This window comes from Dermochelys coriacea, chromosome 18 (assembly GCF_009764565.3).
Source record: "Dermochelys coriacea isolate rDerCor1 chromosome 18, rDerCor1.pri.v4, whole genome shotgun sequence".
Taxonomy (NCBI): domain Eukaryota; kingdom Metazoa; phylum Chordata; order Testudines; family Dermochelyidae; genus Dermochelys; species Dermochelys coriacea.
This window is the reverse complement of record NC_050085.1, coordinates 9,096,814-9,212,795: the sequence shown is the minus strand read 5'-3', so window position 1 is coordinate 9,212,795 and position 115,982 is coordinate 9,096,814. Positions and strand designations below refer to the sequence as shown.

At 45.2% G+C, this 115,982-nt stretch overlaps 6 protein-coding genes across 13 annotated transcripts; 2 read left to right on the top strand and 4 right to left on the bottom strand.

Annotated features, from left to right (window-relative positions):
* The first annotated feature begins 2,822 nt into the window (after positions 1–2,822).
* LOC119845225 (chymotrypsin-like elastase family member 2A) lies at positions 2,823–12,637 on the top strand. The gene is made up of 8 exons (XM_038377199.1): positions 2,823–2,962; positions 3,267–3,355; positions 5,466–5,563; positions 7,617–7,745; positions 10,360–10,496; positions 11,242–11,387; positions 11,755–11,907; positions 12,620–12,637. Exons 1-8 carry the CDS (start codon positions 2,920–2,922, stop codon positions 12,635–12,637), a joined length of 813 nt encoding a protein of 270 aa, XP_038233127.1. The 5' UTR covers positions 2,823–2,919.
* Positions 12,638–22,533: 9,896 nt separating this feature from the next.
* CASP9 (caspase 9) lies at positions 22,534–36,786 on the bottom strand. 2 transcript variants are annotated; one of them, XM_038376766.2, is made up of 10 exons: positions 36,492–36,786; positions 35,044–35,257; positions 33,302–33,391; positions 32,069–32,106; positions 29,735–29,911; positions 28,367–28,456; positions 26,484–26,631; positions 25,799–25,978; positions 25,068–25,177; positions 22,534–23,147 (listed from the first exon to the last, which is right to left on the bottom strand). In XM_038376766.2, the coding sequence occupies exons 1-10, from the start codon at positions 36,621–36,623 to the stop codon at positions 23,055–23,057; spliced, it is 1,272 nt and encodes a 423-aa protein (XP_038232694.1). In that variant the 5' UTR covers positions 36,624–36,786; the 3' UTR covers positions 22,534–23,054. The 2 variants fall into 2 exon arrangements, with proteins under 2 accessions (XP_038232694.1, XP_043355953.1); XM_043500018.1 differs by lacking the exon at positions 28,367–28,456 and having other exon boundaries at positions 36,492–36,762.
* Positions 36,787–39,067: 2,281 nt separating this feature from the next.
* Positions 39,068–58,709, top strand: DNAJC16 (DnaJ heat shock protein family (Hsp40) member C16). Of its 3 annotated transcripts, none has more exons than XM_038376762.2 (15): positions 39,068–39,338; positions 41,014–41,199; positions 43,116–43,182; positions 44,484–44,823; positions 45,959–46,143; positions 47,323–47,427; positions 48,072–48,230; positions 49,046–49,176; positions 49,928–50,111; positions 51,145–51,327; positions 51,622–51,698; positions 52,234–52,314; positions 52,408–52,503; positions 53,289–53,456; positions 55,182–58,709. In XM_038376762.2, the coding sequence occupies exons 2-15, from the start codon at positions 41,033–41,035 to the stop codon at positions 55,579–55,581; spliced, it is 2,343 nt and encodes a 780-aa protein (XP_038232690.1). In that variant the 5' UTR covers positions 39,068–39,338; positions 41,014–41,032; the 3' UTR covers positions 55,582–58,709. The 3 variants fall into 3 exon arrangements, with proteins under 3 accessions (XP_038232690.1, XP_038232687.1, XP_043355952.1); XM_038376759.2 differs by having other exon boundaries at positions 39,112–39,338; positions 53,286–53,456; XM_043500017.1 differs by lacking the exon at positions 39,068–39,338 and adding an exon at positions 40,075–40,217 and having other exon boundaries at positions 53,286–53,456.
* On the bottom strand, positions 57,924–73,044 carry AGMAT (agmatinase). The gene is made up of 7 exons (XM_038376768.2): positions 72,371–73,044; positions 69,613–69,815; positions 68,933–68,981; positions 65,793–65,988; positions 63,476–63,655; positions 62,886–62,970; positions 57,924–59,726 (listed from the first exon to the last, which is right to left on the bottom strand). The coding sequence occupies exons 1-7, from the start codon at positions 72,781–72,783 to the stop codon at positions 59,653–59,655; spliced, it is 1,200 nt and encodes a 399-aa protein (XP_038232696.1). The 5' UTR covers positions 72,784–73,044; the 3' UTR covers positions 57,924–59,652.
* Positions 73,045–76,978: 3,934 nt separating this feature from the next.
* Positions 76,979–95,379, bottom strand: PINK1 (PTEN induced kinase 1). The gene is made up of 8 exons (XM_038376764.2): positions 95,063–95,379; positions 89,471–89,782; positions 87,961–88,064; positions 85,343–85,525; positions 84,234–84,397; positions 80,961–81,088; positions 79,015–79,251; positions 76,979–78,549 (listed from the first exon to the last, which is right to left on the bottom strand). Exons 1-8 carry the CDS (start codon positions 95,327–95,329, stop codon positions 78,289–78,291), a joined length of 1,656 nt encoding a protein of 551 aa, XP_038232692.1. The 5' UTR covers positions 95,330–95,379; the 3' UTR covers positions 76,979–78,288.
* A 2,713-nt stretch (positions 95,380–98,092) lies between these two features.
* On the bottom strand, positions 98,093–115,469 carry CDA (cytidine deaminase). 5 transcript variants are annotated; one of them, XM_043500022.1, is made up of 6 exons: positions 115,384–115,469; positions 114,773–114,853; positions 110,410–110,649; positions 105,300–105,411; positions 101,989–102,046; positions 98,093–99,509 (listed from the first exon to the last, which is right to left on the bottom strand). In XM_043500022.1, exons 2-6 carry the CDS (start codon positions 114,798–114,800, stop codon positions 99,396–99,398), a joined length of 552 nt encoding a protein of 183 aa, XP_043355957.1. In that variant the 5' UTR covers positions 114,801–114,853; positions 115,384–115,469; the 3' UTR covers positions 98,093–99,395. The 5 variants fall into 5 exon arrangements, with proteins under 5 accessions (XP_043355957.1, XP_043355959.1, XP_038232701.1 ...); XM_043500024.1 differs by lacking the exon at positions 114,773–114,853 and having other exon boundaries at positions 110,410–110,647; positions 115,384–115,467; XM_038376773.2 differs by lacking the exons at positions 114,773–114,853; positions 115,384–115,469 and adding an exon at positions 111,221–111,676 and having other exon boundaries at positions 110,410–110,647.
* Positions 115,470–115,982: the final 513 nt, after the last annotated feature.

The following is a 115,982-nucleotide window of genomic DNA, read 5'->3' as shown; positions in this document are numbered from 1 at the left end:
AACACGGCTGCTACTCTGTTCCCCCTTACCTAACCCTCAAACCCAGGCCCCTGGTGGCTTTGCCCTGAGCCTGATCCTTCCATTGCAACACCAGAGGCTCCTGGAGGACCTTGTGGACTAGGGGTATGACAAGTTCGGTCACAGAGATCCCTTGGGACTGTCACCTGATGTGCTGAAATTACCTCTGAGCCCATTTTCCGTACCACCTTGGGACTCCAGAACCCTGCCTTGTTGAGTCAGACACGCTAGCCTGCTGCAACACAAATGCCCCCAAACCTGCAGACTTAACTGAAAACAGCTGAGGAGGTTACCTGTCTCCAGAACCCAGACACCCAGTTCCCAATGTGTTCCAAACCTCAAATAAATCCATTTTACTCTGTATAAAGCTTATACAGGGAAAATTCATAAATTGTCTGCCCTCTGTAACATTGATAGAGAGATATGCATGGTTGTTTACTGGCCCAGCTACTAATCACTTACTCTGGGTTCATTAATAAACAAAAGTTTATTTAATCTTTTTATTACTGACCTTGGCACAAAAAATGGGAGTGTGCTAATAAAGTTTGCAGATGATACAAAGCTGGGAGGTATTGCCAATTTGGAGAAGGATCGGGATATTATACAGGAGGATCTGGATGACCTTGTAAACTGGAGTAATAGTAATAGGATGAAATTTAATAGTGAGAAGTGTAAGGTTATGCATTTAGGGATTAATAACAAGAATTTTAGTTATAAGTTGGGGACGCATCAATTAGAAGTAACGGAAGAGGAGAAGGACCTTGGAGTATTGGTTGATCATAGGATGACTATGAGCTGCCAATGTGATATGGCTGTGAAAAAAGCTAATGCAGTTTTGGGATGCATCAGGAGAGGCATTTCCAGTAGGGATAAGGAGGTTTTAGTACCATTATACAAGGCACTGGTGAGACCTCACCTAGAATACTGTGTGCAGTTCTGGTCTCCCATGTTTAAAAAGGATGAATTCAAACTGGAGCAGGTACAGAGAAGGGCTACTAGGATGATCCGAGGAATGGAAAACTTGTCTTCTGAAAGGAGACTTAAGGAGCTTGGCTTGTTTAGCCTAAGTAAAAGAAGGTTGAGGGGAGATATGATTGCTCTCTATAAATATATCAGAGGGATAAATACAGGAGAGGGAGAGGAATTATTTCAGCTCAGCACCAATGTGGACACAAGAACAAATGGGTATAAACTGGCCACCAGGAAGTTTAGACTTGAAATTAGATGAAGGTTTTTAACCATCAGAGGAGTGAAGTTTTGGAAGTTTTCCCAAGGGAAGCAGTGGGGGCAAAAGGTTTTGGTATCTGGTTTTAAGATTCTACTCGATAAGTTTATGGAGGAGATGGTATGATGGGATAATGTGATTTTGGTAAGTAATTGATCTTTAAATATTCAGGGTAAATAGGACTAATCCCCTGAGATGGGATATTAGATGGATGGGATCTGAGTTACCCAGGAAAGAATTTTCTGTAGTATCTGGCTGGTGAATCTTGCCCATATGCTCAGGGTTTAGCTGATTGCCATATTTGGGGTCGGGAAGGAATTTTCCTCCAGGGCAGATTGGAGAGGCCCTGGAAGTTTTTCGCCTTCCTCTGTAGCATGGGGCATGGGTGACTGGAGGGAGGCTTCTCTGCTCCTTGAAGTCTTTAAACCATGATTTGAGGACTTCAATAGCTCAGACATAGGTGAGGTTTTTCGTAGGAGTGGGTGGGTGAGATTCTGTGGCCTGCGCTGTGCAGAAGGTCGGACTAGATGATCAGAATGGTCCCTTCTGACTTAGTATCTATGAAAAAGTGATTTTATTAAGTATACAAAGTAGGATTTAAGTGGTTCTAAGTAATAACAGACAGAATAAAGTAAGTCACCAAGCAAAATAAAGCAAAAACATGCAAGTCTAAGCCTAATATATTAAGAAACTGATTACAGGTAATATCTCACACTTCTCTCACACTAAGCTTCTCTCACAGACTAGACGCCTTCCTAGTCTGGGCCCAATCCTTTCCCCTGGTACAGTCTTTGTTAGATCCAGCAGATATCTCAGGTGGTAAGCAGGGGTTTTCTCATGACTGGCTGCCTCTTTTGTCCTGCTCCACCCTGTTTTATATCTTTGGCACAAGGCGGGACTCTTTTGTCTCTCTGGGTCCCCACCCCTCCTTTTAAATGGAAAAGTACCAGATTTAAGATGAATTTCAGGCGACATGGTCACATGTCACTGTAAGACCCCCAGGCTCCATTCCCCATGGGCTGGCCCACACATACACACGAAGGCTTTCAAGTAACTAATGCCATTTACAACTGATTGTTTCTGGAACACTCTTAATGGCCTCCACTTAATATGTTTACATCAGTGATTAAAGTTTATATCTTATTTTCCTAATTCGAGATATAGAAATAATACATGCAAACAAATAGGATGAACACACTTAGTAGATGACAAGCTTTCTAATGACACCATACAAGGGGTATTTAACGTAAAGCATATTCCAGTTATGTCATATTCATAAGCATCTTTCCATAAAGCATATGGAGTGCAATGTCATAAGGGTTCCCCATGAATTGCTGGAGGGAGATTTATACACACACCCCAAATTCAAGTAATTTTCCCTTCCATCCACATATTTGCGACCAGGACTCAAGGTAGCGGGAGAGCGAACAGCTGCAACAAACAAAATCTAGCTCACGCAGCACTCGTCACCCAAGGCAGAGCTGAAGCCTGCATCTCAAGGTCCATCTTTTTTTAGCATGTGCACACACAGGAAAATGTCCCATGGGTGTGAAACCTTCCCAGTGGTGACTGAGCCGCACGCCGCCTCCTCCAGGCCGTATCTCCCAGAGATAAGCCCTACAGCCATATAAGAGGGCTCAGAAGAGGCACTGCTCCTGACACATCTACAGGGCACCATGATCCGTATCCTGTTCGCTACCCTGATGCTGGCCTCTGGGGGTATGTATCCCATCTAGACATAGGTTTTCATCTGTTTTACCAACTGCAGATTTCTAGCTTGATCCTGTGGTCCTGATGCTGACCAGCAGCCTGGAGGTGCTCAGATATCAGAGTAATGGGTGCAGTGTAAGGGTCAGAATAGAATATGGCTTAGAAACATCTGTAGCAATAAAAAAGGACACCAGATCGGGCCCCAGACCCTACAGAAGAGCAGTTAAACCATGTGTAACACAAAAATCAGGTCAGTTTTGGGTGGTTGGCTTGATCTGTTCTTATTTCTAAAGTGGACCCCATCTTGTCGCAGCCCTCAGTTGTGGGGATCCTGCCTACCCGCCTGTTGTGAACAGAGTGGTTGGAGGAGAAGATGCAAGACCATTCAGCTGGCCCTGGCAGGTTAGTGATTCCCGGGTTTCCTTAGCCCAGTCCAGGATACCTTGAGCCACGTTGCCTTCCCATTACGTTGTGACTTGCTTTGTTCAGCCTGCATTCGCGTTGATGGCATTTCCCTGTCTGTTATGCGATAGCTTTTGAACACAGTATCCGATCAATTCCAAACTTCCAGGGACTGTTCTAGGCATCAGTGCTCAGAGTCCTACTGAGTTTAGTGAAAATCGGAAAATGAGAATGCAGAAAAGTGGAGGACACCTGGGGCCCCCGGCATCTGGTTAGCAAACCCAGCAGCTATAGCTGGGTCTATAATAATAGACATAGATCACCGAAGTGGTTGATGGCAGCCATTGACCCCTTCTAGAGTAACAACATGCCCCAGATCTCAGCCTTGTCCAGAATCCCAATGGAGCAGAAAGTTTTGACCCCCTGAAGGACTTTGCTCCCACATGGAAAGAAAAGAAATAATTTAACAGATTATACAAGCGGCATTATTTACACATATCCCTGACGTAAGGGAGATGGGAGGGCAGCACACAAGGAGCTTAGGGGGTAGAATGGGAAATGCAACTTAAGGACCCATGGTGGCTGCGGTGAGCTCAGCCTACAGAGGCAGCAAAGTGGGAGACCGTGTAGATGTATCATGTCTGTATTCTGAATGGGACACACTACACGGCCAACTGGCCTTGTGCTTAAGGTACAGAAAGAGGTGTGAGAACTGATTTCTATCCCCAGCTCTGCCAAGACTCACTGCCTGCCTTTAAGCAAAAAGAAAAGGAGTACTTGTGGCACCTTAGAGACTAACAAATTTATTAGAGCATAAGCTTTCGTGAGCTACAGCTCACTTCATCGGATGCATTTGGTGGAAAAAAAAAAAGCTTTTTTTTTTTTTTTCCACCAAATGCATCCGATGAAGTGAGCTGTAGCTCACGAAAGCTTATGCTCTAATAAATTTGTTAGTCTCTAAGGTGCCACAAGTACTCCTTTTCTTTTTGCGAATACAGACTAACATGGCTGCTACTCTGAAACCTGCCTTTAAGCAAGTCACTTAGCACCCAAGCCAGCTCCCATTGAAATCAGTGAAGGAGGAGGAACTCTCCCTGGCTTCAGTGGGTGTGGGAATTGGCTCTCTTTGTGCCCAGCCCCATGTGGTGAGCCCTTTGATAAGCTTGTCAATAAATAGCAAACAAGGAGCATGCTGGGAAATGATCCTGATATGCTATTTTGGGACACGGCTCCTCCGTTTCTGATCCTCCTCCCAAGGGCGCGTGTCGGGATTCATTTGCTTATGATGGAGCTCCTCGTACAGAGTGTGCTAAAGATGAGTTACCAATTAATGACTACTATTAATCACAACATCCCAGATGATTGTGCAGCGTTACTGTGCTCTTTTCAAGAACTAACTGGGGAGTGAAGCGATTCCCATCTACAGCTGACAGATCAGCTAAGTGTCAAAGCCTGCTGGGATCCATCAGGATGAAAGCTCTAGAGGAATAAGAGATTGATGTCATTATATTTTGCTAGGTATGCAGAGCTATGCACGGCAAGTAACTGGTGTCTCAAAATAGGGACTATTTAACTCCTAGAATATATTTAAAAAGTAGCACTTATTTAGCTCTTCACCTGTTGAAAGGTTAATAAATGACACCCCTGTACAGTTGATACAATCCCCATGACATATTTGGGCAAATTGTGGCAGAGAAGCTGAGCAACCTACCCATGGTCACACAATGAGTCAAAGGCAAAACAGAAGTGACAACTCAGGAGTTCCCGGATCCCTATTTCCCTAGATTCCATTTCCATGATCAGGTCACTAGCCCACTAAACCCAGTGAAATATTTAAAGAACAAAACCCCCAAACCACCAACAGGGCCCTATTTCTACATAGAGTGACAAAGAGGTGTTTCCTGAACCCATTTCTTCTGTAGCAAATACAATCCTCTGTTTGGCCCATGCTTAGTAAATTTGGGAAAGCAACGGTGAAATGAAACTTTGGAAAAAAGCCTATTCACAAGAGAGTGATCTGTATCCGGAGCACTTGGGTGCTCAGCTTTTCACCTTCCCAACAGAAAGAGAAGTTGATCAGAGAGTAGCATTCTTACCGTATCGTTCCTAGGTCTCCCTGCAATACAGTTCCCGTGGTAACTGGTATCACACCTGTGGGGGAACCCTCATTGCACCCAACTGGGTCCTGACAGCTGCTCACTGTATCAGGTACGTTAGCTGCCGAAGCCTGGACAATCATTTCTTTTAAGTCAACGTGCAGAAAACTGTAAATGCTCTGAGGAAAAGAGAAAACCAAAGCATATTAATAACAGGATCTCCCCCACTAAAAAGTTTATCACGTCTAGATAATGTCTCTGGCAGTGGCCCCTACCTGATGATTCACTGGAAGGGGAAAACTTCCTTCCTTTTCCCCTGCTTGTGCCATGCCCTGCACTGTTGACTTTATTTTTGCATGTATAATAATAAATATTAGTTAATAAATTATTCAGCCCCTTTTAAAATCAGCTGTGGTCTCTTTACAAGCACATGTAGCAGTGAGTTCCATAGGTTCACTAGCGCACCCACTTCCATGAGGAAATATTCCCTTTGGGTTTAAAGTCATCTGCCATCAATTTCAGTGAGAGCTTCTTGTTCTCAGATTATGGGATGATGTCAAAATGTGGGGCATGATCAGCTTTGACTTCATCACCTTAAATGCCTCAGTCTAGGCCAGCTGCCCTACCCAGCACCGCAGTACAGGCCTGTTTCCTGTACACACATGCACTGGGGCTGGTTACTACCACTCCAGTCACGGAAAGCATCGTCAGAGCAGATATGAGCTCTCATGGGTGGGCTGTGTGTGAGGTCAGATTGCCAGGGTGCACAATACTCTTACACACAACTCTGTACCAGTGGAGATGCTTTTGTAATAGACTTTGTCACACTACCAGAGAGGCCTTGGGAATTACTCAGATCTGCCAGGAAATGGCAGCCTCAAGCTCGAAGATCAGCTGGGACCCACATTTAGCAGGAATCTTGACAGGAGGCAGAGGAGCATGTGGAGGTGCAGCCTCTAGCCACTATAGGTTTCAGCATGTAATGCTCCACCCTAAGCCAACAGCTGTTTATATAGCTCAATGCATGCTGGCCCCTGCAGTTCTCAGAGAGTTCCCACTGGAGACCCCTAGGCTGCATTTGGCCACCCTTCCCAAAAAGGCGTGTGACTGTGCAGGAAGCAGGGAGCAACACACCTAAGCATCAAGATAGTTAAGACCAAAGTAGACTGTGAAGAACTTCAAAAAGCTCTCACAAAATTAAGTGACTGGGCAACAAAATGGGAAATGAAATGTAATGTGGATAAATGTAAAGTAATGCACATTGGAAAAAATAACGCCAACTGTACATACAATATGATAGGGGCTAATTTAGCTACAACTAATCAGGAGAAAGATCTTGGAGTCATCGTGGATAGTTCCCTGAAGACATCCACACCGTGTGCAGCAGCAGTCAAAAAAGCAAATGGGATGTTAGGAATCGTTAAAAAAGGGATAGAGAATAAGACAGAGAATATCTTATTGCTCTTATATAAATCCATGGTATGCCCACATCTTGAATACTGCATACAGATGTGGTCCCCTCAGCTCAAAAAAGATAGACTGGCATTACAAAAGGTTCAGAAAAGGGCAACTAAAATGATTAGGAGTTTGGAACGGGTCCCATATGAGGAGAGATTAAAGAGGCTAGGACTTTTCAGCTTGGAAAAGGGGAAACCAAAGGGGGATATGATAGAGGTCTATAAAATCATGAGTGGTGTGGAGAAAGTGAATAAGGAAAAATTATTTACTTGTTCCATAATATAAGTACTAGGGGCCACCAAATGAAATTAATGGGCAGTAGGTTTAAAACAAATAAAAGGACGTTTTTCTTCACTCAGCGCACAGTCAACCTGTGGAACTCCTTGCCTGAGGAGGTTGTGAAGGTTAGGACTATAACAGGGTTTAAAAGAGAATTGGATAAATTCATGGAGGTTGAGTCCATTAATGTCTATTAGCCAGGATGGGTAAGGAATGGTGTCCCTAGCCTCTGTTTGTCAGAGGGTGGAGATGGATGGCAGGAGAGAGATCACTTGATCATTACCTGTTAGGTTCACTCCCTCTGAGGCACCTGGCATTGGCCACTGTTGGTAGACAGGATACTGGGCTAGATGACCCTTGATCTGACCCAGTATGGCCATTCTTATGTTCTTATGTTCTTATCTCTCCCTATTCCTTTTCCTCCCCAGTTTTTCTCTGACCTATCGAGTGTTTCTTGGCAAATACAACCTAAAGGCTACTGAACAAGGATCGATTGCAGCCAGTCCAGAAAAAATCATTGTCCATGAAGGCTGGAACCCAAACCGTGTTGCAAATGGGTAAGTTAATAGCAGCTATTTATAAAAAGTATTAGCGATAGGACCCTAAACCAAAGCCTCTCGGTCCAAACACCCCTACGCGGTGGGCAGCTCCAAATCTGGAGCCAGTTGTTACAGAATAGGCTCAGACTGATGAGTCCAAAATACTGGGTGACTGGATGTGGGGAGTGGTGAAACCTTTCCCCAGTTCAAACCCTTGTCACATTATGGAGGAAGGGTGTGCCTGGCTCAGTGAGCAGATGCCCATCACCCCCAAAGGGACAGATGCCAGTGCAGGAGCCACCTCCTCAATAATTAAGTGATGACTTCAGCCTCCACTATCTCAGAAACTTTCAGACACATTAACCTGAGATGCTGACCACTTGTAGCCATTAAAGAGTACACAGCAGGTTTCATAAGAGTATAGGAGAATTAACCCCTGTGTCTGAACCATATTCCAGCTATTGCAACTGAATTCAGTTCAATGGCTGCAGAGCACAGCTATGTATTGCTTAACAGCTGCCTTGCTCGACCCAACAGTGTCTCCTGCATCTTAGCAGTGGGTGAAGAGACAGGTGTGTGGAGAGGTTCATTTCATACATACATTTAATGTATGTAAAGTCCTTTTAAATCTTCATATGAAAGGTGCTATTAGAAGTGCAAAGTATTATTAGTAACTTGGACTGATGCCACGTTGCTGAAGGATTCCTTGGTTTTGCTAAAGTCCTAGTGCATTAGCTCTGTGAATCAGCTCCATTTCCAATTTTCTACGCATTTCATCCCCAAATATCTGGCCAAGCCCAGCTTTCCAAGCCAGTAGTACAAGAACTAGGATGTAAGAATGGCCATACTGCATCAGACCAATGGTTCATCTAGTCTAGTATCTTGTCTTCTGATAGTGGCCAATGCCAGATGCCTCAGGGGGAATGAACAGAACAGGGCAATCATCAAGTGACAGTCAGAGGCTTAGGGACACCCAGAGCATGGGGCTGCATCCCTGACCATCTTGGCTAATAGCCATCCATGGACCTGACCTCCAGGAACTTATCTAGTTGTTTTTTGAACCCCATTATAGTTTTGACCTTCACAACATCCCCTGACTGTGTTGTATGAAGAAGTATTTCCTTATGTTTGTTTTAAACTTGCTGCCTATTAATGAGCCCTGGTTCTTGTGTTACATGAAGGAGTAAATAACATATTCTCCACACCAGTCATGATTTCATAGACCTCAGCCATATCCCCTCTTCGTCATCTCTTTTCCAAGGTGAAAAGTCCCAGTCTTCTTAATCTCTCCTCATACAGAAGCTGTTCCATACCCCTAATGATTTTTATTGACCTTCTGTGCCTTTTCCAATTCTAATAGATCTGTTTTAAGATGGGGTGACCAGAACTGCAAGCCGTATTCAAGTGTGGGCATACCAGGGATTAATAGAATGGCATTGTGCTCTTATGATAACTGCCCAGGTTCGACCTGGCTCCCTTAGGGGCCTGAACACCAAGCAATTGAGAAACTTGCTACATTATGTTATCTACCAAATGTAGGGCTGAACACCATTAAACAGAGCCAGACTATGTCCGACTGCAGCCGACACTTTTAGATTCCACTGGTTATTACACCTCAGTCTAGTAGTTACAGGGCACAATATGATGATGTTTATTGAGGCTCAGGACGGCTTGAAAAATTACTTAAATGCTTCCCCTCTGGAGAGGAAAGGTACAGCACACTGCCCTGCTGTGAGGGAAGGGTTTTGGCAAACCCCGAGTGGTAAAAAGAAAATCCAATATCGATTATAGAATCATTGGTGCTCACACAGCACAGATGAGCCCTTGTAAGTTTGGATGCTGACTCGGCAATAAACTGAAACACAAACCTCACAGCCTCACACAAGGAAAGTCCTGGTGCTCCAACAGGGCCGGGGGGCATTAAGGCATGAGGTTGAGGTGGAGTACGTGCAGCACTGACTGGAAGAGAAGGAGTTATGCCTCTTGAATTCTCTTTTATCTATTTGGGGGGTTCCAAGACAAAGACAGGGTTTCACTTCCCCGGCCCCGACAGAACACCTGCCCCAGCGTGAGGAGGAAGCCTCTGGCTGAAAGGCCATTTCTTGGGAGACTCTGAGTAGAAGGATGAGTCGGTAACAGCATGGGCATTTCCCAACCACCACAGGGAGCTGAACAGAAATGAGTCCTTGACAAACCTTGATGAGCCTGAAGGTCCAGGAGCCTCTCCATGTATTCTCCAGAAGTTTTCACAGTCACAGGCTAAGTTTACCCCAAAGCTTGACAGAGACAGGCCAAGCCTCTCAAACTGAGCCCCATGTGGGCAGAGGAGCTGGAGATAATGGGGCCTGGATTTCCACATGGCTTTTGGGCCAGGAGGAAGGAAAATCAAGGTGCTCCACCAGGGCCTATGGGCACTGAGGCATGTGTTTGCATGTGGTATGGGCAACACCAAGGGGTGGGATGCCTCTGCCATGGCCTGAGGACATTCCTTCCCTCCTCCTTCCCCAAAAGGCAGGGCTCCCTCTTTCGAATAGGTGGAACTCTCTATAAATGCTACGTATTAATGCATCTGTGTTTTCTTCCACTCTCCCTCTGTGCCCGCTCTCTCCCCAAACCCGGCTTCCGAACACAGCAACGACATCGCTTTGATCAAACTCTCCCGGAGCGTTGCCCTGAGCAATCAAATCCAGCCGGCCTGCCTCCCTCTAGCAGACAGTCTCCTGGCCTCTGGTGTCGTCTGCTACGTAACAGGATGGGGAAGGCTGTACAGTAAGTGTTAATACAGTTCAGTGGTAACACTAAGTCCATCTGTGTTAACGTCTCCTTTGGGATTGGCTGGAATAAGGTTCTTTTTTCCAGTGCCCCTCAGCCCTCAATTCAAAGAGAGAGCTGACCAGGCTCTGGCTCCACTCCTTCACCAGAGATGTTTTTGCATTTTCCTTGCAGAATGTTTAGCTTTTGTCAGGACCCCAGCTGAGGCCTCAAGATGCAATTGTAACCCAAGTCAGAGTGGTCTGAAGGCTGCTGGGGCTGCTAGTGCTCATGGAAGAGTTGAAAAGCCACTTTAAAGAAGTGAATGTTAGTGATGGACCGCCAGCCTAGAATAGGGAAGTCCCTGTGCAGAGAATGGGTACAATGCAGGCAACAGGCTTGTGCATCAATCCTGACCAGGATGCATCACCTAGAGAGGTGAGAGCACAGAGCAGAGATCCTGGCTTATTCATTCCTTGGCCTGTTTGCTGATGCTGCCACCAGTAGAGTGTTGATATGTGAATGTTACAGTGCTAGGCCACCAGCCGATTTCCCATGAGATATTGACAGAGACATTGTTAAAATGCACGAAGATTATCCATCTAGTTCAGACACTTTTCTGAAGGAAGGATGCACTAAGGACTGGATTCTGCAACCGCTCTGTGCTTGGAATCCCTGTTGAATCTTGTACCTGGATATGTTATTTTGCTCTATCTTCTCTGCCAGGAGCTAATGCTACTCCCTTGTTTCTCTTCCCTTCCAGCAAACGGTGCTCTCCCAGATAAACTGCAGCAAGGACCTTTGCCCGTTGTTGTTTACGCCACCTGTTCCCTGCCTACCTGGTGGGGTAGCTCAGTAAAAACCACTATGATCTGTGCAGGCGGCGACGGAGTGATCTCCAGCTGCAACGTGAGTCCAGAACACTTGGCATTTATGGGAATGGCTTTAGAGAGTTCTGCATTATGTGAAGGGATTCTGAAGATGGGACCTACCCATTCTAGTTGCGCTTTGAAGCCCCATTCGTAAAGGTTGATAGCAATTAACGTTTTGAAGGACTATTTAATAAACGCATTTCTATACCCTCATATGCAAGAGGGATCCACCCCAAACCCCTGGATCCAAACTCCCCCTAAATGTTGGACCTGAACATGGAAGCTGGGAGCCATCTCATAAGACAGAACCTATATTCATTTCATTCACACTCCTGTCTTTCTACCATGTCCCATCTCTAATTATATGAAACCCGTTCAATGACTGTGCCTCTCCTTCCTTGCAGGGGGACTCTGGTGGCCCACTGAACTGCAGAGGTTCTGACGGCAGATGGGAAGTTCATGGCATAGTCAGCTTCGGCTCCTCGCTAGGCTGTAATTATTACCGCAAACCCTCCGTCTTCACTCGAGTCTCCGCTTTCAACAACTGGATCGCTACAGTAAGGGTCTAGTGTTTGCTCCTGAGCAAGAACAAACTCTGCTGTGAACTTCTAAATGGTCATTCGGGGTAAAACAAAACAAAACACCCACTAAACAGTTCAAGACCGAGGGTTTGTCCATATGGGTACATTGGCCAGCAGTAGTTTCCAATATGGACACACTTACCCCGGAATAGCTAGTGCACTTTAAATTCACCCCCTAACTTATTCCATTATAACTTCACCGCATAGACAATCCCTTAACACAACAAAAGAGAATGTTGTCTTGTTTCTAGAGAATTAGTTCCTGCAGTGAATTTGAGGTGTCTTCTGATTGAATGCAACTATCCAAATGATCTTCACTCCTAACCATCGGACATTTTGGCATAAATCTGTTATGCTGGATATTAAGAATATATTTATAGAGTTTTAATACATGTTAATTGATGTTCAACAACTTAATTATCTATCATCTATTACTATTACAATCAATAACACATATCGCTTATGGCTATAATTTTCTTATCAAATATTTAACAACTATAAATTAACCCTTAATCTAAAGCATGACACAGAAGCCAAATCACCTGTCTTAAATCCTTAGGAAGAGAGAGGGTTGTAGGACTGGTTTATGTATTTAAAGGGACAATTTGTAGAGTCTGGATGTCCCTGTTTACAGATTTTCTTAGTTTTCTAGTCTGATTTCCCCCCCTTTGCTTTCCACTTTCTGCAGGTTATGGCAAACAACTAACCTGAAGAGCCGTGGACAACAGACTAACCCTGTGCTGGGGGAAGGGAAGCTATTTTGCTGCTTGAAATAAAGTTGTAATCACAAAATTCCAATCTGCGGTGCTGAAGGAGTCTGTGTATAATAAATAATCAACATCTGTTTGCCTCGGGGAAGAGGAGGGTTTAGGATGGCAGCACATGACACGGTTGCAGGTAGTTATGCAAGGGAGCATTTTCTTCCATTAGATAAAACCTAATGTTAATGAAAGTGGAATATGAAGCATGACACAAGAATGGGGGGACGGGATGGGGGGCTCCTTCCACAGAGCCATCTCCTTCCACAGTGGTTGACATGAGAAATGTGTGTTGTCACCCTAGTGTCCCCTCACTCCCTTCTAATGCCACATTCCCAAACTAGGCTCCAGCTGCCAACTCTCCCTTTGCCTTACACCTGAGCATGGGGGAATGATAAGAACTATAAATCACAAGAACCTGGCAATGCTCTTGATGGGAACCCAAAATACGCAATGCAGAGCTCCCGGCACTTCCCCTTTCAGTGATTTGATGCCTTTACTCGTTGTGTTATGGCTGACCGTTGGAAGTAATCCTGGAGTGGCTACTGGCTGAATTGCATGCCATAGTACAAGGAACCACCTGAAAGCCACTTTGAAATATCAGGGAGGCTTCTAAAGACTGAGGATAATTTTTGATGATACATTTTTACCCTTTTAAGGGGAATGGAGCCCATGGAGCTTATCTCTTCCCAGCAGCCCATAAATCTCATAGCAACAGGAGTTCCAGGTGCACCTGCAGAGGGAAAATTGAAGCCAGTGTTCATTTTTCTATCACTAAAATATTTTACCCACTTGGAAAGAGTTAGGGAAAGGCCATAAATTCACCCTGTCTGCTTTGAGCTTGAACTACCCAACAGAAACAGCCTGGAAGGACTGAGGGCCACCTACATCCCCATTGACTTTAGTCAAATGATCCTAACAAGATGCTCTGATGCTCCAGAAAGGAGCAAAATTGATGCCAGACAATTGGTCAAATCAGTCCTGCACACGTGAGCAAGAATCAGGATGAGCTATGGCCTGGGGAACGTTCCAACTCAAAGCCAGATGGATGAAAGGTGCCATATTTGTAAGCAGGGTCTGAATGAATGCTCCCCTGGCAGTTAGCTTGGAGGGGGAGAGACTTTGGTTGTGTTTATGTAAATACAGTTTGCTCCTGCTTAGATATTCAGCAAACAGAGCTGTGTCAAAGTGATCAACTTTGGCTGGTGTTGGGTTACAAATCACCTTAGTACTGAATGCAGGGGTAGTGAAATATGGTTACCAATGTTGTAATAATTGTAGGAATACAGGGAAGTAGGACTGAGCTTAACCTGTCCCAAATGAGGGGGGTCAGTTGAAAGAACCTCGTTAAGCCATGGGCTTGAATGCCGGAGCCCTGTGAAACTAAGAGAAAGAGAAAGGGGAACAGGTGTCCCAGCTACGGGGTTGCAAATCTTTTCCAAGGGTTCTCCCTAGGCTGGTTTAATGTGTTCTTCCCTACTCTTCAAAGACTAGTGCTAAATTGGCTTCATTAAGAGTCTCTTTGTTATTTTAAATACTTAAGCAGAGCTTAAAATCAGATATGGTAGGACTGTATTCTGCCCAGAGCTGAAAATCACTAAGCAACTGACTACAGTGGTCATAGCAGAGAGGTGGTAGTGGGGTGGGGCAGGAGCAAGGTGGCTTTTACCCACAACCACACACACACACTCACACTCATGGCGGGAGGAGAATTCATGCAGGTGCATCTCTGAACTCTAGGTCTGCACTGACCAGGGACAATGACTGTGAGTGGAGAGTTAAGGGGGGGGGGGATATGGTATAGGGACTTTGGTGTTGGACTCAAGAACCTGAAGCAAAAGACGCTGCCCAGTGTACTCTGGGGAGGGTGTCTTGCTCACGCTTTTATGTTGATGAATATCGCTTGTGTTGTTTTCTCAGATTAATGCTAGGTTACTTTTATAAAGAAACTCTTTCTACCTCAAATATCAGAGGGGTAGCTGTGTTAGTCTATATCCACAAAAACAATGAGAAGTCCGGTGGCACCTTAAAGAGTAACAGATTTATTTGGGCATAAACTTTCATGGGTAAAAACCCACTTCTTCAGATGCATGAAGTGAAGAGGAATTGGTTTATGATCCCCTTTGGAAAAGCCTGTGTGGTATGTGCATCAACTGGCAAGTGTAAACCAGAGTGCTTACAAAGGTGGGAGACCTGGGCCAGGGAGCGCTTGAGGAACTGGGGTGTGTTTGTAGCATCAGCACTGGTCCTGGGGGCCTAGGACAGCTAGCCCCTGATGTCCCATAGCCATGATGGGGAAACAGAGAGCCTGTGCCTAGGGCCCATGCCAGAGAGGCCAAAAGAAAGTGCTGGAGTCTACTCAGACTAAGGAAAGCCTAAACCTCACACGGCCCAGTGTGGTGCGACCCATACACAGCAGCCTGGTGAGTTTCCAGCAGGAACACCTTTACCAGGGCAGTGAAAAAGTTCTTACATACAGTTTCTAGCTTCCCAATCACTTTGGGGCTGAAGAAGAAGGGGGGGGCAAATTGTCTTTGTGGCTTTATATTTTTGAGGGGGGGAGCTCTAATTATTGTTCCCAAGTGCCCACGGGTCTCCCCATCTCACCCCCTGAAAAAAGGCCACTTAGGCAAAGGTCTTATAATATTCCAATGTCCGTACCTTCAATGCAGGCTCGTCCCAGGCCTTTGCCCTTTTGGCCACATGTCCAAATATCCTTCCTCACCCATGCCCCCCCCTTACCTAATTCTCAAACCCAGACCCAGGCAGCTTTGCCCTGAGCCCCAACCTTTCATTGCAACACCAGAGGCTACTGAAGGGCTACTTGTGGACTAAGGGTTCCCCCATGAATTGCTGGAGGGAGATTTACAGCCCCAAATTCAGGTAATTTTCCCTTCCATCCACATATTTGCAACCAGGACTCAAGGTAGCGGGAGAGCGAACAGCTGCAACAAACAAAATCCAGCTCACGCAGCACTCCCCACCCAAGGCAGAGCTGAAGACTGCATCTCAAGGTCCATCTTTTTTTAGCATTTGCACACACAGGAAAATATCCCATGGGTGCGAAACCTTCCCACTGGTGACTGAGCCACACGCCCCCTCCTCCAGGCTGTATCTCCCAGAGATAAACCCCACAGCCATATAAGAGGGGTCAGGAGAGGAATTGCTCCTGACACAGCTACACGGCACCATGATCCGTATCCTGTTCACTATCCTGACATTGGCCGCTGGGCGTATGTATCCCGCCTAGACGTAGTTTTTCATCTGTTTTACCAACTGCAGACTATGAGCTTCATCCTGTGGTCCTGACGCTGACCAACAGCCTGGAGGTGCTCAGATATCAGAGTAATGGGCGCAGTGTAAGGGTCAGAATAGACTATGGCTTAGAAACATCTGTAGCGATAGAAAGGTCACCAGATTTGTCCCCTGAACCTACAGAAGAGCAGTTCAACCATGTGTAACCCAAAGATCAGGTCAGTTTTGGTTGGTAGCGTGATAAGTCCTTATTTCTAAAGTGGACCCCATCTTGTCACAGCCCTCAGTTGTGGGGATCCCGCCTACCCACCAGTCTTGACCAGAATGGATAGAGGAGAAGATGCAAGACCATTCAGCTGGCCCTGGCAGGTTAGTGATTTCCGGGTTTCCTTAGCCCAGTCCAGGATACCTTGAGCCACGTTGCCTTCCCATTACGTTGTGACTTGCTTTGCTCAGCCTGCACTCGCGTTGATGGCATTTCCCTGTCTGTTATGCGATAACTTTTAAACATGGTATCCGATCAATTCCAAACTTCCAGGGAACGTTCTAGGCCTCAGCGGTCAGAGCCCTACTAAGTTTAGTAAGAAACGGAAAACAAGAAGGCAGAAAGGTGGAGGACACCTGGAGCCCCCGGCATCTGGTTAGCAAACCCAGCAGCTATAGCTGGATCTATAATAATAGACATAGATCAACAAAGTGGTTGATGGCAGCCATTGACCCCTTCCAGTGTAACAACATGCTCCAGATCTCAGCCCTGTCCAGCATCCCAATGGAGCGGAAGGCTTTGACCCCCTGAAAGACTTCGCTCCCACATGGAAAGAAAAGAAATAATTTAACAAATTATAAATGTTTAACTGTTTACACATGTCCCTGACGTGAGGGGGACGGGAGGGCAGCACACAAAGAGCTTAAGGGGTAGAATGAGGAATGCAACTTAAGGACCCCGGTGCGTGAGGTGAGCTCAGCCTACAGAGGCAACAAAGTATAGGTGTATCGTGGCTGTATTCTTACCGTGTAGATGTATCGTGTCTGTATTCTGAATGGGACACGCTACAAGGCCAACTGGCCTTGTGCTTAAGGTGCAGGAAGAGGTGTGAGAACTGATTTATATCCCCAGCTCTGCCACAGACTCACTACCTGCCCTTAAGCAAATAACTTAGCACCCAAGCTAGCTCCCATTGAAATCAGTGAAGAAGGAGGAACTCTCCCAGGCTTCAGTGGGTGTGGGAACTGGTTCTCTTTGCATCCAGGGCCATGTGTTGAGTGCTTTGATAAGCTTGTCACTAAATAGCAAACAAAGAGCATGCTGGGAAATGATCCTGACATGCTCTTTTGGGACACAGTACCTCCGTTTCTGATCCTCCTCCCAAGGGCGCGTGTCGGGATTCATTTGCTAATGCTGGAGCTCCTCGTAAGGAAGATGCTAAAGACGAGTTAAAAATTAAGGACTACAGTTAACTACCCATCTCAGATGGTTGTGCAGCATTACTGTGCTCTTTTAAAGAACTAATTGGGGAGTGAAGTGATTCCCATCTTCAGCTGACAGGTCAGCTAAGTGTCAAAGCCTGCTGGGATCCATCAGGATCAAAGCTCTAGAGGAACCAGAGATTGATGTGATTATATTTTGCTTCATCTGCAGAGCCATGCTCAGCAAATGACTCATGTCTGAAAAGAGTGAGTATTTAACTCCTAGAATATATTTTAAATTTAGCACTTACTTAGCTCTTCACCTGTTGAAGGGTTAATAAATGACACCCTGTACCGTTTATACAATCCCCATGGCATATTTGGGCAACTGTGGCAGATGGGCTAAGCAACCTACCCATGGTCACACAATCAGTCAAAGGCAGAATAGAAGTGACAACTCAGGAGTTCCCGGATCCCTATTTCCCTAGATTCCATTTCCATGATCAGGTCACTAGCCCACTAAACCCAGTGAAATATTTAAAAAACAAAACCCCCAAACCACCAACAGGGCCCTATTTCTACATAGAGTGACAAAGAGGTGTTTCCTGAACCCATTTCTTCTGTAGCAAATACAACCCTCTGTTTGGCCCATGCTTAGTAAATTGCTTTGGGAAAGCAATGGTGAAATGAAACTTTGGAAAAAAGCTTTTTCACAAGAGAGTGATCTGGAACCCGGAGCACTTGAGTGCTCAACTTTTCACCTTCCCAACAGAAGCAGAAGTCGATCAGTGAATAGCATTCTTACCATATCGTTCCTAGGTCTCCCTGCAATACAGTTCCCATGGTAACTGGTATCACACCTGTGGGGGAACCCTCATTGCACCCAACTGAGTCCTGACAGCTGCTCACTGCATCCGGTATGTTATCTGCCAAAGCCTAGACAATCATTTCTTTTAAGTCAACCTACAGAAAGCTGTCAATGCTCTGAGGGAGAGAGAAAGCTAAAGCACATTAATAACAGGCTCCCTCCCAACTAAAAAGGTTATCACATCTAGATCATGTTTCTGGCAGTGGCCCCTACCTGATGATCCACTGGAAGGGGAAAACTACCTTCCTCTTCCCCTGCTTGTGCCATGCCCTGCACTGTTGGCTTTATTTTTGCATGTATAACAATAAATATTAGTTATTAAATTATCCAGCCATTTTTAAAATCAGCTGTGTTCTCTTTACAAGCACATGTAGCAGTGAGTTCCATAGGTTCACTAGCGCACCCACTTCCATGAGGAAATATTCCCTTTGGGTTTAAGGTCATCTGCCATCAATTTCAGTGAGAGCTTCTTGTTCTCAGATTATGGGACGGTGTCAAAATGAAGGGCGTGATCAGCTTTGACTTCATCACCTTAAATGACTCAGTCTAGGCCAGCTGCCCTACCCAGCACCGCAGTACAGGCCTGTTTCCTGTACACACATGCACTGGGGCTGGTTACTACCACTCCAGTCACGGAAAGCATCGTCAGAGCAGATATGAGCTCTCATGGGTGGGCTGTGTGTGAGGTTAGATTGCCAGGGTACACAATACTCTTACACACACCTCTGTACCAGTGGAGATGCTTTCGTAATAGACTTCGTCACACTACCAGAGAGGCCTTCTGAATTGCTCAGATGTGCCAGGAAATGGCAGCCTCAAGCTCGAAGATCAGCTGGGGCCCACGTTTAGCAGGAATCTTGGCAGGAGGCAGAGGACCATGTGGAGATGCAGCCTCTAGCCACTATAGGTCCCAGCATGCAATGCTCCATCCTAAGCCAACAGCTGTTAATGTAGATCAATGCATGCTGGCCCCTTCAGTTCTCAGAGGGTTCCCACTAGACATCCCAGGCTGCGTTTGGCCATCCTTCCCAAAGAGGCGTGTGACTGCGCAGCAAGCCAGGAACTACACAGCTAAGCATGTCTCCCTGTTTCTTTTCCTCCCCAGCTTTTCTCAGACCCATTGAGTGTTTCTTGGCAAATTCAACCTAAGTGTTGCTGAAAAAAGATCAATTGCAGTCAGTCCACAAAAAATCATTGTCCATGAAGGCTGGAACCCAAACAGTGTTGCAGATGGGTAAGTTGATAGAAGCTATTTGTACAAAGTATGAGAGACAGGGCCCCAAACCAAACACTCCTGCATGGTGGGCAGCTCCAAATCTGGAGCCAGTTATTACAGCATAGGCCAGAGGTCACCAAACTGTGGGTGGAGGAACATTCTGGGGGGATGCAGCTGGGGCCTGGGCCAGCTCCCCATGTGGGGTGAGGAGGGACCACCACCCAGCTCCTCTTCTGGCCCCAGCCCCAACGGTTGGCCCCAACCCCACACCCCAGGCCCTGGCAGTTGGCCTAAATCCCCACCTGAGACTCCACTCCCAGCCCCGGCCCCCTTACCCCGTCTGCATCCCCCCCACCCAGAGCTGTAGCCCTGTGTCCAGCCTGGGGGAGAGGGGACGCAGGCTGGAGTAAGGGAGGATGGGAGGTAAAAAGTTTGGGGACCACCGGCATAGGCTCATATTGATGATTCCAAAATACCAGGAGACTGGATGTGGGGAGTACTGAACCCTTTCCCCAGTTCAAACCATTGTCCCATTATGGAGGATAGGCGTGTCTGGCTCAGCAATCAGATGCCCATGGCTCCCAGAGAAATAGATGCCAATGCAGGAGCCACATCCCCAAAAGTTAAGCCTTCAGCTTCCACTATCTCAGAAATTTCCAGACACACTCACCTGAGCTGCTGACCACTTGTGGCTATTGAAGAGTCCACAGCAGTTTCTGTAAGAGTACAAGTGAATTAACCCCAGTGTCCTAGTCTAATTCCAGCTATTGCAACTGAATTCAATTCAACGCCTCTAAACTGCTGTGTGACACAGCTGTGCATTGCTTAACAGCTGTCTTGCTTGACCCAACAGTGTCTCCTGCATCTTAGCAGTAGGTGAGGGGAGCTCTCACCAGACAGGTGTGTGGAGAGTTTCATTTAATGTATGTAAGTTCTTTGAAATCCTTAGATGAAAGGTGCTACTAGAAGTGCAAAGTATTATTAGTAACTTGGATTGATGCCACGTTGCTGAAGGACTCCTTGGTTCTGCTAAAGTCCCAGTGCATTAGCTCTGCTAATCAGCTCCATTTCCAACTTTCTGTGTGTTGCCTCCCCAAGTATGTGGCCAAGCCCAGCTCCCCAAGGCAGTAGTACAAGAACCAGGACAGAAACGGCCATATTGCCTCAGACCAATGGTCCATCTAGTCCAGTATCTTGTCTTCAGACAGTGGCCAGTGCTACCTCAGAGGGAATAAACAGAACAGGGCAATCATCGAATGACAATCAGAGGCGTAGTGACAGCTGGAGCACGGGCTGTGTCCCTGACCCTCTTGGCTAATAGCCATCCATGGACCTGACCTCCAGGAACTTATCTAGTTGTTTTTGAACCCCATTAGTTTCGACCTTCACAACATCCTGACTTTGTGTTGTGTGAAGAACTTCCTTATGTTTCTTTTAAACCTGTTGCCTATTAATGAGCCCTGATTCTTGTGTTATGAGAAAGAGTAAATAACAGTTCCTTATTCACGTTCTCCACACCAGTCATGATTTCATAGACCTCAGTCATATCCCCTCTTCGTCATCTCTTTTCCAAGGTGAAAAGTCCCAGTCTTCTTAATCTCTCTTCATACAGAAGCTGTTCCATAGCCCTAATGATTTTTATTGACCTTCTGTGTCTTTTCCAATTCTAATATATCTGTTTTGAAATGGGGTGACCAGAACTGCACGCCGTTTTCAAGTGTGGGCATACCAGGGATTAATAGAATGGCATTGTGCTCTTATGATAACTGCCCAGGGTCGAGCAGCCTCCCTTAGGGGCCTGAACACCAAGCAATTGAGAAACTTGCTACATTATGTTATCTACCAAATGTAGGGCTGAACACCATTAAACAGAGCTAGACTATGTCCAACTGCAGCCGACACTTTTAGATTCCACTGGTTTATTCCAAGCAATCCCTCTGTGCTTGGAATCACTGTTGACTCTTGTACCTGGATATGTCATAGGCTGTTTCTTGACTTTTATGGGGAATGGAGCCCATGGTGCTTCTCTCTCCCCAGCAGCCCATAAATCTCAAACTAACTGGAGTTTCATGCGCACCTGCAGAGGGGAAACACAAGCCAGTGTTCATTTTTCTACCACTATAAAATTTTACCCACTTGGAAAGAGTTAGGGAAAGGCCATAAATTCACCTTGTCTGCCTTGAGTTTTCAGAGCCAGGAACTACCCAACAGAAACAGCCTGGAAGGACTGAGGGCCACCTACATCCCCATTGCCTTTAATCAAATGGTCCTAACAAAGAAGCTCTGATGCTCCAGAAAGGAGCAAAACCGAAGCCAGACAATTGGTCAATTTAGTCCTGCATACGTGAGCAAGGATCAGGATGAACTATGGCCTGGGGAATGTTCTGACTCAAAGCCAACTGGCGGAGGGAAGCTGCAAGGGTGCAAAGGACAATAAGTACTTATAGTAGCAGTAACTTACGTGGATTTCGAGAGACCACGTTTTAGCACAGCGAAGGGAATGTACAGTAGCAAACCGCAGCGCTCCAGATTCTCCCCTTTCGTGCACAGACCACCTCACCGATCTTAGCTCTGCCATATCACTTGTCCAGAAGGCGCGTGTTGCTTAGCTGCAGTTCCCTGTGGCACGACAGGGCCCCCCCAGCTCCATTTCCCACAGATAAGTCTTCTGCTTCCCTCTCTCTGGAAGAGCATTAACAGTGCAGGTGCCAGGCATACCATGTTTCTACAATAAAGCCAATCAGACTCATACATAAGACCAACACCCAAATGAGTCAGCTGCAGGGGAAAATAATGTAATTGGTGTCTTAAAACAGAAACCAAAGGAATCACGCTCCTGATTTTATTTAAAGAGAGAATCGGCCATTAAGCATCAGACTAGCTGCAGCTAGTCTAAGCTACTCTGGTGTTCCTGGTAAGCATGGACAGCTGTGATAATTCATTAGTGGGAGAGTTCTTAAAGAGCCATCAAAATATTTTTTTGCTAAAATCATCATGCTTTTATTCCCCTGGACGCTGGGGGATGCCTGGGAGTAAGAGAGAAGTCAGAGAACGCCAGGCTAGCTGGAGAAGAGAATAAAAGAGCAAGACAAACTGTATAGAAAGAGTGGGGTCTTTAGTACAAAAGGGCAACAGATGCTGTAAAACGATTCCCCATCCCCAAACACTGGCTTTTGGTTCAGGGGCATTTTTGATTCAAAGAGCGTAAATACAAAGGTAATTACAAAATGCCAACACTTCACCCACGCCTCTTGGTAGAGGGCACCGTAATTGTAACCGTAAAACGGCCACCGGCACGGCCCTCTGGATAGCAGAGATACAGAGTCCAAGGTTGCAACCTCCTAATGAAGGGCAGGACTCTTCCCTTCAGTCCTTGTTGTCAGTCTTAAATGTTTGAGATTAGGAAGCGACCAGTCCTGGTCTGATCAGGCAGGAGGTGTGACGTCTGTTTCACAGTAACGAGCGCATGAACACATTAAGCTTCCAAGGAAAAATGAATCCATGAAAAGGTGAAGGCAGACAGGAGCATTGGTTCAGAGCAGTAACAGCCAGGCGCAGAATCTCTTCAGGCCTCATGGAGACTATCCAGGTGCATGGTGGAGACCTCCCAGCCACAACTTTAGTCGCTCATGAAGAAGAATTGTTTACGGAGGAAGTTAAAAGTGCCCGGCATCTGCTTGTACTTTCCTTTAGCAGACACAGCATGAGCCACCTGGGAAAGAGAAAAACCAAGGAGTTGGCTAGTTTGCTGGTTGTGTGTGTTGGAACATAGCTTTTCCCAGCACTAGAGACACACAGATACCATGGGTGCAGTGAGGAGAGCTGTATATATTAGGAAAGGGGGAGGAAAGGCAGTGGGTAGGTTTAACATTTATAAGATGGGGGTGGGGAGGGTTTGCTGGCAGAATTAAGACAACTCTGGAGAAATGCAGGGCAAGATAAAGAGTCCCAGAGCAGATCTTGTGTAAAACCTCTGTACTGTACTGTAGGTCTTTGCCTCTAAGACACTTCAGAGCCACTCCATCACCCTGTGCTCCTCATCAGATGCTAATCTCTGAAGGCTGCCTGAGAGCAGTCAATACCCGCCCCCTGCTGCCCTTGCCACACAGACAGCTCTTTGTATGAATCAGAAATAACCTTTCCTTTGCTCACAAGAGATTAGTCATTTCTTTTGTGGCAACACTTCTATGCAGTTTTTTTTCAAAACAGAAAGGTCTATTATCCCTCCTCCCCTTACGTATTTGCTAGAACTCCCCATCACCTCCCCAAGAATCCTGCACTGGGACAGAACAATTTCAAAGCATTCACTTTCCTGACTGAAAGCAGTTTGACCACTCTAGAAGTGGAGGGCCTGATCCTCAGCTATTTGAAATCAACAGGAGTTGTGCCACTGATTTCAACCAGAGCAGAATTAGGTCCAGGAGATTGAGAGAACAATTTTTCTTTCCTGATTTGAAGACAATGTAGGATGCTTCTTTACACACGGGTTACGCAAAAGACCAGCTGAAATTCTGAAAATTGGAATGTCATTTGCCTAGTCTTGAATGAACAAAACAACCACCTCCCCACTATCTGAGTTGTAGGTGTATGCCCAGAACAGAATTTCCGGTAAGTGAATGATTATGATTATTGTTGGTAGGGTGACCAAATTGCAAGTGTGAAAAATCGGGACAGGGGTGGGGTGGGGGGTAATAGGTGACTATATAAGAAAAAGCCCCAAAAATCGGGACTGTCTCTATAAAATTGGGACATCTGGTCACCCTAATTGTTGGGCATTGCTGAGTAAACACAGCGGTACATTTGATAGTGACAAAATGGGCTTTTGTGCTATTTCATTGCAGTGTATGAGGGCTGCAGCATGGAACGAGTACCCTTAAAAGTTAGTTTGAGAGGTTCGGATTTTCACTGAATTATTTCTGAAACACTGTGCCCGTCATTCACAATATGGGAGAGTTATTTCTGAGAATCCTAAATTAGTATATACTCAAACTTACTGGCTCATTAACATACACATTTACATTTCATGCACATAAATTACGATGCAATTACATCACTCACAAGTCAAGATAAAAAAATAACAGTAACACAAGCATCCGGTGGGGTTATCCATACAACAGGACGTTCCAGGAGACGAATCAAAAGCTCACCACAGCAGCAGAGAGAGAGTAAAAGCAAAAAGTTAAGATCAAGATGGAGAACTCTGACCATTACAAACACAACCATGTCTTGCTATTTTATGTCCAAGTAGGAGATTATCTCAACACACTACCATTGTGCCTGCTGCTGCTGGCTCTGACAGTTTGGCTTTTTGTGACAGGATGGACAGATGGTACTTTGCTCTGAGGCAGGGTGAGGGCAGGCCATTAGGCAAAGATTAAGGCCTATATTTTCAAAAGTGACTTGTGATTTTGGGTGCAACACCTGGTTGAGGCCTGATTCTCAGAGGTCAGGTGCTTAGCCCTTTTGGAAAATCAGGCTTTTTCAAGGCATCTCTTGTTGGGCCCCCCCAAAACTGAAGCACCCCAAAATCACTAGTCACTATTGAAAATGGAGGCCTAAGTGTCTAACGCCTGACTAAATGCAAAACCAAATGCCTACATTCAGCAAGAGGGTCAGAAACAGGAACATTTACCCTCACTAGCATGCAGAGCAGGTCTTCAGTAGGAGCATATTGTTCAAGTACGCAGTCCAGTGTTTCGACGTACCACGAGCCAGTCTGGGTATCCCGCCAGGAGACAAAACCTTAGGAGAACACAGGGAAAGTAAGGAACTCATTCCCTACAAGCAGTCCTTTCTTTCCTTCCTAACTCCATAAGGAGATGCCCGGAGGGGTAGAAATTCCACCCTATGGATAACTTCTTCCAAATCCAGCACTAGAACATCCAGACTCTTCGTGAGGGAGCGTGGCCAGTGCTACAGACTCACTGGGTGACCTGGGGCAAGTCAAAACCTTTCTGTGCCTCCGTTTCTTCCGTCTAAAATGGGGATCATAATTGCTTGCCTCATGCAGGTGAGGGGCTCAATTAATGTTTGCCAAGGACTGAGATCCTCAGATGATAAACGCAGGGTGTTATTACTCACCAAAGAATAGGTTCTTTAAGACTTTGAAAGAGGGAAAGAAAGAATATATAAACCCTCTCTCTCGCTTTGCACTTCTCATCCATATATCTGAAAGCGTTTTACAAAGGGGATCAGTATCATTATCCCCATTCTACAGCTGGGGAAACTGAGGCAGAGGGCAGGGAAGTGACTTATCCAAGGTCACCCAGCAGGTCAGTGGCAGAGCCAGGTATAGAACCCATGTCTCCTGAATCCCAGGCCAGTGCTCTATCCACTGCCAGTGCTTGACTTATGCTGTCTCACCTGGAAAAGTTGAATAGGACACAAAGATGTCACTAGGAGTGGGTAAGCTGGCTACTGCATCTGGCTCATCCAAGTTACCGGGCTGGATCTGAAAGGGAGTTGCATCCGACTCTACGGAACCTCCACGAGGTTGGTTTACAGGTGAATCAGAATCCACCTCAACTCCTCGGTCTTTCTGCTCTGCAAGAGGCAACCAGAAAACCTTCTCCGTTACATACGTAAGTAATACGCAGTGGTTCCCTCCCATCCCTTAGCAAACACGGTCCTTTAACTAAAGGAGCCACCTGCAATGCACTCAAGCAGAGTCCATTCATGCCAATGAGATGCTCTGAGCCAAAGGCAGAGAACTGAAACAATCAGCTGTGGCAGAGTCCATACAGGAGTCTTCTGCTCAAAGCTCCATGGCAGTGGAACGCACCTCCAGCTCTGAAGTGCTTCTAACGGCTCAGTCTTTAGAAACCTCACTCTCTATGGCCAATCAGTGCATTGCCTCAGCAATAAGAATATGGAGCAGAGAGCAAGAGAAGACAGCCTGAGAAAAGGGAGTAAGAACAGCAAAAGAAAGAGAGGACAGAGAATTATTATACCCCAAGTGCCTATGCACAAGCAAGCGGTCATACAACTGCTTCTCCTCCTGAAGGAGCCCCGAAGGCAAAGCACTAGCAGAACTCAAGCCAATATTCACCTCCGCCACAGGCTTGAATAAAGAAGAGTTTGGGTTTTCCTCTCAAGCTTGGGCAATGGGACCCATTGAAGAAGTTCACAATCTTTTCGACTGGAATGAGCTTTCCATCCGTGCCATAAATAGCCCCAGGAAATTGAATATGGCTGGTCTGAAAGAGCAAAATCCACTGGCTGTTAACACAAAGACAATAGGCCAACCTTTTCTCGAGTACAGTGGTTCCCAAACTTTAACTACCTGTGAACCCCTTTTACTAAAGTGTCAAGTCTTGCGAACCCCCTCCTAAAAATGAAGATTTCCAGGGATTTTCTCCTTTACCTGAGTGTAAATTATAAAAGCAGTGATCTTGGAAATATAAAATTTGTTTTTATGACATGCTTATTACACACTATTTATTATTAAATTATTATTTATCATTACAATATTTTTATTACATTATGAAAACGGCAACACTCTTCCAAGATCTCACTTTTGTAGCTTGTATCACTTTGAATAAGCCTGTTATAAAACAAGGCTCCTATGTTTCATCAAGGAGTGTCAGATGTGAAACAGCATGAAGGTATTTAAGAAGCCAACTCAAATCGTACCTTCTACACAAGCATTCAGGTCTTGAGCAGTCCAGTCAAACAACACACGATACAACAAAGTTTAAACTTGTTCTTCATAATAATTTTTAAAACAATACTAGCTGCCTATTTAATTTTAAAAACAGCAAAAAATATCCACCTTCCTTTCCATTTCTTATAAGGAGTCTTTAAGTTTCCTCAGTGTGATAGATATGCTTGCTTTGATCTGCTTAGCTCTTGGAAGTCCAGGGGCTCCAAGCTGCTGGCCCCATGCTGCCCGGGGTCCCTAGGAACAGCTCTGTCCGCCATTAGGGAATTTTTTCCTGAGAACCCCCTGTAACATTTCACGAACCCCCAGGGGTTCACAAACCCCAGTTTTGGAACCACTGCTCTAGTATAAACAACCCTCATTTTAAAAGTTTTTCCTTGCATATGGAGCCGGGATGAATCTGATGCTCTGATATTTAGGAGGATTTGGGATATGAGTTAAGGAGAGAGAAAACCCATGTGTTACTTTAAATAGTCTAAATTCTAGAAACCCATGCCCCTGATCTTCCAATGGCCCCCACTTCTCCCCCAAAACCTGGTATTGGTCAGCTTTAATTTACCCACTGCCCCATAGGCTAATCTGAATATTTGATTAACAGCCACCCTAAATTTTCCTCTTTCTGTAATTTCACATTTCCTATAGCTAGACGCTGTTGTAATCCAGGGATTCATTCCTACTAATTATACACACCCCCATTGATCCATGAATGTTCCCCTGGCGGATGTAGAATTATTCCACACAAAACATTGTCTAGCAGCAGGCTCCCCTCACTGTTTCATCCACCATAAACTCGGAACACACCCCATGTCCCAGGAAGGTTAGACCAGAGTTATAAGGGGCACAGAATGCCCAGGAAGGGGAATTAGTAGCAAGGTCAGATTAAAGTAGGAAAGAGCTTGTGTTTGATATAGCGTCTGTCACCCACCTGAGAAAACACCTCACCACAACGTTCTACAGCTATAAAGCAAATCACCGAGCCTACCATCAAGGGAGGCCCCATCGCGCATGATAACGGGGCAACCCCCACCATGATTAGTTCAGCACTGCAGTTAGAAGATCCTTTCCCCAGGCAACCCCCCCCACATAGCACGATACCTGGAAAGGAGAGGCCCCAATGGCCTATGTCCGCAGGATAAGATCAGGAAAGGAGGGAGCAGAAACCAGTCCCCACGCTGATGCCCAGGACATGGTGGCAATCCACACACACTTTTCAGGAGCATGCTTCTCCCCCAGTCATGGGGAGATATGCACGAGAGTGCCAATCCTCCTACCTGATAGCCGTGGGAAAGGATCACCACCAGGCAGCAGTCCAGAGCGCTGTGGTCCCGCCTCGCCAGGAGCTGCAACTCCCTGGCAATTTCCTACACACATTTGCAAAGGTCAGCATTCAACGGTCCCATTTTTCAGTTGCCAATTTAGTAACTGCTACCTTCAGTCCTGCCCCTTAGCAATCCCATGTCAATGTCATGCTGCTGAAAGGGGTCAGAGTGTGCTCCCCGGAGACTGGCTCACCCAAGAGCACAGACAAGCTTCCCTGTGCTGCTCAGTGCTGATCTGGGGACACTGCTGCTGTGGAGGAGAGCAGACCCATTGCTCGCTCCACAGCACAGTCAATCCTTGCCCTCTCTTTTGCCAGCAAGGCTGTTAAAATCAGTGCCAAGCAGGATGACAATTTTGTTACCCTGACAAGTGTCTACAAGGAGAGCCACCCTATTTTCTTCACGTGGGACACTGAACCACTTCTCAGATGGAACAAGCTCAGGGTGATTGCAATCTACTGCTACTTAACATTTGCCATTTAACTGAAGAGATTTACTTTGCTGTATTAAAGGACACCCTCATTTCTGCGTTTCTTCCAAACGCAGCACAAATGGAAGGTAGTGCATTTGATGTGCACACACACGCACACCAATGCTCCGCCTCAGATTTAAAAATAATCAGACTCGTTTGTTTTGGTTTTAACAGGTATGCCAGGAGATTGAATGCCCTGCTTAATATCAACTATTATATCATTCAAGAACAAACAGAAAATCAAGCTCCTGGGTACACCAGTCAGGGAGAATCCTGGTCAGAGCTATCAAATAAATACATCTTCAGACAATAACTTATAAATCATGTTCAGGAATAAAAACTCAGCCCAGAGAGCCCAGAACATGGGGCTCCTTTTTCATCTGTTACTATAACTGCAAAAGACAAGATGATTTGAAAGCAGTGCTTTCGTTGTCTCTTCGAACACTGAAGTTTGGGGTTGGAGGGTTATGTGCTTTTACCATCGGAGCACATATTGTCACCCTCTAGCAACACTTTCAGGGTACATCTACACTGCAAGCGAAGCTGTGATTGTAGCACAGGTAGGTAGACTCATTCCAGCTTTAATCTAGCTAGCACAGGTAACAGTAGCAGTGTAGATGTGGCACCATGGACTTCACTGAGGGCTAGCCGCCCCAGAACGTATGCAGGCTCACTGATGGGCTTGTCCTCAGGCAGTTAGCCTGTGCTGCCATGTCTGAACTATGACTGTTACCTGTACTAGTGAGACTGAAGCTAGCACAGGTATGCCCATCCCTACTACAACCACACCTTCACCTGCAGCATAGTCTCTTAGCCCCTCGGCTCTTGCCAAATGCTTCCACCTTTACCTGAGCTTTGAGATCTTGTTGAACCAGGACGTTAAAGTGCAGTGACTTGAAGCGCTTCTCCAGTTTCTCACAGTCTATATTGGAGCCCTCTCGAGAAGACAGTTTAGACTCTTCGATGAAACGAACGTTGTTGATGATGAGGCAGTAACCACATGGGTTAGCTTTCAGAACATAAACCTGGCATAATACCCACAGGGGAGCAGTCAGACAAACTAAATTCAACCTCATTTTATTCAGCGTGTCCGTCGGCTAATCCAGTGGGATGCAGCTCAGAACTGAAAATGCAGCTTTCATGAAGCACATTTTATTGCTTCTGAAAACTCAATTTATTGTTTGCCAAGGATGACAGATGGATAATGGAATCCATGCTCCCTATCTAAGTTCCCTCTAGGCTGTGTGACCACATCTGTGCAGGAGGGGAAGGCATCTCTCTCCTGGCCCCGGAGCTGCCACGGCCAAAAGAGGCGCCTTTCCCTTGGCCCCGGCCCGGAGCTCCTGCGGCTGGGGACAGGCACCTCTGCCCCCATCCCGGGCTGCTGCAGCGAGAGAGGGCTGGGGGGGGGGGTCCTCTCTCCCCGCTGCAGCCCTGGGGAAGCCTGCACCCCAAATACCTCATCCTCAGCCCTACTCCAGAGCCCGCAACCCCCAGCCAGAGCCCTCACCCACCCGCATCCCAACCCTCTGCCCTAACCCCTCATCCCTCGGCCCCACCCCCACCACACATCACCTCCATATTGGTGCACATAACAAAATTCATTCCGCATATGGACGTAAAAAATTAGAGGGAAAATTGCTCCCTATACAAGTGGATACAAGCAGCTGGGATAATGTTGCACATCCAGCTTTACTTCATTCATGCAGAGTCCCACTGAAGTCAATGGGATCAACAGAATCAGGGTCTTGACTGAAACGGATATAGGGTCAAATTCCCTTCCACTGACTTACATCAGGGATGAATTTGGCCTCCACTTTCCTAAACATGCAGGTCTGTATTCACGACACTAGCTTAACTTGTAACGGTCATGCTGCACGAATGTGTGCAGTGCATTTTAGTTAGTGGTTTTTTTTTATTAGTATATTTCACACTATAATTACAAAAATAAAATACCCACTCTACAAATGCAGCACACTTTAAGTGTTGCGCTAGGTAATTATTAGTTGTCTTGATGATAATTGCTTAGGGAAAAATATTTGACTATATGTTATTGGTCAGATTTATGTTGTATTTAATGTAATTAGAAGAGTGAGTGTGGTGTGACAATTGTTGTAATCTGAACTGAACTGGCCCAGTCAAAGCAGCAGGACTCACTCAGATGCTGCATCTGACACCCGGACATCAAAGTCACATTTGCTAGTAATTATTTAAATGACCTTTTAAATAACACAGAACAGTTTGATTCAAAAACTGTAAAGAAGCACAATGTAAATTACCAGCTGCAGGCAAAAATTTTCAAAAGCACCTAAATCCCATTAGCTTTGGCACTAAGGGCCATATTTAGACCTGCTAGGCACTTAAAAGTTTTGCCAGCATCTCTCTGTTGGTTGGGGGGAGGAGGGACAATCACACCCATAACTGACTGCTCTAGGGCTAGCAAAACCCCTAGAGCAGATGCAGTTATTCCAGCAAAAATGTCCTTTTGCTGCTTATTTCGTTCAGGGAACTGGTATAAATTATACTGACAAAAAAAATTATTTTGTCCAGTATGCCAGCAAATCCTTTCTAGCGTAGACAAAGCCTTACAAAGGTATTTAGGGACTTGAAATAACAGCAGGTGCCCAGCGAGATTTACAACAATACCATAGTGAGATAGACACCTAACTCCCACAGACTTTCAATAGAACTTGGGCATTGAATAGACGCTTTTGAAATAGACGTCTTGAATAGACGCTTTTGAAAATTACACTGTACACCTGCAAAAAGAAAAGGAGTACTCGTGGCACCTTAGAGACTAACAAATTTATGTGAGAATAAGCTTTCGTGAGGTACAGCTCACTTCATCGGATGCACTCAAATTAACAAATTTATTTGAATGCATTCGATGAAGTGAGCTGTAGCTCACGAAAGCTTATGCTCAAATAAATTTGTTAGTCTCTAAGGTGCCATAAGTACTCCTTTTCTTTTTGTGAATACAGACTAACACGGCTGCTACTCTGAAAACTATACACCTGCTTCACCTTTAGGGACCTAAATACCTTTGTAATTTGGAGTCTTAAGAGCCTAAGTCCCTTTGACTTTTGAAAATGGGATGCAAAGTGGGTGGGACAGGGGAGAAAAAGAAGGTCGTTCAAGTAAGAAACGAGTAAAAACACTATACGTAGAAACAGGAAACTAACCATATCTGAGTTCCTCCTGGATTTCTCTGCAGCAGAACCTACAACATGTGATGAGAGAGAAATGACATACAGCTCCACCACCTACCTCACATTCATTAGGGATTGGGTCTCTGCTTAATGGAATTCATATTAATGCAAATATTTCCAGTGCTTTGACACCTGAACTCCTCCTCGCCCCGGTGACACACAGGAAAGAAACATTGTTCCTTTACATGCATCATCGGACTGCAGATGTTGAGAGTGAAATTCTGGGGGTTCATTTATCATGGCTTTGGACATTGCCTGTCAAAGAGTATTGGCCAGAAAGTCGTGAATTTGAGCTTCATTTGTCACAACAGAATTAGATGGGAAATCATCTCATAGCCTTTCCACCCCAAATACCTTCTCTCCTCTCCTAAGCAGCAGGCAACCTAACCTAGCCTATAAAAGTCTCTGGAACAATCAGTGTTACAACTCAAAGTAGTTTTCCTTTTGACAGCATCTAGTTGTTCAGATTGATTACATTCCATCTTAAATCAACAATTACATGGCACAGTACACTTGGGGTTGCATCCCTCCCTCCTTCAATGGATGGATCTTTTATGACAGAGCCTTGGTTTTAGTCTTGATATTTTCTTCTCTGGGTGCTTTTAATGGTTAGCAGGCTCTCAGACACTAGCCAGAAATGTGTACAAATACTATGGATTTTATACAAGTAATGGTACACAGAGATACCCGCTTCACAGAGGGAAATGGCTGCAGGTGGCTGCTAGTCACTGCACACAGAGAGAAAAATCATCATCACTCAGGAGAGATGCCTGGACTAGCAGGGAATGGATGCAATGTGTGGACAGCATGATCAGCCAGCCTGTGGCAAAAGGGCACATGGAGAGGGAAGAGCAGGGTAGAGGGAATGCCTCCAGCGGAGTTATGGAGTGGCACTGATACACTCCAGAGCAGTGGTTCTCAACCTCTTTACCATTGTGGGAAGTAAGAACCCTAGGTGGGCCGCATCCAATACTCCCTGTATGACCCTGAGGATGTCACATGGGCTGCAGCTCTGTACTGATTGGGCCACAGGTGGAGAACCACTGCTCCAGAGGGTGCTCCATCCAGAAGGCGGATTGGCACAATATGTGGGCCATGCTGAGGCTCCCAGAGGAAGATGGGCCGAAGGGACCAACATGAGGTATGGGGAGAGAGGAGATGGAATGAAGGATTTAGACCAAAAATTGGCTAGCGGAGACTGCTTACCCTGAGCTGCTGCACTGGGACATGTTGGCACTTGGCATCTCTCAGTCACGGCTTGGACTGGGGTAGGCAAATATTCATGAGCCTTCCCATCTGTAAAGGTATAAGACATCTGGGCCTTGCATTACTGCCCTTCTGATAGACTTTTGCAAGAGAGAAAAGCATACGAAGCAGAGAGCAGGCCTCTCTCCGGAGGATCCGGATGGAGCACTGCTGATTGCAGGTAACAGAGCCTCTTGACCTGCTGCTAGAACCAGACTCAACAGTGGAGGGGAATTGCGAGCACACAGCAAAATCTGTTCTCACCATCACACGGAGGGCACCTGCCCTTTTCTTCCTGGCTCGTGCTCTTAGAAATAGCAACCTCTCCCTCTTCCCCCACGCCACCCAATAATTAAAGCATCCTGAAAAGGCCAAGCCTTCATAAAAAGACTTCTCCACCCCTACCTAAATCCCACCCTAAATTCTCACTCCTTCATGTCCTCTGTCCTACGTGATCTTTGCATCCCTCCTCCCGCTCCCAGTTTCAGTTTTGCCTCTTCTTTCCTGCCACCACTTATTCTCAGGATGACCTCCCAAGACTCCTTTCTCTTCTGCTTCAAACCCTTTGCATTTCTCAAGGCCTTACTGTGCTGATCTTCTCAGCACCAAATGTCTTTGCAACATCTCTGCTATTGTCCTGTGTATCAGACTTGTCTGAGTGAGAGCAGACACTTGTCAGGGCAGGGATCCTGCCTTTATATTTTTGGTAAAAAAAAAATCTGTAATATGTATAGAACTCTCTTTATAAGGTTTGGTCTACATTAGAAAAGTAGGTTAGCGTAACTATGTCACTCATGGGCGTGTAAAATCCATACCCCCGAGCAGCGTAGTTAAGCCAACCTAAGTCCCCCTGTAGACAGTGCTAGGCTGATGGAAGAATTCTTCCATCGACCTAGCTATCGCCTCTCAGAGGGGTGGATTACCTACGCTCAAGGAAGAACCCCTCCTGTCAATACAGTGGTGTCTACACTGAAGCCCTACAGTGGCGCAGCTGTGCCACAGTAGCATTTTAAAGGGTAGACAAGTTCTTTGGAATAATAAAGAAAATGTTGATAATGAAACTAGTTATCCAAGAAATATGACTATATAAGGTAAAAACAGGACAGGTAGACAAGTTACACATCAAATACAAATAAAATATACTATGCTATACAGTCCCTTCCATCTAAGAATCTTAGCACACTTTAGCTTTACAATAATTAACTCAGAACTCCTTTGACAGGTAAGGAGGTTTTACCCCCATTTTACAGATGGAGGAATTGTGATCTGACCCAAATCCCACAGCAAGCAGACACAGAGCTAGGAATGGAATTCAGATCTGCCAGTGTCCAATCCCTTCTCTAATCACTGGATCACACTCTCTCACCAATAGAAAAGAGAAATGTTTGTGTCCTCAGAGATCAGATTTGAGCCAGCATTGAGGTTACCTGCAAAAAAACCCAGCCGTTCTAAAGTTTATTAGCACAGCACTAGGAGATTACTGCCAATTAAAAGTTTTCAGCGGTATTGGATAGCATTATATTTTCCCAGTGGCTGTGTGGAATAATCTATACAATCAGTGATTCTGGAAGACATCCGGTCTATCAGATTTCACAAGCTGTTAGCCAGACTCCTGTACCTCCTCAGCAACAGCAACAGGGTTTACAACTGCTGTATCCAATTTTGCCATCTATCACGAAAACAGCACCACCACTGATACTTACACGTATCACCCTTTCCACCACGTAAGCCAATTTCAACTGGTTTTAGATCAACCGGACGCAACTGTGGGAATTTGTCCCCTTCACTCAGCAAAGTGGCAAGGTCGTTCTGTCCAGTTTCTCGCAAGCTTGAGACGAATGCAGGAAAAGCGTGTCTTCCTCGCGTCTGAAGGTCTGTAACCAACTGCCTGGCTTGGTCTCTTCGAGTGCCTGCTCTCTATAGGGGAGCAAAACCAAGACAGGAAGCATTAGCATCCAGTGGGCACAGCATGTCTACAGTCCAGCAATTCATAAACAGCATGGTGATGAGTACAAGAAAGGACGGGCGATTTTCCAGATGTGAACAGAACATAAACAGATCAGGGTGTTGTCTTTTTAGCCTGTAGCCAGGCAACTCATTGATGGCCCTCCCATCTTTCACATCAGCCTCTGGCTGGCAAATTCATGCCTCTGCCTAGTAGAGGCCCAGTGAATTTTTTAAGGCCCAGGTACTATCATAAGTAGAGAAACTGAGGCACAGAGGAACTGCCCTAGGTCAAATAGCAAGTTACTGGTAGAGTGAGGTATAAAACCCAAGTCACCTAATCCACAGTCCTCCACTCCCACTACTAGACAATGGTGCCTCCCACATGATAGGTACTATATCTACTGTACTATACCTTTGCTGGTTTTGGTTTTGGTTTGGTTTTGTACAAACTAACGCCCAGCCTTTAAAGCTTCTCTTGGCTTGTTTACCCCCATGGTTAGGGTTATGCCGCTTTAATTCCAAGGTTGTCCTTCCAGCTCACAGTCATAAAACTTAAATTCACAGCAGCTCTGCGACCTCGGCCCCCGCAATAACCCTGATCGGCTCGATCAGAAACGCAGGGAACTCCCCACAACTTTCCATTTGCCACGGGCTGTGAAAGTTCAGCCGCTTATAGCTGGGCCGATGGTCCCCGGCTGCAGCTCAGCGGCCTGACAATGGCATCTAGCGGGGGCCGGGTTCCTTTCAGGAAACAAAAAGAAAAGGAGGACTTGTGGCACCTTAGAGACTAACAAATTTATTAGAGCTGTAGCTCACGAAAGCTTATGCTCTAATAAATTTGTTAGTCTCTAAGGTGCCACAAGTCCTCCTTTTCTTTTTGCGAATACAGACTAACTCGGCTGCTACTCTGAAACCTTTCAGGAGACAGTGGAGAAGTTCCCCGGCAAGCCTAAGGGGATCGTGCCACCCCCAGGGGGGCTGGGTCTTGTGGGGGGGACACTGCCCTGCCTTCTGCACTGCAGTCTGTAGCCATGGAGGGGGGCTAAAATGCAATTACCCCAGGGGGCATGGGGAAGGCGCCTGGGCAAGGGGGGCTGAGCAGGGATGGGGGGGGCAGCGAGGGCAGGACGGCAGCGGTGGGGGGGGGCCGGTACCGCCGCAAGCTCCCACCCCAGATACAGCCCCGGGGCGGGGAGCGGGGCACCTGGATCTCCTCGAGCATGTCCTGGGTGAAGACGCCCTTGTGCAGCAGCAGGTCCCAGAGCGGAGCCACCCGCAGCTCCCGCACCAGGCGCAGGCGGCTCCGCTGCAGCAGCAGCCGCTGAGCCTCCTCCATCCGCGCCGCCCGGGGACCCCCTTGGGTGGGTCCCGGAGGAGCCGCGGGCAGCAGACAGCCGAGACGCGCCGCCCGCTTCCGGGAACCCCTCTCAGCCCGGCCCCCTTCGGAGCGGCCCTATAGGATCCGCCCTTCGCCGAGGCCTCCCCCCTGGATCCCATCGCCCGTAGCGCCCTCCCGGATCCCCCACGCGGAGGGCGGCGTAACAGCGTCCCCGGCGGAGCCCCCGCGATGTGTGCGCGTCCTTCCGCTTGGACACCAGCTCCCGCCACAGGAGCTCCCCTTTCTCGCTGTACAGGACTGTCCATAGGGCCCCAAAAGACTCGGCCTTCTTTCTAGGGGTTCAGAAGCCCCTGCTGCACCTTTCTGGGACATCCTGTAGCCTTTCCCCTATATATATATATATATAATCAATACTGGGTTTATATGTTCCACCCCCTCCCTCCCCCTTGACAGACAATTACATTCTTCCCCATCAGGCAGCCTTGCACAGCAAACAGCAGCATATTGTGTGTCCACATCCTCTATTCAAGTAGCTGGCATGGGTCAAGCTACCAGACTAGATGGACCATTAGTCTGTTCCAGGGCAGGAAGAACAAGTTCATAGATTCATAGATACTAAGGTCAGAAGGGACCATTCTGATCATCTAGTCCGACCTCCTGCACAGCGCAGGCCACAGAATCTCACCCACCCACTCCTATGAAAAACCTCACCTATGTCTGAGCTATTGAAGTCCTTAAATCGTGGTTTAAAGACTTCAAGGAGCAGAGAAGCCTCCCTCCAGTCACCCATGCCCCATGCTACAGAGGAAGGCAAAAAACCTCCAGGGCCTCTCCAATCTGCCCTGGAGGAAAATTCCTTCCCGACCCCAAATATGGCAATCAGCTAAACCCTGAGCATATGGGCAAGATTCACCAGCCAGATACTACAGAAAATTCTTTCCTGGGTAACTCAGATCCCATCCATCTAATATCCCATCTCAGGGGATTTGGCCTATTTACCCTGAATATTTAAAAATCAATTACTTACCAAAATCCCATTATCCCCATCATACCATCTCCTCCATAAACTTATCGAGTAGAATCTTAAAACCAGATACCAAAACCTTTTGCCCCCACGGCTTCCCTTGGAAGGCTATTCCAAAACTTCACTCCTCTGATGGTTAGAAACCTTCGTCTAATTTCAAGTCTAAAATGGCCTAAAATGGCCAGTTTATACCCATTTGTTCTTGTGTCCACATTGGTGCTGAGCTGAAATAATTCCTCTCCCTCTCCTGTATTTATCCCTCTGATATATTTATAGAGAGCAATCATATCTCCCCTCAACCTTCTTTTACTTAGGCTAAACAAGCCAAGCTCCTTAAGTCTCCTTTCAGAAGACAAGTTTTCCATTCCTCGGATCATCCTAGTAGCCCTTCTCTGTACCTGCTCCAGTTTGAATTCATCCTTTTTAAACATGGGAGACCAGAACTGCACACAGTATTCTAGGTGAGCTCTCACCAGTGCCTTGTATAATGGTACAAACACCTCCTTATCCCTACTGGAAATGCCTCTCCTGATGCATCCCAAAACTGCATTAGCTTTTTTCACAGCCATATCACATTGGCAGCTCATATACTCCAAGGTCCTTCTCCTCTTCCGTTACTTCTAATTGATGCGTCCCCAACTTATAACTAAAATTCTTGTTATTAATCAGTTCCATGCACAGAAGGAAACTTTACGCGCACGTTGGTGAGAATTTGGAGTAACTCTGCTGAAACCTGTGGCGTTATACTGGCTTTACACTGGTACAATCTGGAGAATAGGCAGAATTTGGACCCCAGTGTGTGGTCTTTGAGGTTGCACTAATAGCTCTATATATTTGTGTGGAAGCTAAGAAATTTAGGCTATTTTGAATAGGGTTGGCATTTTATAAGTCTAGTGGTCAATCATGCTAATTCAGTTACCATGCCAACAGAGGAGCAGGGGAGAGGGAGAGAAAAAAACATTGTGAGGCCAAGAAGCCACAGGGTGACGCAGCACCACGGTGACGTGGGCTGACACCATGACGCAATGTCATGTCATGACACAGCAGCACCACGGTGACGTGGGCTGACACCAGGACACATAGGTGCTGGAACTAGGTTTACGGGGGGGGGGGTGCGCTCTCTTGCACCCGCTGGCTTGAAGTGGTTTCCATTATATACAGGGTTTCTAGTTTAGTTCAATGGCTCTCAGCACCCCCCCCATGATAAAAATTGTTCCAGCCCCCCTGCAATGACATGCTATCACATGGCGATGCGGCTCCACGGTGACGTGGGCTGACATCAAGACATGACGTCGCGTGGTGACGCAACACCACGGTGACATAGGCTGACATGAGGCCATATCACATCGTGATGCAGCGCCACGGTGACACGGGCTGACATCATGACACGACGTCACGCCCGAGGTCACGGTGCTGTGACCTGGGCCAGGACGTCACCGTGACGTCACGTCACGAGACTCCTGCCTCGACACGAAAGGGGGTTGGTTACCGGGTATCCCCCACCCCCGCCTTCTTCGCTTGTATCCCGTCATGCTCCGCAGAACGGTCCTCGCGAGCCCTCGGAGCCCCGCGCGGCTCTATGACCGGATGGAGCAGAAAGCGGAAGTGAGCCGTGCGCCGTCTCTATGGTGATGGCGAGAGGCAGGGCCGCGAAGCCGGAAGCGGGGAGCGGGCGCCCGGAGCGCAGGGTGGGTATCGCCCCCCACCCCACCCCACCCCACCATGGGGTCCCGGCCCGGGGTGGGCCGCTGGCCCTTTAAGGGGCTTCGCCATGGGATCCAGGGCTGACCCTGCCCGCGGGCCGTCCCGCCCGGTCCGGGGCTCGCGCTCCGAGCGCCGCCCGGGGCCTGGCCAGGGGCAGCGGGGGCGAGGGTCGGGGCGCCCGGCGGGGGGCTGAGCCCAGAGCTGCCTGGTGGGAGGCGACCTGGGGCAAAGGGGGGGCAGCTGTGGGGAGGCGGGCAGCGGGGGGGGGGGCCCTGCTGGGGAGCAGCGTTGGGAAGCACGGGGCGCTCCCCTCCCCCAATGCCCGGGGGTGCAGAGACGGCTGGGGTGCCCTCTTCCGGGTCCCTTGGCTCCTTTCTCTCCCCCCTGCCCGGGGTAGCCCGAGTTGTCAGCAGCTGTGGCTGAAAGGGCTGCTCGGTCCGATCGCATCTACCTCCAGGCTGACAGGTCATAACAATACGCTTTTATAAAACCTGAGAAATATTTCTTGTGATTTTTTTTTTTGTTTTTGTTTTTAAAAACTTTTAAATGCCCAGTGCTAGGATTTCTCTTTAAACAAATAGACGCCCCCCTGCTAGAGAGTGTCTGGAGACCAAAGATTGCAGCTCTAAGAACCTGATGGCAAAACTGACTGAATTGATTTCCATTGCCCAAGAGGTGAACTATGCAGAATATAAGCAAGGAGCGTAAATAGTGGAAAACCTGAATTACAAAAAAATCTCCTCCACTATTAATAATCTGTTGTAAATAAATGCATTCACAGATGTTATTTATATTATCTGTTTAGAAATCTCACCCTGCCTGTAAGAAATGGTTTCATTTAACTATGGCAAATAATGCTCAAGATAACTGTCAGATTATTACAAATGCTTTTTTGTATTCTTTCATTTTATTGAATTGTGTGGTTGGCAGCATTTTAAGTAGTCAACCTGTTGTCAGTGTGCATTTAGTTGAAGGAGGAGATTCTGTGGATCTTATACGTGAACAGGAGAGAGAAATAATTTTTGGAAAACGGGAAAATACAGTTTTAAAAACGCAACAGTGGGGGCTGAGGGGCAGATGTAGTACCTGAAAATATTCTAGCTCTCTTTTTTGAAACTGACTAGAGTTCAAGGTGGCATTGTCCCTTCAGCTAACATGGTCTCATGTAACTGTCAGCCATCGGAGTTCTTTGGTTTCTGATTGCTAGTCTAGTACTAGCATTTTGAAAATTGTACTGGTCCCTTAAGTATCTGCTAGTCCTGATAAATGAATAGATGATGGAATGGCAGAAACAGCTAAAGTTTATTGCTTTTTTAATATGTGAAAACTGGTAGCGAACTGCTAGTGGGTGAGGTCTCTTGCTCTAGAATTCTCAAGATAGAAGCTACTAAAATGTTGAACTGCAGGTGAAGCAAAATGATAATTAGAACGATGTGATATTTCATGAAATGCAAGGGCTGGAACAGACTCTCTACCAAATCTTACCTTTTTAGTAGTACAAGATATGAATGCTGGTCCTGGTTGTTTGAAGGAGATGGGGCCTTTGGTTTTTCAGTTCTTTTGCCAGTAGTCCAGGTCTAAATATAGGGGTTCCTGCATTTTGCACCAATCCCTAGTTTTGTACTTCTGTCTTATGCATATGGAAACTCTCCTGTCCAGGTTGCCTAAAGGAAGAGAGATGGAACTGAAAAAGTTAAGCATCTCGTTGGTTGTGGTCCTGGTTCTGGTCTTGGTCCTGCAAATTTTGTCTGCAGTGGATTTTGACCCATACAGAATCCTTGGGGTTAGCAGGACATCCAGCCAGGCTGACATTAAAAAGGCTTATAAGAAGCTCGCCCGGGAATGGTAGGTGGATTAAAATATGTTGCATATTAAATGGTTTCTGCAAGGTTGAGTCAGCTATTTTCACCAATGCACCAAATATTTGTGAGAGAAACCATCATCTACAAAATAAAAACAAAGACATTCAAAATTGTACAATAACCATTTTCCCCATATCAACAGTATACTTGCTCTTACCATGTTGAATAAAACCATATTCTGAATAGCGAGCCAGCACCTCAGCTGGTGTAAATCAACTTAAATCCACAATAGAACTACACTGATTTATTTCAGCTGAGGAGCTGGCCCACTGTTCTCAAGTAAATGTATCTGCTGGTCAGGGAGAAATCTTTTATATTTTTTAAAAAAAAAAAAGAGAAGGAAAACTGTTTCCTAATAAAGGGCCCAATTATGCAGCCTGAAAGTGAGAAGTACTTATTTTCATGAGTAGTCCCATTGAATTCAGTGGCTCTTCTTTTGTGAGTAAGTACTACTCAAGAAGAGGTTTGTAGAATTGGACCTATAATGTTTAGCTATCTTGTTTGCATGTGTATTCTAAGTAAAAGGCTGGTTATACATTATGTTCTGTATATGTGATGAGAGTCTTGATCCCACATCACTTACTCACACAAATGACCTGTCTACTTCAGTGGGACTATTCACAGGTACTAAGTATCAGAGGGATAGCCGTGTTAGTCTGTATCCACAAAAACTACGAGGAGTCTGGTGGCACCTTAAAGACTAACCGATTTCTTTGGGCATAAGCTTTCATCGGTAAATAAAGAAGTGGGTTTTTTACCCACGAAAGCTTGTGCCCAAATAAATCTGTTAGTCTTTAAGGTGCTACCAGACTCCTCGTTTTTATTCACAGGTTGACAATAAGAACTGCAGGATCTTGCCCTAAATTTTAGCTATTTGTACACACTGCACGTGCCGTAATATTTTCTGATGGTACTAACTTCCAGTTCATCCAGTACTCTGGATATCAAACTCTGGGGGATCTAATATGAAACTTTTTCTCCCCTCCATCTTGTACATTACAAAACATACCATATTGGAAGAATCAACAAGGGCAGAAATTTAAGAAACAAATGTCTTTTATTAACTTCTGTACTATATCTTTAGGGTTGTTGTAGGAATTGCAACAGGAGCACATTCACTAGTTAATTTCTCTAACTATTTACGTGTGCTCCTCACATCCAGTAACTCAACTGAGTAAATCTATTATTATATATATAAAAAATTGATCACGGCCAACTTCTAGTCATTGAGCTTTTTTTTTTTTTAAGTCAAATTTTCAAGATTCCTAAAAGATGAAGTGAATTAAGCTAAACCAAATTATGACCACACATTAAGACCTGTTTCATACACTGAAGAGAAGAGCTGATGTAAAGCATCTGGAAACACATGATTATCTGAACTATAGAATCTGATAGCTTCTGGGGTCTCATAGAACCTAGCATTAAGGTTGTGGTCTAATGCTATAATGAAAAACTATTAACATGCAGAATAGAATTGCAGATGTACCAAGTAGCTGCTCTGCCTAATATATAGAGAGCAGCGGCTAAAGCGTGCATCTTCGAAATTGGTAGGATAGTTGGTGAAGGAATTTACTGCCTGGTGATAAATCAACTTTTTAGCTCCACTTGGACCATTTATTTATGAAATAAAATTCAAAAGCTTTTACATACACCACTCAAATCCTATTGAAGTTCTTTATGTGGTTCAGCCTGGGTAGGAGAAATAGACTTTTGCCATAAATCTGCATCAGATGGATTAAGAAGTGGATACCAATAAATGGCATTAATGTCTATGTATCCCGCTTAGTATGAATATTAAATTGAAGCTGAAAACACTTGTGGCTTGTTGTGACTCCCTGTGATAAATTGTTGATGCTTTCTAAAGGACAAAATCCATTTTCTTTATTTTTTGCATTGTAGGCACCCTGATAAAAACAAGGACCCAGGAGCAGAAGATAAGTTTATACAAATTAGCAAGGCCTATGAGGTATTCAACACTGTTTGGTAACTTTGTGCTGCTTTCAGGATGTATGTTAGAGCCTGGAAAATGCTGTTCATCCTTTACAAGTAGCCTTTACTATTTTCCAGTTATATCTACATGGAACAATTTCTCAGCTCTGTGTATGGAAGAGTAGGGTGGTGGAATCTGTGTCTGGGTTTTATTGACAAAAACCAGCCCCTGGATACTGCTGATGTTGTATGTCCATTTAACACTTCCCCAGTTACTGGGGGAGATGTGAATTAATCTCAATAAACCGTGAACATTCCACAGCTGGAAATGTTGTGGAAGAATAAATGTAAAGTTCTGCCTTTTGCTTGCTGAAAAGCATCAAGCAAAGAGTAAGGGGTATCCACTGAGTTCAGCAAAGCAGGCTGGTGCCATCTCTTCATATTTGTTATGCATATTCCAGTGATGGTGTAAGTGGGTTTAATGGCTTGAGAGCTTTAGTCATTTCTAAAATATTATTTGCATAAATATTTGCAGGTCACTCATCCAAGCCACACTGAATCAGCTACCTCAGCATGTGGCATCTCAGCTGATGCTCTTCTTACATCCATGCTGAGCTCCCAGGAATAAACTGAATTCTCATCTCCCTGCTCAATTGGCAGTTTCTGCTTAAAGTGCTGCTTGTCTTCCTGAGCACTTCAGCTCTTCAAATTAACATGGCTGTTAAATGTTTGACATTACGAGAAAGCCACAATAGTCATCTGGCCTGTTTGTTTTAGGACTCGCTTTTATAGCCTCTTAGCTGAGAAACTGAAATGAAAAAAGAGTTTGGAAGACAGAGTGTCACAGAACTAGGAAGCCAGAAATTAATATTAAAAAAGAATAGTTAGCTAGTGCGTAGGTTTGTACAAAATTCTCCAAATAAATGTTGTGTTTCTTTGTGTGAACTCTGTCTCGCTCCATGCCACATACATGGATTTGGCTACAGAGACGCAGGTGTAAAAGACATGACAGTTCCCTTTCTTGGAGCTCAACTGGGTAGACGTTCAGCAAAAGAAATTCTTCTTCCAGGGGTGCTGGAACATTTTTTTATAGTGGGGGTGCTGAGAGCCATTAAACTAAACTGGAAACCCTGTATATAATGGAAACCACTTCAAGTCAGGGGGGGCTGCAGCACCCCCTGCACCTCTAGTTCCAGCACCTATGTCCTCTTCCCAGTGTGTCTGCTCCTTATGGCTATTCAATCATTTTAAGAAGGGGAATTGTCATCTTTCCAGTTCCCTCTCAACATGAGCCAGGTTTTGTTTCTTTTCAACCCTTCTTAACTCTGTGATTGACAGATCCTCTCCAATGAGGAAAAGAGATCAAACTTTGATCGTTACGGAGACGTGGGTGAGAACCAGGGGTACCCTCAGCAGCAGCAGCAGCAGCACCGCCAGTTCCATCACTTCCACGAAAGCTTTTACTTTGATGAATCCTTTTTCCACTTCCCGTTTAACTCGGAGCGACGAGACTCCTCCGATGAGAAGTACTTGCTGCATTTTTCACACTACGTGAACGAGATTGTACCAGACAGTTTCAAAAAGCCCTACCTCATTAAAATAACCTCGGACTGGTGCTTCAGCTGTATCCACATTGAGCCTGTGTGGAAGGAGGTTGTTCAGGAGCTAGAGGTGCTGGGTAAGAGAAGCAAATTTTAAAAACTCAAGATGCAACGTGTTTTCAGAAAGAGGCTTTCTCAAAGCTTTCCATCCTAGGCCACGGCAACTGACTTCAACTTTTGGGGGTTGTGTTTGAATGTGAATTCAGCCACGGAGTTCCTTTGTGGTTTATCAGTGGGGTGTGAATAGCTTTATTTCTGTTGTTTTCCAGTGTAAGTGGAGGGGCATTGATCTCTTTCTTTTCAATACCAGTCCTCATCAATGAAACTGAGACAGGAAAAATTTAGGTTTAAAACATGAGGAAACACTTTAAATCTGTAGGGCTGGGTCAGTCTCTGAAGGGAGCTGATGAAAGCCCCATCCCTGGAGATAGCTGCAACTTGACGAAACAAGGCATTAGGAAATCCTGCCCTGGCAGAGGATGGACTGGATGCAGTCTGGGGAGTCTCTTCCATCTCTAAATTAAGTGATTGTCTCCTTTTCTGCTGCAGTGTGATTAAACCATTCCTAGTGCCTGCATCACTCTAAATAGCACCAAACATTACATTGCCCTTTGATATATACCTGGAATGGTACTGAGATGCAATCTGGAGTCCAGAGGAGGCTGTGAGCCAGCCCATACTTGACCAGAGTCAAGGCCACTATCATGCAGGACACTGGAGGATGGGAGAAAATATTGGCATCCAAAATAAAAATCAGGACACACTGACCATATATACTTGGATTCCAGTTAAGTACTTACAATGTTTCTTGCTCAGGATGAAAATTCCTGTCCCCTTATGGGTCATCTACATAACCAGAGATGATCGGTCACAGAGAACATAGAATCCAAAATAAGAGTGCAGGGACCAGAAGTTGCTGCACTGTATATTTAACTTGATATTTTTCCTTGGGGTTTTAACATGCCAAATAGAGAACCTTTAGGCAGAAGAGTAAGGAGATGGTGCCATTGTTACTTCTTCCTGAGAGCAGAGTAATCCAACTCTCCATGAAATGTGAAAAAGGGAAACACTATGTAGTCCAGCTAAATAACTCATCCTCTTGGTGTACTGGGTAACAGAAGCCACCTTAGTGCTGATTCCCTTTAGGGGAGTTTGTGTCATTCACCCACCATGTCAAAGTGACCCTCTTTTTGGATTGCCCTCCTTTTTCAGGAGTGGGAATTGGAGTCGTCCACGCTGGGTATGAGAGACGCCTCACCCATCACCTGGGAGCACACAGCACACCGTCCATTCTGGGACTCATTAATGGGAAAATATCCTTCTTCCACAATGCGGTCATTCGAGAGAACCTGTGGCAGTTTGTGGAGAGCCTTCTTCCAGGGAACCTCATCGAGAAGGTACGTGACAGGGAGATCAGCGTGTTCGGATTCTGGTAAGTGGTAGTGTGTGCTAGACACTTGGATCTTTTTGTTGTCTCTGATGCATCATCTGACGGAGTCAGTCTCTGATGTGACCTTTGTCTTGGGGGTGTCAGAAGTTTCTGAAGTTATTTGCAATGGCCTTAATCAAGGGAGAACGGTGGTTTGGATGAGTGAAGTCGTTTTAGCTATGAATGCTGGAGGCAGTTTTGAAGGAAACACTACATTCACGCACAAGATGGAATTTTTCTCCATTGTCCCCTGTGCATGGTGAGATAGGTGCCAGAGCTGAGAGCAGGACACTCCCCCTCACTGATGATACCCCACTTACCATAACTCATGTCCTTCAGTGTTAACTGCAGTGCTTCATAGTAAGCATTTGATCATACACGTGGCTCACTTTAGGGCTTGTAACCACACGGGTGCCAATTTGACACTGTTTGGGATTACACCAGAGATAGTTACAACTATATTAAGGATTCGTGTTTGAACTCTGCTTGGAGGATAACCAGGTCCAGGTTCCAAAATGGTGCTCCGATGTGGACATGACCTTAGAGACTATCACTGTATGTCTCTTCTCCTCCCCTTACCCACTTCTTGAAACTGATAAGTACCTCTTGCAAGATTTTCTGTGTTCTCAACTCCCGCTGATTTTTTAGGCCTGACATAAAGCCTACTGAAGTGAATATCATTCTGTTGACTTCAGCAGGCTTTGAATCAGGCCTTTAAATGGGAGTTGAGCGCACTAAGCCCTTTTGGAAGACAGTTTTTTATCACTAGAGACATTTTAAAATAAACATATTGTTTGACTTCTACTCTGCACTTTTTGCTTATTCCCCATCTGAAGTCATAATCCTCAGTAATGACCACCAGTTAGTTGCTGTGGAAATGATTATGATGCCACTGAGAATTTGAGGTCAAGTCAGGAAAGATCAGCAAAAGCAGAGAGAACTGTTAGTGTAAAAATCCTGGTTTTGCACATATCGCCTTAGCAGGAAAAGATGTATGGGCACAATTGTCCTTTACCAAAAAAAAAAAAAAAAAAAGACATTTTGGCATCTTTTTAGGACCCAATTCTAATGCAGCCATTTAACCTTATTGAACTTCAGTTTTCTGAATGTATTGAGGTTGAAACTAACTGTCTGTTTTACATTTAAGATTACAGATAAAAATTATGACGGATTCCTGTCAAACTGGAAGAAAGAAAATAAACCCCATGTCCTTCTGTTTGATCATATGCCAGTAGTGCCATTGTTATACAAGGTAATGTTTGTGTGTTATCTCTGGCATTTGGATAGCTTTGTAAATCCACCTGTCTTAGTAGAGAATGGGATCTCGGTGTAGGCACAGGCTGGATGGTTCTTCTAAGTATCCACCCCAAACACCCAGCAATTTCATGTGTGTTATTTGAAGACTGCATAGTCAGGTGACCTGCTTTTGCTAACTATTTTAAACATCTGAATATGAGTAGAACTTACTTCTCTTGCCATAGACAGATCTCTAGTGGGAGTAAGGGCGTGGGTGGGGTTGGGGGCAAGGGGAGAAGTCGTCATTCCTTTCCCACCACAAATAGTTAATGATCCGGGCCATTTGGGCACCAGGTCTAGTTTGTTTGAGGACGATGAGTTGCTAAAGAAACATCTGGCAAGATATAGAATGTTAGATTGTAAAATAAAGCTATGGATCCCGCCAACCTTCCTCTGTCATGAGGAAGAAGCTAACTGTGTAACAAGCCTAGTAAAGGGAATGGGCTGACATTGTGTGTCATTTGGCTGTTACAATGGTGAGTGTTGTAGACTTAACAGTGCTGCAGAGGCTATGGGGAAATAATCACCATAAGCTGTATTGGGAAAGAATCAAAGTGTGATCTGCAATGTAAACATGCACTGGACCTCTGTTTCCCCTAGCTCACTGCTTTTGCGTACAGAGATTATTTGTCCTTTGGATACGTGTATGTTGGACTCAGAGGGACTGAAGAGTTGTCCAGACAATATAACATCAACGTCTACACCCCCACCATGATGATCTTCAAGGAACACATTGATAAGCCTGCCGATGTTATTCAGGTATCACTTCATGGTCTGTGTCTTTGTCTGTCTATCTGGGTTTTAAGTAAAAAATATAGTAACTGCTTTTCTGGCCTGTTTCTTACATCAGAAGTTGGTCAGTGGAGCATTTCAAACCAACTCTGGGTTGGATGGGAGCAGAAATTCGAGCTTCAGAAGGATGTCTTGAATGAATGTCAGGGAGTGAGGGAGCTCTGTAGGTTTCAACAAAGATCTTAACTTGGAGGATAACTGAGTGATAGTTGTGGTTTTCACTGGAACATAGTTTTGTAGCTAAGCTGGTGGGAGGAGAGCAGGTCTTTGGGTTTCAGTGGAGCAGTGACTGTACAGAGAGTGGGCAGCTCTTAATTAATTCAGCTTTGTCAGAAATCGTTAGAATCCTTGGTTCTGAGGAATTCCTTAGAGAGACTAGTCCATGAGACTTAATTCACTTTCTCTGTGAAACCTCTAATAGTGAAAGGTTGCATATGGGATATGCCCAAACCTTTGTTCTTGTGCAGGTACACCCCAGTAAAAGCTGGGTCGTCAGAAGCCTTCGGTCACTGTTGCGCTTTCTGACAGTTGGGATTTTAATTTTACTGGATGCTCTGATTTTCCCCCCCAGCACCAACAGCTGTTTAATTCCCCTTCTCCAGGGGCAGTCACGAGTGGCCATGCTTTCAATCTCCCATACATCTCTTCCATTGTGTAAAACATCTTGTTGACCTTCATCATGGTGACCCTTTAACACTAGAGCATTCTTGTTCCTTGAAAGCTGAATATCCTTCTGGTTTAGCTGAACAAAGCTGATTTTCTGTTTGCTTTGTCCTTTCTAGGCCCGAGAGATGAAAAAGCAGCTCATTGATGACTTCCTTTCCCAGAACAAGTTCCTTCTGGCAACCAGGCTCACCAATCAAAAACTGTTTCGTGAGCTGTGTCCTGTGAAGAAGTCTCACCGTCAGCGGAAGTAAGGCTTGCTGCAATGGGAGATCCTCCTATCTTCATGCACACCTATTCCTGGTGGCTGCTTATAGGCAACCTCTCGTTTAACTCTCGGGGGGGGGGGGGTCCATAAAGGGGTTCATTGGAAGAATAGAAATTGCTAGACAGGATCAGAGCAGTGGTTCATGTAGTCCAGTATCCTGTCACCATCAATGGCCAGTGCCAAATGCTTCACAGGGATGTCCAAGAAGCCCTTCAGTGGCTGTGATGGGACAACCTGCCCCCAGAGGAGTTTCCTCCTAACCCCTAATAATTCAAGGTTAGGTCTATATGCCTTCAGAAGTGTTGAGGGGTGTCTCTCTATTTAGTATTAGAACTTTGGATGTTCTTCTTACACATCTAAATGTCTAATCTGTTTTTGAATCCTGCTAAGATCTTGGCCTCTGTCCCATGGCAATGAGTCCCAGAAGCTAATTGTGTGTTGTGTGAAAGTGCTTCCTTTTATCAGTTTCAAACATGCCACTTTTCAGTTCTGTTCACTATCCCTTGTTCTTGTATTATGGAACAGAGTACCTTGCAGTAACTCTGTGGGGACAGGAACATAGAAGATGGAAAGGACTGAGATTGGAATATTGAGCAATAGAGTGTATGAGAAGATAGACACGATGAAGTGTCTCTCTGGCTCATCAGGGTCCATTCTAGCTGGCAGGTTGGATTTGTTATTCCTTTGTGTCTCCAGGCCTGCTGTGAATCCTCCATTTCATTGTGTTGTCTAGGTACTGTGTGGTTTTACTTACTGGCGAGGGTGACAAGTTTGCTAGGACCTATGAGGCATTTGTGGCCTTTGCTCTGGCAAACACGAAAGACACCGTGAGGTTTGTGCATATCTACAACGACCGTCAGCGAGACTTTGCCCATGGCTTGCTGATGGATGATGAGAAATATTGGGGGAAATCTGCCGTGAGTGTCACATTTTCCTTCTGCCTAATCTGTAATTCAGGCTCTCTTTCTCTGAACTTTACACTTTTTCACCCCAAACTCAAAAATGTTCGGGGGGAGAGAACATTGACGCTGCTTCTTTGAAATATTATGGGAGCATGTTATGGGCAGGATCAGACCTTCTACTTCTGACGAATCCTCTTGTATTGCATGGTGATGTGCTCTGCCTCAGGTCAGATCTTCATTGTCTTGTGTATTGCAATTCTCTTCTTTTTGATCTGTCCCAATCTCAGCTCTCTAGACTCAAGCATGTGCAGAACATGACTGCTTGCCTTCTGACATGTACAAAGTGTAACCTCCTCATCTTCCATTCTCATGATTCCACTGGCTCTGTTCATTTCACTGTCCAGTTCAAAATTGTCCTCTTTGAGGTAAAACCCCTCGATGAACTTGCTCCTGCCAATCTCATGGATGGACCTTGTCGCTCTCTACTCCTTCCCAAACTACTCCTGCTTATTTAGCACTGTTCTGTTCTGTCATTTCACTCTGTCACTCCAGTCTTCGTGTGAGAGCTTTGTCCTCTGCAGCTCCTCCTATTTGGAATGACCTTCCTATGCCTCACCACCAAATCCACTGTTTTATTTCACATCTCTGCTGAGAAAACATCCCTCTTTTACCTCCTTGCCTATTCTTCTTAATTACTGTCCTTCTGCTAACTCTAATTAGTTAACTCTAATGTGATGTGGAATGCAGTGTGTAGGGAAAACACTGTACAAAATAAGTGTTGTGCTTCCAAAGAACAGGAGCTGGGATTTAGAGAACATGTGCTGTTCATCTCTGTTCCTACTGGGTATTATGGAACATGCAGTGTATTTTAATACTTGTTCTAATCCCGCTGTTGTGCCTGGTCTTTGACATGGGTGTTGTGAGAGATTAACTGAAATAGCTGTCTTTATTCTGGATCTTAGTGTTGAATTCTCATTTGACACATCAAGGCTTTCTTCCAAGTTGGTATCTTGTTCCCTGAAGCTTGTGGTGGTATTGATTTGTCCAGGTGGCCATCTTGGAAAGGCGCAATAATGTAGGAAGAGTGGTCTATAAAATCTTGGAAAATGCCTGGAAGGGCAGCGAAGAGGATAACTTCATGCTTTTGGATCTTCTGGCTCAGTTAAGAACAGACCCTGGTCTTCTCTCTTCAGACACTGTCCTGCCAGACTTGAATGATGAACTTGCTCCTGTAAGTATTCTCAGTTTTGTAGAGACATAACGAACCTATGTTAGCTGGTTCTAATTAACTCTAAGACTGCACCACTGTGGTCAGTGATGGGAATTGTGCCTAGAGTTTTGAGTATTGGAGAGGCAAGACTCTTTCACTGTGTACTCATCAGCTTCAGGGGGCAGCCCCTGTACTCTGAGGTAGTTGAGCTGGTTTGGACAAGGGGTGCAGAGGAGATAGTGACATAGTTGATGTGTTTCTTCACAGGTGGGGGAAGAGCAGCAACCTTGTCATTGACCTATTGTATCTTTACAGGTGTTCTTTCTCCGGTGGCTCTACTCTGCAATAGAGTGTGTCTCAGACTTCTGGGATAGCGTATTTCATAATAACTGGTATGGAATCCGATTTAAAATATCGATATAGCTCTTATTTTGTGTATAGATGTAATAGCCCTCTGTCTTGCCTGAGCATAAATTCAAAAGCGTATCAAGATATGGAGGTATCTGACAGGGACAGAAAGAGGCATATATATCTCCTCTTGGAGAAAGGAGAGGAACTGTGGGCCAGTGAAGCTTGACTTCTGCCTCATCTTCTGGGTAACTGGTTGAGCTGTGAAGCTGAGGTCTGCCCTTGGATTTTGTGCTACTGAAAACATACTGCTCCTCTTGGCAATAGTCCTGGCTTGGCTGTCTTGCTGTACTGGTTTTCATTAGCATTTAGGGTATTTTAAAAACATTCTTCCGTTTGTCTCCCGGCTTTTCATTAGGAGATAGGAATGATGAGAGAGCTTCCATTAAAGCCCTTCAACCAGGAGACAGTCAGTTCAAGGAAAATTATAATCTATTATCTGGGGTGGAAGGAAGCTGAAAACCTGAGGCAGAAGTTGACTGTAGGAACTCAGAACTAACTGCAAACCTTCTCTCTTAGGCGGGAAATGATGCCACTTCTGTCCCTGATCTTCTCAGCCCTCTTCATTCTCTTTGGCACTGTTATTGTTCAGGCTTTCAGGTGAGTACCTACCAAACCATCTGTTGGAGCCTTACAGACCAGATTTCAGAATCTCAGTTGAAACTTACCCTATTTTAAAATGCTCCTTTGCAGCGATTCGAGCGATGAGAGAGACTCTCCTCTCCCCCAGAAAGAAGAACCCAATGAAAAGAATGAAAAGAATGACACGACCTTCAGCAAAGAGAACAGGTTTCTCCTGCTAACTCCTTCCAGCACTAGTTAGGCCTTCTCTGCACCTCCACTTTCCTGCTCAAGAGGCTTGGTGGGGCACAGTCTTGCTCCTACTGCCTTTCCCCCAGGCAGAGAGGGCAGGTTGGGGAAGGGCAGTGGGTAGGTTGCAGGGAAGTAATGGAGCTGGTGTGACTGAAAGGCAGCATGTGAACAGCAGCACATGGGTGAGTTTGTTGTAGCTGATATAAAGCTTGCATGGGGAATGGGCACAGCTATCAGTCAATCAGTGGAAAGCAACAAATTGAATATTTGGGACCAAAAGTCCCTTTGAGGTAGAGAACTGGAAAGTAGCTTTTACCTGAGCTGTGACTGAAACCTGTCATACAAGGGAGCCACTGCTAAGTTCTTTGAACTAGCAACAGACTAGTGGCTATACAGTCAACTTTTTTCCATCCACCCAATTTTCTCCATCTCCTTCTCCCGCCATACAGTCACTTAGAAACCCACGTGTTTGCCCCTAGACAAATGCTTTGTGGAGTGATGAAGGAGAAAAGACAATGATTTGTCAAAGAACACTAATCTTTAATCTTTTGCAGGCCAAAGGTAAACTGCTTTAATAGGCTTTGGATAGAGGGCATAGGGAGTGTGAGTTTTCAGGGGTTCTGCACTGTGCCAGATTAGCCAACACATTGTGACATGGGTTTTGAGTTACTTTGCACTGGGTCACTCTTTCCGTATCGTGACCAGGTGCATTTACTGTCCTTTGCTCCTTTTTCACTTGAGTCATTCTCTCTGCCCAGCAGGATTCCCAAAAAGGGCTTTGTCGAAGTGACTGAGCTAACAGATGTTACCTATACTAGTAACCTGGTGCGCCTGAGGCCAGGTCACATGAATGTGGTTCTGATCCTTTCCAACCCCACCAAAACCAGCCTGCTTCAGAAGTTTGCCCTGGAAGTCTACACATTCACAGGGTAAGTACGGAGTTCCTCGTTGGGCTCCTGCTATGGTCTTAATAGTCTGTGTAGTGTCGTACAGCGAATAGGCTTGGGGTGTGTATTGTTTCATTGCTTTGTCACATGTATACTTGCATGCTTGCTCCCAAGAACATCTTCAGCTTCATGTGAGTGCTTGCACCTGTGAGAGGGCTTAAATGGGTAGCTGTTTGACAGCCAACATTAAATGGGTTGGTAGGCTCAGTCCCCTTTGTAATGGATAGATGTCCTCTGTACTGCCACTAGTGCAACCGGTGATCTCAGCAGAGAGGCCAAGGACTGGATGGGCCATGGAGCCTGAACTCTCCCTTCCAGGTCTCTCTACTGCCACTTATGACAGGTTTCAGAGTAGCAGCCGTGTTAGTCTGTATTTGCAAAAAGAAAAGGAGTACTTGTGGCACCTTAGAGACTAACAAATTTATTTGAGCATAAGCTTTCGTGAGCTACAGCTCACTTCATCGGACGCATTTGGTGGAAAATACAGAGGGGAGATTTATATACACACACAGAGAACATGAAACAATGGGTTTTATCATACACACTGTAAGGAGAGTGATCACTTAAGATGAGCCATCACCAGCAGCAGGGGGGGAGGGAGGAAGGAAAACCTTTCATGGTGACAAGCAAGGTAGGCTATTTCCAGCAGTTAACAAGAACATCTGAGGAACAGTGGGGGGTGGGGGGAGAAATAACATGGGGAAATAGTTTACAACAGAACCACTAACCCAACAACCTATCTTTGCAACAAAGCCTTTTGCCAACTCTGCCCGCATATCTATTCAGGGGACACCATCATAGGGCCTAATCACATCAGACACACTATCAGAGGCTCGTTCACCTGCGCATCTACCAATGTGATATATGCCATCATGTGCCAGCAATGCCCCTCTGCCATGTACATTGGTCAAACTGGACAGTCTCTACGTAAAAGAATAAATGGACACAAATCAGACGTCAAGAATTATAACATTCAAAAACCAATTGGAGAACACTTCAGTCTCTGGTCACTCGATTACAGACCTGAGGGTGGCTATTCTTCAACAAAAAAACTTCAAAAACAGACTCCGAGAGACTGCTGAATTGGAATTAATTTGCAAACTGGATACAATTAACTTAGGCTTGAATAGAGACTGGGAATGGATGAGTCATTACCCAAAGTAAAACTATTTCCCCATGTTATTTCTCCCCCCACCCCACCCCACCCCCCACTGTTCCTCAGATGTGCTTGTTAACTGCTGGAAATAGCCTACCTTGCTTGTCACCATGAAAGGTTTTCCTCCTTCCCCCCCCTCCCCCCCCTCCGCTGCTGGTGATGGCTTATCTTAAGTGATCACTCTCCTTACAGTGTGTATGATAAAACCCATTGTTTCATGTTCTCTGTGTGTGTATATCAATCTCCCCTCTGTATTTTCCACCGAATGCATCCGATGAAGTGAGCTGTAGCTCACGAAAGCTTATGCTCAAATAAATTTGTTAGTCTCTAAGGTGCCACAAGTCCTCCTTTTCTTACTGCCACTTACGTTATGCCTGTGTTCGGACAAATACAGGGCTTCACTTTCCAGGGCTGTAAGTCAGTCAAAATAGTGTGTGTGAAAAATACATTACTCCAACCCTCCTTCAGTTTCTAACTTTGATGTTTCCTGTGTGGTGTCTGGTTTGAATTGGAACACGGTCTAAATTGTCTCCCTCTTTCTTCTTCTGCAGGAGCAGCTGTCTTCATTTCTCCTTCCTGAGCCTCGATAAGCATAGAGAATGGCTGGAGTATTTGTTAGAATTTGCCCAGGATGCTGCCCCCATTCAAAATCAATATGATAAACATTTCTTGGAGCGCGACTACACCGGTTACGTCCTAGCTCTAAATGGCCACAAGAAATACTTCTGCCTCTTCAAGCCTCACAGATCGGGGGATGAAGGGGGAACTATGGTGTCCTGTGAGGATTATGACCCCTTGCTACACACAGGAGAAGCCCGAGGAAAATCCTCCTGCAGTCCAGGATCCAAACAAGTTAAAAACAAATTAAGCAAGTTGTCCTTATGGATGGAACGTCTCTTAGAAGGTTCCTTACAAAGGTTCTATATTCCATCCTGGCCTGCATTAGACTGAAGGGATTTAAAAGATTCTAGCACTACAAACTTTTTAAGATGACAACCATGGACAATTCTTTCCAGGAATAAACAGTCATGACAAATGGACAGTAGGTTTTAGATGAACTCTCCTAGGCCCAGTGAGTAGAAGTATCTTCCTTCATCTTTGACCTAGGAGTGAAAGATGAAACATACTGAAGTCCTCTGTACCAAATTGTTCTTGTATTTGAATGCTGTACTATCTAAGACAAAACCCAGTTTATTTTCCTTTAATGTCCTGCTCACCGCATCGCCTCTGTCAGGTCTCTTGTTTGTTCTCAGTTGAAGAAAACCTATGAGTTCTTCGCAACGGTGACTCAGTTTGGACTGGACATAATGAACTTGTTACATAAGTCAGGTCCCCTTCCCAATGCTTAGCCCATAGTGCATGGTGTGATACTGGGAAGACCCTACAGAATCTCCCCAACCTCTGAAACTCTGAAAGGCCTCATAACAAGCATTCTTATTTATCAGCTTTCCCTGCGGTAAGTAATTTAGGAGTGTGGTTACAGTAAATACTGTAAAGATGTTAAGCCATTTAAATGTACATTGTTTTTCAGATGCCTTTTTGCTTCTGTAGATTTTTAGACTGTCTTCTTAGAGCCATAACTTTACCCACATCCTCAGATTGTAGGCATAAGCTGCTATGAGCCAGTAGACATATAAAAGAAAATTTCAGTACCTGCTAGTGAATCAACTTGGACACCTTTCAAACAACAATGGTACATCTCTAGTACAATATCGACACTTCTTTGTATCAAGGAACTTAATTCTTTAATGATTGTATTTTTGAACTATGTTGCCCAAAAAATGCTGTCATCAGATCATCAGTTACATGTGGAACTAGTTTGGTTGTAGACAGACATTTACAAGATGCTTAGTTTCAGCTTCTCTCACTTTGCTTTTATCCTCAGCTCAAAGGTTTCTTAACATACAGGTTGCCTTTTTTTTTTTTCTTCTTTTAAACCTATGGTTCAGTGTAAAACTGGAATGGTTCTAGGCCGTGGAGTTACTGTACTTAAATATATCAAATGGGCTCTCCTACCAGCCATTTGGCTTGCCCAGGGAGCTGGCTTTTTGTTAGTGACAAGTAGTCAACAAATAAATGGTCTCTTGCTGCTACCTGAACATTAAGGTAAATGGGAAAGGTTTCTTTTCAAAGCAGGGAACTGTAATCTTGTGACACTGCTACTTCCTTTTTTCTCTCTGTTAATCTGCGTAGACACAGTCACTTTATCTGATGCTTGCTGTAAACTTAATAAACTTCTCCAAAGTGACCTGGATAGGAATCTGAGGCTTCCCCATGAATAGGTCACGTTATGGTACATGATGGCCAAATTCTGCATGAGTTTTCCTCTCATTCAGATTGAGATTAACTCCTGAGTAGCATTCTGAACCTTATTGTAAAGCACTCCTACTCCTACAAGCATGGGGGTTTACTTAAAAACCTCACTACCCTCCGCGCTTCAACTAAGGAAAGACCACTTGAACAATAATCATAATGCTGTTATATAAGGGTACTGTCAGGTTAAAATATTGGACTCAACTGACCTTCCTTATGTTACTTAAACTCCAGCATGAACCTTTTGATTACTAAGCACAGGCTGTGAGAGGGAAGAAGAGGATTTTTCTTCTGAGGAGAGATGCAGAAATAAAATGCTGAAAATCCCATGCATTAGACTGACCCTAAACTAACCTTAAGCAGCAGACTGACTTTTCACTCTTTATGTTGTTTCTGTTGAAGCCAGTGCTTTAATTGGCTTGGGTAATGAAATAGCCTGGTTATTTTCTTATGTTTTTAGCCAGTTTTGCCTTTTGGGTCTTGCATGGTATAACACAGTGCTGTAACTCCCAGAGTTGGACACACACTGCAGAAAAATCCAAATTTAAAAAGAAAATTTTTGATGCTCTAAACACAGCAGAACAATGTCTCCAGGAGTGGGTTAGGTCTAGAAGGAGGATTTACAAAAGCTGGCTGTTACTATCTCTTCTGTTAGTCAGAAACCAGTGTCAAACTTTAGGGCTTTAAACTAAGGGCCAAGTGCTATGTAAAAGAAATCCCCCCTGTCTAAGGACCCAGGAAAAGTCTATAGGCATTACTTAAACCCTATATTGAAGCTCAAGTGGTATGTAGGCCTTGTGTGTGTTCTCTACAGAAGGGTGACTCTTACTCTGTGTATAAACACCTCTTGATGTGGGTCTTGTGGAGAGACCACTCGCAGTAATACACCCTCAGGAAATAGCCAACTGTGGGTGCTACAGATTCCATTCAGTCACAGATAAAAGTGAATGTAGAACAAAGTTGCAGAAGGTCAAACCAGCTCATTTGTAAAAGTACATGATTTATTATTAGGGGATTGTATTTTTAGGGAGAAGCTACGCTTTCATGGGCTCAGGCACACCTCAACTGTTCTGAATTCATCAGTTCAGCAAGAGTAGCACTGCTCTGATGTCCAGCTAGTTGTATTATTCATTTGGGGCAGAAGACCAGTCACAGGTCTGCTGCTTGGAATTGAATGTGTCTGCTTTTCCTCCACCCTTTCCCAGATGCTGCAAGACCATTAACCTGGGATAATTTGTTGTCCTACTGCCCTAACTATTACCCTTTGGTTCGCTCCATAGCGAAGGAAATGCACTCGGCCATTCTCAATTTGTGCATGGTACTTTCTTGAGCTAAGAGCGAGGAAGTTTTCAGTGCTAATGTACTGCTCTGCGAGAAACCTAAATATAAGCTTTTTAAACATAAAACTCCTAGAAACTGAAGCAAAACATACTTACAACACAGGGAAACGTAGCCTAGAGTCCAAATACTGTACCTGCCCTTTCCCCTTGACTGAGTGTGGTACACAGCAGCTTCACAGCGATGGTGGTCACATATGTGGTCAGTAAAAGCTTGCCAGGAACTAATACAATAATGCTGCCTGGGAGATTGGATTGAAAAGCAGGTAAATATTTTGCACTTTTGATACTCTTGGGGGGGGGAAATAATTTATTTGGCAAATATCTTTTTTTAATTTTTGTTTTTGTATTTGTGAACAGGCACTGATAATGTCATTTTGTTTTAAGATTATTACAGATTCGCAACTGAAATAAACTATTTTAATGTGAGATGATGAGGTGGCCTTGCATTTTAATAGACAGACAATGCGTTTTGTGGCGTATGTGAGTTAATTGCAAAAGTTCAATGGCTGTTAACTGCTTGTAATTTAGCAAATACAATGGGCTAGTTATTTCCACTCAGGCAACAGGGCTGCTTAACCAAGGACAACTGTTTCCAAAAGCTGCCCTGTATTTTAGTCAATGTTCCTATTGCCCTCTTGAAGGCTAACAGCTATGGGCCCTAGGAAAATCATGCATAAATGAGGTTTAGAAACGTCCCATCACTGCGAGAGAGAACACAGTGCCTTGGCATAAGTCCTCTCCTAAGGTAGGGCTTGGAGCTAGTGCCAGTTTGGATCCACTGCATAAAGCAGCCAAAAGAACTTCTATTCCATGCCCATGGAAGGGACCCAGGATGTTACATTATGTCTGTATATTACTCCCCTCCTAGGTTTACGTTTAGTGGAAAAAAATCTTTACTATGCACTTCCAAAAGAACCCCCCATTTTAGATCATAGGTGCCAGTTTTGATATTGAAAGAATTCCAGCTGCCATCATTAGACCCTAAGTCTATATGCACATATACTGCTAAGCCATATTACTACAGCAACATGAACATTAAGCCTCCCCCCCCCCCCAGCAATTCCAGCATCTATGCTAGCTGCTGCTTATAGCATACGAGGAGCTTGAAATGACTGTCTGATGAGGAATGGTTTTTATTCTTTACCACAAAGCTTAGAGAAGGGGCAAGGGAAAGCTAACTGCAGAGGTGAGGGAAGGTGGAAATTAAAAGCAAAATCTGACTGAGTTGTTCCATTCAGGCTTTTTTTCTTCATTCATATTATGTCGAAGTACTTGTGTGGAAAGGCTGTGAATATTAAACTCATCTTGTAGGTGAAGAGAGAGTGGTCGTGACTTGATTTGCCTAAGCTGGAGCCCGCCCTACACGGCTTTAAATCGTTTTGACTCGCGGGAGTGCGCACAGCATTTCAAACAGCAGATTCGCTCCCATGAGGGCTGTGTTACCTACAAACAAAGAAAAAAACATGACTATCCCATGGCTTCCAATTAAAGGGTCAGTCAGAAAATCATTACTACACAAACAAGGAGTTATTTTCCAACTCTTCCTCTGATATCAAGGCCCCAATCCGGTAATTGACTCCATGTTGGCAGAGGCTCATTCAAGTCAATGACATGCTCCTGCACAAATTCACTTGCCTGACTCAGACCGGCTGCTTAAAAGCCATACCCTAGTGAAAAGCTGTCTGTGCTGGTAAACTACCAATGTAGTTATGCTGAATGCTGTAGTTCTACCAAACTGATTTCTTGTCTTCAAATGGAATCTCTACCCCAACCCCAGGAAAAAAATTAGAGTAACTAATAGTCAACAGCTGAAACAATACACAAGTAACTTAATTCTTAGTCACACAAGTTTCATTTGCACAGTACACTAAGGCTGTATCTACAGCGCCTGCCCCTGATTCACAGCCGGCGCTACTTCTCTAGTGAGTGCCCTGGTGGAAAGCTGTAGTCTTTACTATTGTACAAGGGAAGAGAACACACTTGGTCCTGTCCATACGTTCACTCACCATTGTGACCGGTTGGATCACAGAAACCCACTGGGTACTGCCACCTGATGTGCCAAGACTACTTCTGCCCCTGCTTTCCTGCCCAGACAGCTTAGGACTTCAGTGCCCTGCCTGGTTTGAGCCAGACCCGCTAGCCTGCTGCAAACCTAGACCCAGGTCTGAACCACGTCCCCTAACAGCTGTAGGCTTAACTGAAAGCAGCTTACAGAAGTGTGCCTGTCTTTAACACTCAGCTGCCCAACTCCCAATGGGGTCCAAACCCTATATAAATCTGTTTACTCTCTATAAGCTTTATACAGAGTAAAACTCATAAATTGTTCGCTCTCTATAACACTGATAGAGAGAGATGCACAGCTGCTAACCCCCTCACCCTCAAGTATTAATACATACTCTGGGTTAATTAATAAGTAAAAAGTGATTTTATTAAATACAAAAAGTTGGATTTAAGTGGTTCCACGTAGTAACAGACAGAACAAAGTGAATTACCAAGCAAAATAAAATAAAACATGCCAGTTTAAGTCTAGTACAGTACTAAAAACTGAATACAGATAAAATCTCACCCTTAGAGATGTTTCAATAAGATTCTTTCACAGACTGGAGCTGGACACCTTCCTAGTCTGGGCACAATCCTTTCCCCGGTTCAGCCCTTGTTTCAGCTCGGGTGGTAGCTAGGGGATTCCTCATGATGGCTGCCACCCTTGTTCTGTTCCACCCACTTATACATCTTTTGCATCAGGTGGGAATCCTTTGTCCCTCTGAGTTCCCACCCCTCCTTCTCAGTGGAAAAGCATCAGGTTAAAGATGGATTCCAGTTCAGGTGACACGATCACAAGTCCTGTGAGACCCTAAGCCTTCTTTTCTCCCAGCCTGACTCACAGGAAGGCCTGCCTGCAAACAGAGCCATCCACGGTCAATTGTCCTGGCTGATGGGAGCCATCAAGATTCCAAGCCACCATTAATGTCCCACACTTTGCATAACTACAATAGGCCCTCAGAGTTGTATTTCATATTTCTAGTTTCTGATACAAGAGTGATACATTTATACAAATAGGATGGACCACACTCAGTAGATTATAAGCTTTGTAATGATACTTTACAAGAGACCTTTTGCATGAAGCATATTTTAGTTATATTATATTCACACTCTATACAGAGAGTGCATCACAACCATTGCTACACTGTTGGAGCTACACCAATAGTGACCAGCTGACTTTTGCTAGCATAAATGCAACCTAAGACTTCAGGGGCAGGGCTACACTCGAAACTTTGAAGCGCTGCCGTGGGAGCGAATGTGGTCGCGCGCCAGCACTGGGAGAGAGCTCTCCTGGTACTCCACCTCCACAAGGGGATTAGCTTTATAACGCTGTAATTTACTGCGCTCTGGGGGTGTTTTTTCACACCCCGAGCGAGAAAGTTGCAGCGTTGTAAACTGCCAGTGTGGCCATAGCCCAGGTCTGTCCCTTTATGTGTATAGCTCACATTGAAATCAATCTAAAGGCAGAATGTTGTTACAGTCTCTACAGATCTACAGGAACTAGATACAGTGTTTGGGGTTTTTTTTTTTGTTTTTTCTTAAAGCAAGCACTTCTCCCCCTACATGAGCCCGGCTGTGTGTATATACATATGACAAAGTCAATTCCATTAGCAGAGTGTTCTGCTAAAAAGCGTGCCTTTGGCAGTACATGAACCTAATATAGCCATCATCTTATTACAGGGTGCGCTTTGCTTACCACAGTTTCTGAACATAACAGGTTCAAATATTGTTTTTTCTCAATTAAATTAGTTTTAAATATTGTTTTTTCTTTATTGCTGTTGAAGCATGGAGTCGCCTCTGTCACCAAGGGCAGGACTGATGTCTCTTTGCATTTACCTGACTGCCACAGCAGTACATAGGAAGGATTGCTTAGTGGTTAAAGCACTGGACTTTGAGTCCAGAAAACTGGCTTTTATTTACTGCCTCCACCAGCAAGTTTGGTGAGTGAGCTGTGACAGGTCCTGTCACCTCCCTGTACCCTGCTGAAAAGGGAGCAACAGGGGGACCAAGTGGATCAGATCATTAGTGCTTGCACTGAAGGTGCTATAGAACTGCAGAATGGAAGTACAGATTTACACAAACACAGCAATTCATTCACAAGTGCTTCTTTCCTTCCAGCTTTTTAGAGTACTGAGCTGAGTTTTGACTAATGCTGAGGAATCCATATCTTGGTTATACAAGAGCTGTGGCCTCTCTTGTTTACACAGCACTATTTGTCCCCGACATCCTGGTGGTCACACACTCTAGTATACCCTGAAATCGCTGTTGCTAGATTTTTAAAGACTACTCTGCATTTTCTTAAATATTCTCCTGCAACATGCTGTTTGAATTGTCGGTAATACACAGAGTAGGAATAGCTGACTATAAGTATTTCCGACAGCCATCACTATGTTCTCTAGGCATGCTCAAACTGTCCAGGACCAAATATCTGTCGTTTTGTTTTGAACTCTAGACAGCTTCCAGTGCCCACAGCTAAACAGGACCCAATCAACTACTGACAAACATTGGATGCAGCAGTTCTCTAAGTTTGCTTTATTGTCCCAAATATTTCCTTTGACTCACCAGAAGCATCATATATTGGTGCAACTTCAACAAGGTCGCATCCCACTATATTCAGTCCTTGGCACCCACGAATGATCTCCAAAGCCTAGGGAAGGTAACAAAGGTCTAGTTACTAGATACCCAAATTGTTAATTTTGAAAACACTCTATATATTTAAAAGCCGAGCGGGTGTTCTGGTTTTTAAACATAGCTGACATGAAATCTGTGATCACTGCTGTAACCTAGTGCTCTTTGTTTGTTACATGCTGACCTGGAGTGAGCAGAAAGCAGAGGATTAGATGTATAAATACTGAGACACCATCAAACTGTATATCTGCTCAATCTCCCTTAGCAGTGGCTTTTTCTATACTAGAAGGGTAAATTCCAATCTCTCTTTAGATTATAGGCGGGACACAATAGGAATTTTCAATGATTTCAGTTCCTGCTGTGCCAGGTTTCTTGTTTAAAGACTTTTAAATCCCATTTAGATCCTTGACCCTTAGATTTCTAGGGGGCGGATGGTGTAAGCCCTGGGACTTCCTTTAAAGGGAGCCAGGTTTTCCCTGCATCCACTGTGCACATTCAGAAATAAAGTCTGAGCATCTCCGTACCTGAGCAGGTGTGAGACCAGCAATTTCAGGTGTCCCTGTGCCTGGGGCATATGCAGGGTCCAATCCATCAATATCAAAGCTGATGTAAATAGGCTTGGCTCCCATCTGCTTTCTCACCTCCCCCATCAGTGGTACCAATGACTTCAGCCAGCAGTCTTCAGCCAGGACAACACGGAAACCCTGTTGGAGAAAGGAGAAGAAAGGTTGGGCTTCCACTGCCTGAAACACGCTGCTGGGGAAAGGAAACCAGTGGAGAGAGCAGTGGGCCAGTGTAATGTTTATGCAAACAGCTCTAACTGGCCAAAGCAAGAGTCTTTTGCGGATCATAACTGGTGCTCCAGCCATTCTGTGGTCTCGCATTTGCTCCCTCTTCCATTATGCCCCCCACATAGGACAGACCATGGTCTCCACCTGCCCTGGCAAGTAGCGCTTTTCCCACAGGTAAAGCTGTTCAGGGCATATGCTGCTGGAAACAGCACAGACAGGAGAGCAATGAGGGAGCAGGGGTGCCTTTCGCTTGCCATCTGGTTCAATTGGAGAAGATGGGGATCAATATGAACATCAAAAAGTGGATAAGGAATTGGTTAAAGGGGAGACTGCAACGGGTCCTACTGAAAGGCGAACTGTCAGGTTGGAGGGAGGTTACCAGTGGAGTTCCTCAGGGATCGGTTTTGGGACCAATCTTATTTAATCTTTTTATTACTGACCTTGGCACAAAAAGTGGGAGTGTGCTAATAAAGTTTGCAGATGATACAAAGCTGGGAGGTATTGCCAATTTGGAGAAGGATCGGGATATTATACAGAAGGATCTGGATGACCTTGTAAACTGGAGTAATAGTAATAGGATGAAATTTACTAGTGAGAAGTGTAAGGTTATGCATTTAGGGATTAATAACAAGAATTTTAGTTATAAGTTGGGGACGCATCAATTAGAAGTAACGGAAGAGGAGAAGGACCTTGGAGTATTGGTTGATCATAGGATGACTATGAGCTGCCAATGTGATATGGCTGTGAAAAAAGCTAATGCGGTTTTGGGATGCATCAGGAGAGGCATTTCCAGTAGGGATAAGGAGGTTTTAGTACCGTTATACAAGGCACTGGTGAGACCTCACCTAGAATACTGTGTGCAGTTCTGGTCTCCCATGTTTAAAAAGGATGAATTCAAACTGGAGCAAGTACAGAGAAGGGCTATTAGGATGATCCGAGGAATGGAAAACTTGTCTTCTGAAAGGAGACTTAAGGAGCTTGGCTTGTTTAGCCCAAGTAAAAGAAGGTTGAGGGGAGATATGATTGCTCTCTATAAATATATCAGAGGGATAAATATAGGAGAGGGAGAGGAATTATTTCAGCTCAGCACCAATGTGGACACAAGAACAAATGGGTATAAACTGGCCACCAGGAAGTTTAGACTTGAAATCAGACGAAGGTTTTTAACCATCAGAGGAGTGAAGTTTTGGAATAGCCTTCCAAGGGAAGCAGTGGGGGCAAAAGATCTATCTGGTTTTAAGATTCTACTTGATAAGTTTATGGAGGAGATGGTATGATGGGATAATGGGATTTTGGTAAGTAATTGATCTTTAAATATTCAGGGTAAATAGGACTAATCCCCTGAGATGGGATATTAGATGGATGGGATCTGAGTTACTAAAGAAAATTCTTTCCTGGGTATCTGGCTGGTGAATCTTGCCCATATGCTCAGGGTTTAGCTGATTGCCATATTTGGGGTCGGGAAGGAATTTTCCACCAGGGCAGATTGGAGAGGCCCTGAAGGTTTTTCGCCTTCCTCTGTAGCATGGGGCATGATTGACTTGAGGGAGGCTTCTCTGCTCCTTGAAGTCTTTAAACCACGATTTGAGGACTTCAGTAGCTCAGACATAGGTGAGGTTTTTCGTAGGAGTGGGTGGGTGAGATTCTGTGGCCTGCGCTGTGCAGGAGGTCGGACTAGATGATCAGAATGGTCCCTTCTGACCTTAGTATCTATGACTCTATGAATCTAAAAGGAGGAGAGGGGGACAATAAATGAAAAGAATGGCAGCGGGTGGCTTTTGCCCTGCTCTAAGTGTCTTAGTTACAGGGACTGGAGTGGGAGAAGTGTTCCATGCCACGGCATCAGTTAATGAACAATATCATCTTGCACCTTTTGTCTGAGGATCTCAAAACACGTCACACACACTCAGCAAGCCTCTCAGCAGCCGTCTCAGGAAGAAGAGGAACATATTGTTATTTCCCAGCACCGAAATCAATGGCCACTTTGGCCCTGACTGCACAGGCTGGGCCCAGCGGAGAGTAGAGAAGGTTTTGGCAGCGTATACACTACCTGGTCCCGGCAGTATTTGTAGGGATCTGGGGTGTAGGAGGAGCCTCTGATTCCAATCTGAACCACGCGTTTGCAGTCCAGGAGCCCCTCATCCACGCAGCGTCGGAATGGCGTCCCATGGTAGATCTTTTCCCCCAGCGCTGTGTCTCCTGTGTCGGTATGAGCATCCACGTGCACCAGTCCCACGGGACCATGCCTAATTGGGACAGGGCAAGCACAAACATGGCCTGAGCTCCAGCCTCATGCTCACATGCATTTGTGTGGTTGCTTTGGTTAACACAGGTGCTTACAGTATGTGACAGACCAAGACCGGTGGGGTACAGGAGTCTGGTAGAAGGCAAATATCCTGGCCACTGGATGACTAGTTTTCGGTTCCCTGAGTGATCAGAGCAGGGGCTGCCCTAGAGCAATCAGGAACCTGCTAGAACCAATTAAGACACCTGGAGCCAATTAAGAACTTACTAGAATCAATTATGGCAGGCAGACTAATCAGGACACTGGTTTTTAAAAAGGACTTCCCATCAGTTAGTGTGGGGGGTGGCGGCACACAAGGAGCAGGGAGTGAGAAGGCATGCTGCTGGAGGACTGAGGAGTACAAGTGTGATCAGGCTTCAGAAGGAAGATCCTGCGGTGAGGATAAAGAAGGTGCTGGGCGGAGGCCCTGGGGAAGTAGCTCAGGGAGTTGTAGCTGTAGCTGTCACACAGCTGATATAGGAGACTTAGACAGCTACTATCCACAGGGCCCTGGGCTGGAACCTGTAGAGGGTGGGCCCGGGTTCCCCCCATCCCCCAACTCCTGATTGGACACAGGAGGAGTTGACCTGGGCTGTGAGCAACACCAGAAGGGAAGGTCTAATTTGGAAAGGGATCTGGCCTGTCCCTGACCCCCTAGGTGGGACAACAGAGATGGTGGAGAAGTTTCCCCCACGCTGGCCAGTGATGAGGTTAGCGCCTCTAGTAGAAGTGGGCAAACTGAGGGCTGCCGTGAACCTCTGAGGCAAGCAAATCCGCCAAAAAGCACAGGCCCCACCAAGACAGGGGAGGAACTTTGTCACAAGTATTTCTGACCTTGTTCAATCCTTCAGCATAAAATCTTGGATTCTTCACAATGATAGAGATCTAGACGCCAAACAGATCATAGAATTGGTTTGTCAAGGTCTTCTTCCCACCCTATATTCCTATGGCTTCAGACCTGTGAGCAGGCATCTTTCTATTTAGCAGGTTCAGGAAGGCAATAAGCACATGATCTCTTACCAATTAACTCTAGGGCAAAGATAATCAGAGACAGAGTGCAGACAAAAGATGTCAGCTGGGATCAGCACAAACAGGCTCTGGATAAGTGAGAGGAGCAAATAGGAAGATTGCCAGTGTCTAGCTATTGATTGACAGATACTGCTGCAGCCTGACTTGATCCCTCACATGACTCTCCAACCCTGTCTGATTACACGAACCCTGGAACCCCAAATGTCTGAGGAGCCATTTGAAAGATAAGAAGAACAGTAGGAAGCTAAGACGGCTCCATCAGAAGCTCTTTAATTACCTGAAAATTAAAAAGGAAGCCTACAAAAACGTGGAAACATGGACAAATTGCTGATCATGAGTATAAAAGAATAGCACAAGCATGTAGGGACAAAATCAGAAAGACAGGCACAAAATGAGTTACACCTACCAAGCAACATAAAAGGCAATAAGAAGAGGTTCTATGAATACATGAGTAGGATTAGAGACACAAAAGAAAGTGTAGGTCCTCCATTCAGCCGAGAGGAAGAGCTAATAACTGACAACATTAAGAAGGTTGAGCTGTGTAATGCCTGAATACTACAGTCTTCACTAAAAAGATAAATTGTGACCCAATACTTAACACAATTAATGTTAAGAACAAGAGAGAAGGAATGCAAGCCAAAATAGAGAAAGAACAAGTTAAAGAATATTTATTTAAATTAGATGTATTCAAGTCAGCAGAGCCTGATGAAATTCATTTTAGGGTACTTAAGGAACTAACTGGGGAAATCTCAGAACTGTTCATGATTATGTTTGAGAACCCAGGGAGGGCAGGTAAGGTCCCAGAGGACTGGAGAAAAGCAAACATTGTAATGATCTTTAAAAAGGGGAACACAGAGGACCCGGGGAATTATAGACCAGTCAGCCTAACTTCGATAGATGAAAGAATCTGGAATATATTATTAAGTAATAAATTTGTAAGCACCTACAGGATACTAGGGTTAGAAAAAATAGCCAAAAGGGATTCTTCAAGAAGAAATCATGCCAACCCAACCAAATTTCTTTTTCGACAGGGTTATTGGTCTAGTTGATTGGGGGGGAAGCTGTAGACATGATATGTCTAGATTTCAGTATGGCTTTGGACACAGTCCCACATAAGTCTCATAAGCAAACTAGCAAAATGTAGTCTAGATGAAATTACTATAATGTGGGTGCAAAACTGGTTGAAGACTGTACTCAGAGTATTTATCAAAGGTATGCTGTCAAATTGGGAGGCCACATCTGGTGGGGTCCCGTAGGGGTCTATCCTGAGTTCAGTGCTATTCAACATTGTCATTAATGACTTGGCTAATGGAATGGAGAGGATGTTCTAAACATTGCAGATGACACCAAGCCGTGAGGGGTCGCTAGCACTTTGGAGGATGGTATGAGAATTCAAAACAATTTTGACAAATTGGAGAATTGGTATGAAATCAACAAGATGAAATTAAATAAGGACAAGTGCAAAGCAGTACACTAGGAAGGAAAAATCAAATGCACAACTACAAAATGGAGAATAACTGGCCAGGTGGTCATACTGCTGAAAAGGATCTGGGGGTTATAGTGGATCATAAATTGATTATGAGCCAACAATGTGATGCTGTGGCGAAAAAGGCTAACAACATTCTGGGTTGTATAAACAGGAGTGTTGTAGGTAAGACAAGGGAGGTAAATTGCCCCACTACACACAGCAATAATGATGCCTCTGCAGGGGTATTGTGTCCAGGTCTGGGCACCACACTTTAAGAAAGATATGGACAAATTGGAGATAGTCCAGAGGAGAGCAACCAAAATGATCAAAGGGTTAGGAAGCCTGACCTATGAGGAAAAGTTACCAAAAATTGGGCATGTTTAGTCTTGAGAAAAGACTTTAAACTTACTTTTCTGCCACGGCCTGCAGGATTGGGTATGTTATTGTATGATCGCCACCTGCAACGGGACAGGGAACAGAGAACATGCTATGTAATAAGAACAGGCCAGCACTGATCAGATATATTTTCCAGTCATAGCAAGCTACAGTCATATTGCACCTCTCTTCTCATAGGGGAACACATCAGCACTTCACAAAGAGAGAGATCATCCTTTTGAAGCAACAGCCTTTATTCATCTAACTACCTTCCCTGCAGCTTTAAATTGGAGGCAGATAGTATTAAAAGGGGCAGCTTCTCTTTTTAAAAGCTCTCAAAAATCCAGCTAGCCGTCATTCTCTTGCTGCAGCTGGTACTCAAGACCAGTTTCTGAATGCAGATACCTGGTATACAGCCCTCTCTCGCCACAGCAGGTTGGGGGAGAGGCATCTCTCTCCCAGCCCCAGAGCTGAACCAGCAGCAGCAAAGATCTGGGAGCGGCTGAAGGAGACTGAATTATCTCAGTGGGGAGGAGGAAAGAGTAGCTCTGTTGCACTCTCAAGACCCTGTTAATAAATTAGTCTGTATCCATTGCGGTGTATGGGGCAGAAGCGGGGAGGTGGCTTTAATGGATCCTGCTATTCTTCCGGGTGCCCACTTTCTGGTGTTTTAACAGCAAAGCATGAGATTGGGCCCAGCCCTGGGTTCCTTACCCAGCGTGAGGGGAATGCAGCCGGCTGCCACAATCTTCTGATAGGCTTCTCGGATTTGCCTGCAGCTGTCCTGCAGGTTGTAGAGGTTCACGTTCACATCACCAATGTCAGCAACCATGAGGGAATGGAAAGGTGCTGCCCCAGTGCTGGGGTTATATATTCTCACCATGCCTGACTCGGCTCGAATATGGCGAGGCCCGAACCTGGAAGGAAAAGAATCCCACACTTCATTATCTGGGATGGTTCAAGGAGGAAACTTGTATAGAACCCGGGGATTCTGAACACATGGCTGGTTGGGCACACACTCCGCCTAGACACTTAGGAGTTGAAGGTTGGAAAGACCATTGGGGCAAATGTTTCAAGTGGGACTATTATATTGTGGTTGTGATAGTCTACGTCAGATGCATAATAAGTATGGCCTAATGGTTTCAACAGACAGGTCATCTGTAGATCCAGCCAGAGAGCTTACTGCAAATCGAGAGTGCATGCAAAGATTTTCACATGCGACTTTGATTCTGGATGGCCAACTTGAGAAGATTTTCAGGGGCCTGTTTTTCAGATATGCTGAACACCCACCTTTTCAACCTCCGCTCCCTTTAAAATGTCTAAATTGTCAGGTGCTTTTGAAACTCTTTTCCAGTCACACTAGATTTACAAGAAAGTCTCTGACTGGAGCCACACATGATCCATCTGTTGAAGTGCTTAGGCCATGCTCATGACTGGAAAGCCTGAAATGGGTGTCTCCCTGCAGCATCCAGTCACGCTCAATGGACACTCACAGACACTATTAGGTTTGCTGCCTCCACAGAGACAATATACACATTAACCTGTTAGATTAGCTGAAGACTCCCACTTACTTCAACATAACAGCACTGAGATTAGGGTGACCAGATGTCCCCATATTAGGGGCTTTGTCTTATATGCACAACTATCCTCCCACCTGCCCCCAAAAAAAGAAGTATCCCGATTTTTCACACCTGCTATCTGGTCACCCTAACGGAGATGGTTTATAGTAAAACTAAGAATAACTTTATTAATAAAGAACCTAGATGTAAGTGATATTAAGCCAGAGGAAAACAGACTGGTATGGTTACAAACAAAACAAACATGCTTTCTAGTGACTAAGGATTATTTTTAGCAAGTTATAAACTTTGCCTAAGCAGGTTACTCACTCAATCAAATTCCCAGCAGCTCCAGCCATTTAGGTAAGAGGAATGCACAGCCTCAGTGTTCCCATAAGTGATGGATAACTAGGATGTCTTTTTGCTCTACTTTATCTTTGCCAAAGTCCATTGTCTTTGGATCAAGAGCCGGGAAGACTTCCTGGGAGTGCAGACTCGGTCTCTAATATGCTGCCGTTTGTTAGCTTGATTGCTGTGTTTACCTCGTATATAAACGTACTTTCATTGTCCTTTGGCTTATAGAGGTTGATCTAAGCCAGGGGTGGGCAAACTATGGGCCGCAGGCCAGATCTGGCCCGTCAGGGCTTTGAATCCGTCCCGTGGGATTGCCAGCCCCGCGCCTCTCCCAGAAGTGGCCGGCACCACGTTCCTGCAGCCCGTGGGGGCAGAGGGCTCCGTGCGCTGCCCTCGCCTGCAGACACCGCCGCTCGCCTCCAGACACCGCCCCCCGCAGCTCCCATTGGCCAGGAACAGAGAACCATGGCCAAGGGGAGCTTCGGGAGAGGTACCCACAGACGAGGGCAGCGCACAGAGACCTTTGCCCCCCCATCCCCTGGGGTCGCAGTGCCGGCCGCTTTTGGGAGCCGCGTGTGGCTAGAGCAGGCAGGGAGCCTGCCATAGCCCTGCTGCCACCCCGGAGCAGCTCAAGGTAAGCAGTGCTGGGCTGGAGCCCGCACCCCATACCCCTGCTGCACCCCTCCTGCACCCCAACCCCCCCTTCCTCGATCCCCCCGCCACACCCCTCCTGCAGCCCAACCCTCTGCCCTGAACACCCTGCCACACCCCACACCCCTTCTGCACCCCCACCCCCTGCCCTGAGCCCCTTGCCACACCCTGTACCCCTTCTGCACCCCAACCCCCTGCCCTGAGCCCCCTCCTGCACACCACACCCCCTCCCACACCCCAACCCCCTGCCCCAGCCCTACATTCATGACCCTACATGCAATTTCCCCATCCAGATGTGGCCCTCAGGCCAAAAAGTTTGCCCACCTCTGACCTAGACAGGTAAATCCACATTCCTTTGTCTCAGGCAAGTTGGTTTATCAACTCTCTCCACAACATATTATAGGAACATATTTTCAGCACCCATACATACATCACACTGATATTCATGACCAGCATGTCACCAGTTTTCATAAAAGAGTTTACTCAATGTGCTTTTATAGTACAATAATATTATATTCAATCGGTTGATTCAATTGCAAATTCTTTGGGGTTCAGACCCTTGTTTTCCCCCTGGGGTGTCTGGGCCCTGATTGTCACATTACAGAACCACTCTGACAACTGGCACCTTCACTAGCAGCCCGAACAGGACTGGATGGGTACCAAGAGCAAACGACTCTCTCCCGCTTTTTCTTGGTCCCTGCAGGACCGGCCGGAGGCAGACTGGCAGGGCAGTATGGGAAACCTGGCATTCTGCCGTATCTGTTCCCTGGAATAACAAGAGGCCTGCATGCTACCGGGCAGTCGGTCCCAATCTTTCATCAGCACTGACTCCCCTGGGATTTTTCTTGAATAGTCACTAGGCAGCAAGCGCTGCCCCCTCTTCAGCTCTTAGCCTAACAGCTGCCCCTTACCTTGCACCAGGCCGGTTGGAGGTTCCCGTGTCAAGGGGCACCCCAACAAAAGCGGCATCTAGTCCCTCTGGTGAAGTCTGGACGGGCAGCTTCATCATGGAGCAGACCCCCACGGGCCTGGCTACGAATTGAGCACTGGGAGGCATATTGAAGCTAGAACCAGCGAGAAAGCGGCCAGGGGCACCATGCCCAGCGAGCAGGCTCTCCAAGCCCCCACGGTGGAAGCCAGGCAGGGAGCCAGCTGCAGCGGGGTGAGCTGTAGCCCACACACACGGGCTAGCTCTGGGGCTGCTCAGCAAAGGTGGCTGGAGCTTGGCTGCCAGGAAAGTTGCCGAGAACTTCCGAAGGCAGAGTCGCTCCTTGCAGAGCGTTCTCCAGAGCAGCTGGCTGTCTCGCACGAAGAGGGCCTCCATCTGCACCCCCTGCTTAGCCCTCCTTCCCCAGCACAGCAGACAGGCCCACAGCTGGCCCTTCAGGTTCAAAGCAGAGAGTGGCTGGGGTAGCAGAGACACACAGCACTCATTCCCTTCCCCCTGGCAGGTTCAAAGTGCAACACCGAGATCCACACCTCCCTCTGTTCCTCCAGGCCAAGAGCAGAGATACAGCAGCTTTAAACTCCTACTCTTTCCCCATAATCTCTTCTCTCTCCCCCTGCCGCCCTCCCCCCTGGTTTCCCCCCACCTTGCATTCTGGGAAATGGAGTCTTTTCCTCCTCTGGGTTTGTCAGATGCAGTGTCAGGGACCCCAGAGTCTACTCAGCCAAGTGTCGAAGCAATTTGAATTTGTGCCGCATGGAGCATTATCGCTGTGGTCAAGACGTGGCCAGGTTCCAGCTTGCAACATGTTCGTTTAAATCAAGCAGCCTGTAGTCCCTGCAGGCTGCACCTCCATATGATTAAAGGAAAAGGAAGCCACAGGCCTCACTGCAGAACTGCCTGAGCTACCTTTGCCTGTTAGTCAAAGGGATCCTTTGCAAAATTTACCACTAGAATTACAAGTTGTCTTCACTGCCCTACTGCAATACACACGGACGGGGAATGCAGCAGCTGTTTAAATGGGTCAGATGCCATAGCAAAGGTTTAGGGAAAAGAGAAGAACTTTTGCTTCACATCTCACCCTCTGTCCTTCCATTTTCTTGAGGACCAGGTGATTTCAGCATGAGCCTGGTCTATTAGGTCTCCACAGACAATTCTCCAAGGGAGTTATGCGGATTTGCCCCAGTTCCAGCTATGGATTCCCAGCTGACCTAGTGCAAACCCCAAGCATATACACACAGAGTCCCAATTATGCAGCTGTAGCACTTAGAGCAAAGTAAGCTGTATCAATACAAATGGCAGCTTTCCTTTTCTAGGGGATATGCACTGGCAACTATACCAGTAACCAGTCACTGATGATTGGACTCAGGGTAAGTCCCCAGGGAAGCGCAGGCCTTAGTCATCATAAAAGACTTTGGGTTGGAAGTAATACAATCCTAGGGTTTTATCACATTTTCGATTAATACCCAAGTGATATGAACTCTCATAGTAGGAAGCCCAAGAAATGGCAACTTCTTGTACTGTGCTGTGAACACTGTCAGTGTATATCAGAAAATGGCAAACTCTCTGCCAAAATCCAGCTGTGACCAAAAGCTTCCAGTGGTGGCATTCCCCGGGGGTTAAATACATTCTGATGGTGGACATTCAGCATTTCTTTGCTTCACAAGCCCCAGCTTTCCCATTTTTAGCAAGCAGGAACCTGCAACCTTTTTTAAAAAAAAGGCTATTTAATCTTGGCTAGAGATAGCTGGAACATTTTCAACAAACTGAAATTTCAGCAAAACTGAAACATTTCATGGAAACAGATCAGTTTTGAGGAAATTTTCAGCGAGAATATTTTGTGTGCATGCAAGAATATACATGTGCTCTGTTCCCTGGTGACAAGACTGCTGGCCTGGGATGTTAGGGACCTAGGTTCAAGTCCCTACTCTGCCTGATTCAGAGTCATCTAGGATGAAAATCTCTGCTCTGAATCAAGCAGAGCAGAGATTGTACCTGGATCACCTCCCACATCTCACCCTTGTCTTCCCAAATCAAAAAACTCGCGTTTCAACCTGAAAACAGACATTAGCATAATTCGATTTTCACAAAAACCTCAAAAGGTAGAGTGAAACAGAATTGCTGTCCTCCTGCCAACTCTAATTTTGGCCACTGGGCTGAACAAGACCAAACCAGATTGAATATCCGAGGTTCACCTGTGTTTCATACCAAGCAGGCTTGACTCAGATGATGCAAGGAAGCTGTGAGATGTATTGACTACAGCAGTCCAAAATGCCTTGAGTCAAGATGGGTGAAAATATTAAGAGGGTTGCGATGTGGGGAGGTTGGTTAGACAAGGATGTGCTTGGGTGGTAGTTGGTGGAAGTGTCTGTCTTTCCAGCCCTAATCGGTGGAATATCACCACACCTCTTTTCGTCATCTATCTCAAAGCACCGGACATATCTTTCCCTTTGTCTCTTCTAGGAATTTGTATTTAATTTCTCAATGACCTCTGCTTCCTGGTCCTCTGCTCCTTTTGGTTTTGTCTTCCCTTAGCCCATTGTGTCTCACAGCCGGTCCCTGCCCTAATAATCACCTGGCATACTTAGGTGCATTGTAAGTAACAAATGCATTTTGAAAACTTCCTACTTCAGGATGCCAGCTGACTGCCTGCAGAGTTCAAGAGTCCCCTATACAACTAGCTTTATGCACTATGGGTTTTTCTTCACTTTCCACTGAAGCATGAGGTCACAGTGAAAAGCAGTATACTGGCTTGGATGGATCAGTGCTCTGATTTGGTTGGCAAATGCTATGTTTCTAACTCCACTCCTTACTGTTCTGCAGACTGGAGCTCCTTAGAGAGGAGGGGCAGTCACATGTGTAAAGCAATCTGATTCCAGGGTAGAACTTCTGATAATACCTCTTCATGCAAATAAATGCAGATGGCAGCCTCAGTTCTCTAGTTAAAGTGAAAATTAATGAATGCTGTGGCACATGTCCCAGTTAACCCCTTTTCATAAAAGAGAAGCTGAGAATTCCTTGCTGGGGTTGAAAGCTATCAGAAAAGTGACAAGTGTTTACCCCTCCCTGCAAGCTGAAATCTCAGCATCAACCAGAGATTTCAACTCAGCAGCGGTTATGCAACTACTATCAGCAGTGCCTCACCTGAGGTTACTAGCCCTCAGATCTTCTACAGGGTGTTACGTAATACAGAGCAGTGGGGCGGGGGAAAGATCCAACCCAGGCTTATATTCAGGAAAATTAGTTACTGTTTCACTATCCTCATTTATCATGGAAACATTGATAAGATTTCTCTAGTTCCATGCTCTTATCTTGCAGGTTGTCAGAGATGCTAGCACCCCACCCTTGGGGAGCGCAGAATGGGATGTTTCAGGAAGCACCTCCTGCTTGGAACAACAGGCCATAATCCATACTTTGAAGCAAAAAATAAATGAAAAAAAAGACTAAGGGCCTCAAAAGCCAAACTGCATAAAACCTCATACCTATCACCGCCCTGATAACTGATAGTGGGCGTGGCTAGAAACATCCTATCAACATGGATAGTACATTGTTGAAGCAGAGCCCTACCCTAAACATAGGGTAAAATCCGTAGTAAACAGCCATGGTCTACATAACTGTGCAGTGAATTTTTCCTAGGTCCTTTCAGCTAGGGATAAAGCCCACCCTCACTTCCCATTTACAGATAGCACCTGTAGGTGCTGCCATCCACAAACAATTAGACTGAACTCTACCAAGTTATGGGATTGTTGCTGATGGCAATTTGTGCTCAAAACATCATTAACTTATCAGGGTTTTGAGGTAACTGTTTTTCCAGGGCTAGGATTTACTTTGATTTTCCTGAATCTTCCCAGATCCTTTGCCTTTTGTGGGTCCTTCTGTGTGGGACCATTTCGGTTTTGTTGTATGGCACCTATAAAGGTTCAAATTACGTGGCTGGTTATGTTAGTCAGCTGATATACTTTCTGGTATGTTAGCTATGAAAGCACATAGCTCAGTGGCTGCATTATAAAATGTATGGTGCCAATTTCTATAAGCAGTTTTACTCCAGTGCAATACAAATTTGCAATTGACATTTCCATTATATTTTACAAGTGAATGGAGAAGACGCCTGAAATACAACACTTTTAAAAGCATTGCAAAATGACTTACGAGACCCATGCTATGTGGGCAGCTTGTTCCTGTGTAGCGAGTCACTGACACACAGTGTCTCACCTCACAGTTCTAACGATCTCCTTGAAATAAGAATATAAGCAAGGGACCAAGGAATGTCCAGAAACTTGTTCAGAACTTCCAGGAATATGTTGAACAATCCTGGTGCTTGGTTTGTTTCCCAAATGCTCTTTGAAAAACTAGACTTAATGGTTATCCTTAGTGGTGTAGTATGAGAATAAACTGAGCCTTGAGGGCGGGACTGGAAGGAGCTGACGATGCTTTCAGAACCACATCCAAACAAATATTTAGCAAGCAACAAAAGAGTAAATCTGAAAGGCCAAGTCCCAACTGAATTAACCCACAGGTCACTATGGCATTAAGTCCTGCTACAGTGAACAGAGACAAAACCAGCATCTGCGGATTCATTCATTGTAAAGTCACCACTTTATTGTGCAGAGGAAAATGAACTAACTTTTGCAAACACCCACAATACGCAGCTATAAAGTCTCATGATATTTTCAGTACAACAGTTGTTGCTGGTTAAAAATTAGTGTTTTCCTTACAACCACAGAATAAGCCCTAATAGTGAAACAGAAAACCAGGTATATATAATAAGGAACATAGTCAAGCATAACTACCGAAAGAGCGATTAACTCCATGACCTCTTTTCACCATTCTTTCAACCATGATGCAATTCTCTCTGAGCCTGGCACACTGAAATAGTAGAATGTCCCTGGAAGCAATTTTAGATCTGGTTAGAAGACCTAGATCTACATAGTCTAAAAAGCCACATGACTATCTCAATGGTCCAAGTACTGACCTGCTGTGATCAGAGATGTGACTCAGTTGCTTAGTTCAGCTCAAGATCTGAATCCAAACTTCTCAAAAGCCTGGGAATATCTGGATTTGGTATTCCAGTTCAGCTCATGCAGGAAACCTTCTAACACTACAAGCCTGGCTTGTGAAATTCAGATTTGGATATTACAGTTGATGAGAGCCCTCAAAGGGATAAAAATGTTATTACAGCAAATCAATCAGAAAACAGAAATTAGTTGTTCTGTACTGAGTGCCTCTATGGCATTTTACATATAATTAGATAAGTACTTTGGCTGTGCATTTTATAACCTATCCCACAGCTCCTGACAGAACTCCTCACAGTTAAACAGCTCAATCATGATGCTCTTGGCTGTCATTTTATAAAATGTATGTATGGCTTCAGAGGAATATTATTTTAATAAGAATGATGCTGATTTCAAATTTAAGAAAACAAAGATTTCATTTTGTTCCATCAGTTCAACTTCCTTTATAGTTCGAACAGAAAATCAATATGATTAACAAAAGTGCAACTGTAATGCTTTTCTGAAAAGAGCAGCTGTGTTATACTTCCCTCAGTGCATAAACCCTTTTGTAAAGGAATTTGCTTCAAGCAGTAAATCTAAATTCTCAGTGTGAATGAAGCTGACCAGATATCCTTCAAACACTTTCCAAATCATACCAAATCTCATAACAACTCAATGTTGTTTTCTCTACAGGTAAGACAACAACCCTCTGTATACTAATTCTTTCTGTAGGCAAACTCAACCTCTTGCATTAGCACATACACCAGGCCTGCAGATATTTTTCCTTAAAGTATTTTAGGCTTCCAAAGAGACAGACGTATTAGACAGATTCCCAAGTGCTTTTAGTAAATGCCATTTATCTACTGCAGGGCCACACACAGAATTGTACCCTTCAGGCAGAATGGTTTCTCCAAGAGAGCAGTAAAAACGCTGCCTCCCAAAGATCTTCGTACTCCAGATTTGCCAAGAAGCACGTCTTCATCTTAGTTTCTACCTTGATTCTGTCCACCAGTCCATTCATAAGTAAAGTGGCAGCAGATTGGTGAAGAAGCCAGCCAATCATCTTGTCTAGTTTCAGACTCTTTGGGACTAGAATATTTTCACCCCAGAGGCTTAAGTGGAGCACATTAGCTGCAACTCGAGCAGATAGTCTCTGAAACAAGAAGTGAAAGAAGATCAGCTGAACAACAAAGGTGTTAGAACAGACACATAAGATATATACTGTTGAAATGCTCCCAAGCATCTTCTCATCTCACCGAACATTCACTTCTAGTTGAAAGGCTTTGTGGGGCTGTTGCTGTCAGGCTACTATACTTGAGCTCCCAGTTCAATCAAGTTCCATTACATGCCACCCTTTTACAATATAACTTCACTGTAATATGCAAAGAAGTGTCAGGTACCAAGATCTTTATATTGCATCACACTTTCATTGAAGGCCTACGATAGTTTTCTATTATTACCACCAACACAGCGCTTAGGAGCCCTAGTCATGGTCAAGGACCTCATTGTGCTAGGCATTGTACAAACAGTCTAACACGATACTCTCAGGAAAGTGACTGCTATGCAACTGACACTCTGTTAAAACCCCACTCATGACAACAGCCGCAAGGTCTCTCACCTTGTTGGGATCCCGCTGAAGTAGCATCTTTACCACCTGCTTCACATCGAAGGGCACAGCATCTGGCAATGCTGGGAGCTGGTCTTCTTGGTAGCTTCTACTTTCCAGAGAGGACCTTCCTTGGCCATAGAAAGGATTACACAGTCCAAGGATTTCATATGCTATCGTTCCAACGGCCCATACGTCTGCTTTACTGTAGTCAATCAGGATACCTGGACCAGGTATTGCTGTGACCACCTGCATCACAAAGACCATAGGAAATATATGGGAAGGTAGAAATACACCGCACAAGTTTGTTTAACCTTCTGATAAATCATCTTCTATTCATCAACTCAGTTCTTACCTCTGACTAAAGCTTGCACCCAGCTTAGTATTTATAGGGATATATTACTTGGGCAGCTGAAGAGCAACTCCAAATAGTGGCCTTATAAAGGAACCATGTGTTCCATTTCACACCGCATGAAAGCCAGAAATATTTCTGCCCAGTATACCAGTGCCAGGCTAGGGATCCCTTACCATATGTTAAGACTACTGGTAACGGGGGAGGGAAAGAAAACACAATTAATTTCACCACCACCCAAAGGATGCAGAGGAATGACTACTAGTTTGATAACAATGCAAGAATTGCTACACAGATGCTGTGTAGGAGAACTCACTGTTCTGAGACCCTTGGAAAAGCTAAGCAGCAAAGTACATACGAATGGAAGGCAGCCAAATTTGGAATTTCTTACTTTTATGTGTAAGATCAACTACCACCTTGTAACACTGATTTTTTTTTTCATTTTCAGTTGCTCAAGATACCAATGGGAGACTGTCCAGCACAGAGTTCTGTAATGGTGTTCTCTTGATGAATTCAACATCAGATGTGGTCGCCCCATCTCAAAAAAGATATATGGGACGTGGAAAAGGTTCAGAAAAGGGCAACAAAAATGATTAGGGGTATGGTACGGCTGCTGTATGAGGAGAGATTAATAAGACTTGGACTTTTCATCTTGGAAAAGAGAAGACTAAGCGGGGGATATGATAGAGGTCTATAAAATCATGACTGGTGTGGAGAAAGTAAATAAGGAAGTGTTATTTACGTCTTCTCATAACACAAGAACTAGAGGCCACCAAATGAAATTAATAGGCAGCAGGTTTAAAACAAACAAAAGGAAGTATTTTTTCATATAACGCACAGTCAACCTGTGGAACTCCTTGCCAGACGATATTGTGAAGGCCAAGACTATAACAGGGTTCAAAAAAGAACTAGGTAAGTTCATGGAGAATAGTTCCATCAATGGCTATTAGCCAGGATGGGCAGGGATGGTGTCCCTAGCCTCTGTGTGCCAGAAGCTGGGAATGGGGGACAGGGGATGGATCCCTTGATGATTCCTGTTCTGTTCATTCTCCTGGGGCACCTGGCACTGGCCACTGTCGGAAGACAGGATACTGGGCTAGATGGACCATTGGTCTGACCCAGTGTGGCCATTCTGATGTTCTTATCAGAGCCATTTAACCACATGGTAGTGCCAATCAACCAGACCATGAATCCTCTAAGCAATGCTATTGGAGATGGCAATCCATGGCAGGAAGTTCTGTGGGGAGATAAACTAGACAAACAATGCCACACCCACAACAATCTGCAGTAGCCAACATAGCAAGTTAGTGGGCATAGTACTAGGCAAAAATGGCAAGATAACCAATAATGAAGAGGCTTTTACCAAGTATTGACTAAGATGGACGTGTTTGAACGGCATTCGAATTTCTCATCTTGTGGTGGGGAGGGTATATAGGCCAAAGGGGAAGGTTAGTTGTTCCCCAAATCCATTACTTTGGACCTAATCCTGCTCCTATCTATGTTAATGGACTTTACTAGATCCTACACTTCCAACAGCACTACACATATGTAACTACCTAATACAGGCTATAATTACTTACTGAGATTCATACACATGAGAAATTACCTCAGGTGCCATAAGACAGCCATTGCCTCCCCGATCCACATACCAGCTGGTGAAAGGCAATCTCAAGCCAATATTTTCATCTGCCAAACAGCAACCAAAGTCTGTGATCACCAGCCAGGGACAGCCAGCTGTAAACATCACAGGTTAACAAAGTTAGCACCCAATTGAGATGTGCAGTGTATAATACTTGGCCATATTAGATACCACACATCATATCAGAAAACTGACTGACTATTAATCAGCACAAGCAGCCTCATTCCTTACAGGAATCTATATTACTGCAGACCATTTCTGCATCTCCTCTCTTCAGTATTACAAGTTAGAACACTGGTGACATTTGTAAAGTAAAACGTTTGCCCATTTCTCTGTATAAAGAATTAGTTATCCATTCAGAGGTTTCTCAGACACCTCAGTGATTCTCCCAAATTCAGCAGCCTGCGACTCATACTCCACACATACAGTACTTTCAGTTTCTGCAGTTGAATGGAGGAAAACACTCATGTTCATTTAAACAGCTACCATCATAACTTGGACACCCAGCGAGTGAGGTACTGTACAAATGTACAGCAGAGATGGGCAGAACGGAAGCATATTCCTAGATATAAAATGCAGTGTAAGAATTAGATCTGCTGCTGAGTGATAAAAGAAAACAGACTGGTGTGCCAGGTCTGACTGAGTCCCACTGTGACTTCAGCGAAGATACACAAAGGTTAAGAATTAATCAGGGATGGAAGGAATCTTTGAGTCAGGGAGCTGGCAAATGTTTGAGCTAGTTAATGGTTACTCTGCTGATGACAAGTCAAACATTGCAAAACAGAATAGTTGATTTCCAGAGACTGAAGTTTTAATCATTACCATCTGCATTCGGTATAGCTCTAACAAGGCTTCAAGAGAACGAAACCTATGTTAGTAGGACCTCTACAAATCTTCTACAGCAGGATTTTTAATTACACAGATCTAGGCACTTGCTATTGTTCCCTGTTCGTTTGAATCTCGATCACACTGAAATAGTGCTCAGGTAATTAAAATTTCGGTTAAAGAAAGTGACAGGAAAACAACAAAATGCTGTTCCCTCTGGTCTCAGCTAAAGTTTAATGATCCGAAGGTGCAATATCATTAACCTATCTCTGCTGTGGGATTTTAGAAATTGTCTGGCAAGTTACAATGACAGAGACCATGGACATGGAGCTAATGCATCATAAATGTTGCAGTGCAGGCTAGTGCATGCCCCTCGGCTCTCTGTTTAAGCAGTCATTCACTTAGTAATTTTTGCAACATATCTTGTTAACAGTGCTTTGTCCTTCCATAGCACCTTTCATCTGATGATCTCCAAGCATGTAAGACACTGAACAAACACCACAACACCCCTCTGAGGCTGGGAATCATTATCTCCATTTTACTGATGGGAAAACTGAGGCACAGAGAGGATAAGTGACTTTCCCAGCTGTCCCAACAGCAGCATGAGGTAGAGCCAAGAACAGAACCTAGGAGTCTCGACTCCGCTAAACAAAGGCTGTAACGTCTAGGCTCACCTTCTTCCCCATTAAACACCGTGGATGTGATTTTCAAAAGCATCTAAGGCCTGGTCTACATGGGGGGGATCGATCTAAGTTATACAACTTCAGCTACGTGAATAACATAGCTGAAGTTGACATACTTAGATCTACTCACTGTGGTGTCTTCACTGCGGTGAGTCGACTGCTGCCGCTCCCCCGTAGACTCCACCTGCGCCTCTTGTGGCAGCGGAGTACAGGAGTCAACCGGAGAGCGTTCAGGGGTAAATTTATCGCATCAAGTCTAGACGCGATAAATCGACCTCCACTGGATCAATCGCTGCCCACTGACTCAGCGGGTAATATAGACATATCCTAAGGCTATGTCTACACTACCGCAGGATCGACACTCCGGCGATCGATGCACTGGGAGTCAATTTAGCAGGTCTAGTGAAGACCCGCTAAATCAACGGTAGAGCGCTCTCCGGTCAACCCTGGTACTCCACCGGGAATGAGAGGAGTAAGGTAAGTCGATGGGAGAGTGTTTCCTGTTGACCCAGCACGTATAGACACCACAGTAAGTCGACCTAAGCTATGTTGACTCCAGCTATGTTATTCACGTAGCTTGAGTTGTGTAACTTAGGTTGACTTACCACAGAAGTGTAGACATAACCTAAGTGACATATATCAGGGGGTAGCCAGTGTTAGTCTGTATCCAAAAAACAACAAGGAGTCCAGTGGCACCTTAAAGACTAACAGATTTATTTGAGCATAAACTTTCGCAGGTAAAAACCCCACTTCTTCAGATGCATGGAGTGAAAATTACATACGCAGACATAAATATACTGACAAAATGCGTTTATCAACGATCTACAACCTATCCTGGAAAACGATCCCTCACTCTCCCAGACCTTGGGAGGCAGTAATCGATTACAGACAGCCCCCCAACCTGAAGCAAATACTCACCAGCAACTACACACCACACCACAGAAACACTAACCCAGGAACCAATGCCTGTAGCAAACCTCGTTGCCTACTCTGTCCCATATCTACTCTGGCGACACCATCACAGGACCCAACCGCATCAACCACACCTCATTTGCTCATTCACCTGCATGTCTACTAATGTTATATATGCCATCATGTGCCAGCAATGCCCCTCTGCCATGTACATTGGCCAAACCGGACAGTCCCTACGTAAAAGAATAATGGACACAAATCGGACATCAAGAATGGTAACATACAAAAACCAGTAGGAGAACACTTCAATCTTCCTGGACATTCTATAACAGATTTGAAAGTAGCTATACTTGAACAAAAAAAATTCAGAAACAGACTTCAAAGAGAAACAGCAGAACTAAAATTCATTTGCAAATTAACACCATTAATTTGGGCTTGAATAGCAGCTGGGAGTGGCTGGCTCATTACAAAAGCAGCTTTGCCTGTCCTGGAATTGACACCTCCTCATCTATTGTTGGGAGTGGACTACATCCACCCTGATCGAATTGGCCCTGTCAGCACTGGTTCTCCACTTGTGAGGTAACTCCCTTCTCTTCATGTGTCAGTTTATTTATGTTTGCATCTGTAATTTTAATTCTGTACATATGAAGAAGTGGGGTTTTTACCCACGAAAGCTTACGCTCAAATAAATCTGTTAGTCTTTAAGGTGCCACCGGACTCCTTGTTGTCTAAGTGACTTAGTAGCCCAAGTCCCAGTACAAGTCAAATTACTTTTGTAAACTCCCTATTCATCTCCGGCTGGATTCAGCAAGCTACATACCAGAATCAAATTCAACTAGGATATTGTCAGATTTTAAATCTCTGTGTGCTATTCCATGTCGAACAAGATGATCCACGCCTTCCAGTAACTGTAAGATCATCAAGGTGCTGAGGTGGGCATCTGAATTCCTCTCGCTCAAGTACTGGCGCAGGGTGCATGGATAACTAGACAGATTGAGAAAGACAATATTTGATTCAGTATTCTACCGCTGTAAAGCAAATATTCAGTTCAACATTAGTGGCATCTGCTTTGAGATACTTCATTGTTATATTTACTAACTTCTCTCTAACCATCCCAAATTCCTTTACCAACCCCAATCTCCCTCCATCCCACAAAAACATCTGCTCATGTTTTGCCACATGGCATGCTATCTCAAATCTGGCACCTCCATCAGGGCTTCCATACTTCTAGAACTGGAAATAAAAGCATCCTCTCTAAAACTAGGAGGCTCACAGGGTGTTGTACAATGAGTTTTCTTAGGTATTTTATTTACAAAGGGTTCTTCTGTATCCTCCTCTGTATTCTGAAGGAAAGAGAGGGAAGTGTGTTATTACAGAATGGACAGACTTGGTGGGAAGGGACATGATTCAGAGGAGGAAGAGTTTTTCTGGAGCCAGGTTGGTCAAAATAGCAAAAAGTGGGGGAAATGGAGATCTCCCCCTACAAAGTGTTTTATAAAAAATGGAGGGATAATTTGGAGCCTAATGGTTGTGTCAGGAACAGCTGATCAGAAAGAAAGATAAAGCCCAGAGTTACTGGGTCCTGATGAGTCACTTTTGCTTTAATTTTGCCTTCGTGTACAGCTGAGAAGCTAGGGTTAGAGAACCAGAATATCTGAAAATTGGGAAAGTGTTTGAAGTTTCTAAAATGAGTTAATTAAACTAATTATTTAAAAGAGCAACTAGCCTTCATTGTTTGACAAGATTTAAAATCTCAGGAACTGGGGAAAGATCACAGGATATTTCTTAACGTGTGCTTTGATCCATGGCAATGAGCCAGGCCAAGACTTTACAAGGCCTTGTGTTGCCCAGCCGGCAGCTGCAGAATACAGAGCCTCGCAGCAGTCACACTAGAAATCTGAGTACCTTACAAAGCTCATCTCTACCTACTTCTTCATCACTAAGAAGAGCGTGCGGCTGTGACCGATCCCACTGGGGTTCAGACTTAATGGGAGAACATCTGGATAGTCCACATATGCTCCAGGTAACAGAGGAACTGAGGATGTAAAAGCTCGGATCACCTGGATTATATTCGGATGAGGTTCCAACCTCTTCTTCCCAAAAACAGGTCTCCTGTTTCAACATAATTTGTGAATCACATCAGACAAAGAAATTAAAACCCAACAGCTACAGTAGGATGGTGAATTACGGACACTTTCATTTTTGTTATTCTTACTAAAATCATATTTTTCATTAATACAGCACTTTTCCTCCTAAAGAATCCCAAAGCAGTTTATAAACTCACTCATTCTAAAACAAACAATGTTGGCAAGTTACAATTAAGGTTAGAAAGTGCAGTTCAAAACAAGATGTACCTTAAAAGTGTCTATAAAAAATACTCAACCACCCTCAAACATGAAACGCTCTGGATACCACAAGTTTACAAACAATTCTAACAATTGTTCAACAGATAACTTTCCTAACCAAGCCCCCAATCCTGCAAACTAATCCATACAGGGAGGTTCCTGCACTCCCATGAAATCCCACTGACTTCAACAGGGATACACAAAGTAAACTCATTGCCTATATGGAGTCCCATTGAGATAAACAGCGCACCATACAGACCCCAGCATCTGCCTGCATGACTCAGACTTCTTGCAAATCCCCACTCTTATTGTTATTAGTGGGCAATCCCCTGCAGATCAAGGGTAGTCAATGGACTCTGGCTTTATAGATCTGATCCACTGACCATAATTAAAACTACAATTTGACTCTTTCCACCAAATGTGTTAGATCCCCTTGCTCTAATAACCCAAAACAACCAACCTCTATTTTCCGCAAGGTGCAGTTTAACATTACACCATAAGAGGGCATTCACAACATTTATTTTATCGGCTATTAAAAAAAAGAATTACATTGAAAAAACAAAAAGAAAAGCAGTACTTGTGGCACCTTAGAGACTTTTCTTTTTGCGAATACAGACTAACACGGCTGCTACTCTGAAACCATTCAAAAAACAGAATTTTCCACAAATTTGATTGCTGAACATGAGCCAACAGTTGCCTACATTAGAAAATAAGCCCCACTGAGAATGATTAAAAGCAAAATGTAACCCTTTATTTTAATCCAAAATAACCCATTAAGCCTCCAAAATAACCCTTTAAGTGCTAGTGTTCTAAATTATTAACAGAGGAGTAGAGTTAGTGAAAGAGACCTGACTCTCAATAAGATTAAGGAGAAAACTAGGACTGGCTTTGAAAAAAAATGAATTTATTACTAGAACCAGATCAAGATCAAGGGGATACCAAACCAGGAAATCTATGCTTTGATGTACACAGTAAGTGCCCATTAAAATGAAAGAGAGTTACACACATGTATCTAGAGCAAAACAGACCTCTCTTTTCTGTCATCCCCTGAATGCAAAATATCTATCTGGTTTGTCTGTTACACTCCTAGGCTAGCTACATACCTAGCAGTGTTTATTATTTATTTGTTCTGGCAGCAGAGGTGTATTTGAAATTTAAAACAGATGATCTGGATTCTGAACTACATTGTTTAAACTGGGGGGGAAAAAAGCTTTTTTTAAAAGGACACCGATTAAAAAAAAAACAACAATACTTTCCTGTGTTCACATCTTAGATGACATAATGTGAAAGAATTTTACAATTCTAATTTACTTTCCTGTATTTATTTACTTTTCTCTTCGCTCAGTATGTGAAAAGAGTAAGCCATTTTCACTTTTGTTCCTGGTCAGTTTTGAGTAAACTTCATTGACATGTTATTGTTGTTATTAATTACTTGTAGTATTGCAGCACCTAGGAGCCCCAATCACAGGCCAGAAACCTATTATGCTAGACGCTGTACAAATAACAAACAGATATGGTGGTATTCTCTCCTCCAAATCCCTATGAACTAATTCTCCAAAACTGTCTTTAGAGTCCCCTGTACTTCCGGAAGTGCCATCATTTAGTTGCAATGTACAACAGAGGTCCTGACCACTTGTGGTCACTAATAATTCCATGGCCTTTTTTCTTTTTTTGGCAAGTGTAGAAGAGTCAGCCCCAGTATTCTGGCCAAGGTCCAGACTGAGTGATTAAATCCTGCCCTCATTAAATCCCCTATGTAGCATCAAGTGGATGCAGTTTTTCTCTTAACTTCCTCTATTTAGATACTCTGTGATATGCCTGTGTACTCTAAACCACTGCTGAATTTCAGAGGTCTGATGAAGTGATTTCCACACATATTGTACAAATATACAAGTACAATGAGTAAAATGCGTAAGCCACATTGGGATTGGATGAAAGGTGCCTCAGATCCTGAACGTATCAGTACTGTTCCATCCTTTGGGGGGATTTTAATGATGGCAATAGCTATTGCAGGGAAAAGCAGCCCCCTGAACTCAGGTTTTGATAGACATGTGAAAGGGAGAGTTGATTTTCCAATTTTTTGTATCTGAAATTTATGGGTTTCATAGAGTCTTATAATAAACTTGTGTTCTTAAAACATGCTAATAAAGGCTCTCTGATCACCTTTAAGGACCAAAAAAAGCATCTACTAATAAAACATACCTGTGGCAAGCAACAGCTCCGTATTCCCCAGATAAGGCAGAACCACTCGCTGGAACGAGCTCCTGTCTCATGGTGCTGAGGATAGCTTCACTTGAAGAACCAGCCTACAACAGCAGTTACATAAAACATTGTATTCAAACCTGAGCTTTTAAATCATCCAATCTAAATATCAAAACTGGAAGCAGATAACCCTGAAGCTGAAGCTCAGTAAATGCAGGCTAGAAATAAGGGGTAATGTTTAACAGCACGGGTGTAGTGGGTTCCTCATCATTTGAAATTTTCAGAATACAACTAGATGTCTTTCTAAAAAATATTTCCAAGCTCAGCTACAAGATACGGGTTTGCTTCAGGAATTACTGAGTGAAATTCTATGGCCTTTGTTATGCTGGAGGTCAGAATAGATGATCATAATGGTCCATTCTGGGTTAAAAAAAAAATCTATGAATTCCAACAGATTTAAGCGATCATTAGTTTGGAAGACTCCTCATGCATAGGCGGAGCACCCATGAGAAAAAAAATGCTTAGTACTCACTGGCAGCCCCCCCCCCATCAATGCGTCTCTTCCTCCCCAGAGCCTCCTGCCTGCTGGTGGGCCCTGCTGATCAGTGCCTCCCCCTCCCTTTCTGTGCCTACTGCCTGCCATGGATCAGCTGTTTTGCGGCAGGCGCTGGAGGGAGGGGGCAGGAGTAAGGGCACAGTGCACTTGGGGGAAGGGGTGGAACGGGAGTGGGAAGAAGCATGGCCAGTGTGGGGCGCTGGGGGAAGGGGTGGAGTGGGGGAGGGGCCTGTGCGGAGCTAGGGGGAGCACCCCCAGCAGATTAGAAACTCGGTGCCTATGTCCTTATGTTCAGTTGCCTGCAGACTGGAATGGGTACAGTAAACTTTCCACAGAGAAAAGAATGATAGCTCTCTGAATCTCTGGGATAGTTACTTTGGGATGTGGCTGATCACAGAATCATTTGAGCTGGAAGAAACTTATGAAAAGAGATCTGGTCCACCCACCTACTTGTACGGGGCCTGCAGTGGGTAATTTAGCTATCCAGCTTCCATGAAGCATTACTGGTTTCATACCTAAAATGTCCCCAGCAAGTGGACATCTAAGTTTTATCCTTGAGTATCTCTAAAAGCAAGTGATTCCTCAAACTTCTTTAGCAGTGTTTTTTCATTTCCTGCTAGTTCTTAACGTTTCTCCAAGTTTCTCTTAATATTAAACAAAATATTTTTTCCCAGAAAATACTGTCAATATTGTCAAGACACAATAGACAAACCAGCAGTGACACACAAATGTCATGCTGATGCTGTCTCCCATAGGAAGATTTTTGATGAGCATTAATTATCTCGCTGAGTGACTGTTCATTAACAATCTGTGTTTCCATTGCTATATATCAACAACTTTGTTCCAATGTACTAATTGTGCACAAAATAATTAGAGCTTTCAACACATCTGTGGTAAACATTTCACTCAGACTTTGCAAGTGTCAAACAGGAAGACTAAAGACTAACTCCTTACCGAAATGTTCCACATCATTTTGATAGCTAATGGGAAAGCAGCTCTTTGCTGGTTTGTTTGTATAGGTTTCGTTTCTGCAGGGTGGATAACTGAGCCATGATCCCACTGTGCATCTGGACTCTTCCCTTCTAAAGGCTTGCTGTCTTCACTTCTTTGGTAGTTGGAAGACAAAGGAATAGCTGCTTCATATACCGCAGCACTGCACCCTTTCCCAATGGGTTGCCCAATAAGGTACTCTTCCAGTTTGAAGCCCTGCCAGCGGAAAGCGCTTAGTGGATCTTTCAGTGGCTTGTTCTTTCTGATAAATATGGTCTGAAAGGAAAGTGAAAAAATCACTCAATTATTCCACAATTATTTTTATATATAATTCCTCAATTATTTTATTTAAAAAATAGAGAACTACTTTGCTATGTTAAATGATATTACTGTATGTGCTCCAGGGTATGCATACAAGTATATATACCACATGACCAGCACAGTCGTCATTTGAAAGTTTTATATCTTCTATTATGTTAAACTACAATCCAGTTGGGCACTTACAAAACACATGGTGGATCCAATTTACAAACTCACGACATCCAAATCCTGCATGTGCATGCTTCAGATTGGAATATAGGCACATAAAGCATATAATACTTTGTGTTTCTGTAGCATCCTTTATCTGAGGACCTCAAAGCATTGTATAAATATTAAGCCTCACAGCAGCATAAGGTAAGTAAATTATTATCCATACCCTACAAGTGAAGGGACAATAGCCAGGTTCACACTAGAAACTTTTTCTGGCAGAGCAATGTCAGTTAGGGATGTGATATTTTTTGCAACTTTCTCTGTTCGCAAAAGCCCCACTGTAGACACAGCTATACCAGCATAAAAAGTGCTTTTGCCAGCATCACTCATATTGCTTGCCGAACTGATAATTTGTGCCGAGAAAAGCTCTTTGCAGGTACAGGCTGTGTCTACACTGCGAAGGTTTTGAGGGTATAGTTATCCAACAAGTTTTTATTTAAGGTGTTTTTCAACCAATACTACAGACAAATACATGTGTTTGATCAGAAGAGGGAAAAGAAAAACATTTTATTCATCTACAGCAATGGTTCCCAAACTTGTTCTGCTGCTTGTGCAGGGAAAGCCCCTGGCAGGCCGGGGCAGTTTGTTTACCTGGCGCGTCCACAGGTTCGGCCGATTGCGGTTCTCAGTGGCCGCGGTTCACTGCTCTAGGCCAATGGGAGCTGCTGGAAGTGGCGCAGGCCAAGGGATGTACTGGCCGCCACTTCCAGCAGCTCCCATTGGCCTGGAGCAGCGAACTGCGGCCACTGGGAGCCGCCATCGGCCGAACCCGTGGACGTGGCAGGTAAACAAATCAGCCCGGCCCGCCAGGGGCTTTCCCTGCACAAGCAGCGGAACAAGTTTGGGAACCACTGATCTACAACATAAGCAAATAAAGTCTGCAGAGAAAGATCTGGCCAGCTTCGGTAAGAGGGATTTTCACTGTGCTCCCTCCCTCTCTGAATGAATGTTTAAAAATAAAACCTAGTTAAGAACAGTGGCAGATAGAATGCCAATGCCCTAAAGCTTTCATGGCAGCTGAAAATGATAGTTGGTTAGAGGAGAGAGAATCAAGGAGGGGGAAATGTTTGGGGGTTGATGGAAAGAGACACGAAAAGGAGAAGAGGAAGAGGACTACGGGATCAGAAATTAAGAGTTAAGACATTGAAGAAAAAAGTTGTGACAAAGTGGGAATTTTCTGTAATGTTTTTATGATGCCTAGGCATGCCTCAGTTTCCCTCTGAGTGTGGCATTGGTAGCCAGTGGGTGCAAAAGGGTTAACAAAGCTCCTGGAACAGCGCAAGAGACAGAATGTATGAATGTGCCACCTTGCTGTCTGGGAGGAATGAATATAATCCTTAAAGAACTGGCTCAAACTGATCCAAATCAACAGAGGGCCCACAAAACAAAGAGATGCCCCAACCACTGAACAATCAACACTTAACAGCAGAAAACCCTGGCAGGCAGGAACCAGGAACTGAGCTGGAGAATAAGGTGTCAGCTGACTGGAAAAACAGGAGCCTGGACTAGGGAGACAAAAGGGGAACAGAGGGAGAGAGCCAGAGGAGTCCATCCTAGCTTGGTTGGCTCATCGTGGCACTGATTTGACCAGAGTGAACTATATGGTTTAACTTCATTTCTCTGGGCTAACCTAAGGACTTCCCGATTCTGTAGCCAGATGAACAATAAATGGTTACTTGGCTTTGGAAAGGTTTCCTGTCTCTCTGTAAATACTCCCTGAGAGCACTGGGCCCTAAAGTGACACAGTACAGGCCTCCCACAAGTCTGGCTGGGTGGATTCCCTGCAGGGAGCCAGAGAGAAAGGCAAGAAACACTGGTGCCGAAGGCCTAGTCTTGAAGACCATGGGCCTGCCCCTATGGAACTGTGTGGGTCCTTGGGGCCCAGTACACTAACAGGGTCGCTCCCAGGAGACTGAGGCATAGATCAGACCCTATGACAGGAATACACCTCAGAAAGGAAAGGAAATGAAAACGCCAATCCTGCAATGAGACCTGCATGAGTACAGGAGTCAATATGCATGGATGTGACCACAATATCAGGGCCCAAGGCCTGGTTTACATTAGGGCTGTCGATTAATCACAGTTAACTCGCGTGATTAACTCAAAAAAATTAATCATGATTAAAAAAATTAATCACAATTAATCAAATCTTAATAGAATACAAATTGAAATTTATTAAATATTTTTGATGTTTTTCTACATTTTCAAATATATCTATTTCACTTACAACACAGAATACAAGTGTACAATGCTCACTTTATATTAGTTTTTATTACAAATATTTGAACTGTAAAAATGATTTAAAAAATAGTATTTCAATTCACCTCATACAAGTACTGTAGTGCAATCTCTTTATCATGGAAGTGCAACTTACAAATGTATTTTTTTTTGTTACGTAACTGCACTCAAAAACAAAACAATGTAAAATTTTAAAGCCTACAAGTCCACTCAGTCCTACTTCTTATTCAGCCAATCGCTAAGAGAAACAAGTTCATTTACATTTATGGGAGATCATGCTGCCCACTTCTTAATTACAATGTCACCTGAAAGTGAGAACAGGCATTCACATGGCACTGTTGTAGCTGGTGTCGCAAGATATTTATGCGTCAGATGTGCTAAAGATTCATATGCCTCTTCATGCTTCGGCTATCGTTCTAGAGGACATGCTTTCATGCTGATGACGCACGTTAAAAAAATAAGCATTAATAAAATTTGTGACTGAACTCCTTGGGGGAGAATTGTATGTCTCCTGCTCTGTTTTACCATATTAAAAATTAAAATATTCTACCATATTTTGCATATTATAGCTATCACAGATGATGACCCGACACATATTGTTCATTTTAAGAACACTTTCACTGCAAATTTGACAAAATGCAAAGATTGATACCATTGTGAAGTTTCTAAAGATAGCTACAGCACTCAACCCAAGGTTTAAGAATCTGAAATGCCTTCCAAATCCTGAGAGGGATGAGGTGTGGAGCATGTTTTCGGAAGTCTTAAAAGAGCAACATTCTGATGCAGAAACTACAGAATCCAAACCACCAAAAAAGAAAATCAACCTTCTGCTGGTGGCATTTGATTCAGATGATAAAAATGAACATGTGTTGGTCCACACTGCTTTGGATCGTTATTGAGCAGAACCCGTCATCAGCATGCAACGCACATCCTCTGGAATGGTGGTTGAAGCATCAAGGGACATGTGAATCTTTCGCGTATCTGGCATGTAAATATCTTGCGATGCCAGCTACAACGGTGCCGTGCAAATGCCTGTTCTCACTTTCAGGTGACATTGTAAACAAGAAGCAGGCAGCATTATCTTCTGCAAATGTAAACAAACTTGTTTGTCTGAGCAATTGGCTGAACAAGAAGTAGGACTGAGTGGACTTGTAAGCTCTAAAGTTTTACATTGTTTTATTTTGAATGCAGGTTCTTTTGTATATAATTCTACATTTGTAAGTTCAACTTGCATGATAAAGAAATTACACTACAGTACTTGTATTAGGTGAACTGAAAAATACTATTTCTTTTGTTTTTTACAGTGCAAATATTTGTAATAAAAATAAATATAAAGTGAGCACTGTACAGTTTGATTTCTGTATTGTAATTGAAATAAATATATTTGAAAATGTAGAAAACATCAAAAATATTTAAATAAATGGTATTCTATTATTGTTTAATTGCACGATTAATCGTGATTAATTTTTTTAATTGCTTGACAGCCCTAGTTTACATACAAAGTCTCAACAGTTTCACTAAAGCTCTGAAGTTAAACCAATTTAATTAAAGCAACTTTGTGTGTAGACACTCTCATATTAGTTTAACTTACACTAAATAAAATAGGTGGGAAGGTACAGTATTTAAGAAGTCAGGGGAATTTTACAAAACAATGGATGAGGATGGGGTGGGGGCAGCAGAAGAGGAAAAGGAAAAAGCCTCCTGAAAGAGAGAAAAGGCAGTTTTATAGAAGTGTATTTAGAGCTGGTGAAAGGTGCTGGTCTGATAGCCCTCAAGACTGTCAGTCTCCACTTCTCTAGCATGGGCAGCAGCACCAGCGTGCCCAAGCCCTAGCATATAGGGACCCTGACCCGTTCTGGGAGAGCAGGGGGGTGAAATCTCAGTGCTAAGTCAGTCCTTAACCCTGCTGCTTGGACCACCACCCACTTACTATGCTTCTGTGCAAATGGGGCTAGTCCCCCAAAACCCGACACATTCCTCTAATGCCACTGGTACCTCGCCAGGAGACCAACCCAGATGGGATCCCGCGTCTCCCTGGACTGGAGATGCCCAAAGGACTAACTGGGATTTCCTTTTCTGGGACCCACCCTCTCGGGGGCTCAGTGTGGGGGGCGTCGGGCTCCTCAGCTCACCAGGTCAGTGTCTGCGAGGTAACGGTCCCCTGGTGTGTCCCCCCTGCACCCCACAGCGGGTCTCCCTCAGACACTGACAGGCTGCTCCCTAGGACCCTGTCGCCCCACACCTTGCCAGGCTGTGACCTGGGTCCCCCTCCAGGATCCCGGGGATGGGGGGGGGGCAGCCCTGGAGATGGCTACTTCCCCCAAAGGGCGGGGGGCATTGCTGGGGTCATCCCCTCCCCCAAAAGGAGGGGGTATTAGTGGGGTCGTCCCCTCCCCCAAAAGGGGGGGCAGTTTGGGGTCGTCCCTGCCCCCAACACTCCCTCAGGGGGTGGGGGGGGCAGCCCAGGGGCCAGCTACTTCCCCCAAAGGGGAGGGGGCATTGCCTGGGTCGTCCCCTCCCCCAAAAGGGGGGGCACTAGTGGGACCCCAACCTCGGGGGATGGGGGGGGGAGCCCAGGGGCCAGCTACTTCCCCCAAAGGAGGGGCGGGGCACGACCTAGGTCGTCCCCTCCCCTAAAAGGGGGGGCAGTTTGGGGTCGGCCCCTCCCCCAACCCTCCCTGGCGGGGCAGCCTGGGTCGCTCCCCCGAGGACGCAGCCCGGGTCCCCTGTGGCCGGGCCGGGCCGGGCCGGTCTCTGCCCCGCTCCCGCCCGGGGCCGGGGCCGCACCTGGATGTGGCGGCAGGCGGAGGCGGCCTGTCTCTGCTCCTCCAGCCCCTGCTCCAGCAGCCCCAGCCCGAAGGCCAGGCTCGTCCCCCGCGGGCCCCGCAGCAGCCGCTGCCGCCGGAGCCGCCCCGCCAGGCCGGACACGGCCTCGCGGAGGAAGCGGTAGCGGGCGGGCGGCGGCGGCGGCGGCGGCGGCCGGGCCGGCCCCCAGCGCAGGAGCAGCCCCCGGCCCAGCTGCAGCCCGCGGCCCAGAGCCTGTCGCAGCGCCATGGCCCCGCTCGCCTGCGCCCGCCTCGGCCCGGCCCGGCCCGGCCCCTGGTTACCCGGGGACCCGCCCGCGGTGACGCGCCCGGCCGGGGGGGGGGGTCAGTCACGGCGGACGTGGAGTGTGGGGGTCACTGCGGGTAGGGCCCGGCCCAGCGTGCGGGGGGGGGGGTGTGTCACACTGGGTACGGGTTGGGTGTGTTGGGCGTGGGGGGGGGTGTCGCTCCGCGTACGGGTTGGGCGTGGGGGGGGGGTGTCGCTCCGCGTACTGGTTGTGTGTGCTGGATGTGGGGGGGGGGGTGTCGCTCCGCGTACTGGTTGTGTGTGCTGGATGTGGGGGGGGGGGGGTGTCGCTCCGCGTACTGGTTGTGTGTGCTGGATGTGGGGGGGGGGGGTGTCGCTCCGCGTACTGGTTGGGTGTTGGGTGTGGGGGGGGGGTGTCGCTCCACGTACGGGTTGTGTGTGGGGGGGGGGGTGTCGCTCCGCGTACGGGTTGTGTGTGCTGGGCGTGGGGGGGGGGGTGTCGCTCCGCGTACGGGTTGTGTGTGCCGGGCGTGGGGGGGGGGGTGTCGCTCCGCGTACGGGTTGTGTGTGCTGGGCGTGGGGGGGGGGTGTCGCTCCGCGTACGGGTGGGTGTGCTGGGCGTGGGGGGGGGTGTCGCTCCGCGTACGGGTTGGGTGTGTTGGGCGTGCGGGGGGGTGTCGCTTCGCGTACGGGTTGGGTGTGTTGGGCGTGGGGGGGGGTGTCGCTCCGCGTACGGGTTGGGTGTGTTGGGCGTGGGGGGGGGGGTGTCGCTCCGCGTACGGGTTGGGCGTGGGGGGGTGTGTCGCTCCGCGTACGGGTTGGGTGTGCTGGGTGTGGGGGGGGGTGTCGCTCCGCGTACTGGTTGTGTGTTGGGTGTGGGGGGGGTGTGTCGCTCCACGTACGGGTTGGGTGTGGGGGGGGGGTGTCGCTCCGCGTACGGGTTGTGTGTGCTGGGCGTGGGGGGGGGGGTGTTGGGTGTGGGGGGGGGGTGTCGCTCTGAGTACCGGCTGGGTGCCGGGCATAGCATGTGTGTGTGTTACTCTGAGTATGGGTTGTGTGTGCCAGGCCTGATGCTATGTGTCACTCTGGGCTTTGGGTGTGTGTTCTGCATCAGGGTGGATAAAAATCAATTATTTAAAAAAAAAAATGTTTTTATTTAAATCAGATTTTTTTGATAAAATGCTTTTTGAGGAAAAAACCTATCTAAAGATAGTTTTAACTAAACTACATTATAGGTCAAAGATATCTCATCATGGAATAGGGATTATAAATTCTACTTCTATAGTATGAGACAATATATTCATGTAATGTTTAAGAAAAGTTTTATAAATGAGTTCTAACAGTACATGGATTAGGGACCCAATTTTATGGGGTTCCACAGGCTTCTGTATAGATTATTTAGGTTAATCTTTCTATGGGACTCAGTGCTCAGTCTAGAAGATACCATCAGAGATGCTTAATTTTGCAGTTGTCAAACTGTGGATTTGTGGCTCGAGAGGTAACATGCTTGTTAACAGCAAAAATGTTTTAAAATAAATAATATATAGAGGTGAGAAATAACAGACCTCAACCCTATTGTCCCTCTGCAAATTTGTGTACACAGAGTCAATCCCTTACCTCTCTGTAAAAGTGCAAAGTTTCCAAAAGTTCAATGAATAGAAGATTGTTGGGGGCAGAATAGATCTGGACAAGGAGAAGTCTGGAGATAAATGTGAGAAGCGAGGGACGTATGCTTGTTTTGTTAAAATATTATATGTTTGCTGTTGAAGAAAAAAATCCAGAATACTTAACGTTGTTGTTTTAGTTAAATAAAACAATTTAAATGTCTGTCTGGTGATGTTCTCTTCCTAATACAGCACGGCAAGAAAATCCCCCAAATATTAATGATTAACCTGTTGAATTGGAGATAGTTCATCTCCCAATGACTTCATAAATATCTGCTTCCTTACCTTTGGTAAAGGAAATAACCAAACAATCATTCATTTTCTGATATAGCTGTAAAACTAATTTGAGAAGTTTTCAAAATAAATCACTGTTTAAAAATGTATAGTGTATACCTTGTAAAAATGAAACCTACATCTATCTCAGAGTTGTGCAGAATATGTATTAAGGTTATAACAACAAGAATGCACTTTTACGTAGAAAACCATGATTAAATCAAGTCTTCCTGACTAGTGATTTAAGTCAATTTGATTTAAATCAAATCCACCCTGATCTGCATGCTGTGTGTTACTGTGAGTACAGGTTGTGTATGCTACATGCAGCTGTGTGTTGCTCTGGGTATGTATTGTGTACTGGGCATGGTGTGTGTTGGCCTGGGTATTGAATGTGTACTCTGCATGCTCTGTGTTGCGCTTTTTGTGGACTGCAGACTGTCTGGTGTGTGTTGCCCTGCGTATGGACCGTGTATGCTTCATTCTGCCATGTGTTACTCTGCATATTTGGTATTGCCCTGGGTATGGATCTCTGCATGAAGTGTGGTGCCCTGGGTATAGATCGTGTACTCTGTATGCTGTCGTTGCACCAGGGATCACTGTATACTCTCTCTTGTTTTGTGTTACACTGAGGGTAATGCTGAATGTGTACTCTGTTATGTGTTACTCAGTGCTGTGTGGTACCTGAGGTATGACTGCATATGAGGTTAAATGCTGTGTTATTCTGTTTTACCTCTAAACTCCTAGGAACTAAAACCACACAGTTTTGTGTGGCTCTGTTCTGTAATCAAACATCAGTTTGATGGAGCAGTAGAATTAGTGACCACATTTATTATGTTTGGACATTTACAATAACATGTAAATAACCAAAAGTGCTTCATGATTAGAAAAATTAACCCATTTTTGTTCACTTCAGATCATTTCATTGTACCTAATGTAGCAAAGTCATAACATCATATTACTCTTGAGACAGAACTTCTAGGGTATTGTCTGGTTCTCACCACTACATTCTCCTTCCCATCCATTCTCTCACACCACATACACACACACAAATCAAGAAAAATAAACTAAGGGTAACTAAGAAGAGGATGTTCACAAAGTGTTGAAAATTAAGTTACAATAAACAGTGTAAAATAAATTGCCCAGTTTACTATAGGCTGTTGCTTAATAATAACCTGCTTCATATATGAACAAGATAGTCTACTTTGGATTTATTAAACCTTTAGTTTCTCTTCTCTCTTATTTAGTTTTTCTTCTTATCTTTACAAATAACTATTTTACATTATGGAATTCCTGGATTTGTATGATTTATTGATCTGTGCAATTTTGATCAACTGTAGTGATGGGCCAGAATTAAAACTCCGTGTTAATTCTCCTCCATTGGAACTTTAGAGGTTTGCATAAAATGAGATCTGGATCCCAACCAGAACTCAACGAATCTTTAGTTTGGTTGTTCTCTAATCACTAGTAGAGAAGTGTACAACATATAACTTGAGGTAGGAAGATGTGGGGGAGAAGGTGCCCCATTGTGTTTGAGTAATATGTTTCAGAACCTCTAGTGTATTAGAACTTACATTCTGACCTTATATGAGACTCTTAGGCCAGTCTCAGTTAAACCAGTATAAATCTGGAGTAACTGCATTAATGTGAGCAATAATAGTATTTAGCACTATAAAAGCATTTCTCACCAAGCATCTCAAATCACTTTGCAAAAAAGGTTAATGCATCATTATCCAGGTGAGGAAACTGAGGCACAGAGTGGTCACGTGACTCGCTCACACTGTTTCGATCAACTGGCATTTTCCCATGCAAAACGTATGGTTGACAAATTTCCAACCTGCTCTAACCATGACATCATACTGCCATGTCTGCTAAACCGAACTTGTGAACATTTGGGATTGGCCGATTCACAATGAGGCAGATCTGGTTCTTGCCACCCCTTCCCCAGGCCTAGTACAAATGGAAATTATTTGCACTGGAGTTCCCTGAGGCTTACAGAAGTTGAGTGACATTCCCTAAGAGGCAGAGTTGGGAAGTATCTGAAATAAATCTTCGTCCTGCAGACAGAAAGCATATGATTGTCTAGAGGTTCTTTACTTTCATTGCAGATCTCTTCAGAACTTCTTCAGATCTTCTGGTCCAAATGACAGGGGCAGGAGCTCTTGAAGAGTCTTGACTATATAGGTCCCATCTGGCTTTGTCATGTAAATGTCCCAGTCTCTACTGAACTAGAAAAAGAGTCAGAGAACTGTCTGTGAATCACACTTGTGCAGAACTGTGAATTGTTCATTGCTATTTACCCAATAGCAAAAAACAGTTAAATAAACCATAAGCAGAAACAATGTGTGTTTTAAAAAAAATGTGGTATCTGTCAAAGTGGCTGGCCATTTTTTTTATGTTTCATTGTCCCATCTGATGGTCCTGCACTTCAACCCAGAGGTGGCTGCATTTCATAGGTGGGTGAAGCAATTACTGATCTTTTTATTATATTATTTTTATAGTGCACACAGGCCCTGATCCTGTGATCAAATATGTCTTGTGTCCAGGTAGAGCCAAATGCAGGATCAATGCCAAAGCATGCCCAGCACTTTACAGATATGCAATAAGACAAAGTCACTGCCATGAAGAGCTTACTGTTGAAGGCCATGATCATGCAAATTATTCCTTATGGGTTGATCCCTGCACCTACGGGGAGTCCACTTTGTACAAGCTCAGGAATCTACCCACACGGAACTTCAGGAGCAGAGGCTAAAAACGCAATCATAAAGAGAAAAGGAGTACTTGTGGCACCTTAGAGACTAACAAATTTATTTAAGCATAAGCTTTCTTATGCTCAAATAAATGTGTTAGTCTCTAAGGTGCCACAAGTACTCCTTTTCTTTTTGCGAATACAGACTAACACGGCGGCTACTCTGAAACCAATCATAAAGAGAGTCACACTCCTATAGCTTTCAGAGTAGTAACTGAGCTGTAGCTCACAAAAGCTTATGCTCAAATAAATTTGTTAGTCTCTAAGGTGCCATAAGTACTCCTTTTCTTTTTACTCCTATAGCTAGTCTTGCACAGAGTCATTTTCTAGAATATTTGCAGAAAGTGGGGGGTGAACACAGTTAAAGTAAATTCAACTGAAATGAGCATTCTGTTAACTTTTTTTTTTAATGCAGCAGGCACCTGGCTCATTGCCCATTAGATTTTGCCATTGTTCTGCATGTTAACACTTGGCTATTTGGCTTGTGTTTGGTTTGTTTCACCATCTTCCTTTTTTCTTTTTGTTTATTCTTGTTGGGGTTTGTTTGTTTGCTTAATGCTTTTGTATTTTCCTAACATTAACTTTGCCTATTCAGACCCCTTTCTCTCCCTGTTCCTATCCTGAGCCTTCTGCCGTGTTTTGCACCAAGAGCTCCCTAACCCTCCTTCCAGCTCCCTGCCTGAAGTTCACATTTGCTCACTTGTCCCACTTTAGGCTCTTGGCAAGTTCTTAAAGCAACCTCTTCCTTGGTGCAAAGTTTGGAGGCCTTTATAGTATAAGCCTATTAGTGAAACTCTGAGCAACCTTTTAAAGCCTCTACCAGTTTCTAGATTAGAGCCTGATACTTCATTTCTTGGAGATCCAAAACTGTCTTAAACCTCCAAAGGGAATTTCAGATGCATAAAGTACACAGGATCAGGCCCTCAGGGAACTTTATCTTTGAAATAATGGTGCTTATCCATGTAGGGAATCTGCCATCTGTTAAACATTAGCCATTAAAGTCATGCTGAAAACATTAAAAGCAGCTTCATGAAGAAAATGAACTCTGTGGAGCTCCTAAGATCCCTGTGTTTCAAAATACTATAGCATTCTACAGTAATGGCCCTAAATGCTTCAAGCTGAATCTCGAGCTGACTTCTGCAGATGGGCAGGGCCCAAATGCAATGGAAATGTTGCATCCTTGCTGCATTGGCAGACTATGTAACACAGGGAGCCCCCAGGCTGAACTCTGAACCCCTCCTGCATCTTTGCAGTCCACATGGCCTCAACCAGAGGGGGGTGGGGGGGAAATGGATGCTTTGGTGACATGGCTAATAGATTTCTGCGGTGCACCAGACCCTGTGCTTGAGGGGAGCACCAGTCCTTATCTGATATTTCCCCCAGTATCCACAAGCTGAGTGCCTAGAAAATCCCAAAGTATATGCTGGGGCCAAGGATTCCTTGCCTCATCTCTGTCATGTTTCTGTGTATTTTTACCTGAACAGACCCTTGCACTCAAGCTTGGCTCCCTTTTCATGCTTTGGTCCTGGAATAATGCAATTGTGAGCTGTAGGGTTCAAGTCTGGCTGTAGCGTAAACTGCATTGAAGCTACACCTACTTACACCAGAGCTGAACTTTCCTTGTTTCTGCCCCTGAAAACACACTGTGGTCAGCACTCAAGGGATTAATATTGTTTCCAAACTTGGAAGCCCTTGTTTACTGACCCAAGAGCTTTCCTCTCCTTTTGTCATTCTCTACATTCCCAGCTTGGTGCTGTGGGGTGCAGGAAGTGGGACGCTCACAATTTTGCACATCTCAGAATGTTTCCTTACTCTGCAAACTTTTGAGCTGCGTCCCCTGACATTTCAGAGTGAGCATTGTGGGGTCTGAAAGAAACAAATGTTCTCACCAGGCAGGTGGGCGGGAATTAAAGCAGTTTAGTTTCTGCTGTTGAAAAAGAAAACAAAAAGTTGTTTACCTCTCTCATTACTTGTCTGCAGGCCCCACAGGGCACGATAAAGTCCTCTTCAGTGTTGCTATCGAAGGAGAATAGAATGCAGAGGTCAGTCTACCTCATGATGGAAAAACTGTCTACAGTTAATGCATCAGATAAATAATATAGTTAATGCATCAAATAATAACAAACAGTAGTTGGTAAATAGCACTTTGGTTACTCTTTCTACCCATAAATCCCAACGTGTTTTGCAAAGGAGGGTCAAGATCATTGTCCCTATGTGACAGACAGGGAAACTGAGGAAAGGAGAGGTGAAGTGACTTGCCCAGCGTCTCCCATGGAGGTAGCTGTGACAGATATTGCAGCCCCACACAATATCGTTGCGGACCAGATTGTATTAAATCTATGAATGGTTTATGTATGATTGTGTTCTACGCTGTGGGGGACGGCTATCACAGTACCTACAGGAACTAAAGACCGTGCTGGTGGGTGTGTGTATGTGGGGGTGTGATTAAGGCAAGTCCCTCTCTAGAAGTTCTTTAACATCAGTGAGGTACCACCCCTTGGAGTGGTTTGCACATACTGATTCAAACTGGGTTTTCCAGAGATTAGCATACAAAGAAAGGACTTTTTGGTATAAAGGGATGACCTTGAACTGATACAGTGCTTGCCTTCTGATCCAGCAAATATACAGGACCAAAGGGGGCCCCACCCAGGCGGAAGGGTTGGAAATACTTGGGCTTACTAGGGTCTCATAAGACTGATGAGTGACTCCTGTTATATTTGGTGTGTGTTTCATTGTTTTTATTATGGTTTCTCTGTGGTTCTTTTACCTTAAGAATAAAATGTGCTCACTCTATAAGGCATTCTCTCCAGCCCTCAAATCATTTTTGTGGCTCTTTTTTGCACCCTCTCCAATTTTTTTAAAAATGTGGCCACCAGAACTGGATGCTGTATGCCAGTATTGGTCTCACCAATGGCGTGTTCAGATACATTCACCTCTCTCCTCCCACTCAGTACTCCCCGGGTTATACATCGGAGGATGGTATTGGCCCTTTTTGTCACAGCATCACAATGGGAACTCATGTTGAGTTGTTGTCCACTATGACTCCTTTTCAGAATCATGCTTTCCAGGATACAGTCCCCTACACAACAGCGCACAGGGAGGTTCTATGGAGCTGGGCTCCACACTGCACAGGGTTCAGATGCAGGGAACATTACAAGGCTGGGAAAATCCACTCCAGGCTTTTACTAACCGGACCTGCAGTAAATCCCCACAGATTTGTGAGTTTGGAGGGGTGAGGGCAGTAGGGTTGATACCACATGGGCAGCAACTTCCTCCCTGGCCATGACCTTGTCATGTCTTCCCAATGCCCCCAGAGGTTTCTGTGGAAAGAGGGGATGTTGCTATTTATGTGCATCTCATCCTCTTCTGCATACATTGGCCATTCTGTGCTGGTATTTACTCCGTTTTCATCTCTTACTGGGAGAACCCCATAGGGAAAGCACTGGCCCATCAGTTTGGATTTTACTAGGATTCTGACATCTGTGTATCTATCTCCAAGTATCTGAAAGGTGTGAAGATCAAGGAAGGCATGAGAACCATTTGGGGAGGGGGGGGACATAAGATGATATCACTAGGAGTAATGGGGTGAAGTAAAAGAATGGTGCATTTCAAATGAATATCAGGATCAGCTTTCTAACCACAAAGTCTGTTAGGATGTGAAATACCCTCCTGAGGGAGGTGTTGGAAGGCATTTAAAAACAAGCCTGGACAAAGCACTCAGGAGTACCTTGTAGCTAACACCCCTGCATGGGATGAACTACATAACCATATAGCTTTTACTCATTTCTAGTGTTGATGATCATTGTGTGTAGACAAAGGATCTGCTCCTTAGCAAGCACCAAGTTAAAATAAATATAGAAACCTGCTCATTATCCCTAGAAATATTCATGAACATTTGAAAGGAGAGACTAAAACAAAGAGAGGATGTCGGGTGATTGTTAAAATTCAAACCTACAGTTTCTCTCTCTTCATTATCCCTTTTAATGAATGTGGCCCCTTTGTTCTGAATAAAATTAATTCCTTGGCTCTGGTTACTGACATGGATTATTCCCAAGTAGTATAATTTGACATCTCCTCTGCTTTTAGTCCATTAGGACAAAATGTTCTCAACAACTCCTCACTTGCTCTGTATCAAGCCAATAATTAGGAGCTGATAGACACATCACAGAACAGAAGCTTACAGTAAGGACGAACTAAATAGCGGCCTCCAGTTTTAGGTGACCAATTTAAAAGTCTCAACTAGGTTTCTAGGATGGTTGCATTCAATCTTTAGTTAAAGGCCCACAGCTGATTTTTGCATCTCCCTTGGGTGCTCACTTGGGCCTGGACTGTGCAAACTGGACCCCTGTGCCCCACTGAGTCCTGTGAGGTCCTGCACAGATCAGTTTGCGGAATCAGGGTCCCTCAAATGGTCCTACGCACTTCTGTGAGACTATTTGCATGACTAAGGGCTGGCAGGACCCGGACCTCAGTCTTAAAAGCGGTTGCAATGTAGTTTAATGATAATCTTGCAAAACAAAACTCTCTAATCACTTTTTTCTCCCAGGTTTCAGAGTAGCAGCCGTGTTAGTCTGTATTCACAAAAAGAAAAGGAGTACTTGTGGCACCTTAGAGACTAACAAATTTATTTGAGCATAAGCTTTCGTGAGCTACAGCTCACTTCATCAGATGCAGTCAGTGGAAAATACAGTGGGGAGATTTATATACATAGAGAACATGAAACAATGGGTGTTACCATACACACTGTAACAAGAAAGTGATCACTTAAGGTGAGCTATTACCAGCCGTGGGGGGAGGGGAACCTTTTGTAGTGATGATCAAGGTGGGCCATTTCCAGCGGTTGACAAGAACATCTGAGGAACAGTGGGGAGTGGAGGGGGGGAATAAACATGGGGAAATAGTTTTACTTTGTGTAATGACCCATCCACTCCCAGTCTCTATTCAAGCCTAAGTTAATTGTATCCAGTTTGCAAATTAATTCCAATTCAGCAGTCTCTCGTTGGAGTCTGTTTTTGAAGTTTTTTTGTTGAAGAATTGCAACTTTTAGGTCTTCCCAGTCTTCAAAGTTGATGCTGCAAAAATTAGGTAAAAGGGAGAGCTCATTTTGAAAGGATGGCAATTACCTCTTGCTGCCACCGAGAACTGTATGTGCCCGTGTGTTTAAAGCGCAGGAAGTAGAGACTTAGAGGAACAAAAGTGTTGCACAGGTTTCCTGTCCAAACACATTGTGAAATGATTCAAAGGGATATGATTCAGAGTTGTCACTCACCTAGCAATGGCCATGGCTCTGAAATTCACGTACCCTTCTGATACGGCTTTCTGAATGGCGGTGCGTTCAGCACATACCCCCAGGGGGTAGCAGGCATTTTCTACATTGCAGCCTAAAGGAAATACAGAGCACGTTGTTACTTTTCAAACTTGTCTGACAATAAATACAATCACCCCCCAGCTGCACCCCTGCCCCAGCCCGGAGCAACCTCCCACAGCCTGAACTCCTCATTTCTGGCCCCATCCCAGAGCCCACAGCCCCAGCCGGAGCCCTCGCCCCCTCCCACATTCCAACCCCCAATTTCATGAGCATTCATGGCCCACCATACAATTTCCATACCTAGATGTGGCCCTCTAGCCAAAAAGTTTGCCTGGCCCTGCACTAGTATAACATAAATCAATATTTAAAATAAGTAATAATTAATGACATGGGACCTGTCAAGCTTCCTTCCCCACTCTGAATTCTAGGGTACAGATGTGGGGACCTGATGAAAAACCCCCTAAGCTTATTTTTGCTAGCTTAGGTTAAAACTTCCCCAAGGTACAAACTATTTTACCTTTTGTCCTTGGACCTTATTGCTGCCACCACCAAGTGTCTAACAAATATAACAGGGAAAGAGCCCAATTGGAAAGTCTTTCCCCCCAAAATCACCCCAAGCCCTACACCCTCTTTCCTGGGGAAGGCTTGATAAAAATCCTCACCAATTTGCATAGGTGAACACAGACCCAAACCCTTGAATCTTAAGAACAATGAAAAAGCAATCAGGTTCTTAAAAGAAGACTTTTAATTAAAGAAAAAGTAAAAGAAAGAATCACCTCTGTAAAATCAGAGTGGTAAATACCTTACAGGGTAATCAGATTCAAAACATAGAGAATCCCTCTAGGCAAAACCTTAAGTTACAAAAAGGCACAAAAACAGGAATATACATTCCATTCAGCACAACTTATTTTATCAGCCATTTAAACAAAACAGAATCTAACACATATCTAACTGGATTGCTTATTAACCCTTTACAGGAGTTCTGACCTGCATTCCTGCTCTGGTCCCAGCAAAAGACAACACAGACAGAGAGAACCCTTTGTTTCCCCCCACTCCAGCTTTGAAATTATCTTGTCTCCTCATTGGTCATTTTGGTCAGGTGCCAGCGAGGTTGTCTTAGCTTCTTAACCCTTTACAGGTGAAATGGTTTTTCCTCTTGCCAGGAGGGATTTAAAGGTGTTTACCCTTCCCTTTATATTTATGACAGGACCTTTTAAGGCTATAGGCCAAATTTAGCATTGGTGTTAGCTGGCACAACTCCATTGAAGTCAATGGAGTCATGCTCTTTAAGCTTGCAGTGAATTTTGACCTTCAGAAGACAGCCCTTCCAGCACTTGCGTACCGCTACTACCACAACAGGGGGTGGGTATAGGACTGACCCAGACAGAAGAATTCACCCACTGAATTACCAGCACCACTTTTAACAGCACTCAGAATTGTGATGGCAGCTCCCTCTCTTCATGCAATCAGCAGAATCCTCTGGTCAATGGCATTCAGTGGGGTTAGATCACCAAAGTTAAAGTTTCAGAGTAGCAGCCATGTTAGTCTGTATTCGCAAAAAGAAAAGGAGTACCCGTGGCACCTTAGAGACTAACAAATTTATTAGAGCATAAGCTTTCGTGAGCTACAGCTCACTTCATCGGATGCATTTGGTGGAAAAAGCAGAGGAGAGATTTATATACACACACACAGAGAACATGAAACAATGGGTTTATCATACACACTGTAAGGAGAGTGATCACTTAAGATAAGCCATCACCAGCAGCAGGGGGGGGGGAAAGGAGGAAAACCTTTCATGGTGACAAGCAAGGTAGGCTAATTCCACCAGTTAACAAGAATATCAGAGGAACAGTGGGGGGGGGGGAGGGAGAAATACCATGGGGAAATAATTTTACTTTGTGTAATGACTCATCCATTCCCAGTCTCTATTCAAGCCTAAATTAATTGTATCCAGTTTGCAAATTAATTCCAATTCAGCAGTCTCTCGTTGGAGTCTGTTTTTGAAGCTTTTTTGTTGAAGTATAGCCACTCTTAGGTCTGTGATCGAGTGACCAGAGAGATTGAAGTGTTCTCCAACTGGTTTTTGAATGTTATAATTCTTGACGTCTGATTTGTGTCCATTCATTCTTTTACGTAGAGACTGTCCAGTTTGGCCAATGTACATGGCAGAGGGGCATTGCTGGCACATGATGGCATATATCACATTGGTAGATGCGCAGGTGAACGAGCCTCTGATAGTGTGGCTGATGTGATTAGGCCCTATGATGGTATCCCCTGAATAGATATGTGGACAGAGTTGGCAACGGGCTTTGTTGCAAGGATAGGTTCCTGGGTTAGTGGTTCTGTTGTGTGGTGTGTGGTTGCTGGTGAGTATTTGCTTCAGATTGGGGGGCTGTCTGTAAGCAAGGACTGGTCTGTCTCCCAAGATCTGTGAGAGTGATGGGTCGTCCTTCAGGATAGGTTGTAGATCCTTGATGATGCGTTGGAGAGGTTTTAGTTGGGGGCTGAAGGTGATGGCTAGTGGCGTTCTGTTGTTTTCTTTGTTGGGCCTGTCCTGTAGTAGGTGACTTCTGGGTACTCTTCTGGCTCTGCCAATCTGTTTCTTCACTTCAGCAGGTGGGTATTGTAGTTGTAGGAATGCATGATAGAGATCTTGTAGGTGTTTGTCTCTGTCTGAGGGGTTGGAGCAAATGCGGTTATATCGTAGCGCTTGGCTGTAGACAATGGATCGAGTGGTATGATCTGGATGAAAGCTAGGGGCATGTAGGTAGGAATAGCGGTCAGTAGGTTTCCGATATAGGGTGGTGTTTATGTGACCATCGCTTATTAGCACCGTAGTGTCCAGGAAGTGGATCTCTTGTGTGGACTGGTCCAGGCTGAGGTTGATGGTGGGATGGAAATTGTTGAAATCATGGTGGAATTCCTCAAGAGCTTCAAGTGCATTTCAGTAGTTTTGGCCATTCAGCCTTTGTCTTTCTTTAGTATTTAATTGTCTCCTTGGATGACTACTTTGTTATGGGGATGCAGGTGCAAGGTATTTTATACAGGGTTTGGTATTTTAAGTACTATATGTTCCTCAGACAGCAAAGCACTTAAGCACTTGCCTAATTTTAAGAAAGCAATAAAGTTCAGTATGTGCATACATGTTTGCATGATCTTAAGCCCTTAATTTGCATAAGTGATGAGCACCTGTGACTTCAGCTGAAATCAATGAGCCCCGCACGTGCTCAGCACCTCTGAAAAGTAGGCTGTAAATGCACACTGCAGGTTTGCTGATGAAAGGAAGAAAAAAAGATCCTAAAGGCACAATATCCAGACTTTTTTCCATTAGATAATTATTTGCAAATACATATGTAATGCCAACAGATCCCCATCGTCGATGGGCGGGATCGAAACTGGGACCTCTGGAGCTTAGTTCCTGAGCCTCTACTGGATGACCTAAAAGCCACCTGACTCTTAGCTAAGGCTGCAGAGCAGACTCATTGAACTCTCTCTGAGTGATCTCAGTGCCACGAGGTGGGACAAACGCCACACCCAGAAGGTGTGTGGGTTACGCATATTTTTCATTATTCACTTAGCTCTAACCATGAACCTTCAGAAAAGTAGGTAGGTCTGCCCCAAAGCCCTGCTGGCTCCTGTCAGAAAGTGAGGTGAAGTCTCCTGGCTCCCCTCTTTTTCATTCTCCGAGGAGTGAAGTGATAGTGCTGGAGTCTCCAAACCCATCTCTTTTTGACCCTTTCCTTCAACGGGCCCCAGTTTCTGATTGCACAGGGACCTGGGAAGAACACCCAAGGGCCATCCCCATCCAACGCAAGATCAGGCATGCCTCCCAGCTCCACAGCATTGTCTCTTTCGTCACTATGACAAAGAGATGCCTCATAGTTCACTATCCTAAGAGGAAATCCCCATCCTGCCTAGATGTCTCAACTTTGCCCAGGCACAGAGGAAACCTAGCCCAGGCTTAGCCAGCATCACAGAGGAGCTGTGACTCCAGTGAGCTCTCCCAGCCCTGATTTGTTTTGCAGCAAAGATTTGAATGTGGTCCAGGAGATCAGACAGCAGCCTTTTGTTGCTCAGCAAGGGAGAGCAATATGGCACAGGCAGGCTGGGCAGAATGGCATAGTCAGTGCGATCTGCTCTGACCCCTGAGATATGCAGGATTGCCAACCTCAGCCTTTCAAGACTCATGATTCTTTGCATTGCAATAGCAGTTAGGAGCCCCAGTTACAGGCCAGGACCCCACTGCACTAAGTGCTGCACAAACACAGAATGAAAAGATGGTTCCTTCCTGAAAGCTTACATTCCATAAGACAAGAAATGGGCAGATATAGACAGATGAGGGAGTACCAGGAAACACAGATAAAAATAATGAATCAGGATCCCCAGATTGGCTTGAAAATCATAAGATTCTAGCAGTAGCAGATGTGGGGTTTTTTCCGTTGCTTTCTGTGTTTTTGAGCCTTTGGGGGTCACTTTTTCCAAAAACTTTTCTCTGCAGCCATGAAGGCTAGAAATGTACTATTACAAAAATGAAAGCTGAGGTTCTCTCATGTCTCGAGGAGCTGGGCTGTTGGAAACATCATGAGACTTGTAACAGAAGCTCAAGGGCAGGCAACGCTGGTGAGTATGCTGTAATTTCCATAGCCTGTGGGCACCGGCAGGGGCACAAACAAGATGGAAGCAAGGGGCTTCCCGGTTTAGTTTCTCTTGCTAGTCCAGGAGGAGGAAGGCAGGCCATTGACAGAAACCAGAACCAGAGACGGATTATAAACTGTGACCCAGTTTGGAAAGGATGGCCCAAATCCAAACCAGTTTACAGCTGAGCAAGGCCAGAGCCAAATCTCAGGGAAGCAAAGGATGACTACATGAAGAATACAGGGCAAGTTTGCTGTACAACATTTTGCTTATGGCACAAACCAGATGCTGCTATCAAACACTCTCTGCCTTTTTGGGGAGCCCTGACTCCACTGTCTCTGCCTCTTTAGAGACACCTGAATCTCTGGGAGAGCATCGGGCCCAGCTCTTCAGGAGCTGAGGTGTTACCGTCTGGGGAAGCGCGGTCCTTACTTACCAGAGAAGATCTTCCCATCGCAAGTCAGTAGTGCCGCTCCCACTGGGAAGTGACTATATGGACAGTAAGCAGATCTCTTTGCTTCCTTGCAGATGTGCAACAGGAGTTGAATTTGCTCATGTCCCACAGGGGGGGCTGTTGAATTGGAGACGTTCGGATGATTCCCCCTGGAACCGTCATACTGCACCTGGGCCATGGTTACACTCACGGGTAACTGCAGGACTTCTCCTCTTTGCAACTGTAGCAAGTGAGGGGAAAAACAGGTGTGAGCAAGAGGAAGTGCCAGTCTCCACTCCTGAAGAAAGTATGTGCGTAAGTGTGTGTGTTTGTGTGTGCCAGACTGACTCATAGCGTAGATGTGGCAGATGTGTCTCTGAGTGCCAGCGAGTGGAGGATTTGCATGAGTCTTCCTCCTCAGTGTGTGTGTTGCAATTCTGTTCTCTCACTCTCATCCTCTGTCAATGGCTCTGTGATTTTCCTGTGTTACATATTCCTCTAGCTCAGGAGTCTAATGGTCAGCTCAGCTCTCACTAAGTGCGAGTGTGCATTCCCAAACCTGGCTGCACTTTCCCTCTCAGAGTGTGTAGGACAGGGAGGAGTCATGGGCAGTTTGTGAGGCGTGCTCTACGTTTTCACCAGTGTCTCTGCACTGGTGCACGCGCTGTCTCCATAAGATGGGTCCAGAGCAAATCAGTGCATCTGATCTCTCTCCTCTCTCTGCAATGAAGCTGCCCTTCTCCACCCCGGACAGTCTGTCTCCCCGCTGCTGTACCTCTGTGGCAGCAAGCTGGGGCTGAGGATGAGCATGTACCTTTGGTAGGACTCTCTGCTTGAAAAGGAGCTTTCAGGGAAGGAGCCGACCCATGACAATACAGCAACAAAGAAGCAACAGGCTCCAGCTTGGAGGGCTCTGCATTCATCCTCACAGTACAGGCTCCCCACACGATTGGCTAAAGCCTGCAATGTCCTGGCCGCCTGGCTCTGATTGGCTCTGCATGAGCAAAAGCAGCTTCCACCCTCTGTGGTCCGAGCTGGTTCTCAAAGTGCCTTTCAGCTAGTGGAACCGCTGGAGAGCTGTCAGAGAGCGCCACCCACTTTATGCCCAGCTCTGCAGTCCCTCCCTCCTTTCAGTGCATCAGCCTGGGGCATTTTGCCAGGAGGTGAATTGGTATTGGGAGGAAATTCAGGGGGCGCAGAGGAAAAGCTGCAAGGAAATACCAGGACTACAGAAACAACAATGAGGAATCCTTGTGGTACGTTAGAGACTAACAAATTTATTTGGGCATAAGCTTTCGTGGGCTATAATCCACTTTAAGCGAAAGTTTATGCCCAAATAAATTTGTTAGTCTCTAAGGTAAGTGGATTATAGCCCACGAAAGCTTATGCCCAAATAAATTTGTTAGTCTCTAAGGTGCCACAAGGATTCCACGTTGTTTTTGCTGATACAGACTAACACGACTACCACTCTGAAATAGGACTACAGACACTCAGTGACAAACCTGAGCTGATGGTGAGAGATAGGTAGGCCAGGGGTGCTGGAACAATTTTTATAGTGGGGGTGCTGAGAGCCATTGAACCGAACTGTAAACCTTGTATATAATGGAAACCACTTCAAGCCAGGGGGTGCAGCAGCACCCCTAGTTCTAGCACCTATGAAGACCTGGAAAGATTACATTTTTATCAGTAAATGTCAATAAATGTCAATTTCCCCATAAAAACACAAACCAATGAAATAATATTTCCAGCAATAATAATCTAAAATGTACAGACAGGCAAAGTAAGAAAAACGCTGCTTAAGAACGTATTAGGGTTTGATTTCAGGATATTTACTGGGTATATTTTGACATGTGACGTTGTCTGATTGTGTCTAACGGTTATAAAGGTTTAACTTTTTGAATCTCGGTGTCTACAGTCATTAAATAATTAATATCTGATCTCCCTTATTATCTGACACATACCCCACTGCCCATGATTTCCCACAACTGTGAAAATTTAAATTGGAAAAAAAAATGCTTAAAAATACTCAACATTATCCATCAAAATTATAAAAAAATAAAAATCAAATTCTGCCAAGCCTAGAGATACGTTTGCCAAGAATTCGGTATTCACACTGAGGCAAGGTTTTCAAAAGTGCTCCAGAGCCAGCATGTACCCCTGCTTAGGGTGACCAGACAGCAACTGTGAGAGAACAGGGGGTGGGGGGTAATAGGTGCCTATATAAGAAAAAAATGGGACTGTCCCTTTAAAAATGGAACATCTGGTCACCCTGCCTGCACTGAGCTCTCAAAAATTGGCTGCTAGGGCCCAGTTATCACACGTCCCGAGCACCCACAACTCCTACTGAAATCACAGGCAGTGCTCAGCAACTCTGTGACTCTGGGCCAATGTTTCTCACATGCGGCCAGCGTGGTGCATGCGGCCACCAGGGGCTTTTTGTTTGGCCCCAACAGCCTCCTGGGTGGTGATCGAGGGGTGGGGGGGGACACAGGACAAACCATCGGCCCCTCCCCTACCCTCCTTGTTGCTCCTGGATGTGGCGCCCCTGCACTGCCTCTGGAGAGAGGTGGGGCACAACACTGCAGGAGCAAGGTGAGTTCTTGACCCACACTGGGGGGATGGGGTTTGGGCGGCAGGCTGCAGTGGTGGGACTTCAGGATCCTGGCTGTGCGGCCCCGGGCTCCAACCATGGGGCAGTGGGTACTGACCCCCCCGGCTCTGGCCACACGGCTCTGGCCTCCAGCTGCGGGGCTTCAGACTCCAGTCCCTGGTTCTGGCTGCGTGGTAGCAGGCGCTGGCTCCTGGCTCCAGTCCCAGGCTCCTGCCGCACAGTGGCAGGCACTGGCCACAGACGCCGACCCCAGCCCCGGTCTCAGGCTCCAACCACAGGGCTTTGGGTGCCAACCCCTGGCTCTGGCCACAGGGCAGCAGGTGCTGATCCCCGGCTCCAGCCACAGAGCTTAGTCGGCCTCTGGTCCCCAGTTCCAGCCACGCAGTGGCAGGCACCGACCCACTGCTCTGTTCCAGGGCTCTTGCCACGTGGTGGCGGGAGCTGGCCCTGGATGCCAACCCCTGGCCACGCAGCAGCGAGCGCTGACTCCAGCCACGCAGTAGTGGCGAGCGCTGACTCCTGACTCCAGCCACGCACTCCTGGGCTCCAGCATCCAGCTCCAGGTTCTGGCTACGGGCACTGAGCCCCAGCCCTGGCTGCAGGGCAGCAGACACCTGGCTCTGGCCATGCAACAGTGGGGCTCATCACCCACCCCCATTGCCCCTGTGTCCATCCAGGCCCCGCTGCCTCCCATGGCCCTATATCCAAAACACCGTCCCCGCCAGAACCCTGCTGCCGTCTTGGCCTCGCATCCGTCCCCGCCATTGTCCTGGGTCTCCACTGGCTCCCCCGGCCCCGCATCCATCCCACCATTGCCTCTGGCCACTGCTGCCTCTCCCTTCAGCCCCCCCCCCCGCCATTCAGGGCTTAATGGGTCCTGGGGGCTTGCTGAGAAAAGTGATATTAACAAACATGCAAATATCACATTTCACAGCAGACTTACTAGCTATCTGTGAAAAGTGATACTCCTATGTTTGTTAATATCATTTTCATAGCCTCCCAGGTAGCACTAAGTGTGCTCTGATATTAACAAATATACAAATATCACTTTTCATAGCAAGCCCCAGGAGTTATTAAGCCCTGGATGTGTGTGTGGGCGGAGGGGCGGGGGTGGGGGGGCACTGAAGAGAAAGTCAGCATTATTTTTGTTATTGAATCTGCCAAAAAACCCTACAAATATACATTACAATGATTTGGATGTGAATCTGTGCATATTTAATTGTCCTTCCTAAAGTTAATTAAGTATTTTAGGGGAAAAGTGTCAGTGCAGCTACTAGTGAGTGTATGGGTGTAGCTTTTGGGTAAAACTGCAGTGCTCAGCCAGGCATGCCCTGAAAGATGATGTGGTTAAATATTTCTGTGACCTTAAAGGACTCCCTCCCACAGACCAGATTTTGCAACAGATCTGACTTTGAATGAATAACCCTCGAATGAATAACCCTGACAATTCAATGAATGTCTTGGGGCCGGGCAGGGGCTCTACCTGGGCCCCTATGAACAAGCATGGCAGCATTTGACATCCCATTGTGCTCGCTACTCTGATATAAGTGGCTAGACAAGGTGCATAGAGGGTGAGGGGAAGGAGAATAATTTTACTGTTTGGGAGGCAGTGTGGGAAGGTCAGGTCATTAGACTGGGTTGAACCTCAGGCTGGGGAATTTTCTGTGTACTTTGTGGTTATAAACACTAACCCTGGAGGAAGACACCTTGGTGACTGCAGCTGTTTTCCTGCTGAATCATTCTGCCAGCTTAAACTGTGTATGAGGAAACAACTCTCTCTCATTCGACCGTCCCTCAATAAGGCCACCTTGGTGATTTACAGGCAAAGTTGAATATCTAAATAACTAATACAAGGGCTACTGTACTGATCATACTATTCCAGCTGCTGTTTATTCCATTAAAAATTATTCTCCTCCCCCACCCCTCATTAAAGCATGGAGACTTCTGATTCATGATGATAAATGCACTCGTTTTCTCTGAAAGGTTCCGTAGAAAGCAGGCAGTCATTCTGCTCCTGATTGGCATTTAGCTGGATGGTTACGTTTAATGATAGCATTTTGCCCAGGCTCAACCCAGGAAAGGCAAGTTAGCTCCAAAATTCAGCTTTAACCAGTTATTGCTGTTATTATGATCCATTTTATTGCCGTGCTGCCTACCAGCTCCAGCTGGGATCAGAGCCTTCTTGGTGGTAGGCGCTGCACAAACCCCCAACCCAGTTTTCGAAAAGGGGTTTGATGGAAAATGTTTGACCAGCCCTATAAGAAAATACTTTCTGCCCTTAGAAATGTACCATTTAAATAGACAAGAGAGAGAAAAGGTGGGGGTGGGAGGGGAAAACCATGGGACAGAGTGTGGATGTGACTTACTCAAGGTCATGCAGCAAGGCGGAGACAGCACCAAGATTAGCAGCCTGGCTCCCACTGTTGTGCAGTACCCATGGGAGAACATTGTCTCTTCGGAGACAGAGTTACAGTTTTAGATGAAAAGAAAGTTACACTGAAAGTATCAGTTTTCCTAGATTTTTTTTTAATTTTTCATCAGAAAACTGAAAATTTCCTAGCCAAACACTGAACAATGTCTGATTGTTTTATTTTTTATTAAAAGTCAAAATTTTCCACGGAAAGCTTTGATGAAAGTAATTTTTTTTCTGTTTTGATTGAAATTCTCTGCAGAATTTTTTCCCCAACCAGTTCTAATCCCTTGCTGGGTGTTTGTGCAGCACCTAGCACAAGAGGGCTCCGATCTTGGCTGCAGCCTATTGTAGGGGCTGCTTTGTAATGAAGACTTCACTTTCAGTTTAAATGCTATTTAGGAAGCCCAGGGCTCAGGATCATGATACATGGAGAGCACATAGAAATAGACAAGCAGGTACCTCAGAGGTGCGGCATGGGTGTGAAAGATGGCCAGGGGGCACTCTCTGTTTCCACTGGTGCCTGGCATATACATGTCAGAGCCGTGACTGGGG

Bases quoted from the DNA above. Each gene is read 5' to 3' on its own strand.
- CDA (XM_038376772.2), bottom strand. From the start codon at position 110,758: ATGAGTCAGTCTGGCACACACAAACACACACACTTACGCACATACTTT. The intron at 105,412-110,409 runs GTAAGTAAGGAC...TATTTCCTTTAG, and splicing joins CGATGGGAAGATCTTCTCTG to GCTGCAATGTAGAAAATGCC. The intron at 102,047-105,299 runs GTGAGTGACAAC...CTCCTTCGATAG, and splicing joins AGAGCCATGGCCATTGCTAG to CAACACTGAAGAGGACTTTA.
- PINK1 (XM_038376764.2), bottom strand. From the start codon at position 95,329: ATGGCGCTGCGACAGGCTCTGGGCCGCGGGCTGCAGCTGGGCCGGGGG. The intron at 89,783-95,062 runs GTGCGGCCCCGG...CTTTCCTTTCAG, and splicing joins CCGCCTGCCGCCACATCCAG to ACCATATTTATCAGAAAGAA. The intron at 81,089-84,233 runs GTATGTAGCTTG...TGATGTTTACAG, and splicing joins CCTAGTTGAATTTGATTCTG to CTGGCTGTCCCTGGCTGGTG.
- LOC119845225 (XM_038377199.1), top strand. From the start codon at position 2,920: ATGATCCGTATCCTGTTCGCTACCCTGATGCTGGCCTCTGGGG. The intron at 3,356-5,465 runs GTTAGTGATTCC...TATCGTTCCTAG, and splicing joins CATTCAGCTGGCCCTGGCAG to GTCTCCCTGCAATACAGTTC. The intron at 11,388-11,754 runs GTGAGTCCAGAA...CCTTCCTTGCAG, and splicing joins GAGTGATCTCCAGCTGCAAC to GGGGACTCTGGTGGCCCACT.
- CASP9 (XM_038376766.2), bottom strand. From the start codon at position 36,623: ATGGAGGAGGCTCAGCGGCTGCTGCTGCAGCGGAGCCGCCTGCGCCTG. The intron at 33,392-35,043 runs GTAAGTATCAGT...ATACCTTTACAG, and splicing joins TGGTGGAAAGGGTGATACGT to ATGGGAAGGCTCATGAATAT. The intron at 28,457-29,734 runs GTAAAGGTGGAA...AAATGTGTGTAG, and splicing joins AACAAGATCTCAAAGCTCAG to GAAATTGCCAGGGAGTTGCA.
- DNAJC16 (XM_038376759.2), top strand. From the start codon at position 41,033: ATGGAACTGAAAAAGTTAAGCATCTCGTTGGTTGTGGTCCTGGTTCTG. The intron at 41,200-43,115 runs GTAGGTGGATTA...TTTGCATTGTAG, and splicing joins AAGAAGCTCGCCCGGGAATG to GCACCCTGATAAAAACAAGG. The intron at 52,504-53,285 runs GTTTCTCCTGCT...CTCTCTGCCCAG, and splicing joins ACCTTCAGCAAAGAGAACAG to CAGGATTCCCAAAAAGGGCT.
- AGMAT (XM_038376768.2), bottom strand. From the start codon at position 72,783: ATGGAGGCCCTCTTCGTGCGAGACAGCCAGCTGCTCTGGAGAACGCTC. The intron at 69,816-72,370 runs GTAAGGGGCAGC...TTTTCCTTCCAG, and splicing joins TCCAACCGGCCTGGTGCAAG to GTTCGGGCCTCGCCATATTC. The intron at 59,727-62,885 runs GTGAGTCAAAGG...CTTTGTTTGTAG, and splicing joins ACCAATATATGATGCTTCTG to GTAACACAGCCCTCATGGGA.